The sequence below is a fragment of the Choloepus didactylus genome, chromosome 7 (genome assembly GCF_015220235.1).
Source record: "Choloepus didactylus isolate mChoDid1 chromosome 7, mChoDid1.pri, whole genome shotgun sequence".
NCBI classification, from domain to species: domain Eukaryota; kingdom Metazoa; phylum Chordata; class Mammalia; order Pilosa; family Megalonychidae; genus Choloepus; species Choloepus didactylus.
In genome coordinates this window covers 2,733,523-2,877,701 of record NC_051313.1, presented here as the reverse complement: position 1 = coordinate 2,877,701, position 144,179 = coordinate 2,733,523, and positions in this window count along the sequence as shown.

The window sequence follows — 144,179 nt, the reverse complement described above, 5'->3', positions numbered from 1 at the left end:
GGGAAGGCAGGCATCATCCAGAGGGAGGAGGATGAGGAGACGGGAGGTTTAGGAGGTGGAAGGTGGGCACGGAGCCCCTGACTGCAGCAGTGCAGAGCTGCAGGTGGCCTTCCCAGAGTTGCCTTTCTGGCCGTGTCTGGAATGCTTCTTCCTGTTTTCTGGGTCATTTGGCACAAGCAGGAAGCGAAACTCCACCACAGGGCAGGGGCTCTGAGCTTTCCCAGGTGTGGGGCGCTCCCTGGAAAGGGGTCTTGACTCCCCGTCTTCCTCCGAGTCCCCGGGGTGTGGCAGGGGGTGCTGGTGTGTGGTCTGACATGTGGCCTGGCACTGGGGGCTTCGCAAAAGCGAGGGAAAGGGGTGATCACCCTCACAGTCTTTCACCCCCATGCACCAAATTTTAGGTAGATGGGGATAGTTTGCTGGTCTTGTGTCAGTCGGGGTGGGGGAGGAGAGAGGAACTGGCTCATGGGACTGTGAGGGCTGGGAAGTCTGAAATCCATAGGGCAGGCTGCAGGCTGGAAATTCTGGTAAAGGTAATGTTGAAGTCTTGAGGCAGAAATTCTTTTCCTTGCAATCCTCAGTTATGAAGACCTTCGGCTGATGTGGCGAGGCCCACCCACATCTTAGGGGGTCATCGCCTTTACTTAAAGTCCTCTGGTGGTAGGTGCTCATCCCATCTACGAAATCCCTCCTGGCAACATCTGGGCCAGTGTTCGGCCAAACAACTGGGCACCATAACATTGCCCAGTCAACACATAAAATTAACCATCACACCATGTTTTATTAAATGGCACATAGCTCCATATAAGCAGATGAATAGACTTAAATTCATTAATATAGAAGTAATTTAATGAGTTAATGACTCCATGGAGAAATATTTGGGGACTTAGAAATGCAGGAGAATTGCAGTGAGGTTTTTTTTTAATTCAATTTTATTGAGCTATATTCAAAACCATACTGTACAATCAATTGTTCATAGTACCATTATATAATTATGCATACATGACCACAATCAATTTTTGAACATTTTGATTACCACACAGATGAAAAAATAAGGATAAAACTAGAAGTGAAAAAGAATACCCCGAAATCCCATACCCCTATCCCTACCTATTATTCATTTACTTTTTCTGTTCATTTTTCTACTCATCTGTCCATACACTGGATAAAGGGAGCGGGAGACACAAGGTTTTCACAAACACATGTTCACACAGTGTAAGCTACATAGTTATACAATTATCTTCAAGAATCAAGGTTACTGGGTTGCAGTTTGACTGTTCCAGGTATTTCCTTCTAGCTATTCCGATACACTGAAAACCAAAAGGGATATCTATATAATGCATAAGAATAACCTCTAGAATGACCTCTCAACTCCATTTGAAATCTCTCAGCCAGTGAAACTTTATTTTGTTTCATTTCTCTTCTCCCTTTGGGTCAAGAAGGCTTTCTCAATCCCACAATGCCAGGGCCAGGCTCATCCCTGACTCCGCAAGTCATGTCCCACATTGCCAGGGAGATTTACACCCCTGGGAGTCATTTCCCACGTAGGAGGGAAGGCAGTGAGTTTACCTGCAGAGTTGGCTTAGAGAGAGAGGCCACAGCTGAGCAACAAAAGAGGTTCTCTGGGGGAGACCCTTAGGCACAATTTTAAGTAGGCTTAGCCTCTCCTTTGTAGTGACAAACTTCATAAGGGCAAGCCCCAAGATTGAGAGCTCGGCCTTCTAAATTGGTCTTCTCCCAATTCTTGTGAGAATATCAGTAATTCCCCAAGCAGGGAAGTTTAATATTTCCACATTTTCCCCTGCAATAAGGTTTTGAAAGTACATGTATTATATAAATTACCTGCATATCATAAGCAGAATTCCTGAATGAAAACAGTATCTGCCTGGGATTGTTTGACTTCCATGCAATGAGGGGAAACAGCTGAAGATAAATAGCTTTGAAAGACACCCTGAGCATATCACTTTTGGCTGTGTTCTTCCTGTTCTCATAAATAATAATAAAAAAATCTGAGAAAGGATTTCTTATTTGTTATGCATTTCCAGGTAGTCTTTACTCTGTAGGGAATTTTTGCTTCTGCTTAGGTATCTGCCTGACAATCAACATTTATTGCCCCCCCATTTTTTTTTTTTTTAAGAGTTTTAAATCACACATCTCTAAGCTGCCTTCCTCGCACACCCCAGCCCTCCGACTGGAGGATCAGTCCTTGCCGGAGACCACTGCCCATCACAACCACTGTCATAGCGACACAGGTAACACAGGCTCTCGGGGACCCTCAGAGACTCCCAACCGCTCTGATCAAAAAGAGGCGAAGGTGCTTTCTCCCTCTGAAGCCCAAGGTTCCCTTTGTTTTCTTTCAAGTTATGGTCCACGTGAGCAACAGCTGTGAAAACTGAAAACACGTGAAGAGAATTTCATGTTGAGATGACAGAAACTATGTGAAAAAAGACTCTCTGGCACTTCTTTAATGATCCAGGTGGAGCTGGCATCTTGTGTTGTCTACACATGATGGGGAGTCGAGTCTAATGATGACAGCATACGTCCTCTATGAACGGCTGCATCCAGCGTTTCTGAGATAAGCCAGAGGAGAGGGGTGGGGGGCAGATGCCCATCACAGGGCTGGCAGGTTTGGGAAGGGCCTGGGGCGCGCTGTCATCACTGCAGTGGGGAACCCACTATGCCTCGCTCGCTGCCGCAGGGCTGGATGTGCCCAGCGAGCAAACGCTGGCCTGTGGTGGCCGCCCGGGCAAGTCAACCTTGTCATTGGGTCTTCAGGACTCTCAGCTCTGCGTGTCCTTAGGAGGAAGGGAAAATGGAAAGCAGACATCTGGTTTCATGAGTCACTCATGGCTTAGATAGCAGGGGATGGCCTTCCTAATAAATGAATCACTAAAAATCAAAGCCTTTTAGGGGAGGATTTTGATACCCTAAGTTACATAGGTGTGGTTGGTGCTCCTGTGGGTTGAATCGGATCCCCCAAAAGACATGTTCAAATGCGGGACACTGATTACGTGCTTCAACTTGGCGGGCCTGGGCTGGGGGACCTGATCAGCCCTGGGGAGGGTGGGTGGGCACGGGCGACAGCGCCCTCCGCAGCCCCCCGGGCCTGGGAAAGTGAGGCCGGAGCAGGCCCCTTTTCCTCACCCAAAATAACACTGTTAGGGGAGGCTTGCCGGAGGGAACTGCCTTTTCCCCACCCCCTTATCTTGCCCGGACAAGTTGCCAGTGCAACTCCCATCACCACCGGTGTGCATACATTGTTGCCAGACACCGTTACGGGAGCAACTCTCGCCCCTTTTCAATCAACCTCCGCGCCCTCTCAGAACCAATCCAAGCCTTTAACCTCTACAGCTACCCCCGCCCTCTAAACCGCCCGATATAAGCTTGTACTCTCCCCTAATAACTCTCTTGGTTTCTTCACCCTAAAAGAACCGTGTCCCGCCTGTTCCTTTCTCGCCGCCCTCCATACTTTGCACGCCTCCCGCCGGGGACCTGGCCAAGTCCCCCCCGCCTCGCCCTCGCCTCCGGGAAAGAGCCCCCGCCGCCGGTACCCTCGGAGCAATCCTGAGAGCCTAGGATTTAGCAACCGGCCGCCACCGTCCCCCAGACGAGGTCAACTGCGACCGCATTCAAATCAACTCCAGGCCCAGGCACGTGGCCTGATTTTGGAGAGGGTCTTCGGAGAAGCGATTATCAGATGAGGCCAGACTGGCTTGGGTGGCACACAGACGCGGGAGAAGGCTTGTGAAGATGGAGGAGGCAGAGCAGAGCAGCACAGGGCTGCACGAGGTGTCCCGAGGACTGACGCAGACAGAGCTGGAGAGGCAGGAAGTGGTCTCCCTGCGAGTTTCGGGGGGAGCACAGCCAGCACCTCGATCTTGGCCTCCAGGCCTCCAGACTGTGAGACACTGAGTTTCTGCTGTTTGAGCCCCCAGTGTGGGAGGATTGGCTACAGCAGCCCCAGGAAACAAAGGTGGGGCCGTCCAAGGCAGTGACCCTCTCCAGCTCCAGGTCGGGGTACCTGTGACCCCGGGGCTGTGACCCCTGTGGTTGTCTTAGAGCCATGCCACAGCCCACAGCCATAAATGCATTCAAGAGATTGATGGCTCTTTCCTTGTGTTTCCCGACACCATGAAGTTTATAGAAGTTCTTGGAAAAATGTCTGTGAAATCCTTGCTTGCCTCCTGTCTGTTTTCCCACACAGCCTGGCTCATCTTGCATCCATCCCTTTCAGAACTCCCCGCTCCAGCCCCTGGCCTCCTTTAACTTGTGGTCACCCCCCTTCCACTCTCCTGGTTCTGAGTCTTCAAGGCCTTCCTTGAGCAGGAGAAGGAGAGACCTTAGCTGCCAGGAAAGGGGGAGCCCAAGAAGATGCTACATTCCCCCCCTCCCCGTTGCGTGTTATGGAATCACCTAGTCTCACTAACACCAGCGCTGGTGGAGCAGGAGCGAGGCAGGAGAGGAAGAGAAACTCCTAGAAACAGCACCATGGGGGCAAAGAGCTTGTGTGCTTGGGCATCCTCATGTTGTCCACGTTCAAAAGGCACAAAAGCGAATGCGGAAAAGGTCTTCCTTCTCTGTCACCGCCACTCTCTCCCCCGTGGGGAGGCAGCCAGCGTCCTCAGCGCCTGCGCAGCCCGGTGGGGTGAGTGACGGTCTGCAGGTGGACACGGCCTCTGTCCACCCACGTGGCTGCACCGTGCACCTGCTGCTCCGCGCCTTGCACCTTCCCCCGCCATTTGCCCTGGAGATGAGCTCTCCTCTGTGTGAGGACAGATTTCTCACTTGGGGGGCAGAGAGGATTCAAGTGTGAGTGTTGGTATAAAAGGGCCCTGGAAGTGACACCCATGCATCCCCCCGAGATGTGAACGAACCGAGAGATAACACATTGCAAAGCAGACGTGGAGCAGAGCAGGGCCCAGCTGCAGTGGGTTTCCTGGTATGGAGCCCACGAGTGGATGGACATGCGGACCCGTCGTAGGCTGCAGGCAGCTCGGAGGGCATAGGGCTCCCCATGGAGCCCCCCAGGAAGCCTACGGCTGGGGCAGAGGGGCTAACCTGGAGCCCACAGACCCCAAGTGGGAGACAGACCCCTGCCCAGGTTCCCACCCACACCCCCCACTTAGGGAACTCACTCCACCCCCCTGGGGAGGGACACGGGGAGGGGCCAGGGATTAAGAATAGTTGGGGAAAATCCTTTCTGAAGGAGCCAAAGACAGAGAAAGACAAAAGCAAGAACTTCCCCCACAACCCCTGTAATGAACCAAACTTGAGTCAAGAACCCATCCCTTGTTGGTGAACATTTCGGATGATTGTAATCTTTCACTATTACAAAAATATAATGATCACGAACATTCAAAAATGAACGACACTGTACATATAAAATTTCACACGTGGGATTATGTCAGAATGACACGTTCCTGGAGATGAAATTGTTGGGTAGAGGAGTATGGGCATTTAGCATGTTTATACATGTTGACAAATTGCCCCAGAAATGGGTGAAATGTCCTATTTCTCCACAACCATTTCAATATGGTGTCTTATAAGATCTTTTAATCTTTGCCAATCTAATACTCAAAATTTGGTATCTTCAAGATGTTGTAATTTATTTTCTCTTATGAGTAAGGTTAAATATCTTTTCTTACATTTAACAGCTAGTCCTATTTTCTTTTATGTAAACTGTCTCTGCATATCCACTGTCTATTTTTCTATTAGATTGTTGTGGGTTATTTTTTTCTTTTTTTGTATTAACTTGTATACAATCTTGGTATTTTAGAAAAATTTTGCTATACAAATTTTAAATCTTTTTTCCATGTTGTGGTATGTCTTTTGACTTTGCCATATAGAATTTATTTTCAATAGTCTAATTTATCACACTTTTCTATGATATCTTCTAAGTCTTGTGCTATTTTTAGAAAGGCCTTCCCTATACTGAGACATTTTTCACGTTTCTTCAACTACTTTTGTGGTTTCATTTTTATTTACATGTAAATCTTTGAACAGTTTGGACTCAACAGGTAGGGATTCAATTTACTCTTTTTTTCTAAATGGCTACCCAATATCATTTATTGATGAATCCATGTTTTCCTCATTGCTTTGAAATTCAAACAGTCTTGGCTCAGGTTAACAGTGTCAGATAAGTGAGTGGTTGAAATGTGCAGGAAAAGACCCCAAGCCAGAAATCATCTATCTGGAACTCTTGTGCAGGTTTGGTCCACTCCTTGGTAATTTCTGCAATAAAGAAATTTACCTGGATTCAAATTCCTACTCATCCATTTACTAGTTGTGTGACCCTCAGTGAGTGAACTTTTCTGAGGTTATGGCTTTGGGTTAGTTGTGTGAGTTACAGAAGAGAATAGGTGAAGTTTGGTAAAATATCGGTCATCAGTATCAATTGATTATTCAATTCTTGTCAAGTCCAGTTCCAGCTCGTCCTTCCACCCTCCCCCCCCACAATGACTCCTGTTTATGGAAAACAAGACCCCCATTCTCCTTGTGCTTACGAAAGTCCAAAGGAGCGATCAAGATGTTTCAGAAACCTTTCCATGGCGATGCGGAAGCCGAGATGGGGTGGTGGCTCTAGTGCCACCCAGAATTTTAAAGCTGGAATATTCTTTATATATTCCAGCTGCCTTGTTTTACTGGTGAGAAAAACAGCACTCAGAGGTGTAGAGTGATTTGTCCAGCTCATCAAGTCGATGTGGCTCAAGGCTGAGCTTAGCTATGGCTGCACAGAAACTACACTCTGATTTCGGGTACCCAGGAAGGGCCCTAATCTCTGTAGCAGCAGACAGTTGGAAAGGCATTCCTGTTGCCCATCAGATATTCACCAAGATCTTTGGGAAGAAGGAACTGGTGATACCAGAAGACGTTCAACAGAACTGGCGACGTGTGGGCACTCTCCTAAGTGACCAGCATTCTCCAGACTGTTGCTAGAAGAGGACTAGAAGGAAATGTAATTTCCCAACTCCTTTTCAACTCAACTACCCAACTATATCTGCTATATTCTCAAATATATCCAGAGCAATAGATTTGCCAACTTTTCTTTGCATCAAATTCTGGAAAGTAGCAATGATCAGAACTTCTTCTTTTGGTAATCACAAGCCTTATTCTTCCAGTTTTGGTCTTTCTCTGTCCTTTGTGGAAATGAAAAATAGCTGTTGCCCTCTGTTCCTTCATATTCTGGAAAATAATTGTCTTTCAGCCTTTTCTTTTATTATAAAAATACCAGTTCTTATAATGCTTTCCCAAATGTTCATTAAAATTATTCAGCTAAGGAAGAATGAGAGAATTAGAATCAATTATGGTAAAAAGACAAGAGGTAAGTTAATCACAGCAAAACAAAAATGAATAATCATTAGTGATTGATGAGTGCACTTTGTAAAGAATTCAGTATCCAGAATTTCTAATTAAGCCCAAACACTGGCTTTTGAACAAAAATACAGCATTTGTAGATAACACCATTAGAGGGTGCATGATAATTATGCAATGCAATTTGGCATACTGCAGATCTGAGCGTTTGGAGATGTTTATTAATGATGAAAGGCAAATTGTGTGTTTTGCTATTTTGTTGATTAATACCTATTTTCTTTTAAAAGATGTTCAGTATTTATGGAAGAGGAACCCGGGTGGAATCCCAAGATCCCAGAATTTTAATGCTGGAATATTCTTTATATATTCCAGTTGCCTTGTTTTACTGGAGAGGAAAATAACACTCAGAGATGTAGAGTGATTTGGCCAAGTCATCAACGTGCTCCTCCTCGAGACCCTTAGTGCAGGGCTAATGAGGTATCATATACTGTGAAAACCAAACACTGATTTAAATGACGGTGATGCTGCCTCTATTTGTACTGATTCTTTGCTTCTTCACCCCTTTGCTTACAACACTGAAAGCATTTTCTAGCTTACAGTGTGGATATGCAGAGTATATCACCCAGATTTTTCAAGACAGTTCCATTTTCAAACCCTCTGTTCTGCTGTAAGTCTAAGTGAAGCTTGGGTACAAACTCGGCCTTTCCACTGCCTTGCACATAGTGGGCGCGCATTGAACATCTCGTGACCAGTGCCGTAACATTTCTGGTTGGGTCAGCAGCCAGCTTTCCCCAAGCTAACCCAACCGCAGAAGTGGCCCGTTTGATTGGGCATTCCTGTGGGAAACAGAAGCCTTGTTTGGAAAATATGCTCAGTAAATAGCAAGCTTGGGTTCTAAATACATACACAGGGTTGTGAGCCTTAGAACAATCTTATTCTGCATCCTCGTACCAAGTGGGAGCTGACTTGTGGCTCCACTTCCAGGCTGCTGTTCCAGAAAGTTCTTCTACTGTTGAGGGAGGTGAAGGGTGCTTGGCGGGAGGCGATTTTGCACCCTCCAGGGACAGACACAGGAAGGGTCTCTTTCCTGGGTTTCCTGGGTCTAGCAGAGCTTCATTTTCGACTTGTCTGAAAGTCTGTGTTTGCAGGGCTGATACATGAGTTGAAGGTGTCAAGGAAAAAAAATTGTTAAATCAGGGAGAATCTCAGGTGGGTTTGAGTGGCAGGTGTTGGCCTGTTCACCTGTGCCCCCGTCCCTTCCCTGCTGAGCATCCCCGCATCTCCCCGGAGGGAGGAAGAGAGAAGGGCTGTTCTCACTGTGTGGCTGCAGTCCACAGGTGACGGAGAGGCGCCCAGAGACCCAGTAACACATTTTGAACGGGCCCACCCTGAGGAGCTCCAACCGGCGTGACGTCGGAAAGTGCCCATTTCCATCCCTGCATCAGGGATGGTGGACCCAAAGGGCAGCTTCTCACAAAGTCCTACTGTGTTTGAGAAACGTGCTTCCTGTGGAGTAACTGTGAACTGGAAGTGTGTTGTGATGCGAGGTCACTGCAGGTTTGTAGCACAGAATAAACAAAGGAGTTTGGTCTGAGTCCATGACTTCCTGGACACACACATACACAAACGCACAGAAGGGAAAGGCAGTGAAAAATTTTACCTTCCAGCATAATACATACAACAGAAGATGGATTATTCCTATTATAATGTATTTAATTTTACACCATTCTATACCCATACATGCTAATTATATTTTACAAATTAACAAAAGATTCATAACATTATCTAGAAAATTCAATCATATGAAGTGATGACTCATGGGGACACCTGGTCTGAAGGAACTTTTGAGAGATCAGCTGCCTCTCGGTTCACAAAGTACCTCATCAACCTGCCACCCCCCTTTTACCACCTCGTTGGTGGATCTGGTGAGGCATCGCTCAGGCCGAACCATAAGGCACTTGTGCTACATGTGAAAGTGTAACCCCACTTTCCTTCTCCTGATCCATTCACCTCACCTCGCTGCCCTGGCTACTTCCTTTCAGAATGGCCTAGCTATTGAATTCAAGGGACAAGACAAGAGAAAAGGGGATTTTCTTCTGACGAGAGAAAATGGACTTAGTTTCAGATTTGAGAATTAATATTATGTCGGGGAAAGTATTTCTCATTAAAGAAGTCACAGTCCAGACTCTCACAGTGGAGCAGCTGTGGGAAAGCCCTTCATGGCAGTGGGAAAGCCTGCCTACCTCCCACCAGGCTCAGAAATCACCCCAAGTGAGTTTTCCAAGAAATAGGTAAGAATTGTTTCAACATTTTAACAAATGTTAGGTTCCACTGATATGGACCAACTGATTATCAGCCCTATAACAAAGAGATGGAGTTCACATGGTCCAATATTTTTTGGTATTTTGTTTTCAGTTTTATGATTGAAAGCAAAAGGATTAGGATGTGCTTTTCCTGTTGAATTACACAGGCGCTCCTGCTGATGTTCCCAACGGGCCCCCTGGTGCCCAGGGATGGTCTCCATGGCACCATCTTATGTTTCCACAAATCTCAGATTGTGACGAGGTGGAGAGGAAGCAAGAAGAGTGGCACAGCCTTTACAAGCTAAGATTTTTGTTGAAACTCAGAAATGTGTCTAATAAAAGCACAAGTCCTTTGTGTTCCAATTCATAGCCATCTCCTGAGTATCTGAGTGCCGGTTACAGCCTATGCAAATGAAATTCACAGCACCATCAATCAAGTATTAATTGGACATCCACTTGCCTCAGCGCTATGCTAGGATCTGCCAGGTATTCAAAAGGAAAACCAAGCTTGAGGCGACCAGCACAATTTCATGGGGAGACAGACACAGAAGGAGAGTCGAGGGTGGCTTGGCTGGAGTGGGGTCCTGGTTGAGGGACAATGACACAGCGACAGGGAATTTTGGATTCTGAGCTAACCGAGCTCACCTTTTGGGTCTGAATACCTAAACCACTGCCTCCCTTTCTCCGACACCACCAGGGATTTTCCCATCATGCCTCACTCCCTCAGTGGCCCTGAGAAGCCCACATCTCCCAGCTTACTGTTACCTAACCCCGCCTTCTGCCGCACCCCGCCTTCCCTCACACTTGTGGTGTGTCCCCTCCAGGACATAGTGGTCATCAGCAACTGCCTCTAGCTGCCCTCCTTGTCTTTTCCAAATACACCTCCTCCTTCTGCCTCCAGCTGAATCCTGCTGCCTCCTGAGGATGTTGCTTCCCTTGAAGCATCATCAAGAAAACGTTTCCCCCAAACCCCGTGCACATCAGGACCAGGAGATGGAGTTTTTGACCGCCCTGCTCTCCATTTAATTTTCTAAAGCAGTTGCCTTTCTTGCTTTCTAAAACAAAACAAAACAGAAACAATTAAAATCAAAAACCAGGAATTTTGAATATGAGACTCTGCCCCATGACCCCTCCTTGTTGCTGCCCACAGGCAGCCCCAAGAGGACGTGGAGACGGGTCACCGTCCTGCCCACCGTTCTTTCTGCTGTTCTGGGAACGTGCCAATCCCAGGTGGCAGAGACACCCAACTCCCTGACCTGGCAGTTTTCTGACCGCCTCAACAGCGAGGATCTCTTTTGCAGTATCACAACCACCCATTCATGGCTGCATTACAGACTTATCAACCTCTATTTTCCATGTCCAAAACTCATTTTCAGGCATCCAACTTCTAACTACCCTCTCGCTTCTTACTAGGTCCCTTTCTCTAGTACTTTCACTCCAAAAATTTTTCAAACTTACTGGAATAGATTTCCAGTATATTGACTCTATCCGATTTACTGTCCTTCAGCCCTTCTTACTGACCTCTTTCTCTTAAAAATTGTGTACAAAGATGATATTTCAAATATTAAAGATGAGTTAAGGTTAATGTAATGAAAACTTATTTATCCACCATGCAATTAGGATATAAAACTCTTCTCTGATCACATTCCTACCTCCAATCAGCCCTGAAGAAACCTCAGCCCTGAATGCGCTTTTTGAATGCCCTAAGGATGGGTAGAACAGTTTGGCATATTTTTAGATTTTGTAAGAATGACATTACACTGCATATAGTCAAAAAATTGCATCTGTTACCAAAAAGTACACTTTTGAAATTCATCTTTGTTGCTATGTGATTCCAGTTCCATTGATCTATTTCTCTATCCATGCAATGATTTCACACACTTAATTTCTGAGTTTATAATAAATATTACTATCAGCTAGGACATATTGCACCACATTGTTTTAGGGCCCTTCATTCTTCTATATGACATTTGGAATCAGCTTGTCAAGTTTCTTGGAAATTTTGGATTATAGTAGGCTCATATTGACTACAAAAATGAATTTGGAGTAATCTGACTTTTTGTTTTCCAATTAGTCTTCCTATTTGAGATTGTGGTATATCTTTCCAACTATTTAGGTCTTTAATGATTTTCAATATAATTTTCCAAAATTGTCCATATACATCTTACATATTTTTGCTACATTTATTCTTAGGGAACTTTCATGTTGCTATTTAAATGCAAAATATTTTTATTTTTTATATTGCATTATTGAGTATTTGGTACATCTAAAAGTTGAGTTTTTAAATTGACTTATTCCAAGTGACCTTGATGGATTCTTTTCTAAATTATGATACCTTGTTCTAAAATGCTTTGGAATTCTTACGCAGACAATTGTTTCACTTGCAAATATGGCAGTTTTGGGTCTTTCTTTTTAATCTTTCTACATTGATTTCTTTTCCACTTTTGGTTGCAATGGCCAAGCCCTCCATCATGATATGAAAAGGTGATACTCATGCTTCTCTCATTTCCTATTTTAAAGGAAACAACAAGGCCCTTGTTTCACCATTAAATAAAATGGTTGGTTTGGTTTTGGGGTAGGTCCCGTGGTCCCCTTTATAAATTTAGAAATTTCCTTTCTATTCTTAGTTCAGTATGAGATTTTTTTTTTACTTGTTTTTTAATCACCAAGGTGTATTGAATCTTGTCAAAAGAATCACAGGATTATATAGCTCCTTTCCTTTAATTTGTAATTGTGTCATACTACTTAACGTCCCAATGTTTATTGTGGAACTCTCAGAATAAACCCAACTGGCTTCATTGAATTCTACTTTTAAAACATTGTATGTTTTATTTGCAAAAATGTTTTTACCTATATTCCTAAGTGAGGTCACAGGTGATTTTTTTCTCTCCTAACTATATTCCCTTTTCTCTTACGTGTATGAAGATTTTAGCCACCTCATAGGATGAGTTAGAGAATGCTCTTTCATTTTATTCCCTGGAACAATTTGTATAGATTGGGATTATCGATAACTTTAGTGTTTGCTAGTTTTATCACCATAAAACAGTCTCAGTATGGTGTGTTTTCATGAGGAGGTTCTTAATTGCTTATTAAAATTATTTAATGATGTAAGCGTTTGCAATATTTAATTTATATTTGGAGTTAACTTTTACAAGTTATATTTCTAGAAAACGATTCACTCCCTCTTAGCTTTCAACATTGTCATGAAGTAGTTTTGGTGCCCTAGTTATCTTTCAGCCTCTCCTTTATTTGTAGTTATGAGCCACCGTCTCAGTTTGCTGGGCTGCTGTGACAACACACAGTGGGTTGACTCGACAACAAGAATGTGTTGGCTTATGGTTTGGAGGACTGGACGTCCAGAATCAAGGCATCAGTGAGGGATGCTTCCTCTCCAAAGCCGGTAGTGTTCTGGAGCTGGGTCCCCGTGGTCCTTGGGGTTCCTCGGCTCACATCTCTGCCTCCGTCACATGCAGTGTCCTCTCTGCAGGTCCCTGCTTCAGGGTCCTGTTTAAAAAGCCTCCAGTAATTCTGACTAAAACCCACCCTGATTCAGCTGACCTCGCCTTAACTAATCGCATCTTCCAGGGGTCCTATTACAATGGGGTCCACGGCCACAGGAACATAGATTAAGGTTCAGAACTGGCCTTTCGGGGGATGCAGGTTCCAACCACCCACCCCCCTTTCCTTGCAAATGTGTGTTCTTGGCTTTGCTCCTTCCTCAAGCAGCCAGGTCCAAGGTTAGCACTTTCCAGCCTTTCCAAAGAACACACTTTTGGTTTTGTTGATCCTTTCAAGGTATGTTTGTTTTCAGTTTCATTTATTCCATTGTTATTTTATTGCTTTATCTATTCTATTTCTTAGTAATTGTTCTGCTTTTCATTTCTTAATAGCTCATTGATTTTCAGACATTCTTCTAAGTACCCTTTTAGCTGTTACTTAAAAGTTTTCCTAAATTGTATTTTTGTTATTGAAGAATTCCAGGCATTTTTACATTTCTCTTCTGAAGGGAATTCTCTCATGAAAAGAATTTTACATTTCTCTTACATTTCTCTTTTTTGACCTGTGAATTATCCAGAAGTGTTTTTAATTTCTGGATCTATTTATTGTTCCAGTTATTTTGTAACAGCTATTTACCTTAAGTGTATTGTGGTCAGTATGTGGATTCTGTAACTTCAATTCTATAAATATTATTAAGACTTATTTTCAGTCTACTCCACTGTGATTTTTTTGTAAATATCCCACATGAGCTTGAAAAGAATGAGCATTCTCTAAATTTGGGATGTAGAGTTCTGTGCACAGCCTTGAACTTCTTAAATCTTAAATAGCATTGCTCAATCTCTTTTCTTGTCAGTGATTTCTGCATCTTAGACTTCTTTCTGGAATCATTTCCATCCCCTGAAATGCATTCTTTAAGATTTCCCTTAGTGAGAGTCATTTGTTTGCAAACTCCCTCCATGATTAATTTTCTGAAAATGTGTCTATTTTAGCTCTGTTCTTAAAAGACGGTTACTGAATATAAAGAATTCTACAGTTGACAGTTCACTTTCACTCAGCTTTTGAAAACACTATCTTACTTTCTGACTTTATCTTTATAGTTGAGACATCAGCAGTTAGTCTATTTGTCATTATTTCTGAGTAATCTATCATTTCTCTCTGGCTGCTTTTAAGGCATTCACTTTGGTTCTCTGGTATTTTATACTAAGGATTATGATGGAGCCTGCTCTGGATTTTCCGGCCATCTGAATCTGTCTGTCTGTACAGATATATTTATATATAAAATCAATCCGGGGAAGTCTCAGCCACTAACTCTTGGAATACCACCTCTGCTACTTTATCTCAATCCTTCATCGTATACTTCTTTCTGGATCTCCAGCAAGATGTGTGTCAGGCTTTCCTGTCTGTAACAGGTGTTAAATCATGCTCCTAGTGAATCATGCCTCCCATTATCCCGGGGCTGACTCTCCCGCATCGGTGCTGGGCCTGACCTCGGCTGGCCAATGGAACATGGATAAGTGGACACAAGCAGAGGCTGGACAATCGCTTGCACATTGGGGCTTTCTCACTTGGAGCAGCCACCACCGTGTGGGGAAGGTGTCAGGGCTCTTTGCGGATAAAGACTTTATAAAAAGAGGGGCCCAGCTACCCTAGCAGTACCAGCTAGCCCAGGCCAGTCAACACTCGAGTCGAATGCAGGTATTTCAGACTGTGTCCGGGTGAAACCAGCACCAAATTTCCCAGGCAACTCAGACTGAGAAATAATAAACCATTGCCTCAATACTCATCTGTCTCTCAGGCTACTCATCCAATTCATCAGCATATTGAGCTGACTTCAAAATCTAATCTAAATATGTTCTAATCTTCCCACTGCTACCTCCAGCTGAGGCCACCAGACCTCTCACCTGGTTTCCTACAGCAGCCTCCTATAGGGCCCCACCTGTCCGTGTCCACCACTCCCCATTCTCCACTCCAAACTGACCTCTAAATAATGTAGATCAGGTCAAAATCTTCCATACTGAAACCACACCAGTGACTTGCTTTGCTGTTAGCTTAAAACTCAAATTCTTAAGAACTTACCTGACTACTCTCTGCCTTCAACCTCAGTTCTTCACTATGGTCTGATCTCCAAGCAAACTAAGCTTATTCTACGCTCAAGCTCTGCACTGCCTCTTCCCTCCCCTGGCACACTAACACTCCCAGCTCTGCACGAAGGCCTTCCCTTCATCTGTGCGGTTCTGTCTGTGTCTATCTGTGTCTGCTTCTTTAGCATCTACCAATCTATCAATCATCTGTCATCTATCATCTATCTATCATCTATCTATCTACCTATCTATATCAATCTATCTATAATCTATCTATAATCTATCAATCTATCAACTATCTATCATCTATCATCTATCTACCTACCTATCTATATATATCATTGTGCCAGTTTGAATGTATTATGTCCCCCAAACCCCATTATCTTTGATGTAATCTTGTATGGGCAGACCTATCAGTGTTAATTAGATTGTAATTCTTTGAGTGTTTCCATGGAGATGCGCCCCACTCAACTGTGGGTGATGACTCTGATTGGATAATTTCCATGGAGGTGTTGGCCTGCCCATTGGGTGGATCTGAATTAAATTACTGGAGCACTGTATAAGATGAGACAGAAGGAGCAAGCTGCTACAGCCAAGAGGGACACTTTGAAGAAAGCACAGGAGCTGCAGATGAGAGACAGTTTGAAGACGGTCGTTGAAAGCAGACTCTTGCTCTGGAGAAGCTGAGAGAGGACAAATATCCCAAGTGCAACTAAGAGTGACATTTTTAAGGAACAGCAGCCTAGAGAGGAACGTCCTGGGAGAAAGCCATTTTGAAACCAGAACTTTGGAGCAGACGCCAGCCACGTGCCTTCCCAGCTAACAGAGGTTTTCCGGATGCCACTGGCCATCCTCCAGTGAAGGTACCCGATTGCTGATGTGTTACCTTGGACACTTTATGGCCTTAAGACTGTAACTGTGTAATCAAATAAACCCCCTTTTATAAAAGCCAATCCGTCTCTGGTGTTTTGCATTCCGGCAGCATTAGCAAACTAGAACAATCATCTGTATCTGTATCTATATCTATCTATAATCTATCTATCTATCTATCCATCTATCTAATTTCTGCCTTTGACTCTGTCACTATTATCTTCCTTTCCCATCTCCCTATCTTCTATTTTCTATCATCTATATGTCTGTCTATCTATCTGTCTAACTATCTACCATCCATCTATCTGATCTAGCTGTAGCTATCATCTGTCCACCTACCACTTCTCTATCTAGAGTTACAATATCCAGTAGAGCTTTCTTTGGTGATTGAAATGGTCTTCCATGCTGTCCAATTTGGTATCACTGTTGATCAATTGGCTACTGAGCACTTGAAATGCGCACTGTAACTGAGGAACTGAAATTTCTGTTTTCTTACACTGTAATCAATTTAAATTTAAACAGCTAGCTGTGGCGAGTGACTACAGCAGTTAGTGCAGATCGAGAGCAAAGCCCCCTCCCTTCCTTGACGATCTCATTGCTGTTTCATTTTATTCACACACTCCTTACTACCTGAAATCATCTACGTATGCATTTGTTTACAGTTTATTTTATATCTCCCCCTACTTTCTAGACCATAGGAGCCTCGGGAACAGAGGCTTCTGTTTTATTCCACATGTAGTCCCAGGGCCGAGTTTAGCAGTTATTGCTGGAGTCGATGCCAGGGAGCTCCAGCGACTTCCCAGTACGTGCTTGACTTTGCCGCAAGTAACTGTGAGCACAGATATCAATAGCAGCCAACACTTAACGAGCACTTCTTATGTGCCAGAATTTGAGCTAAGCAATTAACTTAAATTGTCAACACACCCTTATGAGGTGCTGTTATTATCTCCTCTCTACAGATAGGAAATTACAGCTCAGAGAGGTGAAGTAACTTGGAACTCAAAGTCAGATCTATTTGAAACTCAAGGTTGTTCTTATTACCACTCCACAATATTGCTTCTGTCCCTCCAGGGAAGATCTACAAATTGAGGGAGTTTGGCTTTGATGATCTTTGACTTTCTTTCAGCTTTAATATTTATAACTCTAAGACTTGGAGCATAATATTTTATACTGAGGTCAGCAAACTACAGCCCATGGGCCAAATCTGGCTCACTCCCTGTTTCTATAAATATAAATTAAAGCTATCTGCACTTGTTTCTATGTTGTCTATGGCAAATTTCATGCTGCAATGGTTTGAGTGATGGGGACCCGGAAAGCCTAAATTATTTACTACTGAGCCTGTCACAGAAAGTTTGCCAACCCTGTTACAGAAGTTTATAATTGTTGATTCTCTGTGTTAAGTCTTCGATTAGTAACCAAACTCAAATGATAATATGTACATTAAGAAAAATATGTTTGAAGATCATCTTCTTCATGGCAAGTTTCAGTATATTGGTTAATTTTATTTTTTGTAATTGATTTTCTTGCATATTTTCTCATTTAAAAAGCAATACCTATTATTTCCCATGTAATTTTAAAAGCAAGATATGCTTAATCTAGAAAATTTCTCAAGAAATGAAAAAAAAGACCCACTGTTACGTTGCCATTACGAGGTACCTGCTAATTTTGCGTTGGTGCATTTCCTTTCAGGCCTTTTATGCGTGGTGTGTGTGTGTGTGTGTGTGTGTGTGTGTGTGTGTTTGTCCACATGTGTTTCTGTGGAGTGGTTTTGAGGGCTCTCTCCGGAGAAGTGGTGGCCTCTCGCCCAGGTTACTCAACCCCGTCCTCGAGAGGCTGAGCCGCAATGGCTCCCCGCAGCTGGCTTCGTTTGTGGTCTCGGCTTCATTTCACCCCCGCCCTGGATTCCCAGTGAGAAGCACCTGAGAGGGCAGGGGGTGTTGGCATCTAGCGTGTCCGGGAGCTTCAGAGATACGGGGGCTTGGGCTGCCCACCTCATCCCACCCTGAGTCACGTGGTGCACATGTGGCAGCCATCCCTGTGAGAGGACGCTGGCCACTGGGAAATGTGATCCCTTTTAAGGTTCCACCCAGAGAAACGCCCGTTGTGCCTTACTTCAGGGGTGCGGGAGCTCAGCACTGTGGGTGAAGATGCAAATCCAGCTCCGCTGGCCCCGGCTGTGTGGCCTCAGTTTCCTCCTCTGTAATAGGTGTGTAATTACCCGACTACAGTCCTGAAGTCACTGTGAAGGTTAAACGAGTTCAAATCTGTAGAGTTACTTAGAACAGTACCTGACACGTAGAAACAGAGCAGGTGCTTGGTGATTTATTATTACAAGCAGATTAGATTTTAGGAGAAAAGAACCTCATTTCTTGGGATGCAATGGTCCTCCTCATTTTGGAGGGAAGGACTGAGCTAATTTTACTTTTGTTCCTGCTTTAGGTTGAAAGCAGGCGAAGGTTCTCTCCTCTGAATCATCTAACCGAGGCAGGGCTGGCTCCAGATGCTGACGCACTGCAACCACTTGGTAACTTAAGGCTTCAAAATCCGACCCTGCACAATCAGAAAGGCTCGCATCTGCTTAAACCATCTTTTCTAAGGACTTTCGTGAACTTCTCCTTCCCAGCCTTGCAGAGTCTTCAGGGCAAAGCATCTCCTTTAGCATACTAAGCACCGTGCTCTCTTCCCTTGCAGCCAGTTTTCATTTTAATTGTGTCCTGTAGGACAGAGCCAGGGAGCCAGGTGGCCAAACCAGCGACAGCATCGGTCTCCTCCACTCCGAAATGATTGCCATGGCAACTCGCCCGCCCAGCTGAGGGGCACTGTGGGATCCAGCAGGACAAAATGGAAGCTATAAACACAGCATTTGCTCCAGTACATCATCCTGACTCCAGTCCCACGGATAGGACCTGTTTGGAATGCAGCCTGGGGGGACGTGCTGAGCTGGGATGAGGCCAGATGAACCCACTATGACAGGTGTCCTTAGGAGAAGGGGAATTTGGACAGAGAGACAGACAGACGTGGGGGAGAAGGACGCGTGGAGATGGAGGGAGACTGAGGTGCGGCAGCTGCAAGCCAAGGATGGGCCAAGGGAGGCTCCTCCCCCACAGAGGGAGCCCTGCCTGTCGGCACCTCGATTTCAGCTTCCGGACCCCAGAACTGGAGAAACTTCCTGTTGTTTTAAGCCACCGAGTGTGGTTCTGTGCTCTGTCACAGCCGCCCCGGGGGTCTCAGGCAGTTCTGTGCAGTGCACACTTGGCCGACGCTGTCACAGGCTCCACCCAGAAGGGCTGCGGGTTTGCGGGTTTGCGGGTTTGCGGGTTTCTCCACGAGCCCCGATGCACTACAACGACTGGAGACCACAGGGTGGTTATCGCCCTCGCCAATGCCGGGCAGCTGCCCGTGAGCTGCTCCTCCAGCCCAGTGACCCCAAACTAACTCCCACCATCCAAGGGGGCAGGCAGCTCTCCAGGGTGGACGGCAGGACACTGGGGTAAAAAGGGAGAAAATGGGCATTTTTCTAGGAAGGACAGAAACTCCTGGGGGAAAGATGAAGGGCAAATATTCTTTTCCCACATGGCTTGGCTTTTTCTTGTGATAAACCAAAGAGAGCAGCAGAGAAGTAGTGGGAGAAATCATTTTCCGTAAAATCAGCCTCCTCCTTGCCACCCCGCGTCTGTGCCCAGGCACCAGGCACTGCCAGCAAGCAAATGGGCCTGATTCCATCCACCGTGCTCCTGGAGGCCACAGGGAATTCCGTGTATCTGGCCCAGAATTTACTTTCTCCCTGTAAAATAACAGCTTTATGTGAATTTCACAATCTGTTTTTAGAATGCTGGATCCCGCCTGGGATCGCTAATATCATACTCACCTTTGTTCGTTTATTCACTGCGTCCCTCTCTGGGCCTCCCGGACAGAAAAAAACTAGAGAGCTCAGAGAGCGAAACACCAGACAGCTTGGAGAGAAAAGCCCTGGGAGAAGCAAGCAAGGACCCAGAGAAAATGAAAGAGCCAGAACCTGAGAGCAAAGAAACCTGGAGCGAAGGCCCAGCAGACGCTGGCCACATGCCTTCCCCTGTGACAGAGGAGCCCCAGGTGCCATCGGCCTTTCCTCGAGAAGGTGTCGTCCTGTTGGTGCCTTAACTGGGACACTTTCACAGCCTTAGAACTGCAAATCTGTGAACTAATAAACCCCCATTATAAAAACCAGCCCATTCCTGGTATACTGCTTCTGGGCCGCTTTAGCAAACTGGAACCCTCACACGTGCACACACTGATGGAGACTGGACAGCGTCCTGGAGACTCATTCCCTCATTCATTTACCAAACGACTACCTGTAGTGTTTCCTGCCGTCACACAACTGAGCCCCTTGCTGGTTCTAGAGAGCAGTGAGTTTAGGCCCCTGGACATTTGCTTTTGGACTTGAAGGCTGAGTATGCCATGGTGAGAACTGCCCAGAATACCGAACATGAAAAGAAAATTTAATGGGTGGATTGGAATTTGAGGTCAGTAAGAATCTCCCAGTTGAAAGACAGTTTAGAATAAAATTTAAATCTAATAAAATACACTTGAAAGATGCCAAGCCTGTAGGGCTAATGAAGTGAATAGTTTGACAAGTGCTAGAACCCACCAATTAGGATACACACTAAATTATCCAGGTGGCAAAAAATCTTTTCATGAGAACTTTTATGATGTTAAAAATAAATTGATCACAAATTTTAAAACTATGACACAAACTGATGAAATTCTTGGAATTCATAATCTATAGACTGTGTAATTAATAAGGTACATAATATTTACTGTGGGTTTACGGAGTGGAAGGAATGCTGCTGAGAGATTTACAGAACAGTGCACTCTCTGCTGTTTGCTGTCTAAGTACTGGCTCTTCCTCCCACTACGGGAGTGAATGCTCCAGAAATGGCATTTTTCATCACTCGATAGCAAGGACATGTCAAATAAACTCCTTTATTCCATAAATCTTTTTGAGTACTTAAATACCCCAGGCACTGTGCTAGGTTCTAAGGAGGAACCAGAGAGCACCTGCTCTCAGGAATACAACGTAAACAGTTTCATCTAGAATATTCCGCGTGCCCAGGACCAGAGCACCCACATTGCTTTTCTGTTGTTCTCGGAATTTGTGAACGTGACAAGTCAAGCTTGCATCTTGTTAAATAAAATGCATTCTGTTCTGCTCTGACAAGTACACCTTCAGAACAGGCTGGAGGGGTAGGCTTTTCTTCAGAATTCTGAACTCCTTGGAATCTTGTTCTGGAACATAGAGGTGAGAAATCGCATGAGCCCAGCCCTGGTGGGAGCCCTCTCGAAAGGAGCCTCCCACGAATGCACGTCCAGCTGTCCACTCGCCCTTGCCCAGGCCCCTGGCTCCTTCAGGGCTCCCCCAGGAACCGTGCGGACTGCTCCGTACTTAGGGACAGGCTCCGGGAGGTAGGCTCGGGGCCACTGGGGAGGGGATTCTGGGATCCCCGCTACAGAGCACTGTCTAGAAGGGAAGGTTGAGCTCCAGGTGGGCAGGCTGCTTTAGCCCCACCCACTCTACTCTAAGGGGCGGGGGAAAGCCAGAAGAAGACCTGGGAGGGACCCTCTAAAATGAGGGAGTTTGAGTGAGGGGCTCACTCAAGGGTAGCAGCTGCTGCCTCTGGGAGAGGCGACCCAACGACCTTGTCACCTTCCTTGTGGGCTAACCACCTCAGCCCATCCTCCGGCTCCCCTACACGGGCTCCTGCAGAAGAGGAACCGGAACTTCCTGGAGCATGCACAAAGACCCCATCCAACAGCCCCATCGGACCCCCCTCGACTCCTGGGCAAGTGCTTGGCCTCCCTCCCCACCCAGCCCAAGCCTGATGTCCAAAGGCCCAGAGTGTCCCTCCTCCACTCCGCTCTGAGCCAACACCCCTTCCCGACCACCCAGCCCTCCTTTTCATTTATGTGTCAAGGTCCCCACACTGCGGAAGGACAGATGCCTTTATATTCTCCAAGATAAAACTTCCTGATACCTGGGTGTGTGGCAAAGCTGCTCAACTGATTCTAAGACTTATAATTTTGAAAAATAGTCTCCCAAATCAGCTGTTTCCCACCCTTCTGTGCTCGCTTTAACTTCTGCCTGGTACCATTAAAGAGTTTTTGTTTTGTTTTGTTTTGTTTTTTAAATTGAGATTGTTCAGATACCATACAATTATCCAAAGATCCAAAGTGTACAATCAGTTGCCCCTGGTACCCTCATACAGCTATGCATCTATCACCACACTTAATTTTTGTTCAATTTTTAGAAACTTTTCATTACTCCAGACAAGAAATAAAGTGAAAGATGGAAAAAAAAAAAAGATACAGGAAAGGAAACACGAATCCTTCCCTATCCCTAACCAACCCCCCTCAATTGTTGTCTCATAGTGTTGGTATAGTGCATTTGTTACTGTTTATGAAAGAATGCTGAAATACTACAAACTGTAGTATATAGTTTGCAATAGGTATTTATTTCTTCCCTATATGCTCCTCTATTATTAACTTCTAGTTGTATTGTCATACATTTGTTCTGGTTCATGGAAGCAATTTCTAGTATTTGTACAGTTGATCATGGACATTGCCCACCATAGGATTCAGTTTTATACATTCCCATCTTTTGAGCTCCAACTTTCCTTCTGGTGACATATATGACTCTAAGCTTCCCCTTTCCACCTCATTCACACACCATTTGGCACTGTTAGTTATTCTCACATCTTGCTACCAACACCCCGGTTCATTTCCAAACATTTAAGTTCATCTTAATTGAACATTCTGCTCATACTAAGCAACTACTCCCCATTCTTAAGCCTCGTCCTATATCTTGGTACCTTATATTTCATGTCTATGAGTTTACATATTATAATTAGTTCCTATCAGTGAGACCCTGCAATATTTGTCCTTATGTGTCTGGCTTATTTCACTCAGTATATTGCCCTCGAGGTTTTGACATCAACCCGTTTTTTTGTTTTTTTTTTTAAGATGGTTTTGTTCACTCACCATACATTCCAACCTAAGTAAACAATCGACAGTTCTCTGTATGGTCACATATTTATGTGTTCACCACTATCTATATAAGGGCATCTGCATTTCTTCCACAAGGCAGGAGGGAGAGTCAAAGAAGGTAGAGAGGCAAAAGAAAGAGGAAAAAAAAATGACAGCTAGGAAGCAGCAAAAGGAAAAATAACCTTAAATCAAAGTAGCGTAAAGAGTCAGACAACACCACCAATGTCAAGTGTCTAACATGCCTCCCCTATCCCCCCCACTTACCTGCATTTACCTTGGTATATCACCTTTGTTACATTAAAGGAAGCACAATACAATGATTCTATTAGTTACAGTCTCTAGTTTATGCTGATTGCATCCCTCCCCCAATGCCTCCCCATTTTTAACACCTTGCAAGGTTGACATTTGCTTGTTCTCCCTTGTAAAAGAACATATTTGTACATTTAACACAATTGTTGAACACTCTAGATTTCACCAAGTTACACAGTCCCAGTCTTTATCTTTCCTCCTTTCTTCTGGTGTCTCACATGCTCCCAATCATCCTCTCTCAACCAGATTCATAGTTATCTTTGTTCAATGTACTTACATTGCTGTGCTACCATCTCCCAAAATTGTGCTCCAAACCACGCACTCCTGTCTTCTCCTATCACTCTGCAGTGTTCCCTTTAGTATTTCCTGTAGGGTGGGTGTCTTGTTCACAAAGTCTCTCATTGTCCGTTTGTCAGAAAATATTTTGAGCTCTCCCTCATATTTGAAGGACAGCTTTGCTGGATATAGGATTCTTGGTTGGCGGTTTTTCTCTTTCAGTATCTTAAATATATCACATCACTTCCTTCTTGCCTCCATAATTTCTGCTGAGAGATCTGCACATAGTCTTATTAAGCTTCCTTTGTGTGTGATGGATTGTTTTTCTCTTGCTGCTTTCAGGAGTCTCTCTTTGTCTTTGACATTTGATAATCTGATTATTAAGCATCTTGGCGTAGGCCTATTCAGATCTACTCTGTTTGGAGTATGCTGCGCTTCTTGGATTTGTAATTTTATGTCTTTCATAAGAGATAGGAAATTTTCATTGATTATTTCCTCTATTATTGCCTCTGCCCCCTTTCCCTTCTCTTCTCCTTCTGGGACACCAATGCTACGTACATTCTTGTACTTTGTTTCATCTTTAAGTTCCCGGAGACGTTGCTCATATTTTTTCATTCTTTTCTCCATCTCCTCCTTTGCATGTAAGCTTTCGGGTGTTTTGTTCTCCAGTTCTTGAGTGTTTTCTTCTGCCTCTTGAGATCTGCTGTTGTATGTGTCCATTGTGTCTTTCATCTCTTGTGTTGTGCCTTTCATTTCCATAGATTCTACTGGTTGTGTTTTTTGAACTTTCAATTTCTGCCTTATATATGCCCAGTGTTTTCTTTACAGCCTCTATCTCTTTTATGAAATATTCTTAAACTCTTTGAACTGATTTAACATTAGTTGTTTAAATTCCTGTATCTCAGTTGAAGTGTATGTTTGTTCCTTTGACTGGGTCATAGCTTCGTTTTTCTTAGTGTAGGTTGTAGTTTTCTGTTGTCTAGGCATCTGACCTCCTAGGCCACCCCAATCAGGTTTTCCCAGATGAGAACAGGCTCAGGCCACAGAAAGAGGTAATATTCAGTATCTGGTTTCCCTGATGGCTTTTCTTAGAGGATTGAGACACCTGTGCTTTTCTGCCCAGCAGGTGCACCTGTCAGCCTGTCGCTGCCTGTGTAAGAGGCTGTGGCCTGTGGCTCTCCTCCCCCAGGCTTTGGGGTCTGGTTCCGGAAAGACTGAAAGACAGACAGTAGAGCTGGGCCCCTCCCTTTCCTCTTGGGAAGCTATGGCCCCGTCAGAGATGTTATTTGCATATCAATAAGTTCTTTATTTCTGTGACTCTGCTGATCGAAGTGTTTTGGTTTTAAAATGTCTGAGGCTGTCTTTACTGCAAAGCCTTGTGGGCTGAGAACAGCTGAGGTTTTCTCCACAGAGAGAGAAAGGGGCAGAAAAACTCCCAGGTTCACCCGTCAGCCAGAGATAGCACCCGATCCTCTGGGCTCCCTGTCCTGAGACAGATATGTCCCCCGATTCTCCCAAGGTCAGTTGTCACCAAAAGCCTCTGTCTGCTTTTTGAGGATTCACTGTCTGTATTGAGCAGTTAACATTAAAACCCCAGTTGGAGCTGAGCTGAGAGAGTGCTGCTCTCTAGCACCGTGAGGCTTCCATGAGGGAGGGGCTCTCGGCTCTCGGCTCTCAGCTCCGGCCTGCAGTTTCACTTACAGATTTTATGCTGTGATCTCGGGCATTCCTCCCAATTCAGGTTGGTGGATGATGAGTGGGCAGTCACGTTTGTCTCCCTGCTGTTATTCCAGGTTATTTACTAGTTTTTTGGTCATTTATGAATTGTTCCGGGGGGAACTGAGTATTCCACTCCTCTCTATGCCGCCATCTTCTCTGGATCCCATTAAAGAGTTTTGTGGTCTAGGGTGGAGGGGGGACACTCAGAAGCATATGGACATCTGTCGTAAGAACCCTGTTGATTCCCAACGTCAGCGAGCTCCTCCTTCGATTTCATCCGAAGGAACACCAAGCAAGGAAAGAACCTTCCTTCCCAAAGCCCTGTTTCAGATGGATCAATTTGGATCGACCTAACCTAAAAGCAGGATAAATAAAAGAAACTCTAATCATTTAAATAGTTTCCTTTATGGTGATTGTTCTAGTTTGCTAATGCTGCCAGAATGCAAAACACCAGAAATGGGTTGACTTTTATAAAGGGGGTTTATTTGGTTACACAGTTACAGTCTTAAGGCCATAAAGTGTCCAAGGTAACACATCAGCAATTGGGTACCTTCACTGGAGGATGGTCAGTGGTGTCCAGAAATCCTCTGTTAGCTGGGAAGGCACGTGGCTGGCATCTGCTTGCTCTCAGGTTGTGTTTTAAAATGGCTTTCTCCAAAATGTCTGCATCAGCTTCCAACAGCCGTCTCCAAAATGTCTCTGTAAACTGCAGCTTCTCTCTCAGCTCCTGTGCTTTCTTCAAAGTGTCCCTCTTGGCTGTAGCTCCTCTTCAAAATATCACTCTCAAGTTGCACTGAGTTCCTTCTGTTTGTCAGCTCATTTATATGGCTCCAGTGATTTAATTTAGACCCACCCTGAATGGGTGGGCCAAAACCTCCATGGAAATTATCCAATCAGAGTCGTCACTCACAGTTGGGTGGGGCACATCTCCATGGAAACACTCAGAGAATTACAATCTAATCAATACTGATAGGCCTATCTACACAAGATTACATCAAAGATAATGGCGTTTTGGGGGGTGTAATACATTCAAACTGGCACAGTGATTCTTTTAAAAATTTATGGAATTAACACCATCTAATTTGGATTCATCATCAGCTTCATCTGAGCCCTAGGATGGTTGCAGACACTGGATACATCAGAAACCTTTAAATTAATTTCTGGGTGGTTTTATAAATCCATCAAGTAGTAGAGAAAATAGCCAAAATTCTATTAAAAACCCCATAAGCTAGTTTTGGAGTTAGATTAGTTTTCTTTAAAAAAAAAACTTGAATTTCAATCTCTTCTGGATTTCAGAAGAGATGTTTTTAAGGGAATCAATCAACACTTTTGAAAAGAGAACCTCAGAGGCAGGTGGATGACCCCCATCTAACGCTAGCATGATCCGTCCGGAACGGGTAAACAGGTCTCCGGGTGAGCTAAAGGTTTTGCTGCAAAACCATTCGGACGGCTGAGAGTGGGGATCTGGACTTTGCAATGTCTTTCCCTGGGCATCTTCTTTTTTTACATATTAAGCTAAAGCTTTCTTTTCAACACATGTATATTTTGACATTTTAACTTAACAATTCACTAACAACCATCATTTATCTTCACGTTTGCAAAGTTGGTATTTTGCTTTGGATCCGTAATATTTGTTACATTTATATACATAAAAGTTTTATTCATTTTTAGTTTTTTTAAATTTTCAATTTACAAGTATGCAAAAATGTTAAATAAGCTATTTTATTTAAGCTAAGAATGTCCTTTGACAAATCTGCAAGATGAGATTCATTCACAAAAACTGCTCTTTTCATCTAATAAAATCTTAACAAATATCTTCCTTTGCATGTCAACACACTTTAGAAATCCCAAGTGGTACTCTGTTCATATGCTTCATAGAAAGCTGAAACCTGATGGACTCTAGAGACTTATATTTTACTATATTCATCACCTGGTTCATCATTTAATGTGCATTTCAGAGCAAACATTTTAAAAACTTTGTATTGTAACATATATACAACTCAAAATTTCCCATTTTAACCATTTTCAAGTGTACAATTCATTGGTATTAATTACATTCACAATATTGTGCTACCATTATCAGCATCCATTACCCAAACTTTTCCATCCCCTCAAACAGAAACTCTGCACCCCTTAAGCGATAGCTCCCCATTCCCCTCACCCCCAGGTCCTGCCAGCCTCCAATCTGCTATCTGTCTACGAATGTGCTTATTCCAGGTATTTCATATAAATGGAATCAGATGACACTTGTCTTTTTGTGTCTGGCTTATGCCACTCAACATGTCTTCAGAGTTCAACCTTGCATCACATGTGTCAGAACTCCATTCCTTTTCCATGGGTGAATAAGCTTCCATTGGATGTACACACCTCATTTTGTTTATCCATTCATTTATTGCAGGACCATTGGGTTGCTTCCATCTTCTAGCAATTTGAATAATGCCACTATGAACATTGCTGTACAAATATCTGTTCAAGTCCCTGCTTTCAATTCTTTTCAATATATACCAATAAGTGGGGTTGCTGGATGGTATGGTAATGCTATGTTCACCTTGATGAGGAAGCACCAAACTGAATTCCACACTGGTTGCACCATTTTATAATCCCACAAACAATGAATAAGGGTTCAAATTTCTCCTCATCCTCACCAACTCTTACTATTCTCTATTTTTAGAATACTAGGCATCCTAGTAGGTGTGAAGTGGAATTTCATTGTGTTTTGGATTTGCATTTCCCCGATGACCAATGATGTTGAGGATCTTTTCATGTGCTTATTGACCTTTTTCATATCTTTTTTGGAGAAATGTCTATTCAAGCCCTTGGTCCATTTTTTAACTGGGTTATTTGTCTTTTTGTTGTTGAGTTGTACCAGTTCTTTACATATTTTGGATATTAAATTCTTATCAGATATATGGTTACCAATTAATTTCTCCCATTCTGTAGCTTGTGTTTTCACTGTTTGGTAATGTGCTTTGATATACAAAAGTTGCTGATTCTGATGAAATACTTTTTATCTATTGCTTTTATTTTGTTCTTCATGCTTTTGTGGTAATAGTTAAGAAATTGCAGCCAATTCCAGGGTTACAGACTCCCCCCACACCGCTCTAGGTTTATGGTTTTAGATTTTATGTTTAGGTCCTGGATCCATTCAGAGTAAATTTTTTGTATGTGGTATGAGGTTGGGGTCCAATTTCTTTTCCATGTGGATATCCAGTTTTCTCAGCACCCTTGTTATAGAGGCCACTCTTTCCCCAATTAATGCACTTGACACCTTGTTGAAAATAAGTTGTACATGGATATTAGAGTTTATTTCTGAACTCCCAATTATATTCCATTGGTTTCTATGTCTGTTTTTATGACAGTACCACACTGTTTCCATTACTCTGGATTTGAAATAAATTTTGAAATTTGGAGGTGTGAGAGCTTAAACTTTGTTCTTCTTTTTAAATAATGATTCGGCTATTTGGGGCCCCTTGTGATTCCATATGAATTTTTAAAAATAGTTTTCTTTATTAGAGAAGTTTGTGTTTTACAGAACAAACATGCATAAAATACATTATTAACACATTGCATTGGTGTTGAACATTTGTTGCAATTAATGTGAGTACATCTTAACAATTGTACTATTAATTGTTCATGGTTTGACTTAGGGTTCACTGTGTAGTGTAGTTCCATGGATTTTTAAAAAAAATATTCATTGTTGCCATATATATAATCTAATATTTCCCACTTTTAATCACATTCATATATATATTTCCATGCTAGTAATTACTTACAAAATGTTGTGTTGCCATCACCACCATCCATTATGAAAACATTCCCATCATTCCAAATAGGAACCCTATACATTTTTAAGCCTTAACTTCCCATGCTGTATTCCCACCCCATCCCCCGGTAACCTATATTCTAGATTCTGACTCTACAAATTTGCTTTTTCTAATTGTTTCAAATCAGTGAGACCATATAGTATTTGTCCTTTTCTGTCTGGCTTATTTCACTCAGCATAAATTCTTCAAGGTCCAGTCATGTTGTCCCGTGCATCAAGACTTGGTCCCCTTGTACAGCTGGATAATATTCCATCGTACGTATATATCACATTTTGTTTACCCATTTATTGGTTGATGGACACGTGGGTTGTGTGCCAGTTTGGATATATTATGTCCCCCAAAAAAGCCATGATCTTTTAACCCAATCTTGTTGGGTGGAAACTTTTGATTGAGTGTTTTCATGGAGATGTGATTCATCCAACTGTAGGTAATACCTTTGATTAGATTATTTCCATGGAGGTGTGGCCCCACCCATTCAGTGTGGGTCTTAAATAAATCACCAGAGTCCTGTAAGTGCTGCAGCTGAAAGACACTTTTGGAGTGATGCTTGGGAACTGACTGCTTTGGAGATGCTAGCCCAGAGTTTGCTCCAGAGAAGCTAAGAGAGACAAGCCCAGAGGCATTTTGGAAAAAGCCGTTTTGAAACCAGAACCCCAGAGCAGATGCCAGCCATGGTCCCTTCCCAGCTAACAGATTTTCCAGACACCATTGGCTGGTCTTCAGTGAAGGCATCTTCTTGTTGATGCCTTAGCTGGACACTTTTATGGCCTTAGGACTGTAAATCTGTAACCAAATAAAACCCCCTTTATAACAGCCAATCTATTTCTGGTGTTTTGCATAACAGCAGCATTAGCAAACCAGAAAAGTCACTTCCGTCTTTTGGAAATTGTGAATAATGCTGCTATGAGCACTGGTGTGCAAATATCTGTTTGAGTCCCTGATTTCAGTTCTTCTAGGTATATACCTAGCAGCAAGATTGCCTGATCATATGGCATTTCTATGCTTAGCTTCCTGAGGAACTGTCAAACATACTTCCACAGTGGCTGCACCATTGTAGATTCCCACCAGCAATGAATGAGTATTTCTATTTCTCTTCATCCTTCCAACACTTGTTATTTTCTGCCTTTTTTTTTTTTTTGATAGTAGCCATTCTAATGGGTGTGAAATGGTATTTCATCGTGGTTTTGATTTGCATTTCCCAGATGGTTGATGATGATGCGCGTCTTTCCATGTGCATTCTGATCATTTGTATATCTTCTTTGGAGACATGTCTATTCAAGTCTTTTGCCAATTTTTAATTGGGTTATTTGTCTTTTTGTTAAGTTGGAGTATTTCTTTATGTAGTCTGGATATTAAACCTTTATCAGATTTATGGTTTCCAAATATTTTCTTCCATTGTGTAGGTTGTCATTTTACTTTCATGATAAAGTCCTTTGAGGCACAAAAGTTTTTAATTTTGATGGAAGTCAAATTTATCTATTTTATCTTTTGTTGCATTTGATTTGTATGTAAAGTCTAAGAAAACAATGCCTAACACAAGGTCCTGAAGATGCTTCCCTACATTTTCTTCTAGGAGTTTGATAGTTCTAGCTCTTATATTTAGGCCTTTGATCATTTTGAGTTGATTTCTTTATAAGGTGTGAGGTTGGGATCCTCCTTCATTTTTTTTTTTTTTCAGATGGAGAGCCAGTGTTTCCAGCGCCATTTGTTGAAGAGACTGTTCTTTCTCAGTTGAATGGTCTTTGCCTCCTTCTCAAAATTATGTTGACCATAAATGTGGTGGTTGATTTCTGAACTCTCAATTCAGTTCCAGTGGTCTATATGTCTGTCCTTGGTGCCAGTGTCATGCTATTTTGATTACTGTGGATTTGTAATAAGTTTTAAGATCAGGAAGTGCTAGTCCTCCAACTTCATTTTTCTTTTTCAAGATAGCTTTAGTTATTTAGGGTCCCTTGCCCTTCCATATAAATTTGATGATTGGCTTTTCTATTCCTGCAAAAATTGCTACTGGGATTTAGATAGAGACTGTGTTGCATCTGTAGTTATATTTTAGTGGTATTGACATCTTAGCAATTTCAAGTCTTCCTGTCCATGAACACAGGCTGTCTTGACATCTGTTCAGGTTTTCTTTAACTTCTTTCAGCAGTATTTGTAGTTTCAGTGTACAGGAACTCTTTGTTTAAAATTATTCCTAGGAGTTTTATTCTTATGGATGCTATTGTGAATGGGCTATATATTTTTTAATTTCCATTTCAGATTGTTCTTTGCTAGTTTAAGGTAACAACTGATTTCTGTATGTTAACCTGGTAGCCTGTAACTTTGCTGAATTTATTAGCTCTAGTAGTTTTCTTGTGGATTCTTTGAGGTTTTCTATATAAAGGAGCAGGTCACCTGTGAATAGAGATAGTTTTACTTGGCCCTTTCCAATCTGGATGCTTTTTAATTCTTTTTCTTGCCTAATTGTTCTGGCTAAGTCTTCTAGTACAATGTTGAATACAAGTGCTGAAACTTAGCAGCCTTGACTTGTTCCTGATCTTAGAGGGAAAGCTTTCAATCTTTCCCATACTGAGTATAATATTAGCTGTGGACTTTTCATATATGCCATTTAGTATGTTAAGAAAGTTACCTTCTGTTCCTATATCTGAGTGTTTTATTTTGAAAGGATGTTGAATTTTGTCAAATGCCTTTTTTGTATTGAGACAGTCATGTGATTTTTTTCCTTCACTCTATTTATGTGATATATTACATTGATTTTCTTATGCTGAACCACCTTTGCATTCCTGGGATAAATCCCTCTAGGTAGTGGTGGGATTAATAGAAAATTTGATTTCCTGTTATTTTGTTGAGGATTTTTGCATCTATAATTATTAGAGAAATTGCTCTGTAGTTTTATTGTCTTGGGTTGTCTTTATCTGACTTTGGTATCAGGGTAATGTTAGCTTCATAGAGTGACTTGGGAAGAATCCCCTCCTCTTTAATCTTCCAGAACAGTGTGAGAAGGGTTGGTGTTTATTTTCTTAAAAATCACTGGTGAAGCTATCCAATCCTGGACTATTCTTCATTGGGAGGTTTTTGATTATTGATACAATCTCTACTTGTTATAGAGCTACTGAAATCTACTATATCTTCTTGAGTCATATTAGGAAAGTTATGTGTTTCTAGGAATTTGTCCATTTCCTCTTGATTATCTAATTTGTTGTCATGCATTATTCATTCATTTAATCCTTCATGATCAGTAGTAATGCCACCAATTTCATTTTGGATTTTAGTTATTTGAATCTTCTCTCTTGTTTTTCTTTGTCAATCTAGCAAAATATTTCTCAATTTTATTGATGTTATCAAAGAATCAACTTGTGGTTTCATTATTTCTCTTGATTGTTTGCCTATTTTCTATTTCATTTATTTCTGCTCTAAAATTTTTTTCTTCCTTCCTCTACTAACTTTAGGTTTAGTTTACTCTTCTTTTTCTAGTTCCTCAAGATGTGCTTCAAGATATTGATATGAGATTTTTCTTCTATTTTTAATAAAGATGTTCACAGCCTTAAATTTCCCTCTGAGCACTGCTTTTGTTGAATCCAGTATATTCCGGTAGGTTGTATTTTCCTTTTCATTCATGTCTAAGATTTTTCTGATTTCCCTCATGATTTCTTCTCTGACCTTTTGATTGTTTAGGAGTGCATTGCTTAATTTCCATATATTTTTGAGTTTTCCAATTTTCCTTCTATTATTGATTTCTAGCTTCTTTCCAATGTGGTTAGAGAAGATGCTATGCATGATTTCCATCTTTTAAAATTTATTGAGGGTTTGTTTTGTGGCCTAACATGTCATCTATCCTGGAGAATGATCCATGTGCATTTGAGAAGTACATGTATTCTGCTGTTGTTCAGTGCAGTGTTTTGTATATGTCTATTAGGTCTAGTTCATTTATGGATTGTACATGTTCTATGTTTCCTTACTGACCTTCTGTCTAGAAGTTTCATCCATTATTGAAAGTGTTGTATTGAAGTTTTTGACTATTACTGTAGACCTGTCTATTTCACCTTTCAGTTGTGTCAATGTATTTTTGGCTTCATGATTGGGTGTATATATGTTTATAATTGTTACATATCTTTGGTGGATTGACCCTTTTGTTACTATATAGTGCTCTTTTTGTCTCCTGAAATAGATTTTTACTTAAAGTGTATCTTATCTAATAGTAGTATAGCCACCTCAGCTCATTTTGTTTACTCTTTGTATGGGATATTTGGGCCATACTTTCACTTTGTGTCTTTGGGTCTATGGTGAGTCTCTTGTAAGCAACATATAGTTGGATCATGCCTTTTAATTCATTCTGCCAATTTGTGTATTGATTAGAGAGTTTAATCCTTTCACATTCAAAGTAATTACTGATAAGGGGGGATTTATTTCAGGCATCTTGTCATTGTTTTTGCATGCCATACCTTTTTCTGTCCCTCATTCCCTCCATTACTGCCTTGTTTGGTGTACTGTTGATGTTTTGTAGTGAAACAGCTTGATACCTGTGCTGGTTTGGATGTATTACGTCACCCAAAATGCCATGTTCTTTAATGCAATCTTGTGGGGACAGAGGTATTAGTGTTGATTAGGTTGGAATATTTGGATTAGGCTCTTTCCATGGAGATGTGACCATTCATCTGTGGGTAATAGCTTTGATTAGATTATTTCCATGGAGTTGTGGCCCCGCCCATTCAATGTGGTCATGATTCAATCACTGGAGTACTTCTAAAGAGAGCCACACAGGCCCAGACAGTTGCTGATGCTGATGCTTAGACATACTTGAAGTTGAGGACCCCTGATGTTGGCTGTAGCCAAGAGAGACATTTGGAAGATGGCCATTGAAAGTAGACTTTTGCTACTCCAGAGTTTACCTGGGAGAAACTAAGAGAACACCTCCAGATGCCTAGAGAGAAATGTCCTGGGAGAAGGCCATTTTGAAACACAACCTGGGAACAAAGGAAGAAGACATCAGTCATGTGCCTTCCCAGACAACAGAGGTGTTCCAGATGCCATTGGCCATTCTTCTCTGAAGGTGCCCTATTTTTGATGCTTTAGCTTGGACACTTTTATGGCCTTAAGACTGTAACTTTGTAACCAAATAAACCCTTTTATAAAAGCCAATCCATGTCTGGTATTTTTCATAACTGCAGCATTAGCAAACCGGAATAATACCTTTCACATTTCCTTTACCGTATATTTTTTTACATATTTCCTTTGTGGTTACCATGGGGTTTATATTTAACATCCTAATTCTATAACATCCAATTTGAATTGATGCCAATTTTGCTTCAATAGCATTCACAATCTCTGCTCCTATACTCCTCTGTCCCACTTCTTTATGTTGCTCTTGTCATGCATTACATCTTTATATTTTGCTTGCCATTAATATAGAAATATGATGATTTCTGATGCATTTATATTTTAGACCTTTAAAAAAGTAAAAAGTAGAGATTTATACCAAGAATACAATAGTGCTTGCATTAGTATTTACTGGATATCTTTATTTTTTCATATGGCCCCAAACTACTGTCTAGTGTTTTCTCCTTTTAACCTGAAGAAATCCCTTTAGCATTTCTTGTAGGGTAGGTCTAGTGCTGATAAACTCCCTCAGCTTTTCTTTATCTGATAATATCTTAACTGTCTTTCATTTTTTAAGATGAGTTTTGCAGGATGTAGAATTCTTGGCTGTCATTTTTTCTCTTTCAGCACTTTAAATACATTGTCCCACTGCCTTCCGGCCTCCACTATGTGGCATTTAGTCTTACTGAGTCTTGCTTAGTCTTCTTGAGTCTTGCTTAGTCTTATTGAGTTTTACTTAGCCCTGTTGAAATTGGCACTTAGTCTTCTTGAGGTTCTCTTGTATGTGATGAGGTGTTTCTCTCTTGTTGCTTTTGGGATCCTCTCTTTGTCTTCCAACAATTTAAACACTATATATCTTGGTGTAGATCTCTAAACTTACCTTAATTGGAGCTCATTGGGCTTCTTGGATGTGTATATTCATGTTATTAATAAATATTGGCAAGTTTTTGGCCATTATTTCTTCAAATATTCTTTCTGTCCCTTTCTCTTTCTCTTCTTCTGGTTCTCTCATAATACATGTATTTGTCTGCTCCATGGTGTCCCACATGGTCCTTAGGCACTGCTCCCTTTCTCCTTTCAAGTAATGAAACTTCATAAAGGACTTTGGCTCAGATCCCGCCCCCCCCCCCCCCGCCTACTACCATCGCACACTGTTTATCAGGCGCCCTTAGAAGGGTTATACTTAAGAGAATAGGAGGTCAATTTCTCATCAATACTGGAAAATTAAGAATCTAAAACAATATGCCAGGTAGCTCCTCAACTGAAAGGGAATCCTAACCTCAGAGTTAGGCAAAACTGGTCACTCTATTCAGTTCTTTCACCAGGTCAAATAACCTGATGCTGAGAACGTGGCCCTAAAATGTTCAAATTGGTTCACACTGACTAACTCCTGGAAGCCACGAAGCCCATCATGAAATACTGACATATTTTAATTCTATCATATAAGCTAAGAACAAATTCACAAGCATAAGATATAATTCATATTATGTGTAGAAAAACTTCCAGATTGCAAAAAAATTAAAATGCATTAAAATAATTTTATGAAAACAGATTTGAGTAATTTCCACTGATACTCATTTTGGTAATTCATCTAGACATCTATTGGCACTTATTAGCTAACAATGGCAGCAAGTGAACAAGGCTTAAGCATAACATATGGAAGGAGAACTTTAAATTGAGTAATTTCTGCTCTTTAAACTTTTTCCTGTATGTTAGGAAATAATTGCCATAATTCAATATTAATATGGAATAGTAGCACAATATCAGGTTAATAATATGTACTAGTAAAGGATTACTATTACTATTCAATATTACTTTAACTCTTCAGAAAGACGTAATAGGAAATTCTAGTCTGATAAAAAATTCAGTTCAATAAACCACAGATTATCATGCTTAAGTAGGAAATAATTTTCTGAATTCATTTTATAATTGATGTTAATTGAAAATGATCCTATTCTCACATTATGCTTAATTCTATTCTGCATCCAGAATCTGTCCTCGCAATGCACCATGAATCGGTCTTTTTGGATCATGAATTAGCAGACCTCCAGAATAAAGTGACAAGTTCATTAAATAAGGTAAGAAAAGTGGTTTTCAATTCTATACCCCAACAGGGAGGAAAGGGACGTTGAAAACTTGTGATTGCATCATGTCGACTAGATGTTCCTCTTTGCATTTTCTATCATTGCTTAATAATAACTCCAGGCCCATTGACTTAGCAATCACTCTCAATTTCTAAGGATATGAATATCGTCAAATTTGGCCTATCTTATATGCTCTATCAGTGAAAATTTTACAAGCAAAACTTTCTAATGAAAATATTCAGAGTGTATTTGTACATGCATTTATCTCATTTTCTGAATCTGCACCACACAGCTCACCTTAGGGGTGACCTTGGCAGTTGAATAGCTATATGTTCACACCCACTTGGGGGCAGGTCCTTTGGGAACAAGTTATATTTGTGAATAGTGATGTATTAACAATTTCCTCTACCATTTTGGTTGTTGCTGAGAATACTATACTGTCTGTGAGAAGAACCAGTCATCAAATAATAGCAACAGATGATTCAACTGTGTTAACATAACACCTTTTAATATGTGTTGTGCCGGTTTGGATGTATTATGTCCCCCAAAATGCCATGCTCTTTAATGCAATCTTGTGGGGGCTGACTTATTAGTGGTGATTAGGTCGGAATCTTTGGATTAGGCTGTTTCCATGGAGATGTGACCCACCCAACTGTGGATAATACCTTTGATTGGATTATTTCCATGGAGGTGAGGCTCCGCCCATTCAGCGTGGGTCTTAATTAGTTCACTGGAGCCCTGTAAGGGCTCACAAACAGAAGGAGCTCAGAGCAGCTGCAGCTTAGAGACACATTTTGGAGAATGCCATTTTGAAACACAATCTAAGAGCAAGCAGACGCCAGCCACGTGCCTTCCCAGCTAACAGGGGTTTTCCAGACACCATTGCTGTTCTTCAGTGAAGGTGCCCTACTACTGATGCCTTTGTTTGGACATTTGCATGGCCTTAAGACCATAACTTTGTAACCAAATAAACCCCCTTTATAAAAGCCATTCCAGTTCTGGTATTTTGCATAGTGGCAGCATTAGCAACCTGGAACGTATTGTGGAGGGCTGGTGTCCTCCGTAGACATGATAAAGTCCTAACTCCTGGTCCTGTGAAAGTGACATATTTGGAAACAGTCCTTGAAGGCAGAGCTGCTGATGGGGAGCTGTGTCCTTTTAAGAAGGAGTGAACGGGGCGCACTCAGGGAGGGGCCATGTGACGATGGAGGCAGGGACCAATGCCCAAGGTTTGCAGGACTCACTGGAAACCAGGAGAAGGCAGGAAGGGCCCCTACAGATCTCGGACGTGGCCATTGGTTTGGGCCTTTCACTGTGGCAACCCTAGGAAACTAAGACAGCTGCATTTCAGATTCCCAACAGTGAGGTTTGAAAACCAAGGCAGAATTGAGGGAGGAAGAACGTAATTGTTGAAATACAGCAGACGTGGACATCACCACTGGTCCATGAGCCCCAGCCCCAAGGCTTCCTTGGGTGAGAATCAAGGGGCCTGGGGTCAAGAAATGCACTTTGCCTTTCCCACCTCTTTCTCTTTTCACTTTTCACTAGCAAGGGGTGTGTACTCACGAGATAACTGTGTGACATCAGTCCTAGGCCCAGTTGTGGAGAAGATGAGCCTCTCCCTCCTTCCCTGAAGGACCCATCACTCTCTGTCCTCTTCTCCCTGAGCCCACTCACCCTGCCTCAGTCCCTGGGCCACCCAGGCATATTGCAGACTCCAAAAGGACTGTGGGGCAGAAAGGCAGAATTCCAGGCCCCGTGGATAAACAGGTAGGATAGCAGTTCTGGGGAAAAGATGTTTGGGGCTCATCGAAGATGTGTGAGGACCAGCCGGTGGTGTCACTCACGGTCAGGTACCTGTCCACCTGCACAGCACCTGTGCACTCAGGCAAGGCTTGTGGAGGTGACGTGGCCGAGCTCAGCAATGTGGGAAGTCTCTATCTAGATTCCAATGATGCAAAGGGGCACTAACCACAGGCCCCAGAGCCCACCAGAGAGGCAGCCTGTGACCCAGGCACACCCAGGGATTGGGGTGAGACAGTTCCCAGGCTGCAGGCTCATCCCTGACTTCGGAGCGGGCAGCCTTGGGCCCTGGGGCTGATCACAGTCTTCCAATGATGCTGTCACCACTTAACGCTAACTTGCCCTGTCATTCTCCTGTCCTTTGCTTCTCCTGTCTCTGGAAGGTGGGAGAGCTGCTCTGTTTGCCAAGTCCTGAGAATGGAAAGGACCTCAGTTCCCAAGTTAGGCAAAGAAAGGTCCACATCACAAAACATTGCTCACCTCCTCCCTTCCCTATTGAGTAAATTATTCATTTGGATTAGCAACTTGAAATAGGTCATTATTTAGGTTTATATCTTCAAAGATATTCCATTATAGTCATTCTGTAATTACTTTCAGTATAGCCTGGTAACCTGACGTGCTGACTCAAGCAACAATTTTATTTTGAATTTCTTCTATTTATAGGGAAATTCCCTTCTAATTGAACTAGTGAAAATGTTTAGTGTCTTTTTATGACTGTGCGGTCGCAGTTGACTCGTCTGGGGGGGGGTGGCGGCCGGTTGCTAAATCCTAGGCTCTCGGGATTGCTCGGAGGGTACCGGCGGCGGGGGCTCTTTCCCGGAGGCGAGGGCGAGGCGGGGGACTGGGCCCGGTCCCCGGCGGAGGCGTGCAAGGTGTGGAGGGCGGCGAGAAGGAACAGGCGGGACACGGTTCTTTTAGGGTGAAGAAGCCAAGAGAGTTTATTAGGGGAGAGTACAAGCTTATATCGGGCGGTTTAGAGGGCGGGGTAGCTGTAGGGGTTAAAGGCTTGGATTGGTTCTGAGAGGGCGCGGAGGTTGTTTGAAAAGGGGCGGGAGTTGCTCCGGTAACGAAGAGGGTGGAGGGTGCGGGTAAGGCATGGGGGGAGGGGTTTCTCCGGCGAGCCCTCCCCAACGGTTGTACTTTGGGGTGAGGAAATGGGGCCTGCATTCAGCTCCACTTTCTCAGGCCCGGGGGGCCGTGGAGGGCGCTACCACCCGTGCCCCACTACCTTTCCTAGGGGCTGATCAGTTCCCCTGGCCCAGGCCCGCCAAGTCAGAACTCGATAACAGTGTCCCGCATTTCCCCCTTCTTTTCTAATTAGAGGAAGAAGCTTACCGGAGAGATCCGCCAGGGGATGAGGGAAAGGGGAGGTGGGGGAAGGGATAGGGGTAGATGGTAGTTAGAGAGGCTGGAGCTCGACGTTGGTGTGGCGCCCGGGCGTTCGAGAGGGGCCTCGCTGCTTGCGGGATGGACGAGGGTGGCGACGCTGCGGAGGGCCAGCTTCTTCAGTGGAGGCAAGTTGTTGATACTGGACTTGCACAAATGATGAAAAGACAGCATTGGCTTGGTTCTTAGCAAGCTGGACAATTCTGCGGATAATGCAGGGCCCTAGGGTGAGAGCTAGAATAATCATTAGTAGGGGGCCGATGAGAGGGAGGAGGTATGGGAGGAGGGGGGTAAAGATGTGGGACCAATAGCTGGTGGCTTCACGGTCCCTTTTGCGCTGTTCTAGTCCCTCTCGGACTTTCTTTAGGCTGTCTTCGGCAAGACCTGTGGAATTGGCATATACACAGCACTCTTCTCCTAGGGCGGCGCAAAGGCCTCCTTCTTTGAGGAGGAGAAGGTCGAGACCTCGGCGGTTTTGGAGCACGACCTCAGAGAGGGAATTGACAGAATTTTTAAGATGGGAAATAGTGTTTCGTAGGTGACGAATGTCCTCGTCAACAGCCGCCCGGAGGTGAGTTAGGGCGGAGCCTTGACTGGCTAGTGCAGCGATTCCGGTGCCAGCGCCTGTGAGACCTAGGAGGGAGGCAATCGTGAGGGCGGTGAAGGGTTCTCGCTTTTGCAGGGGGGCAGAAGCTGCAGTTCTTTCCAGGCGGAGGAAGAAGTCTTCCTCGCTGTGGTATAGGACCCTAGGGATAAGGACAATTAGGAGGCAAGTTTCATGAGTTGTATTGAGGGTCTGCACGTTAAGGCAGGGGGTAAGTCCTGTAGAGGAGCAGAGCCATTGGGAGGAGTTGTGGGGAATAAGAAACTTGGCAGAGCTGCTGGGAGATGAGTAGTCGGCACAAGCTGTGAGGTTGGGAGAGTTACTTGAGCGAGGGCGGATGCACTTTCCTGTAAAGGAGACCGAATGAAAGGTTAGGGGGACGGCAGAGGTATTCCAATTGCATTCCGAGGGGTTGTCTTCTGCATTTTCTGAAAAGGAGAGGTTGGAGGCGACGGGCTCATACAGTGAGGAAGAGGTGGAGAGGCAAAGCCAACAAGAGGAGGTAAGATTGGGGTAGGAGACATTTAGTGAGGTGAAGGTTGCTTGGATAAGGCTGAAGAGGGGAGAGGAGTAATGAGAGGGGGGTAGAAAAGGTTGGGGTGGTGGGGTTGGCGATGCGTTGTTTGCAGCTGAGGTGCGGCTGGTTGAAGCTAAGGTGCGGCTGGAGGGCTGTGGAAAAAGGGGGTTAATGACTTTATTGGGGCCAATGCCCGAAGATGAATGTTGAGCTGCTTCCTTTTTTATGAGAATGAGGGATCCCGGATTGGACCCCACTAGATAAATTCGGAAGCCCCAGGTTCGACCCATGAGCCAAGACGTATCGGTAGGGTTTTGTACGGTGAGCATTAGCCTTTTAGGACAAAGGTACCTGTCGAAATAGCGATTGCCTGAGTTTAGGCAAGTATAAGGGATTACTGTAAGATTTAGAAATTTGTCAGGGACAGAAGGTTTCCAGCCAGTGGCTAATGTTTCACACCCCCAGTATGCACAGTAGTACTCATAGGGGGAATTGCAGTATGATTTTCCAGGATTTGAAGATGGACACATATAATAATTTTGTGTATTTAGGCTGCCTGGATAACCAATAGGTTTTGGATTAGGAGGGGGGAACAGATCAGTGGCATTAAAAACAAAGGAGGGGGATCCTGCTGTGGTAATGTAAAGAATTATTTTAGAGTCTTCCCAACGCGCAAGGGTCCACTTCCAAGGCTGGTGGGGGTTGGCCTGGGTAGAAGAGGCGAGGGCCAACATGGCTATTAGAAGAGAAGCTATGCTTGGGTGAGGGTTGTGAAGGTGTAGGGGGCTGGCTTTTGCTTGTCTGTATAGGCGCATGATTTGGACGATTTCTTGTCTTTCCTCTTGCGAGTTTTCAGGCCTCTCCGGGGGTGCTCTCGGACGGCCTTCCTGGTCCAGTTGTAAGGTTGTCATCTGGTACGTTAGGCTGCGGAGACGGTGGCGTTCTCGTCTTGTTGGCCGTTTGGCTGCTGGTGGCGGGTCGGATTGCTTTTCCCGGGATCCAGATTGGTTGTGATGCATCATCTGGGAAAACACAAGCAAACCCGCGCCCCTGGGCGAGGAGTGGGGAGGGACCCTTCCAGGCATTATTTTCTGGGTCTTTCCAGTAGACCATCGGGGCCTGGGTGGGCCTATACGAGGGACCCCAATGTTTATGTAGGGGCGAAAGCCCTTCTTTATTGAATGTGAGTAGATTAAGGTGAATAAGGGCTGCTATGATAAGGTCCCCTGGAGTTGCCTGGGGGAGTATTGCCTTTTCTTTTTCAATTTGTGTTTTCAAGCGGCGATGGACTGCTTCCACAATGGCTTGCCCCTGTGGATTATAGGGGATGCCGAAATGATGGGTGATGTTATATAACTGAAGAAAGGCCGCAAAGGAGGCACTGCGATAGGCAGGCCCATTGTCCGTTTTTATGTCCCAGGGGACTCCCATGAAGAGAATTCCCTGTCTTAGGGCCTTGATACAGTGTTTGGCCGTTTCCCCGGCGAGGGGGACTGCATAGCACATGGCTGAGAAGGTGTCAATCATTACATGCACATATTTGAGGCGCCCAAAGGACGGAACGTGAGTTACGTCCATTTGCCATCTAGAATTGGGTTTTAAGCCTTGTGGGTTGACTCCCTGAGGTTGCAAGGGGCCAAGCGGCGCAAAGGGCGCACAAGTTGCACAATTGCGGACAAGATGTTTACAGGTATCTAGGGGGAGGCCACATAAATGATGCAACAACGTAGCCGAAAAGTGAAATCTAGAATGCAATAACTTAGCCTGGTTAACAGCATCCCCCGGAGGGGCTGCCGTGTGAGTTAGCATAGCTTGGGTAGTCTGAGCTGAGACCGCTTGGTTTACTATACTATTGCCATTAGCCAAGGGCCCCGGAAGGCCTGAGTGACTACGAATATGGCTAATGAACCAAGGATCCTGTCGATGCTCCAGGATGCTCCTGAGGGTAGAAAGTGCTTTATCAATGGCCGAGTCCCCGGGGAAAAAGGTGGAAAACGCGAGGACTCGGCAGACCTGATAAGTGTAGAGGCTGTCAGTGAAAATGTTTCCTGGGTGGTTACAGTGGGCGTTTAGCGCGTATGACACCGCCAGGATTTCCCCCACTTGGACTGAATGAAGGTTGACATAACTGAATAGGCAGGGTTCCGGGTGGTCCTGTGAATAAGAGAGGAAGGCGAAACGGGTTTTGGAGGCGTCAGTAAAGACGGTGGTGGCACCCGGGATGGGTGCAGAGGAGGGGAAAGGATGGAAGGGGCTGCGGAAGGGAAGCTTGGCGAGCCCCTGTAACAGTCGATGGCTAGGATAGTGGCAGCTGAATTCCCCCTGGAATCCTTCTAAGAGGATTTGCATGTCCGGGTTGTCACGTATAAGCAGGCGGGTTTGGCCTGCGTCTAGGGGCCAAACAATTTTTTCTGGCGGCTCTCCGAATACATGAACAGCCAGGGTGACTAGATCTGAAGCTAGGCTGATCCAGAGCCGCACTGCGGGGCAAATTTTTCTAAGCCGGCTTTTAGCAGGGTGCACCCAAAGTAGAGGGCCTTCCTGCCACAGGCAGCCCATGGGTGTGCCGGGCGTAGGAAGGATGAGTGCTATAAGATTGCCCTCTTTAGTGCTGAACCTGTTGAGACAGCAGGCGGCGAGTGCCTTGTTAATTGCGGCAATGGCTTCCTTTGCCTCCTGGGTGAGCTTAATGCGCCGGGAGATTGCTAGCGGCGGGGCTTCAGGGACACTCAGCAGCATAAAGAGTGGTTGGAGCTGTGCGGTGGTGATCGGCAATGCAGAGCGGAGCCAATTGATCTGGCCGCAGAGCTGTTGGAGCTCAGTGATAGTGACCCGATCCGGTATGTCCAGCTGGGGAGTGGATGGGGCAATGGTTTTATCAATACTAAACCCTAAGAAGGCTAATGGTGGCACAATCTGAACTTTATCGGGCTGAACCGTAAGGCCGAGGTCAGCTAAATTAGTGGTGAGGTCTTTGAGGATTAGAGGAAGTGCCTCGGCGTCCTCAGAGGCCACCAAGATGTCATCCATGTAATGGATGAGCATGGCCCGCTTTCGCAGGGGGGCCACTGCGTGATTAACATACATTTGGCAGATGGCCGGACTGTTACGCATCCCTTGAGGGAGGACTTTCCATTGGTACCTGCTAGCCGCGCCCGCGTGATTGGGGACGGGGACTGTAAAGGCAAAGCGCGGGCGATCTCGCTCATGTAGCGGGATGGAAAAGAAACAGTCTTTGATGTCAATGGTGGCTACATGATAGTGGGCCGGGATTGCCACCGGATGGGGGAGGCCAGGCTGCGGGGAACCCATGGGAAGAATATGCTTATTGATCTCCCGCAGATCATTGAGGAGCCTAAATTTCCCTGTGGCTTTTTTATGAATAACAAACACTGGCGAATTATAGGGACTAGTAGAAGGTTCTATGTGGTTAGCGTCCAATTGTTCTTGGACAAGGGCTTGAAGTGCGGCTAATTTATGCGTGGGAAGGGGCCACTGCTCCACCCATATAGGTTCCTCAGTATCCCACTGCAGAGGAACGGGCGCTGGAGGTGTTAAACGAGCAGTGGCGCACATTATTGGGGGGGCTGTGTGGTAAGCACTGCCCCGGAGGCGGCGAGGATGTCGCGGCCCCATAAAATTTGGTCTATGGTGTGTAGAAATAACGGGCGGAAGGTGCCTGAGTGGCCCTCTTCATCCTCCCACTTAATGGGCCCTATGGCCTGGAGAGAGGTGGAGGTACCAGTGGCTCCCACTACCGAGGGACCATCGAGAACCATGCACATGGTGGCATACTGAGCGGGCATGCAAGAGACTTCTGCCCCTGAATTGAGTGTGCCCGTGTATCATTGCCCCTCTATTCTTAACTTACGAGTAGGCTTTTCTGGAGTGATAGGGACTGTCCAGAGAAGCGTTTTACTGCCGGTGAAGTGATTAGTTTTATTAGAACCGGCCGGCACGCTGCCTCTTAGGGGCGGGGCTGAGGCTTGCCCCGCTTGGAGTTTAAAGCTTGCTCAGCGTTTTGGCGCTGATTGACACCAGGGCAGCGGCAGAGGGTTTTGGGGTTATTTTTGCAATCGCGCGCCCAGTGATAGCCACGCTGGCAGCGTGGGCAAGGAGTGGGAGCGGGGCGCCCATTGCGCTGCATGAAAGGCGGGCGGTTGACCTCCGCATTGGGGCACTCCCGGGCAAAATGACCGCTCTGCCCGCACTTAAAGCAACCGGTGGTGGCGGCTAAGGCGGCAGTGACAGCGCCAGAGACAGCCTGGGCTAGGGACGCGGCAGCTGGGTCAAAGGCGCTGCAGGCGAGTACCCAATCGTATAGGCTTTTCTCCCGCAAGGGAAGAATAGCCTGCTTGCAAGGGGGATTGGCTCCCTCGAGAACGAGTTCTCGAGCGAGAGCCAGTTGGGCCTGGGGATCACTAACCTTTCGAGCGCAGGTTTCTTCAACCCTAGAGACAAAGGTGGCAAAAGGCTCATTTGGCTCCTGGAGGAGCTTGGTGAATTTAGTAGGCCGACAGGCGGAACAGTTGGCAAAAGCTCGCAAGGCGATTCCCCGAAGGATAGGCCAAAAGGTGGCAGGCGCATTAATATAGGCGGATGCATTTATAAACGCTCCCGTGCCCAAGTAGGCTTCGGGGTGATGATAGACTCCAGTGGCTGCGTCTTGCTCGCTTTGCTTAGCTGCTTCCGCCTGGAAGTGAGCACGCCAATCAACGAACTGGCCAGGGTTAAGGATGGTACGGGCAAGCAAGGCCCAGTCTTGGGGGAGGCAAAAGTCCATGGCGAGATCCTGCAGTAATTGGGAAGCGTATGGGCTACCTAACCCGTCCTCCTTGACGGCCCTGCGAAGCTGCTTGATAGTATCTGAGTCAATGGGATACCAGTCGTACGGTTTCTGCGGTGTGGGGGTAAGGTTAAGAGGAAAGCAGCAAAAAGCACGAGAGAAAGGAGGACGCGCTTGCAGAGGGCCTGGCACAGGGGTGGGGGCAGGGGCAGCGTTGCTCCAAGGGTTGCCTTGAGGTGTAGAAGGCAGCCAGGGGTTGTTAGTCGGCAGGGTGGGAGGAGCGGCGGCAGCTGCCGGTAGCGGCTCCGAGGGGGAGCTTGTCGAAGGGGAAGGCGGAAGTGGGAGGCCCCAAGCGTCGCAAGATGGCGGCGCGGTAGGCGTGGTTAAGACACAAGATGGTGGACTAGCTCCGCCCTGTAAAGGGCGGGGTCTAAGGCATAAGATGGCGGACTAACTCCGCCCTGTGAAAGGGCGGGGCCTAAGGCGTAAGATGGCGGACTAGCTCCGCCCTGTGAAAGGGCGGGGCCTAAGGCATAAGATGGCGGACTAACTCCGCCCTGTGAAAGGGCGGGGTAAAGCGCATGCGGTTTCCGGCCCGGCTTAGGGCTGACGTCATCACTAGAGCACTTCCTCCCCTCAGTGGAAGAAGAAGGAGGAAGTTCGCCATTTTGGAGAGGCTTAGTATTGCTTTGTTTTTGGGGGGCGACTTCGAGCGCGTTGTTAATCTGCTCGACTAAGGACTCTGTGTCCGAATCGTGGTTTACATTAGTATCGCTGTCTGAATCTGTTGACTGGGTTGATAGGGCCTCCTTGGATTTAATGGGGCCTCGATCAGGGGGGAGGGAGCCTTGAAGGCAGGAGTGGACGGTTATTAAGGTGGGGAGCAAGCCGGGAGGGAAGCGCTTGCTCTCATGTTCCATGGCGTTGGTGACCCGATCAATAAGGCGATTATAAGTAACAGGGTCCCAAAGATGGCAAGTGGTGAGCCATGGGTTAAAGGGCAGCAGGAGGTCCCAGTATACTTGCAGCTGCCGGACAGACACCTTACAGCGATGTGTGTCTAGGAGACCCGCTAAAGCGCGAACTTGAGGTGCTTGGCGTGCAGATAGACGATTACCCATAGTGGAGGGAGAAAAGAAAAAGGGGGGTTGATTATTGAGTAAAGAAAATGAGGTAAACCGTGGCCGCGAGGCCGAAGGAGACGGCGAGAATAGAAAGCAGGATCCTCTAGTAGCGAGAGCAGTTTGGGGGGGCGGTCGCAAAGAGGCACACCGCGCGAAACAAAGAAACAAAGACACAAAGGACCACAGCAAAGTAATGGAGGGGAAGAGGGAAAGCTACTGGAGGAAGAGTGTTAGGAGGAATGGGGGGGACATAGGAAGAGAAGACGAAAGGTAGTCGGGGGCAAGAGCCAGGTTAATGTGGGAAAGGAAGAGCGGCCCGGGCGCGGAGTGGCGTGGGAGAGGCGGCTCCGGACGTGGAGCGGCGAGGGAGAGGCGGCTCCGCGGGGCGGCGAGGGAGAGGCAGCCCTTACCTTGCAGGCGAGGAGAAGGGGAGTTGGAGAGGCGTCCGGGCGAGCGGGTGGTTTTACTGGACCGCTGCGTGGAGAGGACTTTTAATCCCAGGGTCGGTAGAGCATGAGACTCTTAATCTCAGGGTCGTGGGTTCGAGCCCCACGTTGGGCGCCAGTTGCGGTCGCAGTTGACTCGTCTGGGGGGGGGTGGCGGCCGGTTGCTAAATCCTAGGCTCTTGGGATTGCTCGGAGGGTACCGGCGGCGGGGGCTCTTTCCCGGAGGCGAGGGCGAGGCGGGGGACTGGGCCCGGTCCCCGGCGGAGGCGTGCAAGGTGTGGAGGGCGGCGAGAAGGAACAGGCGGGACACGGTTCTTTTAGGGTGAAGAAGCCAAGAGAGTTTATTAGGGGAGAGTACAAGCTTATATCGGGCAGTTTAGAGGGCGGGGTAGCTGTAGGGGTTAAAGGCTTGGATTGGTTCTGAGAGGGCGCGGAGGTTGATTGAAGAGGGGCGGAAGTTGCTCCGGTAACGAAGAGGGTGGAGGGTGCGGGTAAGGCATGGGGGGGGGGGGTTTCTCCGGCAAGCCCTCCCCAATGGTTGTACTTTGGGGTGAGGAAATGGGGCCTGCATTCGGCTCCACTTTTTCAGGCCCGGGGGGCCGTGGAGGGCGCTACCACCCGTGCCCCACTACCTTTCCTAGGGGCTGATCAGTTCCCCTGGCCCAGGCCCGCCGAGTCAGAACTCGATAACAGTGTCCCGCATGACTGAAGCAATTTCCAGGCTTATTGTTAATGAGAAGCTTGTTAGCTTGTGAACTGCTGCTAGGTTTTCCCTTAGGGTAATTGAGTTAATTATGCAAAAACTGTAGAGCAAGTTTTTCACCTGTGTTTGGATCTAGAATTCTGTGGTACCCCCTTGCAGCCTATAAAAAATGCTGGAAGAGCGTCTCTGTGTACAGACAATTTCTCAGGTAAGTATCATTGACTTTGAGGAAAAGAAGTAATTAAGTCATGGGTTTAAATATTACATAAATGAGAAGAAGGTCCTGGAGGCCGGGGTTGGATCTAATTCATCTTTGCATCTAAGACAATCTACTCGAATTCTGGCCTATCATAGACTCCTAATGTGGATTGAACTGAATATTTAAAGTCTTCCATTTTCACATCAACCAGAATGGCTAAAATTTCAAAAGCCTGATAATATTAAGTGTTAGCAATGATGTGGGGCAACTGGAACTCATATAAGCTGTTGATGGAAGTGTAAACTGACACAATCATTTTGGAAACTGGTGTTATTTACTAAAGCTCAGCACACCTAAACTCTGAACCGGAGATTCCACCCTTAGTTATTATCTACACACCAAACATGTGTACATACTGATAACCAAATTCAAGTACAAAAATCATGCCAGTAGCACCAGTCATGACAGATACAAACTGGAGGCAACCCAGACGACTGCCAACAGTAGAATGACCAATTGTGGGGTATATTCACAAAATGGGCACAATTCAGAAAAATGGACAAAATGCTGCTCTATGTGCAACAGCACAGATGGATCTCACACACATGTTGTGAAGCAAAAGAGAACAGACACACAAAAATACACTGTATGGTTCCACTTACATAAAATTTTAAAGTAAGCAAAACTTGCTTGTTCTGTTAGAAATTGGTGGGGTGGTTGATGATCTTTGTGGCTGTGTGAAGATGACTTCTGGAGTGCTGGTAGAGCTCTACTGCTCTATTCCTGCTTTTTTTTTTTTGTTTTTTTTTTTTTGACACTCCCTAGGAGTTCCAAGAGGTGGTCCAGCCACTGGCTCCAGCTGTAAACGTGAGCAGGACAAGCACCAACCCTGGGGGAAAGGGACGATGACTCAGAGATCAGAGCTGTGAGGGGACCCTGTGCCCAAGGACCCCTCGTCCTCCTCTCTGTCATCCCCCATGTAACTGATACCATCTGAGAAAGGAACTGGGAGAGAGAGAAGAAGATGGAAATGCCTAAGAGACCGAGCATTTGGCAGAGGGATTGCACGGTACCCACGAGAGGTATTGAGACTATAGGATTGGACTAAGGTTGAAATCCAAATCGACATTTAGTTTAGTTACCTTGTGTGGAGAAGAACTTGGGGCAGAGGGTCCTGCACTTAGAGGGTGGGACTCAGTAGAAAGACCAGGTTAACTATAGACAAAATTAATAAATTATGTTTTTCTGTGCATAGTTATGAGTTAAATTTATTACCTTGCCACAGTAAATAATAATAATAGTAATGGCAATAGTGGTGGGAAAATGGGCTGGTTATGTTTCTCTTTTTAAGATGTTATTACTTTGTTTTTTATTTTTTACTGCTACTTTCAAAAATTTTTTACAAACAAGCACTCCCTTTTCTCTCCTCGTCTCTTTTCCCTCCTCCCTCCCTTCCCCATAATCTGCTTTCCATCTCTATGAATTTACTGTTCCTATTCACCTCTTATAATCAATATCGTTTAACATTGTCCTTATGTGGCTTGACAATTTCACTGAGCATAATGTTTTCAAGGTTCTTCCTTGTGGCAGCGTGTCTTATAAATGCATTTTTGATGGTCAAATAATATTCCATTGTGTGTATGTACCACATTTTGTTTATTCATTGTCAGTGGACACTTGAGTTGTTCCTAGCTCTATGCTATTGTGAACAATGCTGTGTAAACATTGATGTATAAATATATGTTTGTGACTCTGTTTTCACTCTCTTTGGGTATATGCCTAGAAGAGGAATTACTGGGTCATACGGTAATTCTATATTTAACTTTTTGAGAAAACACCATATTGTTTTCCACAGTGGCTACACCATTTACATCCGCACCGGCAATGCACTAGAATTCCAATTTCTCTGCATCCTCTCCTACACTGGTTGAGGTGGTATATTGTTCTATTTCTTGAACTTGGTGATGGTTACATGCCTGTGTTCCATTTGTGATAATTCATCAATCTGCAAATTTATGATTTATAGTTGTGCACTTTTCTGTAGATGTAACTAATACAAATTTCAATTTTTAAAAATCTTCCTTATTGCTTGAGTACTGTGGGCTGCCTGGCCATTCTAGCTAAATCTAGGGACTTGGTCATTTTATCCAGTACCCAGAAGTGGAATGAGAGGAAGGACAATTGAAGGCTTAGCTATGGTTTCAGCTTGGAGATAATATCTCCTGAGGTTCTGATGCTGAACTGCAGAATGCAATTAACACCTGTCAGCATAATATACGATCCTCTTTATGACCTGATCCCGGTTTCATTCTAATCCTATTTCTTGCCGTTCCTCATATAAACTCCATTTTCCTACCATGTGGAGTCTCTTGTGGTTTCACAATACGTGAAGTTCTCTTTCCCCTTCACACCTTTCACACACTGTTCCTGAGCAGTCTGGCTCCTGGTCCAAATCCGATGTGTGGTCTTTCAGGACCAACCACGGGCAATTACGAAGCTTTACCTGGCAGGTCTCACGGGGATGCTGCCCTCCCGCACAAACCTGGAGCATGACCAGTGCTGGGCTGTCCCTGGGGGGAGGCGCGGGCGAGGACTCAGACCCCCGGCCAGCGCTTACCCGCATCTGCGCTCCTAGCCAAGGCCTCCACAAAGCTCTCTGCCAAGACCTCTTTTTGAGAGGGGAAGGGGAGGCCTTGAAGACCCTTTCTGCAGTCTGACCCAGCACTCTGTGATCTTCCACTCCTAACCCCCTTCTCTCCCACCCAGGCCCATGGATTGTCAGGAACCCCTTGTCCAGGGCCTCATCCGCAGTGAGATGGCCCCATGTGTGTGCTCACCCATCTGACTGTCACCTGAGAGTGGCTCTGCATGGAGAAAATGGAACGGGAAGCTGGCACTTTCTCCCGTTGAGCTGTTGCTCGCACTAGGCAGTAAGTGGTTAAAGCCTTGACTGTTACTGTCACTTTGGCTCATTGTTTAGACTCCTCTGATGCTGGCAGCCCAGTTCGCTCAGCTCACAGCAGCACCTGACAGTTTCTACCGATCACTGCAGTGCTCTCTGTGAGGAAACCAGGCCTTTGCTAAAAAAATTTCATATCATGTAATCTGGGAAGCTGTCCTTGATGTTTTTCTTATGATTGTGTGTGTATGACTATGTAAAATTCACATATATATAGGAAAACTTTAAGAATATCTTTAGTCCATATTTGAGCCATGTCAACATGCAAAAATATGGGATACTGTTTACCCTCCTGCTGAGTTTCAAAATTTCCAAAATATAGTTTTCACAACTATTCAAATAACTCAGATTAGTCTGTTAGGCTTCCTGACATAAGTTGACATTTGCAATACTATGCACATTTTAAACCTTTGTTGACACCGACTTTAATTTTGAGTGACCGTGACATCCTACCTTTAGAAAAGCCCAAGCAGTGACTCAGGTCCCATGGAACCTAACACATACAGAAAATTCAGTTATCAGAACAAATAATGAGAAGATTCATCTCAATCATGAATGTCAGTCTTGCTTAGTATTTGAATGAAAATTTTTTTTTTTACTTTAGCATGCACCAAATAACTTAAATTACGTTTACTGGAAATTTCATGCCATAGACCCCATTTAAAAAATATGCAAAAATAATTGGGGCATCAAATATTTATTTGTATGTTAATGGGCATTTCTAAATTATCTAGAGTATTATAAAGTTAATTTTGAAAATAATTATTTGCCTTCAGTTTAAGCAAACCAGACTACCTTCCATTTCATGCATCTGCCAAGTACTTACCCAGCTGCGGGCCTGTGGCTACTGTTCTGCCATTTAGAGTGTTTGTGTCCTACCTAACTCCTTGTCATCCAGCACAAAGTCTGCAGAACAATATGTCAACATTTTAGTTGTGACTTTCCTATTTGAAAGGAACCTTCTTGATATGAATCTTGTTGTGATGCAGTGTCCTTCTTCCGGTCATGATCCCAGAGGTGTCAGTGGTTTTATCCAGAACACAGAAACATCTGGATCCGTTTTAGGCTGGTTAAAGCAGATAGCATGAAATGGGTTGGCTTAAACAATGGGAATTTATTAGCTTACAGTTTGAGGCTGAAAAAAATGTCCAAATCAAGGTGATGTTTCCTTCCCAAAGACTGGCTGCCGGCGATCCTCGGCTCCTCTGCCACATGGCAGGCACGTGGTGGCTTCTGCTGGTCTCTCCCCTCTCTTCTGGGTTTCACTGCTTTCAGCCTCTCCCTTTCCCTCTCTCTCTCTCTCTTTCTCTTTCTCTCTGAATTCATTTTGTTTATAAAGAACTCCAGTAAGAGGATTAAGTCCCATCCTGATTGGGCTGGACCATGCGTTAACTGACGTAGCCTCATTGAAAGGTCCTGCTGACAATGGGCTCACACCCACAGGACTGGATAAGCTGTATGAACATGCTTTTCTGCAGTAAATAACTTTTTAAACCACCACACCCTAGAAAAGTGACAGGAAGGATAATTAAACACTCAGTTGGGGTGTCAGTTGGAGACAGTGCGCTGTGAGACCACAGAGCAGAATGGGTGGGACAGAGGCTCTGCATCAGTGACTAACACAGGGAGCAGCTACGTTCATATTTCACAACATGTGTGGTAAAGAAAAAAAGAAAAACAGTCCATTCACAAAATTATCTTACCTGCAATTTTGAGTATCTGGAGTGTAGGGATTTTAATGCCCAAGGGAGGATTTCTTCTACCTGTGGATACAATTGCTCTTTGGAATTGGAATAAGACAGCTTGGCAGGTGAGCATCCTCAGGAAGCAGACTCTGAGGTGGGGATGACCCTGCAGGGGGTTTATTGGAAATGCAGAGGGTAAAGTCAGGCTGTGCTGTAGTCTCAAATGAAAACTCAGCTGACCCTGTGGGATTAAGATGGACTGACCCTTCAGAACTGTCCTCTGTTGGGTGAGAGGGCCCGATGTGCACACGCTGGCAATGACCAGTCCCTGGATCTGGGCCACGCCTGGAGAGGGGTGTGGGCTTCACGAGGTGGCTTTCTTCAGCTGAGGAGAACTGCAAGGGGCCTGAGCACTGAGGGCTGCGTGCTGGCAGCCCTCCTAGTCGCTGAGGTATTGGGTCCTTCATTCTAGGGGAGGGAGCAAAGCCTGCACCACAGCATCCTCCACGGGCTGCTGACCAGTCTTTACACTACCAGGCACATGGCAAGAGAGGAAGATGTCACAATGGACAGGGTAAAAACAAGTCATAACTCTCAAGGGGTCAAGGATTACTATTTCACTGGGGGACAGGGGGTTGTAATAGAGGAATCCCCTGGGGTGCTTCCTGTACCACAAGGCCCAGTGGTAAAAGCACATTGGGGAGGCTGGGGGCAGGGGCTGGGGTGGTGGAGCTCTGACCCGTGGCTGCTTGTTGGGTTGTGCTTTGAGGGCTGCTGCCTTGCGTGTGTGTGTGCTTCACAGTGGGGAAGTGGCTGGAGCGGTGGTGCTGTGACTCGTGACACTCTTTGAAGTTTCCTGTATAACTAGCTGTTGATGTGTGCTTTGGGGTGATCGTCTCTGCGTGTACGTTGGGTTTCGCGGTGGGGAAGTGGCTGGGTCTGTGGAGCCGTAGCCCATGGCGTGCTTTGAGGTTTGCTCTCTGACTGCTTGTTGGATCATGCTTTGAGAGTTGTCACTTTTATATGTATATGTTATATTCCACAATAAAAAATGAAAAATGAAAAATAAAAAATAATTTAAAAAAAGCACATGGAAGACTATTAGTTACACAAAACTCTCAGAACCAACAAGAACTGGGAACTTTCTAGAATAAAACTTTGGCTCATCAACCACAAAAACGGGTGCCGAGTAGTAGAGCTTCTGGATAAAAATAAAGGAAATATAAAATGCATGGGAGTGTAAATGCAAGCTACATCCTTGTACCATTGCAGAAAAGAGGACTAAAGCACCTACCAATATTTTCTTCCTTGTTGTGTCATGTATATAGTTATATATTTTAATTAGTATTTCTACCTTTTCCCTACTATTGCTAACAGTGGTTAGTGTTACAGGCCTGCACTGTCCAATATGATAACCACTAACTACATACAGCTATTTAAATTCTAATTAAAACTAAATATAACTTAAGATTCAGTTCCTCAGTCATACCAGCATTTGCTCAATAGTCACATATAGTTAGCAGCTACCCTATTGGAGGGCACAAATGTAGAATATTCCATCATTACAGAAAGTCCTGCAGGTGAGTGGTTCTCAGAGCCCCGCGGAGGGATTGTCATAATTTAGATTGCTGTGCCCGGCTCCCACAGGCTCCTATTTAATCCTTGTGAATTTGCAGTTCAGACTGGTTCCCAGCTGATGATAATACTGCTGGCCCAGGGAGAGCCCGTGGTGTGGGCTCTCAGGGAATGCGGAGGTGGGACGGACAGATTGACGGGTGGGAGCGTGTCCTGGAGGTGGGTGGGTGGGTGCAGTGTTGACAATACGACTGATGGTGACCCTGGGCCGTTCAGACGCGCCCACCTCCGGGGTCTCCTGAGCCAATTCCAATAATAAATCTGTAATATTTACATGTACATGTGTATGTGTAAATAAATATTTGTTTACAATTTATTATAGGAATAATATGCATTATTTACATGCACATGTGTACGTGCACATGTCCTTATGGTCCTGTCTCCCCGGAGAACCTGACTCCTCCAGCCGCCTAGCTCAAAACCGCACTGAACGGCAGCCTCAAAGCTGAAAACTGGCTATTGGACTGTCCTTCTTGTTTTTCTGTTTTTAATCGAGTATCCTTCCTCTGTATTTCTATAGTTTTGGGCATAGGTAATTTTTAATGGTATATTAGGGTTTTCTTTTTTCCTTTCATTACAGATGTTCTGTACATCAAACTCCTAGGATCGGGCTTCACCTTTGCAACAAAATATGTTCACACCGAGTTTTCTTGAAACACAGTTTTCATTCCCGCCCCCCCGCTGTGAGCTGCTGTTCTTGTCTTTGACGCCTGCCTGTCTGTCTGTCTGTCTGCTGTAAGAAAAACAGCGGGGTGGGCCAGGTGTTGGCGAACGCCCCAGGATTTCACAGGCGGAGGTTGGGCCGCAGGATGCCCAGTCCACCCTCCTTCCAGGGCCAGGGGCTTCTCCCTCCAGCCGCGGGGCCTCGGGGGGCCCGGGGGACCAGCGCTGACCGACAGCCTGACCTTTAAGGAGAGTTGGAAATCTGAGATTTTATGTGAAGACTCCTTGTTTTTATATGCTGACAGTTTATTCCGGGAAAGAAATTACTGCCTGGCTGGGGGCTCGCAGTCCCACCCTTGCTGGACCTTCGCTTGGCTGCCTGTGAGTCCCCTGCTGTGGGCAAGGGGGTTCCCTAAGGGGGACATTACATGAACGGATGCCGCGTGCACCTCACATGCAAACAGCAGAGAAGCCGTCTGTGGATCCGGATGCGCCCCCAGAGGCCCCCAGGCCGCGAGCCGCGCGTCTGTCAGAGCAGGGCAAGCAGGAGCTGCACTGCACTGGGCCTCGGGGCCACTGGGTTGGAAAGGCCTCTCCTGGGCGCCGTCTGCACGGGACTTTCTAAGGCTTCTGGTCAGGAAAAGGACTTGGCCTAGATCCGTCCTAAAAAAAAAAAAAACAGGCAAAAAGGCAGCCAGCCAGACAGGTGCATGCACACCTGCACTGCCATACACACCTGCAACTCACCCACACCTGCATACATGCACAGCCCTGCACACACACCTGTAATCCCACACAACTGCAAACCCCACCAACTCCTGCACTGCCAAACACACCTGCAACTCATCCACACCTGCAATGCTACATACACGTGCCACCCTGCACACACACCTGCACCACCAAACACACACATGTACCCTCACGCAACTGCAAACCCCACCCACTTCTGCACTGTCACACACACCTGCAACTTCCCCACACCTGCACTGCCACATGTATGCACAACCCTGCATGCACACCTGTAATCCCACACAACTGCAAACCCCACCAACTCCTGCACTGCCAAACACACCTGCAACTCATCCACACCTGCAATGCTACATACACGTGCCACCCTGCACACACACCTGCAACCCCTTCGCACACCTACACCCTGCCTTACACACATCTCTATCCCAAACACACCTGTAACCCACCCTACAATCTGCAACCACTAGACACATCTGCACTCCACATGCACAACCACAGCCCTTCAGACATAGCTGTATCCCCACAAACACCTACCCCACCACACACCTGCACCATAACATACCCGCACCCCACCACACACCACACACACACCTGTACCCCAACACACACCTGCATCCCAACAAAATACCTGAACCCACACACAAACTTGAGCCCCACACCAACCGACAACATCTCAAACTCACACGTACCACCATACACACCTGCAACCTCCCACACTCCTGCCTCCCCACACACACCTGCACCCCTGAAACACATGTATTTCCTCCACACATACACAGGAACCCCCCCACTTGCAACCACCAGGTACATCTGCAACCCACCACACACAAATGCAACCCCTCAAGCAAACCCCTGCTCTCTGCCACATAAAATGCACCACCACACAAACCTGCTCTGTCCACACACATACCTGCATCTCCAACACACATGTACAACCCATCAAACACTTCTGTACTCCAAAACACACCTGCAAACTACCCCTACACCTTCCCCCCATCTGCACTCCCACATGCACACCAGCCCCACCATGAAAACCTTCACCCCACACACACCTGACCACATCAAACACACCTGTAGCTCCCACACACCTGCACTCCCTGCAAACCTTCACCCACATGAACACCTACCCCAAGCAACCTACACCCCCATCTGTACCCCCATATGTGTGTGCACCCCAATACATACCTCTACATGCAAACCTGGATCCCCCACACCTGTACCACCCGCACATATCTGCATCCCCTTGCACACAGTTACACCTGACCTCCCACACCTGTATATCCCCTTCAGACACCTGCGTCCCCAGGCACAACTGAACTCCGCATGCATACCTGCCCCACACACACACCTGCACCCTTCTATGCACACCTGTAATCCCCCACACCTGCACCCCTTCTAGCACTCCTTTCTCTTTCCCTCATGTATATGCACCCACCCGAACAACCAGCACATCCTTGGAATGGTAAAAGTTGACCTCTCTGGGATGCTGGGAGATGACACCCAGATGCAGCAGCTCAACCCAGCTTAGAGGAAACCAGCCTGTCTGTGGAGCAAGCAGAGCTGTGCAGAGAAGGGCTGCAGGAAAGGCAGTCAGGACACCTCGCAGAAGCTTCCAGCCCCTCACACTAAGGTCAAATGGAGACCCTCAACATGGGCCAGTGTGGCTGATTGATGATGAAGTGAGCCTTGGAAACCTAACAAATCTAGCTCAAATTCTCAATCTTTTGCAAGCTGAGTGGCTTTGCCTTGGCCTCAGTTTCCTCATCTATAATGTCAATAATGATAATGCAAGCCACATTGTGCTACTTCATGTCATGTGTCAACTTGGCCAGTCTATGGGGCCAGTCGTTTGGTCCAACATTAGCCTAGATGGGTTTGGTATCTACCATCAATGATTAAACAAAGGAGATTACCCTCAGTAATGTGAGGGGGCTTCTTCCAATCACTTGGAGGCTTAAAGGGTAAAGAACCAAGGGTTGTCGGAAAAGATAATAAATTTGGACTCAGGACTTCAACATCAACTCTTGCCAGAATTTCCAGATGACCCACCTGCGTTATGGATCTCAGACTTGCCAGCCCCCACTATTGTGTGAGCTGATGCCTTAAAATAAATCTCTTTAGGTGTTTCCTGCTGGCTGTTTCTTTGGAGAACCATGACTGGTACACACATGGAGTTTTGCAAGGGTACGAGAGATGATGGAAAGTCCTGAGGGACATCAGAAGCAGAGAAGGATGGGGAGAGGTGAGAGTTGACACTAGCGAGGCAAGGCTGGGCTCTGGAGAAAGGGGAGAGGAGGGACTGGGCAGCTGCAGGGACACAGTCAGTCCAGGGCTGGGCTTGAAGTGCAGCTGGGGAGGAGGCAGGGCCCAGCGGAGGATGGAGACAGAAGATAACGCAGCCAAAAGGACCGATGGCACAGTGGCCCCCCATGAGCTTGGAGCCTGCAGTGAAGAAGAAACAGCCATGGACGTTAATCTCAGTGGTCCACACCCTTGGACCTTGACAGAGCTTCCCTGGAGGGAACCGGGGAGCTTGCAGTTGAAAATATCAGAATGAGTTTACGAAACCTGATTTGTAATGTGTGTCCTTAAGTTCTTAAGGGCAGGTATGTCTGCGGGTGTCTGAGCTTGTACCTCAACTTACCAGGCCTGGGCCAGGGGACCTGATATCACCCCCTGGGGAGGGTAGTAGGTACGGGCGTGAGTGCCCTCTGCAGCCCCCCCGAGCCTGGGGAGCGAGGTCAAGGCAGCTCCCTTTTCCTCACCCAAAATGCCACTGGCAGGGGAGGCTTGCCGGAGGAAACCGCCTTTCTCCCAACTGCCCTTTCCCCACTTCCTTATCTTACCCACTCACTCCCTGGTGCCAAGGCCACTCCTGCCACCGCCAGCGCGCATGCCCGTGGCCAGAACTACCCCCGCCCCGCTGCAACGGTTCCGGCGTTCTCTCAGAACCAATCCTAGCCCCTATCCCTTCAATATTGCCATTTAAGGCTGCTTCACCTCCTTTCCAGCCCTGCCCTTCTTACCAGCCTATATAACCTGTAATCACCCCTGAATAAATCTCTTTGGCGCATACTCCTACTGGATGAAGAGTGTCTTGTCCCTATCGCTGCCCTCCATACCTTGCACGCCTCCCGCCGAGGACCCCGGCCACGTCCTCCGCCTCGCCCTCGCCTCCGGGAAAGAGCCCCCGCCGCCGGTACCCTTTAAGCAGCCCCGAGAGCTGAGGGCTTAGCTACCGGCCGCCCCTCCCCCTAGAAGCAGTAACCGCGACCGCATATGTCCAGGAAACAACTACAGCCTTGAGACTAGAGGGGCTTCTCGGGGTCAGTTATATTCTAAGAGGCTTTAGGAAGCAAACAGCAACTTTGGTGAAATTGCAGAGTCTTGGCTTCTTGCCCTGGCTTGACAACTCCTTAGGGCAGGACAATTGATTGCCCTGTGCTACGTAGTTGCCATGTAGAAAACGGGGATTAATAATATCTGTATCTGCCTTCTCCATAAAAAGATGTGTAGGTAAAGATGATACACGAGGCATCTAGCACCTGGAATAAACTATGTGGTAGAAGTTCTAGGTTGTATTTATTAGCAATACATCATTTCTTGTGCAGAGGATGAGCCTTTTTTTTTTTCTTTTGGCCTAAAGAAATGTTGTCCCTGATGCTCTTGAAAGGAAAATAATAACTTGCTAGCTTTTTTTTTTCTTTAAATAACATTTGGAAAGACTAGAAAAGTGAATTAAAGAGTGAATTTTTACTAAAGCTTCTCATTCCTGGGGGTGTTGTCCAGTCCAAAACTAAAGGTTTGATTACATTAGTATTAGTAGTGGGAAATGAACAATTTCACTTAGATTTTCAAAAGCTGTTAATATACTGTTTTAAGACCCTCAAAATCATGCTTCATCATGATGACCTGTAGGAACATCATGTTTTAGTCCAAAATATTGACAGAAGCAGCATCAAAGTTAAATGTGAATACTGAGTGATTCATTATGGATGTGTGTTGTGTGTGTGTCTGTGTGTGTGTGTGTGTATCTTGCAGGAAAAGAGAATAAAACTAGAATAAATAAATCTTACACTAAGTAAAACCTTCAGGCTGTCTCTAGTATTGAGGAGTAAAGCAGGAAGAATCAGAACCAGACTCCAGGATGGTGACTGAAGGAAGAAAATATTTTGAAAACTATGATCTCTGTATTTACTTTTAATGTAGCTATAGATTTTCTGCTTTTAAAATATCAATTGCTTTTGATAATTTTAAAAATAATTAAAGATCATCCTGTTATTTTAACAAATGCAATTGTTTCAGGCATGGATTTCTGATAGATGGTCTGGGCTGAATATTTTCAGTTGGTGGCATTCTTAACATTTTCCCACTAAAAAAAAGCTATATACTGGATATAATAAATTTTATATTGTTTCTTGAAATAAAGGGGAATTTCTGATGATTTCCTCTTGCAATAGTATGAATTAAGTACCCCAATTTAACCATGTTCTTAATCACAGTCCATGTCCCTTTGGGTGTGAGTCCATTATAAACAGAACCTTTTGAAGTTTTGTTTTATTTAAAGTGTGTGGTGAACTGAACCAGAATGGGTCTTAGTCAGGATTACTGGAGGTGTTAAAAGAAGAAGGTCCTAGGGAGAAGCTGGAAGTCAGTGGGAACCTAGAAGAGAAAGGTGAGGGTGTCACCATGAGACAGGAGAGCCAAGGAACCCCAGGATTGCCGCAGCAGAACCCCGCAGTCTTTGGGGAGAAAGCCAGCCTTGCCGATATCTGCATTTGAACTTCCCCTAGCCTCAAAACTATGAGCCAAAATATTCCCATTGCTTAAGCCAAAACCAGTGTGTGGTATTTGCGATAGCAGCCTGGAAAACTAAGACACCTCCCACTCCTTGGGGAAAAAAAGAAAAATATAGCAAGCTGAACCCAGAACCCGAGTCCACAAACACAAAAGAACTTGGACAGTCTGGGCTGCAGTGAGGCAATGCTGAAGACATGACTGTAATTCAGAGCCTCCCACGCATCCTAAGCAGGATGAACCAAAAGGAATCTGTGCCACGAGGCATCACATAGAAACTGCAGGACACTGAAGATAAAGAGGACTTAACAGGCAGCCAAGGTGACACTGAAATGACCTACAAAGGATCTGACAACAGATTTCTCACCAGCAATACAGGGAGCTGGAAGACAATGGGATCGTATTTCCGTTTTCTTTGACCATCCTGCTAGCCCTCAGGGCAGTCTCCTGGCCCAGCACATGGAGCACATCTCACTGTCTGAACCTCACTGCATTCCCCAGAGATGCCTGCCGCAGCTCTGGGCAGGTGAAGCACATCCCCAGGGGTCACGCCCGGGTCTTACTGAGGAACATCTGTGGGAAGAGATTGTGTGTGAGATGCTTGTGCTGAGGGTCAGTAACGCAGAACACTGGTGCTGATTTCCCTTGGGGATTTCTCTTGCGCATCACCCCCGTGGGTGCCACGGGCAGCTGGAACCATCAGCTGAGGCTTACCCACGGTACTTGCATTTCCAGATGTCCCTGAAGTGTTCTTCTAACATTTGCTTTCCCAGGGCTTGCAAAGTTCCGTAAACCGCTAATATTCTAAATCACTCTCTAATTGAAATGCTTAAAATAGTTTTTTTTTTTCCTGATCAAATCATGATAGGAACATTCACTTATTTTTAAAAGTGATTTTCAGATTGAATAAATAAAACTCAACTTTACACTGTTTACAGAAGTCTCATATATGAGAAAGACATTCAGAAAAATAGCAGATAAAAATTAAAAGTGTTAAGAAACATAAATAGCATAAAAAATGGAATTTAGGCCAGAAATCATTAAATTAGACAACAAGGAGATATAATGATATTAGAATTTCAGTTCAAAATGAAGACTTAACACTTTTGAATATCCATGCACCAGGGAACATAGAGCAAAATTCATAAATAAAAATATCAGGAGATATTAGGGGAAATAGGAACAGACTAGTCATAGCTAACTTAATTACCTCTCTTGGCACATTATTAATCAAGCGAACAAAATAATAAGCATTAAAGGCTAAATCCCATATTTAGTAAATCATGTCTGGTTGATCAATACTGAATTATAAACCAAAAAATTAAGAATACACACATCTTCTCTTTAAATAACCATGGAACTTTCAGAAAATTTGTCCATGTACTAGGTCACAAAGGAAATGTCTATAAATCTAAAAAGTAAGAGACAGATACCATTCTCTGCTCACCGTGAAATAAAACTTGAAGTTTATTTAAAAAACTAAGATATGAAAACATGATTCCTTTTGAAATTCAAAAAACCTCTTTTAAATAACCCTTGTGTCAAAGATGAAGCACCAGTCAAAATTAAAGAGTTTGTTAAAACTTAAATAGTAAGCCTGTACCCTACATATAACAACTAAAGCAGTGTTCAGAGGACAATAAATAATTCTAAATGTTTTCATCAATTAAAAAATAGGATAAAACAAAGTAAGAATCTTAATAAAAATATAGATAAGGAGGTAAAATAAACTGAAACAAGGTAAATAAAAGGAATAATGAAGTTAAAAGTAGACATTATTTAGAAAATACAAAAATATAAAAATATATATATTTTATATATTATAATATATTTTGATATATATTAATTTATATTATTTATATTAAATTATATAATATTAAATATATTATATTGTATTCTATATGTTAGATTTTAATACATAAAACATACTTTATATTAAAAATATAAAACATAAAAAAATATAAACGCTTCAGTGGCTTCCTCTCAGCCTCTGTGGGCGTGTCCTTGTCTCTCAGCTTCTCAAGGGCTGTTCTTCTAAACTCCCTCTGGGCTTTTTCTCTCTTTTATCCTCATAAAGTGCGGTCGCAGTTGACTCGTCTGGGGGGGGGGGTGGCGGCCGGTTGCTAAATCCTAGGCTCTCAGGATTGCTCCGAGGGTACCGGCGGCGGGGGCTCTTTCCCGGAGGCGAGGGCGAGGCGGGGGACTTGGCCAGGTCCCCGGCGGGGTGGCGTGCAAAGTATGGAGGGCGGCGAGAAAGGAACAAGCGGGACACGGTTCTTTTAGGGTGAAGAAGCCAAGAGAGAGAGAGAGCTTTATTAGGGGAGAGTACAAGCTTATATCGGGCGGTTTAGAGGGCGGGGTAGCTGTAGAGGTTAAAGGCTTGGATTGGTTCTGAGAGGGCGCGGAGGTTGATTGAAAAGGGGCGAGAGTTGCTCCGGTAACGGTGTCTGGCAACAATGTATGCGCACCGGTGGTGATGGGAGTTGCACTGGCGACGGGGAGTGTCCGGGCAAGATAAGGGGGTGGGGAAAAGGCGGTTCCCTCCGGCAAGCCTCCCCTAACATTGGTATTTTGGGTGAGGAAATGGGGCCTGCCTCCGGCCTCACTTTCCCAGGCCCGGGGGGCTGCAGAGGGCGCTGTCGCCCGTGCCCACCACCCTCCCCAGGGGCTGATCAGGTCCCCCAGCCCAGGCCCGCCAAGTTGAAGCACGTAATCAGTGTCCCGCAATAAAGGACTCCAGAGAAAGGATTAAGACCACTTTGATGGGCTGGGTCACATCTTCATGGAAACAACGTAACCAAAAGGCCCCATCCACAGCAGGTCTGCACCCACAGGAGTGGGTCAGAGGAACGTGGCCTTTCCTGGGTACAGACAGCTCCAAACCAGCACATCCTCTGATGAGGAAAACTTTACATTCCTGGAAGGCACCGGTGTCACCTACTGTGTTCCCAGGTAGCAAGACTCGGCTGATGGCCGTGGTCTCTGATCAATAAGCCCAGCAGCTTGGGACATCAGGAGAATTTAAGTAGCTTGATTTTAGCTCCATTTATAATTTACTTTACAAAGCAGCAAATAGAGAAAGTCAAGGTTTTGGAACCTTTGCAGTGCAGGGGGCTTCTTAAGAGCACAGATCACGTTGAACTCCGTTTGACAGATGAGGAAGGTTACAGCTGAGAGGAGGGTCTCGTCTGAGCTTCCTGGCTGGCTGATGCCAAAGTCTGGGTCCCAACAAGGTCTCTGCCCTCAGAGTGTCACGGGTTTTACAGGCGAGGATCCGGCTCTTCTCTCTGCAACACAACTCGCTGAGCCTCAGCTCTACATCTGCAAAAGAAAGCGTTATCTACACTAGCCCTTAAATTTGTAGGTCTTCCCCAGATGGTGACCCTTCTGTTACCTAACACTGCCTCTAAGAAACTTGATTCCACAATTTACACATAAAATGACGCTGTGCTCTTTTATTTCTCAAAGGGGCTGTTGTATAAGATAAAAAGATAAATGCTATTTTACAGATAAGCTAGACAATTTAAAGACCTATTTGTGAATGAGAATGGAAACTAAACAAATATTCTAGGACAGCAATCTCTGATTGTTACTTGACATTATCACTTCTTTTCTTGTGTGCCATCTCCATCTCTAAAGTGAGTTTTATTGCTGAGCCGGACTCTAACATTTAGGTGAGTGTGGGTTCCCACTGTGCTTGAACCCACAGGTTTCCATCGGGGGTCCCCTCTGGGGACTGAGTACATGTGGCCAGGATGGCTTTATGGGGCTCAGCTGTGCTGGCCTCCTGGTTTCTCCATTTAAATTCCAAAACACAAGGGATTTATAGTGAAGAGGACCCCTTCAGAGAAGACAGGACCCTGCAGGCTCCCTCGGGGTCCGCTCATCTGGGAAACAGGAGCCACAAGTTGTCAGGCAAGGCCTCATGAGAGATCCTTAGGTCAACCTCGGTGCAAATGTCTCTGGGACAGTTCAGTGCTTCTGGCCTTTGGGTCTGCAGCGGATCACCCATGGAATGGCAGAAAAACGCGGAGGCCTGGGGCCTACCGGACCAACTGCTTCCACTTTCCAGGTGGAAGCCCCAGACGTCCACATTCAAACCCCATTTGAGATTCCGATGTGTACCAAAGTTTAGGAAAGCCGGCAAGTTCCCTTATCTCTAATCAGTCCTGACTTTACTCTCCTGTTCAAATACCTTCAGTGTTTCCTACCAACTCTGGAATTGGGTACTAACTGCTCGGCTTGTCATTCACCTTCTGGCATCTTCTAAAGGTCCATTTTCTGGTCTCCTCCCCACAGCTTTGTGAATTAAACCCAAGGCTTCAGGCTGACCCTGCTCCACCCTCTCCTGCCGCCTCCCTGCCCCTCTGTTCAGCAGATATAGACCCAGGGTCTGCAATTTTTAAAATTCAATTTTATTGTGATCTATTCACAAACCATGCAGCCATCCGCAGTGTACAGTCAGTGGTTCACAGCACCATCGTACAGATGTGCATTCATCGCCACAAACAGGCGAGCAGGTGAGGCTGAAGGCGTCTTGTGTTGCTCCTCACGCTGATGTGGCCCCTCCGCCCCCGAGACTCGAAACACCCCTCGAGGCTCAGCTCGCATCCGCCGCTCCCCCATCCTTGGCCACCCCTTTGGGGGTGACCTCTCCTGACCAAGTCCCCTCTCTGGCTGTCACCTGGTGCCCTCCCCTGCATTTGTGCTGTCGCCGCTGTTGGACTCCTCTGGAGAGAACCTGCATCTCTCTCACCTCTGCGTCATCCGTAATGCTCACTGCAGCGATTGAGGTAAGGCATCAGTAACCATCTCTGGACTGAACTGAGTACGAAATGGGGGGATCCCAGGCCTCGTAGAGAGCACAGCAGAGCTGAGATGGGGCGTGGGCATGTGCAGGTGTCAGACTCTCGGGGTGGGGCGGGGGGAATGGGGCTGGGGGGCCCCTAACAACCCAGATCTGTGATCCAGGCATCTGGGGGACACACACAGCCTAGTGTGGAAAAGCCCCCGCTGCACACGGTCGCACACAGGAGAGCACTCCACAAAGCCCACCACGTGCACTGGGGGCTTTTGTATTTCCAGCTATGATTTCTGTTTTTGTGTTTTCTAGGTTTTTTTCAATGATTATATTATTTTTATCATATAAAAGGTATTTTATTTTAATTAAGCATGGGTTATATTTCAATTTTGCCCCCAGGTTACCCTTTTAATTGCTCACTTTACCACTCAGGCAGCACCGATCACTAGACAAGCCCAGGTGCCGTGAGCAGCACCTGGGCCACCGAACACAGCTCCCTCCTGGGGGCACCGGCAGGTCGGTGGGGAGCAGACCACAGTGGAGCCACTCGGTAGAAGGTGTTGATGACCGATGGGGAAATGCCGGCATCACCCGGCCGAGCCACCTGCCAACCCACCTGGTTACTCTGCTCCAGCGAGGAGGTCTGATGGTCCAAGGACAACCAGGAGTTGGCCAGCCCCAAGTCAGGGTCGGGATTCCTGGTCCAGGAGACAGCTGATGGTGGAAGGCGGCGAACGGCCTCCCACCTGGGAAGGTGTCCCTCGCCAGGTGTGTGTGGGGTGGGGGTGGGGGGGCGGCAGAAGCCGCAGGTGGTGGCCACAAAGGCCCTTCGAGTCAGGGGAAGGGGCTTGCAAACCATTTTCCCTATTCTTGTTCTGGAACCTCATTTTGCCACTTACAGAGATCTGGTGGGGAAAACAAAACACACACAGTATTTACACCATGAAGCTCCTGTGTCATTTTGCTCCTGCAGTGGGTAGTGAGGGGGAAATGCTAAGTTGTTCCCAACCTGGTTGTCAGAGTCCTCTGCACCTTCTTGAAGAAATACAGGTTCCCAGTCCCACCACACGTAGCATTTTAAGACGCTCCTCGGGTAGTGCAATGTCCAGGCCCCATCCTCAAGGATTCAGTGCCATTTGCCCCAGTCAAGGCCCAGGTGTCTGCACCTTTGGAGATTTCCCAGGGTACGTGGTTGTGCAGCCTGCACCCAGGGCCCTAGCGCAGTCTAAACGCTGGTTGCATCAAATGAGACGCCCTGGGAGCTGGCACTTGTTTAGAGAGGAGAGGAGGACGGGAGGACGCCCACAGGGCCAGGGGCGGGCAGGCCCAGTGCGGCCCCCAGCGCCAGCTCTGCACGGGGTCGGGGGCTTGGACCCCACCAGATCTGCGGGGCTGTCAGGCGGCTTAATTTCCCAGAAAGGAGGCTGGTGGAAAGGGCGGGATGCTAACCCGCAGGTGAAGCTTTTAGCATCCTGCATAGTCGATGTCAGCTGTTCCTATTAAAGTCCTTTAAGCAGGAGCAAGTGCTGCCAAGAGGTCAAATGAGGTTAGGCTAAAGGTTTGCAAAGGAATTAGCACAACAAAAGTCCCAGTCGTCTCAGGGCCAGCAGTTTATGTGTAACACAGGAAAGAAAATCAGAATTTATTCTGAGCTCTGTTTTTGTATTCATTTAGCTCTCCAGAAAACTACAGTCTTGGACAGTGTAACCACTGTGTGGTAGAAAGCCCTCCACATAACTTAGATGTGTTATTAGCTCCCTGCTTTTATTAAGAATAAGGCATGAAATGAGGCTGTGAAGAGCAGCTCACGCTGTGTCCTCCGTGTTCGACAAGAACCACACGGCTTGTGTGGTTCTGTAAAGCTGCCGTCGAGGACCCGCTGTTAGGTCCTGTAATGCCCCTCAGGGCTCGTCCTTCCCGGATTCGGAGCAGGGATCTGCCCCGCTGAGGGCGCCCAGCAGGCTCCAGCCTCCATCTCAGCCTCCCCCCACAACCTAAGCTGCAGCCTCTGGGCGCCTCCTGGGAGCAGCTCCTCGATTTGGCGTGCTCTGCAGGCGTCCTGAGCTCCGTGCCTGTGCTTTCCTCTGACGTCCGGGGCACTGAGGATGCAGGTGTGTTTCCCTCGCCGGCTTCCCGGGTCTGGGCTGAGAACGGGCCCCTCTCATTCCCCCCACATAAGCATGTCAGCCCTACTTCGCGAGACCCCAAATTGAGAACAGCCCAGATGACCAACGAGAATGAAAACTACACAGAAAATAAAACAAATATGGAGTTCAAAGCCAAAAACTATAGGTTCGACACACTAAAAAGCCATTTAAAACGGCAAGTCTTTTGATACATACAAATATCATATCCTAGCACTATTATATGAAACACAGCTCGTTAACATACACTGATTATCAATACATAAAAAGGAATTTATATGCATTGACAAAATAGGAAGGACATTTAGAGGGATGTAAGAAGTTAGTTTGATATTTGTCAGATTTTCTTGCTCTACAAAAATGGCTCAAGTAAAAAGAAATTAGTCTAGAAATTGTTTGACCTGTTTATGTTAAATCAGCCTTCCTAAGACCATCTGATTGCTGAAAGTAATTTGTCTAGCAAGTCTTTCACCAAAATATTACTCAATTTTTAGAGTATGCAATGACTAAGCATTGGTTTGAGCTCTTAAATCAGTTTCATGCTTCCAAGAAAATGACATTTTGACTTCTGCAATTTGTTCATTAGAGCCACAAAAAACCACGCTTCAGCAGGTCAAAGGAAGTTTTTATTGGGAATTCAGAGAGAGGTACTCTATCTCAATGAAACACAAAATCGACCACCTTACAAAATTAAACATTTGACTGGGGAAATACATTTTAGAGGAATTATAAACCACTCTGCATTTGCTAAGTATTCTTATATTAAATAAATGGGCAAAGGAATGATCCTAATTATCATTTTCCATTTGAATAAAATATCACTTTCCATTTGAATAAAATAAACACATTGGATTTGCCTTGAAAATCAAGCCACATATCAGTTGGACAGTCTCCTGAAACCACAGCGCTCAGGTGGTATTTGTTGTGCAGCCACATGGGCGTCACCCAACAGGTCAACCTTTATCCGTCCATCTCATCTGTGAGCATGGGATGGAGGTGACCGACCACACCCTGTAGCAGGGGCCTGACTCTGTGTACAATCTCCTTGGGTTCTTGCTCTGCTTGGCACCCCATACCCATTCCAGAACGTGCTCACTCCGTCTTCTGAGTTTACAACAGAACTTAACCCAGAAACCCTGTGCTCTTTGAATTGGATGAGACTTTGGGATGGTTTCCGTGTTGCTTACTCCTTCTTTGCCCCTGAATGGTGTGTTTAGTTTCCTCTTTGCTCTTCCGTGGCCCCCGAGGCCATCCCACCTCACTGCGGAGCTTGCCCTCAGCTCTGGTATCGGAATGTAAGACCCCCCGCTGGCCCATTTAGAACTTGGGGATATACTCCTCCCTGGGCAAGCAGGGGCCTTCTGTTCTTCTGTTCTTGCATATGTATAACAGGATTAGCAAAATACCATGTCATAACAAGCCTTGAAATCCAACTTCCTTTCCAGTACGTACTCACCCACCCTCCCCCCTTACACTTGACTTCTTCCTCTCACCTCCCAGAGGATTTTATTCCACCAATTAGCTGTCCTCACTTCTACCTTCAATATTTACTTCTTCACTGCCTCTAATCTTTTTCCACCACCTTATTGCTTTCAGTTGGGCCATATACACAATCCACACCCTAACACCATCTTTAACTTCTCCCTCTAATGAGCTCTCACATCTGGCCAGTGGCCAACTCAACACAGTGTCCCTTCCATAGAACTGTGAGTGACCATCTCTTCCCATTCACAGCCTGGACGCCCTGCAGTGATGGAGGGTCTAAATCTAAAACACCTTTCTTATTTTCCCTTCATTCCACCCCCACTGGAGTTGGACTCATCCCTCACATCTTGCCCATGCTCACCTCTTGTTCAAAATGTACATCCCACTGCTAATCTGCTCCTCCTTCAACCCATCCTAACAGCTCTGCCAAGCTGGTCATGCCACAGACCTGCTAAAAATCCTTAGTGGCTCTCCACTACCCAACAAATCCAGCCCGGCTCTTTTCCCATCACTCCTGCCCTGTTTCTCCCTTCTCTGGTTCCCAGGCGAACCCGGGGTGTGGCAACAAGTCTATGTAGGGCTCCCACACATCCCTGCTTTGTAAATGCTGTTTCTTTTGCTGAAAATATCCTGCGTGCCTTCACCTTCCCAATTCCTAGTAATTTTTAAAGACCTACCTTTAAAAATATGCATTTTTTGTCCTCTGAACTCAGTGTGCTTTCCTTACAGTGCCCATCACATTTTGCTTGTGTTTTGGTTCTTTGTGTACACACGACACTCCATTATTAGGAAAAAAAAGCAATCAAAACTTTATTTCCTGAAATGGCTCTCTGGCTTCCAACAGCAATTCTTTATCTGGAAAGGCCCTGATATGCATGAGTAGATTCCGGAGGCTGACGCTGTACCTTGAGACTGTAGCCCCTGAGCTTTTCTGACAGATTCGAGGATGGTCAGTCTTGCTCGCTGCTCATTTTAGAAACTGGAAACTTGGAATGGAGCTGAGTCACTGAACTCCTAAGGGTGACTTCCGAGAGAGGGACAGCAGTGGTCAGTGTCTGTTCTGGAAAGAGGTGGCCCATCTAATTGGCATAATTGATGAGAGCTTAATGAAAAGACTACTTATTACTAATTAGTAATTTTATTATTAATTTAATCACAGCCCTATGAGTTGTCTAGGACTCAATTTTTTCATTTGTATTGTAAAGAAATCATTAATATTTTTGTAAATTTTAATTACTTCTCCATAATGAAAATATGCTAATTTTAATTTGTTAAATTCATCCTGAGATGGCTGTAGGATATCTCAATCAAGATGTTTTGTAAAATCGGGTGAATTTTCATTGAGATCATGAAATAAATATTAGGAAGTAGTAGCCAGCTTATGCACCTAATCCTTTGCTTGTTGTTGGAGAGAATTCCTAGTGTCAGTTCCTCATGATTCTAGGAGGGAAGATTATTTCCAGCCTCTTCCACTGACAAAAATTGACGGTGCCAGCATTTCCAGTTCTTTCCATCCTGCACTCCTCTCCAGGAGAGGAGGACTGACTTCGGCAGCTGAGAAGTTTGGAGAAGAATCCGAGCCTGCCTGATCAGGGCCCTTTGGACTGCCATTTTGCACGGTCACAGAAAGGATGGGGTCTGTGTGCTCATCTCCCTGTAAAGGGTCAGGTGGCAGCACAGTTCGCTGCCGGGTTGGGTTTCCAGGATTCTATGGTGTGCCGGTTTGAATGTATTGTGTCCCCCAAATGCCATTATCTTTGTAGTCTTGTGGGGGCAGAAGTTTTGGTGCTGGTTAGATTTGCTTGGAATGTGCCCCACTCAGCTGTGGGAGATGACTCTGATGAGATGTTCCCACAGAGGCATGGCCCCGCCCATTCGGGGTGGGCCTTGATCAGTGGAGCCATATAAATGAGCTGACTCAGAGAGAGGAAACTCACTGAGTGCAGCTGTGAGTGATGTTTTGAAGAAGAGCAAGCTTGCTGGAGAGGAACGTCTTGGGAGAAAGCCGTTTTGAGGCCGGAGCTTTGGAGCAGACGCCAGCTGCCTTCCCAGCTAACAGAGGTTTTCCGGACGCCATTGGCCATCCTCCGGTGAAGGTACCCGATTGCTGAGGTGTTACCTTGGACGCTTTGTGGCCTTAAGACTGTAACTGTGTAGTGAAATAAACCCCCGTTTTATAAAAGCCTATCCATCTCTGGTGTTTTGCATTCTGCAGCATTAGCAAACTAGAACAGATTTTGGTACCAGAAGTGGGGTGCTTTTGCTGCTGAGTCTGCAAATACCAAACATGTTGGAGTGGCTTCTCAAATGGATAAGGGAAGATTCTGGAAGAATTGTGAGGAACTTGATAGAAAAGGCCAAAACTGCTTTAAAGAGACTGTTCGTGGAAACATGGACTCTGAAGATACTTCTGATGAGGCCTTGAACAGAAATGATGAATATGTTGTTGTAAACTGGAAGAAAGGCAATCCTTGTTTTAAAGTGGCAGAGAATTTGGCAAAATTGAGTCCTGGTGTAAGATGGAAGGAAGAATTTGAAAGTGACAACCTGGAATACTTAGCTGAGGAGATCTCCAGACTATGTGTGGCGGATATGCCCTGGCTTCTCCTTGCAGCTTATAGTAAAATGTGAGCAGAGAGAGATAAACTTAGAACTGAACTCTTGGGTTCAAAGAAACCAGAAGCTGATGATTTGGAAAATTACAGGCTTGCATTGGGTGGAATCCCAGAAGCTACAGCCCAACGTGAGGATGTAACCAAACATGGAACCCAGCTGCCATTTCAGTACAAGCCAAGACTGGAGATGGGATTATCCAGAAAGGATTTGTGGAAAGTCCTATTGTCTGATGGCTTTGACCCCTGCATGCTTCATGCAAAGCCAACAGAATTTTTGCGAGATCTTTACAGACAGAGCCATTGCCAGTCTGGACTGGAGGAGACAGACAACGAACAAACTGAAGGAAAAATTTCTTCAAAGACAGAGCCATAGAGGTTGAGGTCTGGAGTCAGGAGGTCTCGGGCTAGGAGAATGGAGCAGCCCACATGCATGGAAAGGGTGCATTTGCCCTGGAGGTCAAGGGTGGGCTTTCCGTCTCGATGCTCTGGAAGAGTTTTGCCACCCCAGGTCCCAAAGAGGGTGGAGCACATTTCCAGGGAATTGGGGAGAGCCTGGATGCCACCACACTGTTCTGAAGGGGTTGAGCTTGTGCCCCGGAGATGGAAGGGAATCCAGGAGCTGCCCCGATGTTTGAGGAGGGTGGGGCTGAGAAGGTGGTCTCCCCAATGTGTGGATAAGTTGGAGCACTCACCCCAGTGTTTGGAGCTAACTAAACCTCTGTTAGCTGGGAAGGCAGCTGGCATCTGCTCCAAAGCTCCGGCCTCAAAACGGCTTTCTCCCAGCACTCACAAAGGCCCTTAGGAAGGGTTAGGCTCCCACTCTCTCAAGCCCCAAGGATGCAACATTGTTCTGTGAAAGACTCTCGGACTTTGAAATCTAATGGAGTTTGTCCTGCAGGTTTTAGGAACTGTTTTGGTCCTGTTAACCCTGTTTTCCTTACTGTTTCTCCTTATGGCAATGGAAATGTTTATCCTATGAATGTCTCTCCTTTGTATATTGGGAGCACATAACTTGTTCTCAGTTCACAGATCCACAGCTAAAGAAAAATTATGCCTTAGGACTGGCCATGCCTATAATTGATTTTGATGGGATCTTGTACTTGACTTTTCTTGCTGAGATGATTTAAGTTTTTGTGATATTGTGATGGAATGAATGTATTTTGTATTTGGAAAGATGATGTCATTTTGGGGTCCAGGGGGTGGAATGTGCTGGTTTGAATGTATTGTGTCCCCCAAATGCCATTATCTTTGTGGTCTTATGGGGAAGACGTTTGGGTGCTGGTTAGATTTGCTTGGAATGTGCCCCACCCAGCTGTGGGTGATGATTTTGATGAAATGTTCCCATGGAGGCATGGCCCCGCCCATTTGGGGTGGGCCTTGATCAGTGGAGCCATATAAATGAGCTGACTCAGAGAGAGGAAACTCACTGAATGCAGCTGTGAGTGATGTTTTGAAGAGGAGCAAGCTTGCTGGAGAGGAACGTCCTGGGAGAAAGCCGTTTTGAGGCCAGAGCTTTGGAGCAGACGCCAGCTGCCTTCCCAGCTAACAGAGGTTTTCCGGACGCCATTGGCCATCCTCCGGTGAAGGTACCCGATTGCTGAGGTGTTACCTTGGACGCTTTGTGGCCTTAAGACTGTAACTGTGTAGTGAAATAAACCCCCAATTTATAAAAGCCTATCCATCTCTGGTATTTTGCATTCTGCAGCATTAGCAAACTAGAACATATGGATTAAGCTGGGATGAGACGGGCTTAAATGGATGCAGACGGTTTATTACTTACCTAAATGATGAGGCCAGAGTAGCATTTTGGCATTGCTTCCTGAGCCCAGTTCCCATGGGACAACATGATGAGGGCCAGGCATCACCTGCATATATAGTGGGGTGTGTTATAGGAGGGGACCCCCAGATTCAGAGACTCCGATCTTATATAGGGGCTGCTGGCAAAACTGCCCATCAAACCCTCAGTAGAGGAACATTATCTTTATTGCCCTGGAAAGTGAGCCAATGTCCTTGGTAGAAAGATGTCTCTATCTTTACTAGCTGGGAATGTGAGTTAATTTTATCCAGGACTCACCCTTTTCATCTTTCCAGGACCATCTGCTTATACAAATATTCCTGGAAAGAGTCTGGACCATCGTGGCTGTTAAAGCTGAGACATGTAGAGATGTGAGAGATTCTTGGGGAATCCTCCAGGTGGAAGGAGCCTGGGGAGTAAGTATTCAGTACAGCACTGTGACCATACACACAGCTACCTTTCAATTTCATCAGTAATCAAACGAATCACTTATCTGACCTCCGTCTCTACTTCTCCACTGGTTCTGAACTCAGTGGGTTTTAGAGGACTGATACTATTTATTGTTCTCCTGAAACACCAACATTCATGGATAACATTGCACCGTGTCCCTCTCTGGCTTGTTGTCCTTCCAGAGGAAAGATGACTGTGAATCCACCCCTCTGTCCATAGCTGAAGGGACCAGAATTGGCCCATTGGCCCATTGGCTGACCCTAAGGCAGCAGTAAACAGGCTGACAGAAGACTCATGCAGTGAGCTGCTGTGCACGTTCACTCCACAGGGGTGCCCTTTACCAGAAGGGGACTTGTCCAATCAATTGATGTTTTCTATCATGAAGTTTGCAAGACACAGACAGGGAAGCAGTTGGTAATGGGCACCAGAAATAAAGCCATGAACTAGCAAAGATAATGAGATCAGGATGTGGTAATAGAAAGAGGTTTGTAGCAGCAGAAGTAAAGGAAAGACCGAGAGGGTGAGTGAGATTGTGTGACAGGGATCGCCGGGACACAGAGCTGGGACAGATCCGGGACACAGATCCGGGACACAGAGCTGGGACACCTCTGTCCCAGTGTTGAGGTGGCTATTACTGCTTGTTTGTTTCTATTCTCACAGTTGGTCTTGCTTTCCTTATTTCTCCATCATCTGCCCAACAAACCTCTATCACCTGGTATAATTGGAGCCCATCTCTCACCCTGCAACCTTAAAAAAATCTAATAAAACCAGCAGCACAACTTATTGTACACTGAATACACCGGCACTTCCAGTCCACCTCGGCTTCTTGCAGCTGTGCATGTTCTAGTTTATCCAGCCTCATGGCCGTTAACCTGCAAAATTCATTTCCTGAAAAATTCAATCTGTGGAATCAACAGGTTGACTACATGTTTTCTGGCCAGTTTTGTTTCTATTTTACCACAAAAAGGGTGTTTCTTTGAGATGTGAAAGAATAATATTAATCTAGAGTTCCAAATATAGCACAAGTTACAAAAGTATGAGCACTCAGTGACTTTCTCGCCAGAAGTGCACTTTCACCCTCGTGCCCCCGGCTGTTTCTGCGAATTCTTCAGGTCCCCTCTCACCTGTGCGTGAGAAAGTGGCCTCATTTCCCCTCTCAGCCCCCTCGTCTTGTTATACTTTGCTATAACTGATTTTCTTAGAGAAATTGAGGCCCTATCTGACGTCAACAGACTGATATCCTAAAAGAGAGGAAGCTACAAAAATCCTTGGATGTTGGGAGATGATTTACCTTTAAAGAGTTTTCATATTGTGCAATTGTGCTTTTTCTGTCACTGTTGGGAAGGGTTTAGAAAATTCCAAAGGGGGGATAAAGTACATTGACAATGTTACAGTGTCAATTAATAATAGTCTGTCAAATGAAAGCCTTTAAGTGATTCCCCTTCACCAATGCCCTTCTCAGAATAAAAGATTACTTTAAATGTCCTTAACTGCATGCCCGTAGGCCCGTCTAATGGAAGCACCCAAACCCATCCCTATTGATCTTGCCTCTGATTGGTACCCAGTTTGGGAGGGATAAGAATGACTCAAGATTTTTAGCACTGGAACAACTCAGGCAGTCGAACTAATCTCCCAGTATTGCTAGAAAGTTCCAAATGTCACATGATGAAAACGTCCTTAAAACTGGACCAACGCAAGCTCCCCGAGGCAGTCTTCTCGCAGTCCCAGAAGCTTTTATTATGATGGAGACTTGGGGCAAACACAGGAGGTCAGATGTAAGCTGTAGGTAGGGGCTCCTCAGCAGAGCAGGCCTTTGAGCGGCTTCTAGAGAGAAAAATGATAAGATCAGGAAATGCCTTAGGCAGATGCTCCTTGTCTTAGCCTATTGTCACCACAGGAAGGATTCACATTTTTGGAATTTTCCACTGTAATTGAAACGCTTGTCTTTCAAATGAAGACAAGATATTTCCAGCTATGATAATTATAGCAGTCAGTGGAACAACCTACCCTTGTAGAAGGCATCTGTACCCTGTAGCCCACTCCCAAGCAGTTTTCTTTTCTCTGCTTAAAAACTTTTATTATTTGATTAAGTGTTTTATGTATTAATTTAGGAAATAGTAAAGAAGAGATATAAGCAAAAAGAAAAATATCACTATGGATTCACCGCCATGCTGTAGTGGTGCTAGAGGTAGAACTGTGTCCCCCAAAAGGCAAGCCGAGGTCCTAACCCAGGGGCCTGGTTTGGGAGCAGGGCTCCTGCAGGTGGGCTTGGCTTACGTGAGACCATACGCAGGAGGGTGGGCCTCAGGGCAGGAGACTGCTGTCCTTTAGGAAGGGGTGAGACCCACAAGCCGGGGCAGGCACGACCTGGTGCGGGAAGCAGGGATGGAGGTGCTGCGTCCACAGCCACGGAGCACTGAGCGCAGCCGGAAAATTCCAGAAGCTGGAAGAGCCCAGGAAGGCGTGTCCCCCGCAGGTGTCCGAGGGAGTGTGGCCTGACGACACTGGGTTTCACACTTCAGCCTCCAGCAGTGTGAGCCAATGATTTCTGTTGCTTTAAGCTATCCAGTTTGTGGTACTTTGTTACTAAAGAAAATAGCTAATATTGTGGTGTGTAATTTTTCACTGAATAAAATGTTAGTATAAAGCATTCTAATCCTTGTTTATGCAACTGCATGCATGTAAACTTGCATTAAATATTTTAAATAAGATATACAAATACATACTCATACATATATGTATATATTTTTTTCAAGATTTTATTGTGAGCATCTTTTCATGGAAAGTACATAATCTGACATCAACATTTTTAGTGACTCTACAGTGCTCCAATGTATGGTACACCGTAACTTATTGAACTGATTCCCTATTGTTCAGTATTTTGGTTAGGTATCAGTCAAAACAGGCTGTGGTGTGCTGCCGTGGTCCCAAATAATCCCCGAGCTGCAGTAGCTTTTTGCAGTAGCTTCAAACAACCAAACTGACTTCGTGTCATGCTGAGTGTCCATTGTGTGTCGACCGGGGGCTCTGCGAGCCCTGCCCTCCGGGGCCCAGGCTGATGTGTCCACTGGCCGTGGCGGAGCGGAGCACTTGGGAGGCTGTGGCTGGGGTAATGGATGCTCTTTGTCATCACTACTGACGATCCAGGACTAGTCGCCTGGCCACCCAGATGCAAGGAGCAAGGAGACAAGGTGCAGAGTCCCATCATGTCAAAACTATCGAGACTGGATTTCTAAAGTTGTTGAGAAGTAAAAGACCAAAAGGGAGCTGGAAAAGTGGCAGCACTGATGACAGACACATTTTAAGAGAAAACTCAAGTCCAGAAAGACTGAGAACATTGTCCAAGGACGGTTGACTACTGAGGCGCTGAGCCGAGGCTGATGTGTGCACGGCAACGGGACCGGGAGGTGGGATTCAGGCTCAGCACAGCATGAAAATTACTAGATTCACAGATCACAGCCTGAGCTTTGTTTCATGAGTATTAAATTACTCTCAGCCTCTGGGTGCATAATTTCCTACTTTTGATTACATTTCATTACAGCAAAAAGGTTCTTCCTTCAGGATTTTAAATCAAACATGTTTTCCTGCCTCTTGAAAAAATCTATTTTCAGAGGCACAATTACAAAAAAAAAACAATATTTATCAAAAAGCCTTGAATTACACTTCCTGGTTTGAATGATGATGCATTCATTTGATTAGATAAACTAACTTTAGATATTGTTCCACCTATGTAACTATTTTTTTTCTGAGCATTCCACACCAGCTGTCTTCTGTTTGCTGGGTTTATGGAGTATTTGGGTCTCCTTCTCTGTGCCTTAGGCCTGTCTAAACTTATTTAGATAATTTTTATTTGCTTTTTTGATTGCACTATGTGTCTTCTTTTTTCTTTTACTCTTTTTATTTTTTACCTCTTTAAATTCAAATTTCCCCATCTGGAAATTTTAGGCTTTGTACCCATATCTTTTTTTTATTATCAACTCTTGAGCTCATTTGCTTAACATTGTATTGAAGTAAAATTGTGTCGTAAGGAGTTTAACCCTACCCACAGAGATGTCAGCGTTTGCCCTTGGCGTATGGGGGTAATCTCCCAGTGCTTGGCCGTTGTGTCAGGTAGACTGTCTTTGTTTTCCTGAGGGACTTTAATCACACTGAATGGACTTAAGTATCCTGTCCTGTGGGGACTGGCCATGCAGGAAAGACACACCCTGTGATTTAGGTGGAGACTTTGGGCCACGTGGTATCAGTCAGTCTGGGGTCTAAAATCAACCATGTGAGTGTCACTTGATCAATTGTCCCACCTGTGATGGAGCCTGGTAAGGGCTTTGGACACTGAGCCTCAGGTGATCTTCCCTGGCTGACAACACTCCGCCTGCTGTCACACGTCGTACTGGGAAAGCGGAGACCCTGACTCCGCAGAGAGAGGGCTGTGGAAGTCCTGTGCTTGGTGCTTCCCGGACTCTGCCCCATCCACTTCTCCCCTTGACTGATCTTAATCTGTGTCCCTTCCCTGAAATAAGCTGCCACGGTTCAATAGCTTTTAATGAGGCTTCCCAGCAAGTTCTCAAGCCTGAGTGGCTCTGGGAGCCCTCATGAAATTGTAATTTATGTCAGAAGTGAGAGTGGTCTTGTGTGGTCTGTGTCCCCTCTACACTTCGCTGTTGGCCTGACTCCTGTGGCTGGATTGGAAGTGGGTTTGCTGGAAGAACTCTGACCGACTAGAGTGTGTGGTTTGGATGGAGATGAAGGAGCAGGGGCTGAGGAAGCTCTGACCCCTGGATGGCCACGTGGCCACCACAGTGTGGACGGCAGCTGCACTGTGACCAGGTTCTAGAGGTAAAAGTCAGAAATGATGATCTATGAGGAAATGCAGAGTAACAAGAAACAAGCAAAATATGCACTACCATGGTGGTTGTTATCTGTAAGAGTCCAGCGGGAGCTAAGGAGAGTGTTGGCCGGATCCTGGGGCTGGGCCGAGCTTGGGTTCCGGCTAGTCTGAACTCTACAGTCCAGCCTCAGGCCACCACCAGTGGGAAACATTCCAGTGAAAGTAAAAATTTTGTTGGAGTGGATCCTGAGATGGGCAAGCTCAGATTCTGGCTGATCCAAGCTACAAGGTCACCACCAAAGAGAAAAGTTACGCTGAAACAACAGAGGGTAAGGAAGGTTAGAATTTGCAAGAGAATGGGGAAAGAAAAAGGGGAGAGTCAAAGGACTTCTCCCAGCTGGGTAGAAATCTTTAAAGGGTTATTAAGAAATGGGATAAATAAAGCAAACGTTGACGGAGACAAAACGAGGTCTCAGCGCAGTGTCTCAGAGGTTGGGTGGTCAGAAGGGGTGTTAGTTCCCCAGCATCGAGGAGCTCTAAACAAGTCAGCTCTATTCACAGGAGTTTGGGGGAATTAAGCAGCTGGAAGGCAAAGATGACAAAGAGAACCCTGACATCAAATCGCCTGGGATAAGGTCCCACAATTGAATCAAGATAAAGACAGAGGAGGAGGAGGGAAGGTGGTGGCATAGAGAGGAGTGGAAGCTAAGTAGTCCCCCTGGAACAACTGAAAAAAAAACAGAAACAACTAGTAAATAATCCAGAATAACTGTGGGGGACAAACGAGACCGTCCACTCATCTTACACCAACCTGAATTGGGAGGAATGCCTGAGATCGCAGCATAAAATCTGTAAGTAAAACCTGCAGATCCAAGTCATGAGACCCCCTTCCCCATGGCCTGAGCTGCAAAGCCTCGTGGTGCCAGAGAGAAGCTCTCTCCCAGCAAGCAAATATAGCTCAGCTGAGCTCCAACCAGGGTTTTAAGCAGCAAGTGTGAACTGCTCACTACAGGTACGAATCCCCAAAAAACAGAGGCTTTGGGTGACGACTGACCTTGGAGAGCTGGAGGGTTGCCTTGGACTAGGTCTGAAGGGGACTATGTGTTTCTTTTTTGGCTCAGTGGAGAAAGCCCCAGCCATTTTCAGTTCCCAGGGCTGTGACTCAGAGAAGGGTGGAGACAGCACAAGCAGAGAGTGAGACCATTGAAATGCTAATGACCTCCCCCTGGGGGGTCTATCTTTTCTAAGAGGAAAGGGGTGGGGCCCTTTCCATTCAGAACCAGACCCCAGAGCCTGAGGGAGCATGGCCACACCTCCTCACACCAGTCAAGAATTATAGGCTAACAGGCATCACCTGCTGGGCAGAAAAGCACAGTGACCTGAGGAATCACAGGGTGGAGCAATTTTCTAAGACACACCTTGTTACTGAATATTTCTTCCCTCTGGGACCTGAGCCTGTTCTGGTCTATGAAAACCTGATTGGAGTAACCAAGGAAACCATGCCTAGACAACAAAAAATTACAACCTACACTAAGAAAAACAAAGTTATGGCCCAGTAGAAGGAACAAACGTACACTTTGACTGAGATACAGGAATTTAAACAACTAATGCTAAATCAATTCAAAAAGTTTAGAGAAGATATTGCAAAAGAGATAGAGGCTGTGAAGAAAACACTGGGCATACATAATGCAGAAATCGAAAGTTCAAAAAAACAACTAGTAGAATCTATGGAAATGAAAGGCACAAGACAAGAGATGAAAGACACAATGGAAACATACAACAGCAGATCTCAAGAGGCAGAAGAAACACTCAGGAACTGGAGAACAAAACACCTGAAAGCCTACATGCAAAGGAGCAGATGGAGAAAAGAATGAAAAAATATGAGCAAAATCTCCAGGATCTTAAGGATGAAACAAAGTACAAGAATGTATGTATAATTGGTGTCCCAGAAGGAGAAGAGAAAGGAAAAGAGGCAGAGCGGTAATAGAGGAAATAATTGATAAAAATTTCCCATCTCTTATGAAAGACATAAAATTACAGAGCCAAGAAGTGCAGCATACCCAAAACAGAATAGATCTTAATAGGCCTATGCCAAGACAGTTAACAATAAATTATCAAATGTCAAAGACAAAGAGAGAATCCTGAAAGCACCAAGAGAAAAGCAATCCATCACATACAAAGGAAGCTTAATAAGACTATGTGCAGATCTCTCAGCAGAAACCATGGAGGCAAGAAGGAAGTGGTGTGATATATTTAAGATACTGAAAGAGGAAAACCGCCAACCAAGAATCCTATATCCAGCAAAGCTGTCCTTCAAATATGAGGGAGAGCTCAAAATATTTTCTGACAAACAGACAATGAGAGACTTTGTGAACAAGACACCCACCCTGCAGGAAATACTAAAGGGAGCACTACAGAGTGATAGGAGAAGACAGGAGTGCGTGGCTTGGAACACAATTTTGGGAGATCGTAGCACAGCAATGTAAGTACATCGAACAAAGATAACTATGAATATGGTTGAGAGAGGAAGGTTCGGAGCATGTTAGACACCAGAAGAAAGGAAGAAAGATAAAGACTGGGACTGTGTAACTTGGTGAAATTTAGAGTATTCAATAATTGTGATAAAATGTACAAATATGTTCTTTTATGAGGGAGAACAAGCAAATGTCAACCTTGCAAGGTGTTAAAAATGGGGAGGCATTGGGGGAGGGATGCAATCAATGTAAACTAGAGACTGTAACTAAGAGAATCATTGTATTATGCTTCCTTTAATGTAACAAAGGCGATATACCAAGGTAAATGCAGATAAGAGGCGGGGATAGAGGAGGCATGTTAGACACTTGACATTGGTGGTGTTGTCTGACTCTTTACTCTACTTTGATTTAAGGTTATTTTTCCTTCCTAGCTGTCATTTTTTTTCCTCTTTCTTTTGCCTCTCTACCTTCTTCGACTCTCCCTCCTGCCATATAGAAGAAATGTAGATGCCCTTATATAGATAGTGGTGAAGGTGGTGAACACATAAATATATGACTATACAGAGAATCATCGATTATTTACTTAGGATGGAATGTATGGTGAGTGAACAAAACCATATTTAAAAAAAAATGTGTTGATGAACAAAACCTCAAGGGCAATATACTGAGTGAAATAAGCCAGACACATAGGGACAAATATTGCAGGTCTCACTGATAGGAACTAATTATAATATGTAAACTCATAGACATGAAATATAATGCACTAAGATATAGGATGAGGCTTAAGAATGGGGAGCGGTTGCTTAGTTTGAACAGAATGTTCAACCAGGATGAACTTAAATGTTTGGAAATGAACAGAGGTATTGGTAGCAAGATGTGAGAATAACTAACAGCACCGAATGGTGTGTGAATGAGGTGGAAAGGGGAAGCTCAGAGTCATATATGTCACCAGAAGGAAAGTTGGAGGTCAAAAGATGGAAATGTATAAAACTGAATCCTATGGTGGGCAATGTCCATCATTAACTGTACAAATATTAGAAATCTCTTCCATGAACCAGAACAAATGTATGACAGTGCAACTAGAAGTTAATAATAGAGGGGCATATAGGGAAGAAATATATACCTATTGCAAACTATATACTACAGTTAGTAGTATTTCAACATTTTTTCATAAACAGTAACAAATATACTATACCAACACTACGAGTCAACAATTGAGGGGCAGTTAGGGATAGGGGAGGATTTGTGTTTCCTTTTCTGTTTTTCTTTTTTCATCTTTCACTTTATTTCTTGTCTGGAGTAATGAAAAGTTTCTAAAAATTGAACAAAAATTAAGTGTGGTGATGGATGCACAGCTGTATGAGGGTACCCAGGGGCAAGTGATTGTACACTTTGGATCTTTGGATAATTGTATGGTATCTGAACAATCCCAATAGAAATAATAAAAAAAAAAAAGATAAAGACAGAAGTTCTGGGGCCTTGACCTGAACAGGATTGTTTGGGAAGTGCGTAAAATGCACAGAAGCGGGTAAAATGATGAGGGGTGGAAAAGAGATGTTCTGGAACACCATGCACTGTGGTTCTAAAACCTGTTGGCGAATCCTAGAGTTAGACTGGGATGCATGGGGATGCAAGAGTTGGTGGGATTGAGGTGAAAGTTTGGATGAAAATTGTAATGTGTGAACAGACTATGGGAGCCAGTTGTCTCCTTCACCTGAATGTACTCACAAGGCTGGATGTAGTGTCTGGCTGGGGGCGCTTCCCCTATCCAGCCCTGAAAGACAGAAGCATGCAAATCCACCCTTCCCCCAATGTTGACAGGAACCCGTGGCTGAATGGGAACCAGTAAGACGGCTTGAGCCCACAGGGAGTGTCAGTTTGAAGCAGTATAGGATAACTGGAGGTAGACACAAACCCAGAGTGCTGTAAAAGTACTGGAACAGAAGACATTGCCTAAATTTGGACTGCCGAGTCACCCTTCTTCACAGCAAGAAACACACTTTTATCCTCAGAGTAATGGTTGATAGAGAATTGTAATGGGTAAGGACCAGCACAGTGGCCGAACCTAACGACTGTTCCAAGATGGAAAAGTTTGGGTGAAAGTCAATGAGGGAAAGAGGAACAGGAGCTTAAAAATAGGAGCAAGAGTTAAGGGTCGCAGACTGCACAAACGGGTTCCACAATGAGAGAAATCCAATATCACACGGATGCCTCGAGGCGGGCTCAGAGCAAGGGAAGGTGTTTTCTCCTAGCTCACGCGTGCAGAGCCTGGGAGGGTGAAGACACCTCCTGCTTTCAGAAACTGATGGGTCAAATGGACGCCTGCAAACCCGGGTGGCACGACCCTGGGAGAACTTGAGGTCAGACGGCATGATGACGGAGTAAACAAATTGTGGATTATACAGTGGAATACTACTCAACAATGAAAAGAAATTGCCTGCTGATACACATAGCCAGATGGGTGAATCTCAGAAACATTTTGAACACAAAAAGGCAGACACAAAAGAGTGCATCCTGGATGATTCTGTAATGCAACATCTAAGAACAGACAAAACTCTTCTATGGAGCAAGATGTCAGAAAGTGGCTGGTTCTGCTGAGGGTGGGAGAAGAGGCTGAAAAGCAGAATGAGCTGACTCCCTAGGGTGATGGCTGTGTGTCACATCTTACTTGGGTGCTGGTTGCAATTGACAAAATTCATTGAACCGAGTGAGTAAGATATGCTCACTTCACTGCATATAAATTACATTCCAATAACCAAATTAAAAGAGATACCAAATTCATTATTCAAAGAGAAATTATTTTGTAAGCACTGAATACATCTACAAATATCTGCATTTATTAGGCTTTCCTCAATACATCATTTCCACTGTACCATGTTTATTGGATGCGGGACACTGATTACGTGCTTCGACTTGGCGGGCCTGGGCCAGGGGATCGGCCACCCCTGGGGAGGGTAGTGGGCACGGGCGACAGCGCCCTCCGCAGCCCCCCGGGCCTGGGAAAGTGAGGCCGGAGGCAGGCCCCATTTCCTCACCCAAAATACCACTGTTGAGGGAAGCTTGCCGGAGGGAACCGCCTTTTCCCCACCCCCTTATCTTGCCGGACACTCCCCGTTGCCAGTGCAACTCCCATCACCACCAGTGCGCATACATTGTTGCCAGACACCGTTGCCAGAGCAACTCCCGCCCCTTTTCAAACTACCTCCGTGCTCTCTTAGAACCAATCCTAACCTCCGCACCCTCTCAGAACCAATCCTAGCCTTTATCCCCTCAGCATTGGCTTGTAACAACCCCCGCCCTCTATGCCAGCCTATATAACCTGTGCTCACCCCTAATAAACGCTCTTGGCTTTACCCCCCTGAATAAACCCCCCTTTTGTTCTACCCCTACTGGAGGAAGAGTGTCTTGTCTCTTCCTTCTCGCCGCCCTCCACACCTTGCACGCCTCCGCCGCGGACCGGGCCCAGTCCCCCGCCTCGCCCTCGCCTCCGGGAAAGAGCCCCCGCCGCCGGTACCCTCCGAGCAACGCCGAGAGCCGAGGGTTCAGCAACCGGCCGCCCCCCCCCCAGACAAATCAACTGCGACCGCAACTGGAGTTGTGTCTCAGAGCACACCCTAATAGAATAGCATGCCAATAATAATGATGTATAATAGGATGCAAAACAGATTAAAGGACATTTTCCCTCTTTTGCAAAATGGTTTTCAAATATGCTGTTAAAATGCTCTACTTATTGGTTTTCATCTCACCTGGAGATTTTGTCTATGCACATCATATTTGGATTTTTTTCAGTGATAAAATATTTTCTTCTGGATGAGAAACACTTTTCATCAATTTGGATGAAAATATACAGCTATTTGATCCCAAAGCCACTTCCATTCCATAAAACAATCCACCAGTGTAGGTTTTTTCTTAACATTGTTTTGTAATAATTAAAATATGATGTGATGATTTTAGACATAATTCAATAGCAGTTACACTATACAAAGGAAAGTCAACAAAGTAAATAAACAATATCTCTTGCACTGTGCCAGTCCAGGTAATTACATAGTTTGGAATCAGAGTTACTTAAGTTTGAAATGAAGAGAGGGTGGAAAGTATAAGAAACAATTTTCTTATCAGATTTTCTTCAACCCAATTTAGGAGGTCACTTTTTCTAGACAGAAATTCACCTACATGGCTACATAATTTTTTTAGCAGAAATATTTGTGTAGACATTGAATTTAAAGCCCACCTACCTGGACAACTAGTTTACTTTGGCAAGGAGAGTACAATTCATGCATGTGTGAGAGTTTTAGAATTGTGGTTAAAACAAAGCTGCCTGTAGATATTGCAGCTCACACAATATTTCAGTAAGACATTTGTTGATAATAACAGGAGAAAAGTAAAATTGGAGGTTGGAGGAAGGATAGAATGTAAAATGCAAGTGTTTTTGAATTGCTGCCTTGAAAACAAAAAAGTTGAAGTAAGGTGGATGTTGGAACTTCCTTTCTGATTCTGTGGGTTAAAAGCAGGAGCAAAGCAAGCCAGATGCAGCGTGTCTTCTTTATTCTGATGCACCCTGGCATAAAACCATAAGCAGAAATACACAATCCCATATCCGGTGCTGCTTCAGAAACTGGGGTATATGGATTTACTTCCACATGTGAAGAACGAGAAGGTACAACTGAGGAATTCTCCCTGAACTATCCCAAATAAAGCATGTTCAATAAATGATACCAACACTATTTCATTTTTCTCATAAAATGTCTTTATTATTCTTAAATGAAAAAGTGATAGCTGGATAAGTAAAAAGAAAAAAATACTTAACATAATCCTTTAGCTGGAAAATGCTTGGTATAGTCTTCAGTAGCCAAAAATGAAGTTTATTATGATCACTTCACTCAAGAAGTCTTGAGTTATTCTAAGCATAAAAAGCCCTCTTGGAAATAGCTTGTTATAGCTCTAATCTCAGCAACAACAGAAGACTGTCTGTGTGTTTCCAGGAGCTCTCCTAGCGTCACCTGCAGGAGGATGAAAGGATGTCACTGTCGGATGACCAGTGCCTTCTTGAAAAACAGCCTGAATGAGGGGAGGACTTCAAGATAACAGGAGACTCTAACCAAACAGCTTTTTCTCCTCTATTTTTTTTCCCCCTTCTGCTTTCTTCTGGATCCCAGCCTTTCCTTTGGCTCTTTGGGGTTATAAAAGCCCAAACCACTCTTCTCCCTCTGAACCGGTCTTGGAAAGTTTTTTTTCCCCTCTCCAGTTCCTTGTTGATGCGTCGTCAGTAAATGCACCTTCTCACCGAAGCAAAGACTTGTTTCTCTGTTTGATGTGGGATCAGGCAGGCCTGGCTATTTATGACCATGTTCTCTAACAGCAACAAAAGTAAGTTAAATTTATTTCAGTTAGTGCGACAATGCAAAAAATATAAATATCCATGATGATCACCTCTGTCCCCTGGAGGTAACCATCATCAGCCTGCGGTCTCAGGTCGGATGCTCCCAGAAGTAAATCCTGAGACAAAGTCACAGGTGGAATAAGGATTTGCTCCCAGGAGAAACCAGGGAAAGACTGGAGGAAACAGGATAGGAAAGAGGAAGGAACTGGCAAGCGTGCGGTCTGAGGGAAAGTCCGGGACTCCACCTGCTCCCTCGGGAAGCTCTGAAGAATAAATTATCTCCTGGGAGGCAAACCAGCTGGGCTTTGGCCCTGGTAAAATACAAAAGCCCGTGGGGGCATACAGCTCCCAGGCTTTTCCAACTCTCTTAAGAATGGGTGGAAGGGCCTGAAGCAATCTTCTCAAAGTCACCAGTGAGTTAGGAGAAAAGGCAGAAGCTGGGGGTGCATGCACAGAGACCCCAGATCCAGGGCATCTGGGTGGGAACCAGCGATGCCCACTACCCCAGATACAGCCCTGCACAGCTATCTCCATGCTCCCATCATACATGATCCTCTCCTCCTCACCCTCGTCTCCTCCAGCCACAATTCGTCATGAACACATCAAAGGATATAGCACTACTTCATTATTTTTAATAACAGCATAATATTCCATACTTTGATGCACATAATTTATCTAGTCATTCTCCAACTAACTGGCATTTGGGTTTTTGTTTTTGCCACACCTTGGCTTGGGGCACAGCACAACTCTGATTTCCCTAGAATGCCACCCCAAAAGAGGGTCGGTGGATCAAAGGTGTGCCGTGCCTGATGGTGTCCACAGAGAGTGCCAGGTGTCTTTTCCAGGTGGCTGGAGCCGTTCACCTGCCTACAGTACTGATGCAGAACACCTGCTTCCCGGCGTCTGCACCAACAGCAAACAGTATCAAACTTTTAAATTTTGCCAACGCTGTAGATGAGAATGACAGCACATTCCTGCTTTGGTTTTAGTTTTCCTGACCATTTAGTCTTCGTTCTTGAATTACCTGTTCATATAGTTTGCTCACTTTTCTCTTGGCATTCATTTCCCGATAAATTTGTAGGTGCTTTTTGTAAATTGAGGTCACTGAGCCCCCCTCTTTCATGGGCCATGTGACTATTCAGTCTATCATGTAGATAAATAAATAAAATGCAAGTTTTATTTAGTCAAAACATCCATCTTTTCCTTTATGACTTTTGGATGGTCTCCTAACTTTAAAGTTATAAAATAACCTATTTTAAAAAATATACTTTATTGTTAATTTTAGTATTTAGAATTGCTGGGACTGTCTTTTTGGAAAAAATGCAGAATATCAGAAGGATGCTTATATTTTAGCACCAACACTTTCAACATTTTTCCATTGAAATAAAATACCACCTTGCCATTTGTTAATCCCAAGTGTTCATATTTGTTTCTGGCTATTCTCTTACCTGGTTTGTTTGCCTGTTCCTACGTCAATAACATACTGACTTGATTTGAATATCTTTAAGGCAAATATACAATCACTATTTTTTTAACTTTCATAATTTTCTTTATCAATTTACAAGTAATTTCTCCCATAGAGATGTTAAAATTATTCAATATGGTTCTGAAAATTAAATATTGATTAGATTTTCACTAAATAAATGCATTGATTTTGGAAAAATTCACATTTTTTATGATATTAAGTTTTCCTATTTAGAAAACTATTTCATATTTTTGGTACAATTAATTTACTTCAAGAAAGTTCTGTAGTTTTCTTCATATAGGTCTGATATAGTTCTTGTTAAATTTGTAGAAATATTTTATAGCTTTTGTCATAGTTGTAAATGCGATTTTGTTTTCAATTTCCACTTATAACTGGATTTTGACCAAATTCTTGATTCTAGCATTTGGATGCTGTAGGTTTAGAAGACTATCATCTGCAATTAAGATAATTTGGTTCTTCTTTTCCAGTTCTTACATGGATTTTTAGAAATTTTCCTGTCTTGAGAAAATAACTGTTAAATAATTTTAATAAGGAACATCACAGATTTTTTCCTGATTTTAGTATAATAATCTCCAATGTTTTAGTTATTATGATGATGCCTACTCTGTTTTGGATAGTCTTTACCATATTTAAGTAGCTTACTTTTATCTTTTGTTAGAATTTCTAGTAGGAGTGGCGAATTTCTGTAAATGCCTTTCAGATGCAAAATTGTCATCTATATATTTTTCTCCTTAAACTTACAAATCTAATAAGCTTTGTTGATACGTTCTTAAGGTTGAAGTTCTCTCGCATTCCTGGGAGAAGTCTTATCAGACCATAATGTATTTTTCTTTTGTTACATTAGACTTGATTTATCTATTTTTTTTTTAATTTTTTGAGAAATATAATTTTCTAGAGTCTATTTACAAGTAGAAGGATTTTCCATAGTTTTCTGTTTGGGAAAATTTAAGCAGCTCTTTTTGTCTCAAGCACTTCCCATCTCAAGCCCCCGTGTGTTCTGTGTCTCTGGAGCCAGGGCGGGAACTGGAGGTTCCCTGTCTCCCCAGCACTGCTCCTTTCTTTCTGTGCTTGCCCATTTTCTTCTCCTCTCACTATCTGGTCTGAAAGGAAAGGGGCATCTTGGGATTCTTTCTTCGTATGTCTACAGGAGACATTAGGTAATCTGTCCATAAAGACTCCTAGCCCCCAAGTTCATGAGGGAAAATGGCATATCCCAAATGTTTCTTTCAGAGACGGGAGGCCTGCGAAAACGTAGAAGGAAACAGCAGGGGCACTCGAGGTCTCTGTTACGGACAAGACCGAGGGAGAGAAGGACGGGGCTTTAGAGATGCTGCTGCTGCTGCCGGGCTCCCAGGGGGGCTGTCTCTGGGTGGGTGTGGGGGTGGTATTAGGGAGTCATTTGGGGATCAACACCTGTGGGGGGCAGAGGGCGAGGTGGGGGCAGGAGGCTTAGCCCCCACCAGCCCCCACTGGCTCCAGGGGAGGGGGCTGGAGGCAGCTGTCAGCCAGCACATCCTTCAGTCCTGGGGGTATCTGGGTGGTGCCCCCTTTCCACCGTAATTAACAGGCCGAAAGGGCAGATCCAGCTGCCATCTTCCTCCTCTTTATTTTGTAGAAGAATGGTCTTGCATAGGAAAGTTGAGCATTAACTTCTTGCAGAAAAAGTGACAAGATAAGTGAAGAGATACGGGAAGACTGTGGGGCCTGGGGTCTCCTTAACAAGGCGCATCTTGTCTTAACAGGTGGGCAAGAGCTGGGAACCCCTGGCAGCACCTCCAAATAGTAAGGAAAGCGGGAGGGTATCTTAAGAGGAAACATTTTTTTGAATTTTTAAAATGAAATGAAAAATTAGATTTAGAAACCTACAAAATGGTGAGTTTTTCTCTTAAGGCATCTCTGAATGGAAGGAAACCCTTACAACCATTTGGAAAATAACGGTGGAGGTCGGTGAAGCTGCTGTGTGACTTTGATCCGGTGATACCAACCTTTAGCTACAGGGATCCTTGTCTAATAAAGTGGTCTGGTTTTGACTGAGTTATCTAGAACCATTTATTGTTCGGGGTCTTGTAATTTAGTCCTACCCTAAAAATAAAGCTCTTTTGTAAATGAGGAAAGCTTTCAGGAGTCTGATGATTGTATATTGAACTCAGGCTTTTAATTGGGTTTGACTTCATATTTTATCATCTGCTATGGCACTTGCATAATCAATGTTAACACAACTTTTTCTACCTCCGAGAATCTCATCTATGAAAAACAGTTATGATGTCAAGGTGTGATTTATTTTGATTTTATGTTACACTGGAAATACTCTCAAACTCTCAGAGGAACACGCTTTGTTTATAAAACATTGGATACAGCATTTCTATATTTCAAAACTTCTTCCAGTAAAGAACTGGACTTAATAAAATATACCAGAGTGTTGGAATTTCTGTACCAAGACCTGCCAGTCTTAACAACCATCAAAATATTTAGGACAGTGACTAGCTTGAATTTTCCCATTTCACACCTTTAAAAACTACCTTTTATTTAATAACCTATTGCTTGCAATCTATGAATCCATTTCCTTCTTTTTTCTAATTTTTATTATTCCACTTCATGAAATGTTACTTCTTCATCAATATTTTTCACTCAGTCTTTCTTCATGATCTCCTCAGTCTCCTGTTAGCTGGAAATTGGTAATTTAAAATTCAGACTCTGTAAACAGAACTACATCTGAACTTCATTCAGATCTCTAATGTATTCCAATCTCTGCTATTTTGTTTGTTACTAAATTAATGAACAAAATGGCCATACTTTAGTACTAGCTTCAACAGCATATTCTTGTAGCTATAAACAAGATTTTAGGGACAGAAACAATCTATAGCAAACTATATTCAAATACTGAATAGCATAAAAGCCAAGGTAATTGTAATTACCTAATATAATCAGAAAGCTTAACTAAGCAATTGCACATAGTAGCCAGAAAAAAAAAAAAAAGCTACATGGATTAAAAAACAAGAGTCCATTAAAGCAGTTCCTGCTAGTATTTCTATTTATGAACACTATGGATTTTTAGTCCTTGCAACTTTGCAATGAAAACTATATTTAAAACACACAAAAATCCTTTTGTATAGAAAAAAAGGATGTTCTCAGTCATGTGAATTATTAGCTTTTGTATATGTGGGAAACATGGCAATCATGTTGAATAGTTAGTGGTAAAACCTTTGAGGTTGAGAGTAATGGAGATTTCACTAGGCAGTCCACTGTGGCTATGGCCCTGTTAAAATTTCATTTAATGAGAAGAAAAACTTTTAAAAATTCGATGCTTTTTAAAAGTCCTCCTTGTTCAGTAGCCTAGTTTGTTTCTGTCTTTGGGTTTCCCTGGAGACTCCTTCCTAAATAGGATCTTTACTTGCAGTTAATTCAGCTGCAATGCCCTATGACCATGCAGGAGCCCGACTGATGAGGAGGTCAGTTCTGGCGGGAGGGGAAGCAGTTTACAATTCTGTGACGAGTTCTGTCCTGCACTGGACCTGTGCCCCTGGGTTGGGACCTTCACACGTGCGTTTCTGCTTGTTTCTACCTCTCAGGTGAGCCCAGAAGGCCAGACAGGATAGAGTGGGTAATCCCTTCCCCACATCAGTTAGGTTCCGGCAAAATAGTTTCTCTTGAGGGAACTCCTTTGTTTGGGATAACAAAACTCTCTGGGTTTATTTTTAAATGGTTGAGTCAAACTGTATCTTTAAGACTTGTGCATTTCACAATTAAGTGAAAAATAAAAATGGTGATGGTGGGTGGTTGAAACAAGGATAGCAGAAGGTTAGTGGTGGCTGAGGTTAGTGGTGGTGATGGGAGCTTCAGGGAATGATATATTGTTCTCTTTACCTGTGTGTTCTGGAAATTTTCCATAATTAAAATGTTTTTACAAAATTAAGTCAGATTATCTCTTCTGTGTCCTAAACCCTCCAAAGGCCACCATCTCAGCTAATGGTTAAAGCCAAATTCTTAAAATGGCCTAAAGAGCTCACAAGGCTCTAGAATAACTGGACTTTGTTATCTTTCTTGGTCTCATCTCCCATTAATCTCTCCCTTGCTCACTCACTGTAGCTGCAAATGACAGACTCTCCTGGCTTATCTTAAACAGGTGGGCATGAGCCCACTCTTGGGTCTTGGTGCTGATTGATCCATCTGCTGGTTGCCCCTTCCCCCAGATGCAACTCTGGCCAACTCCTGTAGCTACTGCCACTCCTGCAAAAATAGAAGTTTCTCTATTAGACCTACCTGATTCTCCATTTATAAATGCAAAGCCTCTCCTTGCTTCTATTCCCATCCACATTTTCCAAAGCATTTATCACCTCTTTTTAACATACATATAGTGTACTTATTTATTATCTTTCCAGAGGGGAAGACATCTGGGAGGTGTCCTCCCCATCCCTGCCCTGCACCTTTGGAAGGTACACAGAGAGGGGTTCCCCTGTCATTGAGATCTGAGCTCACAGCCAGGGCCCTCCTCTGTGGGGCCTGCGACCACACAGCTGCCAGTCATGACACCCACTTAGAACCTTCCTTTGTCAATTGGGGCACTGAGGGGCAGTTATAGAAATACTAGGGAACATTCAGCATGTAAATAGTACCATGAAAGAATAAAACATAAGGATTTTAAAAGAATGGCCCATGTTTTTGTTCCCTTGTCTTGCTGTAAATTATGCAGTGTCCTCTGTGGCATATGCTTTCCACTCCTCTGGCTTGTGCTCCACTGCCAACCCCTCCCATGGTGGTTCATCAGGACCATTTCTTTTTCTTATATAAAAAAGGATTGATACTTGCCAACTCTTTCTTTCTCTCTATTATTGCATTCTCTTCTTTCTTGATCTTGCACAGTTTCACTGTCCCGTGTTTTGGTCTCGCCCTTACTCTGACTTTTACTGTTATTTTGCTTCTTGTTTTCTGCAGCATTTGCTCTACTTGCATATCATCCTCTCTCCCTGAAGCTGCAGTTTGCCTCTTGCTGCTCAGCGTATAAGGAGCTCCAGGGATGACCAGCCGCAGCCCCAGATGTCCTCACAGTTGCAATGCCTGCAGCTAACTAACTAGGCTTTACATCTCAATGCAGAATTCCCAGGAAATGGTCTAGTTGGCTCAACTTGGTCAAGTTGTCAAAATGAACTTGGCCAAACTGTCTATATTCAAAGATGCATCTCTTTACACCTCAAAACTGTGATCTCTGTTAGAAAAGGCCTGAGCCTTAGCAGGTCCTGATTCAATGGGTTTGGGTGTCACCAAGTAACCTCCCACTCAGTTAAGCGTATAGGGACAGATAATAGTTTAAAACTAAAGAGCACTCAAGACAAGAATTCACCTTTAATGCATTTTTAGTAAAGGAGAACTTAAGGTAAAAGGGACAAGTTTATAATGTAAAAATTAATTGATACTTTACCAAGCCTGGGAGCCCCTGCTCCTGCAGACACAGCTGGACATGAGATCAGAGAGCTCCCCCTTGTCTCAGTTACAGAATATTTATAGCATCTTGAATTAGCATTCCTTTAATTAAGTCATATTCTTTTTTTATATTAAATGATGCATCGTGAACCACAAGTGACTCACAAAGTGAAGCGTCTTGATCCACGAGTGGTTCAAGATTAAAGGAGAGTGTCCACAGCGTTATCAGAGATTTAGCCTTGAATGCCTGCAAAATTCTACTGAAAATATTTTTACTAATTAAGCTATGACTTTTAAAGAGCAATATAACATACTTTTACTTATATAAAGTCTAAAAATTAGAAAAGAGATTATTATCTTTTCTCTAACTTGTTAATACAGTTTTCTCATTTTATTCCATGATTAGCTGAGCCATTACATCATATTGATAAACATACATTTAATTAGGATGGATTCAACTTTGCTACATTACTTATGACATATCTGTGATTAAAGTCACACCTGCAGCCCCAATCTGTTTTCAGAGGACCAGGCGATTACATGTGATCTATGTCCAGGAAGGCTGAGAAGGGCTTTCTGCTTTCTTGAGAATAGTCACAGCTTTTTTAACTGTTTAGCTTCTCCTTCAGTACAAAGTTCTAATATAGGACTTGAAGGATATGAATCATCTGTCCCAGTTATTATAGTAAGGCCTTTCCACTCTTTATCATTTGGGAATTGTACTTGAGTGTTTGGGGGTTAAATTCTGTTAAATATGCTTCTGTATCAGAAAGGATAACTGGTTCTTCACTATCAGAACAGAAAACATCAGGTGGTCTATGAGCGCAGCATGGAGAGAAGGACTCAGCACCCTCATTGTCAGATTCCTCAATAGAGAGATTCTCCTACGATGCTATTTGCTTCTGTCCAGAGAGAGTGGTGATGTGCAGTTTGCTGCTTGCCTGCTGGGGCTGTGGAGTCTTTCCGAGGTGGAGAGGGGGAAGATGCTGTAAGAAAGAGTGTTCCTACAGAGAAAAAAATTACTAGATTAAAGAATCTCTAATAAAGTGCCTTTGACTTCGTTTAGAGGGTTTGATCATTTAGTACATTACTTGATGTAGCACTTCATACAATGTTTTAATAATGTACCAGCAACTTACTAGAACAAAGAAATTTCTATTATTTTCAAATTTCTTGTTGTCACAATCCACTTAGCCCTAGGACCGAGAACACGCCAGGCCCGGAGTCAGACGTGTTTAACAGGACTGACTTACAGGAGATGGTTTGTTCCACGGCAGCAGGCTGGAAAGATGGAAGTTAGTGCTCCACAAAGCAGGGGGTGCCAGGGGTGGTTTATAAGGGTTAGGACAAGGGGGGTGTGAGAACAGAATTTTGGCAGGGTCCTGTGACACAAAGGTGTGGAGATAGTTATCAACAGTGATCAGGGGAGGGGAGTTTCAGTGCTTTGTTAACAATTCATTTTTCCTCCCCTGGGGAGGTCTGATGACTTTTAACTTCTGTCCCAGTTAAGCAGGTGGCTATATGAAATAACTCACTTTCACTATGGAGGGGAGGGGGCCCGGGCCCTGGGTCCCCACAATTGTGTCTTTTCTGTCTGCAGTCATGTCCAAGAGAATAGGTAAAGAAATGATCATCTAAGGTCTAATATGATGCAGAAAACACTTGTTGTAATAAATTAAGGGGATAACAAAAGCACCCGTTGTTTGCGGAGCCTTTGCCACGTGCACCTGCGTATGCATCTGTATATTTATCTTGTAAGCAGCACCCATTTTCATGATCCTTTCAGTTGCACTTGCCCTAAGATCTGGTGACAGAACTGCAAAGAGCATCACTTGCTAGTGACTGTGCCTTTTTAGGGAAGGCTTCTATTTCCACTTCCCTTCCTGTTGATGCCCAGAACACATTGGACTTTTGTCCTCCATGAATCGGACCTGGAGCTAAGGTTACAGGTGTGACTCTGTTCAGTTCTGCCCAGAACCCTGTGGGCTGACAGGTGGCTGAAAGAAGTTTTAACAACTTGGCCCACATTATGCAGAGGATTTGAACCCAGTGCTTTGATTTCATGGGCTTGTGTCTCAGTGACTAGCTTTACTGCCTCTGTCTTAGATACCTACAGCTGCCAGGACAAAGGACCCCAGACTCGGTGGCTTTAAACCAAGAAATGTATTCTCTACGATCTGAGCCAGGAGTCTGAAATCAAGGGGTCCTGCAGGCCATGCTGGCTGTGCCGGTTTGAATGTATTGTGTCCCCCAAATGCCATTATCTTTGTGGTCTTGTGGGACAGACGTTTTGGTGCTGGTTAGATTTGCTTGGAATGTGCCCCACCCAGCTGTGGGTGGTGACTCTGGTGGGATACTCCCATGGAGGTGTGACCCCACCCATTCAGGGTGGGCCTTGATCAGTGGAGCCATATAAAACATGCTGACTCAAAGAGACGGAACGGAGTGCAGCTGTGAGTGATGTTTTGAAGAGAAGCAAGCTTGCTAGAGAGGAACGTCCTGGGAGAAAGCCATTTTGAAACCAGAACTTAGGAGCAGACACCAGCCACGTGCTTTCCCAGCTAACAGAGGTTTTCCGGACGCCATTGGCCATCCTCCAGTGAAGGTACCCGATTACTGATGTGTTACCTTGGACACTTTATGGCCTTAAGACTGTAACTGTGTAGCTAAATAAACCCCTTTTTATAAAAGCCAACCCATCTCTGGTGTTTTGCATTCTGCAGCATTAGCAAACTAAAACACTGGCTCTGAAACTTTTTGGGGGGCCCTCCTTTCCCTCTCTGGCTTCTAGCGGTCTGCCTGTAGGATGGGGTGCTCCTTGGCTTGTGCTGTGACACTGCGATCTCTGCCATGTTGTCACCAGCCTCCTCCCCTCCTTCTCTCTGCCCCCGGGTCCAAATCCCCTCTTCTTATAAAGCTGCTGGTCACACTGGATCCACGTCCCCCTTCACACAGCTCATCCTCATCTCAGCTAATCACATCTTCAAGGACCCTAATGTGGAATAAGGTCACATTCCAGGATGGGAGGTTAGTTCTTCATGCATATTTTTGGGAGACACGATCCAGCCCATAGCACCTCCGAGGTACTTCACTGATAGCATTGCTTTATAATTTCTAAGCTCCATCAATTTACTATTTAGCATCTTCTTTCTCCAGAAAGTAAGGTGGCATTTCAATAATGATGGGAACAAATCAAAAAGACACAGGACCTAGCTTCCATGAGACCATTCGAGCATTCAAATAAGTAATGATAGTAAGGATTATAAGTCATTGAATAAAATAAGAATTGGTGAGTAAAATACTAACATAAATAAATGAGTACATTAGAGAAGGAGAAGGGAAAGCCTTTACCTAGATTAATAAGCTAAGTAAAACATGTAGAAAGAATGGAATAATTGGAAAAAAATAATTTGGCAATCATAATAAAATAATTGATTCAGGCAAGAGTCATCAATGGATGCTAAAACTAGAGGATGAAAGTCTGGAGAGTAATAGGGTATTTAAATAGTCTCAAGATCTCTCCCCTCAAACTACCTCTTAATTACAAAGAGAAAGATAGTAATCTGTAAGTGGAAAAACTTGGCAAACCTCATATCACCCAAGTGATCAAAATTAATGACACTGTGATGGGTCAAACAGGCGTCATGTGCCTCCTGATAAGATGCACTGAGGATGCACCGTTCAGTGGTACTCCTGCCAAGACACAGAACCTGACTCTAAGCAAGAGGAACTTCAGAAAAATGCAAACTGAGGGGATTCCCACAAAATAACTGGCCCATAACCTTCTAAATGTCAAATGTCATAAAAAACAGAGAAAGGTTAAGGAAATCTCCCAGATCAAAGGAAACCAGAGATGTGGTGTTGGAATGTACTATATGAGCTGGCATTTTCAATATCAGTGCTAATTTCTTGATGAGGAGGCTGACTCCTGGCCCAAATCCTGCATTGCATCTTTCTGGCCCAAACATAGGCAGTTACGAAGGCTTCACCTGCCAGACTCCACAGGGGATGCTGCGCTCCCCACGCACACCAGGTGCAGTGCAGCGTCTGCAGGAAGTTACAGTCAAGGACTCAGGCCCCCGGCCGGCTGAGCTCTTACCCCTGTCTGCATTCCCAGCCCCAGGCACCTCCACTTGGGGGCCTCCATAGAGGGGGGAGAACTTGACGATGCTTTGCTCCTCTCTGACTCAGTACTCAGTACTTTTCCACTCCTGTTCTTCCCCCACTTGGGTCCATACAACAGCAGGAGTTGCTAGCTTGGGGCTCCCTTGGCAGCGGGAGATCTCTAACGCCTGCACGGGCCCTCCTGGCCTCACCCAGCACTGTCCCGTGGGGGAAACGGACCAGTGAGGAAACCAGCACTTTCTCCTGGTTGGCCTCTTGCTTGTACTAGTGCCGTGAGTGACTACAGGCCTGACTGCTACTTTCAATTTTGCTTGTTGTCTTAATAGACTTCTGTGCTACCCTGCAGCTCAGCACAGCCCAGCTCTTGACACCCAATTTTGATAATTGTGCTCTGGTTCAGTGAAAGAATGTTCTTGCTTTTAGGAAACACACACTGGTATATCTTAAGGGTAAAAGGGGAATCATGTTTGCAACTTATTCTAAATGGCTTAGAAGATAATTTCGTACAGAAAGAGCAAGAGTGTGAACAATGGGCTAGCACTGGGATAGCTGGATGAATTCTTTGTACTGTTCTTGCAACTTTTCTGCAAGTCTGAAGTTAGGTCAAAATAGAAATTTGAGAGAAAAAGAAAACATTTCACAGTATTAAACGTACTTTATATCCATTCCTCGGGCTCCCATAACAAAGTGCCACAGACTGGTTGGTTTAAACAACAGAAATTTATTGTCCACCCTTCTGGAGGTTAGAAGTCAGAATCGAGGTGCTGGCAGGGCTGTGCTCGCTCCGCAGCCTGGGGGTGATGTCCTCCCTGCGCCTTCCAGCTTAGGGTGTTTGCCGCATCCTCGGCGCTCCTTGGCTTGCACGTGGTCTCTCCAGCCTGTTCTCCAGCCCCTCGTGGCCGCCTCCCCTCTGTCTTCTTTATCCTTCCTGTCGCGACTCCAGATGTTTGGGTTAAGGGTCCAGCGTGACCTCATTGTAAGGTAATTAATTCTGGCTTCACAGGTACTGGGGATTAGGATTTGAATAACTTTTTAGTATATACCATTCAACCCATAACACCGTTTTCCATGATATAAACCCCAAGGTGAATCTTCTAGGCAAAAGATATGTGCATTTTCAGAGTTAGTGCCAAATTACTCTCCAGAGATGTGCACCAATTTACATTTCCAGCAGTATAAGTTCCCGGACATCTATAATAACGTTCCCCAAAGCTGATACTACTAGACTTACATGTTTGCCGATCTGGTAATTATGAAATGGTATTTTATTGTTGTTTTAATCTGCACTTCTCTGACTATTTTTATGTTTGGACATCTCTTTACGATTTAGACACTCAGGTTTCCTCTTCTATGGGTTGCCTGTTCATCTATTTTGTCCATTTTAATGTTTTTATTCTTATTTTAATTATGTTTAATGATGTATAGATTGTTTATATGGTAATTTTTATTTTATATCATAAAAATTTTTACCTTTTGAGGATCAGGATGTACAGCCTGAACAAATCAATTAAAGCTCACCATTCATCAGTTGTACACTGAATTTAGGCTTGGGGAAGCCTGCAGTATTATCATGGCCACTTTGTGCCTCATTTCCATAGTAGCCTCCTCTTTCTAATTACCATCAGAGTTCCCTGGCCCTGATTCCAAGCTGTGTGGCAAAACAGATTTAGCAACAGTGTCAATCCTGAAAATCCAATAGGATAACTGAGTTCTAACTCTGCCTTCTGCTTTCTCGCAGACATGTTTAGATAAGACTCCCCGGGTTTGTCAACTTGCTCTGGGATTTTGTTTTCAGTACAAGTCCCTCCTCCTCACACCTCATGCAGGTCGCTGCAGAAACCCGGTGACACGTGCAGGCTGGGTCGGTGCAGATTTAAAGGGACAGAAGGAGCTTGGTGAAGTTCCTTGGGAATATAAACAGATTGATCTTTATTTTCCCTAAAAGCTGCTGATATAAGTTATAAAATGAGGTGTCCACAGGCTGAATGAAGATTTTCAGAGGACAGTACTGACATCCTCAGCACTGCACTTCTAAATTAAATATGACATTAACGGGAACCATCTAATACAGTTCAGCTCTTTTCCGATGGCCATTTTAATTGACTGTTGCGGTGCCCAGTGAAGCTGCTGAGTTAGGGAAACCAGGCTTACAACGAAGTGCCTGCCAAGGCAGCGCCTGATCTGAATCTGCAGGTATAATCAGTCAAGTTCGGGCATCCCATCCTTCCTCGGAAGTGCGTTTTGATCCAGCGGCTGGGCAAACACACAGCGGTTCGTGGTCCATGCTGCAGCCCACGTCCTGATGGGCCACTTTCCCACGCTGAGCTGACGTCAGCCTTCTGTGGCTTCTGGCTGCATCACGTGACTGCTGGACTGTCCCTTCCTCCTCGGCTGGGGCCTCCCGGTGACGCTGCATATTTGAATGAGACCCTGAAGTTAAATTTAAATTGGAAATGGATGAGGTTCATACCAGAAGCAGAAAAGTCGGGATAATGTCCCCAGATAAAGCATTATCTTATGCAGTCAATTTCTAACTCTGCTTTTCCGAATCTTAAAATAAAGCACTGCAATACTCAAAAATCTTTCTTTAATTCCAAAGAACATGAATCTGGGCCAATATTTTATTCTAGATTACTTCTGAAATATGTTATTGAATTTAAAGTGAGCTTATAAGCATGGGCTATAAACCAATGGGAGAGCCCCAGGACAGAAATAGAGATTTTGGGAATGACTGAACACTGTTATCCAGGATACTGCCATGTATTGTGGTTTTTTATTTTTTATTGTAGCTGCACAAGTGATTAGACCTTGTTTACAACTTTCTCTATCTAATTATTCCTTCAAAATCATTTGAAATTGACTATTCATGAACATTAATTGCTTGTTAAAAATGTTAGGAGAAAATATTTAATAACAGAGGCACTCCTACACACACACACATACACACATAAAGATTGTAGGTTATTTAAACTCTACATTTATCTCTTTAACACCAGCCAAATATGCAAATAATTTTCTCTTTTCCTCCAAATAATTAATACATGACTCTTTACTGCTGAAATGACATTCATAGCCAGGAACCAAAATCTGCTGTTGCCAAAGCCTGCTGCTTTTTCTACAACCAAAGGATAGATTTAAAAATCTGATTAGTTTAAAAATGAGTTAGTCAATGTTTTTTATCTTGTTTTGCAACAAGAAAGTTGCCAGGGTAAGGTGAACATACATGTTGTCAAATTATTTAGCATAACCCCCCAGAAGCCTCAAATAACCTTTGCATTTCACAAACAAAAATTAACATAACAGTGAACTTCCGGTTCCAAAGGCCGTGCTCCAGAATAAGGGCACAGCTGCTGCCATCTCATCATCCTTCCTTGTCTAATTCCCACTCTTGGGAGTCATTGCATGTGAAAGTGGTGGCAAGGATCACCCTCGACAAAACGCACTCTCAAATGCATGCCTGTGCCTAAGAATTGCTTGTCTTCCTCTCGCGGTGGCTGCCAGGTCGTCAGCCAGCTGTGACAGCCAGGAGAAGTTGCGAAGACAATTGCAACCCGGTCAGGGAAGGTGGGCTTGCGAGGGGAACAGCTGTCTCCGCAATAGGAGAACGGCCATCCAAGGGGCCAGTGTGAGCTTCGGGCTGACACCCGGCGGGGGTGGGTGGCAGCAGGGTTCCCACAGCGCAGGCCCCACCCCAGCGCCAGCATCACTTGGGGCAATATCTCAAAGACAGATTCTTGGCACGTTCTGACTTTCTGCATCGGGAGTAGGTCTGTTTTAACAAAGCCCTCCAGATGGTTCTGATGCAGGCTCCTTGGAGAACCATTGGTGCAAAGAAGCAGTCATTTGCCAACGTGAAGGAATGGAGACGTGAAAGGAAACTCAGCTGGGAAGGATTAGGCAAGAGCTGGAAGGAGCAGACTCACACCTGGTGGGCACAGTGCGCAGGTACGAACAGCAGATGGGATTTCACCAGCTGCTGTCATCAAACAGTGATGGAAACCATGTGAGAGTTTGTCCCGTTGAACCTATATCCATAGTCCCAGCTGGGGTAGATGGAAAGAATTTACATGCACTAAAAATTATGTAAAACATTTGTTCTAATTAGAGTGATCTCAGGTATTTACATGAAGTTAGGCAAAGTACCTGTCAGGCAAAATACGCTCTCTGGGCATGCAACTGAGAGACTCTGTTGGGGTCTATGTAATCCAGGGCAGTCTCTAAAACTAGCCGCATAATTTAGGAAAATGTAGAGGGTTATTGTGTCACATTGGTACGATGAGAGCAAATCAAGAAAGAGCTACAGCATAAATGCACATTTATTGCAAGTTCTGCCCACCTATGTAAAGCAGGAGAAAATGACCAGCTGCCCTTTAATTGGAGTGGGGGGGGGTGGTGGTGTTAGATTATCACAATTTAAAATTGTAGAAGTACAGCACAAACTAAACAAAAATACCATTTAGCACATTTCTACAAGTTATGAGTCTAAAAATTGTTTGCCTTTAAATAAATTTTATGATCCAAACAGAAAAGATGTCTTTGAGTTATGTTGGATTTTAAATATGAACTTTTATTCCCATCAGACTTGAATCAAGATGCTAAATTTTTTCTAAAAAAAAAATATTGTCACCAAGTGAAGGAGTTATAAATGGTTACTGAAAGAACATTGTCAGTTTGAAGCCTGTTTCTACCTTGATCTTTCCGTAGCTCCTGGGTAAGGTCACATGTTTCTATCACTAAATTGCTAGGAAGTTTTATCCAACCTACTTAAATTAGGGACATAAAGAAAGCTGTGCATTAAATACTCCCTGGAACTCGGAGCACTTTTCAGGATTGGAAAGCAAGGCTGCCTTCCCCACGGGAGCCCGCTGAGAGCGTCGCCCTGACTCCCCCGCGGCCCTGGGGAGAGCTTTCCGGTTGCTGTGCCCCCCGCACCCCGCGGGGCTGTGCCGCCGGGGTGATCCGCTGCGTTCCGCGCTGGATCCCGACCCGGATTCGTTCCCTCCCTGCTGGGCCCAGCCGCTGCACCGCCGGCCTCCCCCTCGGCCTTCGAGGGACAGCATCAGTGCAGAGGGGGTGCGGGTGACCTGAGCGGTGCGGGGCGCGGTGGGGGTCGTGGCTGCCCCACTCCGGCGCCCTCAGCTGCGCATCTCTTTGCATCTCCCTGTTAAACTCCTGGCTCTCCCCGTCGAGAGGCCAGCTCTTCCCTCCGACATGCACACAAGGGCAAGGCCACATTTCTTTTTGCTCTTTACCTGAGTCTTGGAAAAGCAGACGTATTTAAGTCACCGTGGCATGCCTAACCCAGTCTTAGCAACGCCAAGAGAGGACCAGAATGAAGAGCTAATTCTTCCTTAAAGCACTCAATGAAAAAAAGAAATAAATGCAAGCCTTAATCGTGCCCTGTGTCTGCAGAGCACTTTACAGTTGATTAAAGCCTCTCACACGTACTATCTCACTTCAAATACAAGTCCAGGAGATGAACAGGAAAAAAAAAAAGGAAAAAATTAGACTTCATGCCTTTGCATGTTTGGTGCAGTGTTTTAGGTCCTTAGAGGATGGCTTGTTCCCCATCTATGCATGCAGCCATTTAGATGCGCAGAAAGCTCATGCATATGCAAAGTGCCTTTAGAAACACTCAATAAATTTCAGTTCCTTTCTTTAATTCCAAATGAAGTATCTAATTTTGCTATGGTGTTGAATGGCATCTAAATAGCTGTCTGGAATTTAAAAATTCAAACAAATATTCTGTGTTTCAGGAGCCAAGTAGTTGGGGATGCATGTTATACACTGTATTATTTTTCTAAAGCTGCTTAAAGCATCACGCCAGAACACAGTGGCTTAAAGCAATGATAACGATGCGTCATCTTTCCCAGCTCCTGTGATGCAGGAGACTGGAAGGTGCTTGGCTGCACGGTCCTGGCTCAGGGCTTCCCCATAGTGGCTCACCTGACTTTACCGGGCTGGAGGATATGCCGAATGCAGAGGCTCACTCACGTGGCTGCCAGAGGGTGCCAATAAACTGCACCCCACAATCCGGGCCTCTCCACAGGGCTGCTTGAGTCTACCAGAACAAGTGATTCAGAGAGCAAGGCTGAAGCTGCAACGCCTTCTGTGAGCTCGTTTCTGCCATGTTCCATCAATCACAAAGGCTCTGTGATGTTGTGTACGAGGATGTGGAAATTGGGGGCTGTTTTGGGGCCTGGTTCCCACACACACCCAGGAAGTAAGGGCAGTATTGCAGGTAGGTATCCAAACAAGGTTTATGAGAGACAATACTCAAAGGTCAAAAGAGTGATTGTGGAGACGGGATAGCAGGACTTGTACTAGTGGGGAGGGAAGGGGGTGTGGGGGGAAAAGCGCTTTCTGGAAAATGGAGCACAAACAAGCATGACTAAGTATGGACTTATGATTAATGAGGAGGGTGTTCCTAAAGATGGGCTGTGGGAGGCTGGAGAGCAAATAGGAGCCACATTGGGAATTGGAATTTAGTCCTTGGAGGCAGTAGAAAAGCGTGTGGCTGACACAATGAAATTAATACTGCAAGAAGAATAAGCTGGCAGAAAAGAACTTATTAGGGTAGGAGTGTGAGGAAACCTTTGGAGTTATTTAAATTGAAAGTGATAAGGACCTAAAATAAGTTGTTAATGGCAGTTGGAGGTGATAGAGAAGAAGGTATGGGTGTCAGGGACATTTTGAAAGAAGCATTAGGAAGATCAGTTGTGGACGATGGCTTAGAGGACAGAGTCAGCATGAATCTGTGTCTGCTAACCCGCGTAGCCTGGAGAATGAGGCGCCATTGGAGAGAACCAGAGCAGCGAGTGCTTGGGGTTTAGAACGGGGGGTGGGACAAGAAACTGTGCTTGGACAAGTTGAATCTGAGGTGGGCAGTTAAGTCCATAAGAAAGGACGTGCTAAGACTTTTTTCATTCACAGTGCTCACTTCATTTGTGACCCTCCTCAAAATCCTGATGTTTAAGAAAGATAGCAGTTCACTAAAAGTGACTCTTGTTAGGATATTACATTTCATGCGACTTCAGCAGACAAACTTTTCTGTCTGAAGACCTCACAACTGAAACTCAATAGTCAGGTAAGATGGTAGCCTGGGAGACAAATAAGAAATGTGAGATAAAGGATGCTAACAAGAGGGAGAAATGTGGGATTTTTAATCTATTGTGTGGACTGGGGAGAGTCTTATAGTTGTTCCTACTTCCTCTAGGAAAAAAAAACATGCAGTAGAATCATGGACTAAAAAGGCAATTGTGAGCAGTTAGTGATTGGTTCTCCAGCCCTGTGAGCCTAAAAGATCCAAGCTCTTTGTATACCAATAGTCATTTCTTAATCAGTTTGTTTTAACTGATATTGAAAACTGCAAATACAACATGCTTTCTTGGTAATGTTGCTTGCAAAATGGCTTTATTTGTTTAACAAAGGAAGCAATTGTCATCAAAACACACTTGCTAAGTAATTATACAAAGAACCAGGTCATACATACTTGAAACAGTGGAGTGCTCTTGCATTCAAAATACTAGCAATTTTCACAATAGTGGAACAGATGGTAAGTGCTAGAGAGACTGGGAAAGGAGATCAATTAGGTTTGGAAGGGGAAAGAGATGACATGCAAGGGTGCTTGAGACCTATTAGCACATATAATACTGCACGTGCCAGGCACTTTAAAAATTTTATTATGAAAAAGTTCAAACATAAACAACAGTTCAGTGCAGCCCCAGGTGCCATCACCCAGTTAAAGCATTCATTGGCCCACGGATTCCAAGCTTCTATATGCTATTTTTCACAAGGAGGATGAGAGCCTTACCCAAGGGTGTGCAGTTAGTAGGCAGTGACGTCAGGGTTTGAATTCATGTCCGAGTAACTTCAACGTCCTGGCTCTTTCTGCTACTGTTGAGGCAGAGCAAATACTCTGCAAAGCCACCTTCCCAGGTGCAGGGCTGCCCTAATCGAGGCTTTACCCTCCCCTTGGCAATGGGGCACACAGGCACAGTTTACATTATACATATAATAGACATATTTTAAAATCAATACATAATTGGGAACCAAAGTAGACATAAGATACACACTTTCCTGACAAATATCTTTAATAGATGAATCTGACATGTCACAGGTACTGTGCCAGTTTGGATGTATTATGTCCCCAAAACTGCCATGTTCTTTGATGCAGTCTTGTGGGGACCGACATATTAGTGTTGATTAGGTTGGAATCTTTGGATTAGGTTGTCTCCATGGAGATGTGATCCACCCAACTGTGGGTAATACCTTTAAGTAGATTATTTCCAAGGAGGCATGGCACCGGGCGCCCATTCAGCTTGGGACTTAATTAGTTCACCGGAGCCCTATAAAAACTCAGAAGAAGCTCAGAGCAGCTGCAGCCGAGAAAGTCATCTTGGAGATGGCCATTGAAAGCGGACTTTTCTAGTCCAGAGTTTGCCTGGAAGAAACTAAGAGAACACGCCCAGACGCCTCCAGAGAAATGTCCCGGGTGAAAGCCGTGTTGAAACCAGAACCCCGGAGCAGACACCAGCCGTGGGTCTTCCCAGCTGACAGAGGCTTTCTGGACACCATCAGTGTTCTTCAGTGAAGTTACCCGATTGTTGAAGCCTTTCTTTGAACACTTTTATGGCCTTAGGACTATAACTTTGTAACCAATTAAACCCTCTTTATAAAAGCCAACCCATTTCTGGTGTTTTGCATAACGGCAGTATTAGCAAACGGGAACAGATACCAACAAAGACTTGTTGAACCAAATGTGAGTATATCCATGGGGAAAAGAACAGAGAGCAAGCAAATGACATATTCCGTAGAAAAAAACCTGAACTAATCGTTCCCTTTTACTGAATTCCTATGGCCCTTATCGTTGCTTTTGAACATTGGCCTTGACCTCTTAATTTGATTCTCGCCTTTCCCAGAACAGGGCTCATGCTTGATGACTATTTGCCTCCTGCGTGGAACTCTGCTCAGGCATAATCAGAACTCAGAACATGCTTCCCGAAGGCATCAACACATGGACTGAGGCTTGGGTTGCTGTTGGTTTCTCATTCGCTCTATCACCTATATCATTAAGGAGAAGTGCATAGCTCCTTGTGGAATTGTCATGTTAAATAAATGAGCATCCTGTTGTGCTTGTCACAGATACAGGATGCAGGGAAATGTGGCTTTGCCAGTGACTGTTGCTATGGCAACGGAAGGAAGGGAGGCAGCTGGGCCCTCGCCGCTTGCTTCCTTGGTGGGGATTTATTGAACCCAGCCATCATTCCACCAGCTGCTTCCATTTTGGGATTCTGCAGTAATTTAAATATTGTGGCAAAGGCCAAGGCTTGCTCTTTATGTCATCAATTTTCTGTTTTACTGAGTTTGGTGAGGCACAGATACTGGGAGGTAGAAAGAGCATAAATACAATGTGGTGCATCAGGGGAAGACAGTACTGATCTTTCCAGGCCCAAAAGTGGATGAGTTTGAATGAAATGATGCTGTGAGACCTTGGAAGTCAAGGAGAAAACTTCGTGGACAGTAGCTGTGTTTCAGAGCATGATTCCTAATTAAGAGCAAAGAGCATGCCAAATTACCTTCAAAAGCATTCATGGGAGCCATACAAGTTTATGACAACTTGATATAATGAGGACTTAAGTTTTCACTCTGCAGTCTGAAATTAGACCCACGCCCTGTAAAGTGGAATTATGCACTTGAAGGAAGAAAGAGCAGTTTTATGAATTGTACCCACAGGTTATTCATAGCGGATGCATTAGGAAGACCTGAAGGACGTGTAGCCCAGCTTCCACCCAGCTGAATCACGTGGCATCCCCACTGAATGTCTTCCAGCTCCCACCTGCAGGCTCATGCAGCCACTGGGAAATGAGCTGAGCTGGATGCTGAGGGCCAGGCAACTGCTGCTGAGGCCAAAGGAGGGAATGATGCACATTTGATGCCTTTTGTATTGAGACAAAATATAATCCACTGGCCATAATTACAAGGCCTTGGGGCCACACAAAAAAAGTGCATTTTGAGGTGAAAGCTCAAATATTTGAAAATTGCTCTCAAACATCCAAATCTTTTCTGCTAGCCTGAATAACTGCAGACACTTTGATGTTTTTCTTTTCCTTAAATGCAATTTTATTGAGATATATTCACATACCATACAATCGTCCAAGGTGTACAATTGTTCACAGTATCATCACATGGTTGTGCATTCATCACCACAATCAATTTTTTGAACACTTTGATTACTCTAAAAAATAAGAATAAGAATAAAAATAAAAGTAAAAAAGAACACCCAAAATATCCCATACTCCTTTTTCCCCCCTATTGTTCATTTACTTTTTGTCCCCCTTTTTTCTACTCACCTGTCCATCCACTGGAAATGTGAGGGACAAGGTTTTCACAATCACACAGTCACAGTGGATAAGCTACATAGTTATATGACCATCTTCAAGAATCAAGGATACTAGATTGCAATTCAATAGTTTCAGGTATTTCCTTCTGGTTATTCTAATACACTAAAAACTAAAAAGGGATATCTATATAATGCAAAAGAATAACCTACAGAATGACCTCTCAACTCCATTGTGATCTCTCAGCCACTGAAACTTTATTTTGTTTAATTTCTTTTACCCTTTTTGGTCCAGAAGGCTTTCTCAATCCCATGATGCCAGGTCCAGGCTCATCCCCAGGAGTCATAGCTTGTGTTGCCAGGGAGATTTACACCCCTGGGAGTCATGTCCCACATAGGGGGGAGGGCAGTGAGTTTACCTGCAGTGTTGGCTTACAGAGAGGCCACATCTGAGCAACAAAAGAGGTTCTCTGGGGTGACTCTCACGCACAACTATAAGTAGGCTTTGCCTCTCCTTTGCAGTAACAAGCTTTAAAAGGGGAAGCCCCAAGATTGAGGACTTGGCCTACTACAGTTGTAGTCCCCAAGGCTTGCAAGAATGTCAGGAATTCCCCAGATGGAGAATTTTAATGTTTCCACATTTTTCCTCAAGGGGGCATTGCAGATACTCCTTACTTTCTGCCCAAATTACTCTGGGATGTATCAGTGCTTCACACGAAGCTGTACAAACCAACCAGATCTCACCCTTCCACTCAAAGTTCCATGTAATCATAGTGTTTGAATAAACTGACCATACAAGTTAAATTATGTAGCACATTGCAGAAAGTATAGATTTTGCACCAAATAAGCATCTCTTCCTTTGGTCTCATACAGAGGTCGAGGTTTTAAAACAGTCAAAATCATCCTTTACCCTTTAGTCTCATTTACCTTAGTTCTAAACAAGTCCATTTCATTCATATCTCTAATTGCAGTCTGATCTGTTTTCTAGTTTTTTTAACATTTGCCATATGGGGTAGTGCTGACATTCATAGCCACTGAACTCTGGCTCTAATGTTACAAGAACCAACCAGGTTATGCACAAAAAGCTTTGCATCTCATAATTTAGAGATAACCACTGCAACTCATTAACAGATGTGACTGCTTTAAGAATTTACAATCTAGGAACCTTTACCATAAGCCTTCCCCTGATAACCTAGGCTCTCAGATTCAATTCTCAGAGTTTGCCCACTATAGTTAGTCAATATTAGTGAGGAATTATAATGTTTGTCTTTTTGATTGTGGTTTATTTCACTCAACATGCTGTTCTCAAGGTCTTTTCACCTATGTGCATAGCTCAAAACTTCATTTCTTCTTGCTGCTGCTCAGTATTTCACTGTTTGTATACAACACAGTTCACCATTCCATTTATCAATTGATGTACCCTTAGGCCACCTCCATCAACTGCAAATCATGAATACGGCTGTCATAAACACCAGTGTGCAATCTCCACTCATGTCTCTGCTCTCAGTTCTTTCAAGTATACACCCAATAAGAGGGTTGCAGGACATATGGCAACCCCATAGTTAGCTTCCTGTGGAACCACCACACTGCCTGCCAGCTAGGCTGTGCCATTCTACCTCCCTACCAACAGGGGATAGGTACATACTTCTCTCCTCATTTTCTCCAGCATTTGTATCCCTCTGTTTATTTTTTTAACAGTTTTATTCACACACCATACAGTCCACCCTAAGTAAACAATCAGTGATTCCCAATATAATTACATAACGCATTCGCCATCAAAATCTATATGAGGACATTTCCATCTCTTCCCCAAGGAAAAAGGAAATGGAGGAAAAAAAAAAGAATAAAAATACAAAAGATAGAAAAAAATAAAAATAAAATACAGTGAAAAGGTCAGACAACATCACCACCACCAAGAATCCCATATCACTCCCCTATATCCTCCTCTTACAGATATTTAGCTTTGGTATATTGCGTTTGTTACAATTAGTGGAAGCATCTTACAATGTTACCATTAACTATAGACTCTAGTTTGCACTGATTGTATTTTTTCCCCTATGCCATCCAATTTTCAGCAACTTGCAATGTTGACATTCATTTGTTCTCCCTCATTTAAAAACATTCTTATATTTGTACATTTAATCACCAGCACTGAGCACTCTAAGTCTTGCTATGTTATGCAATCCCAGCCTTTATCTTCTGTCTTTCCTTCTGGTGTCATACATGCCCTTAGCCTTCCTCTCACACTCATCTTTGTTCAGAGTACTTACCGTCTTGTGTTACCATCACACTATTATACTATGCATTCCATTTCTGGATCTATACAAACAATTCTGTTTAAACTTTTATACTCCTTCAGCATCAAATATCTGATCTCTAACCTCCTTCTATCTCCTGATAATCTGTGTTCTCAGACCTCAAATTTCACTCATCAATGTTAGTCCATATTAGTGAGACCATACATTGTCTGTTCTTTCTTTCTTTCTTTTTTTTTTTCTGGCTAATTTCACTCAATGTAATGTCTACTGTCTATCAATTTTTCTTTTAGATTTTATGTCATTTCTTATTTTATTTTTATTTTTTCCTCTCTCTATCTTTTTGCACTTTGGTAGTCTTTATTTCTACACTCCTCTCCAAACCTCTCTCTCCTGTCTTTTCCTATCTGCCTGTAGTGCTCCCTTTACTATTTCCTGTGTGGCAGGTATCTTGTTCACAAACTCTCTCAGTGTCTGTTTGTCTGAAAATATTTTAAATTCTCCCCTTATTTTTGAAGGACAGTTTTGCCAGGTATAGAATTCTTGGCTGGCAATTTTTCTCTTTCATTATCTTAAATATATCATACCATTGCCTTCTCACCTCCATTGTTTCTACTGAGAAATCCAAACATAGTCCTATTGAGCTTCCTTTTGTATGTGATGGATTGCTTTTTTCTTGCTGCTTTCAGAATTTTTGTCTTTGACATCTGATAATCTGATTATTAAGTGTCTTGGAGTTATCTACTTGAATCTAATCTGGGGTATGCCGCACTTCTTGGATCTGTAATATTATGTCTTTCATAACAGATGGGACATTTTCAGTGATTATTTCCTCCATTATTCTTTCTTCCCCCTTTCCCTTCTTTTCTCCTTCTGGGACACCCATGACATGTACATTCATGCCCTCATGTTGTCCTTCAGTTTCCTGAGACCCTGCTCATATTTTTCCATTCTTTTCTCTATCTGTTCTTTTGTGTATGGGATTTCAGATGTGCTGCTCTCCAGTTCATGAATCATTTCTTCTGCCTCTTCAAATCTGCTGCTGTATGTCTCCATTGTGTTTTTCATCTCTTCATTGTGGCTTTCATGCCCATAAGTTCTGCCAATTGTTTTTTCCAAACTTTCAAGTTTTTCCTTATATTTGCCCAATGTCTTCTTTATATACTTCATCTCTTTGCCATGTCTTCCCTCAACTCAATGATTTGATTTTTGAATTGATTTATGAGATTTGTTTGAGTAATAATCAGCTGTTTCAATTCCTGTATCTAAGTTGAAGTGCAAGTTTGTTCCTGTGCCTGGCCAAGTCTTTGCTCTTCCTAATGTTATCTGTAAATTTCTGTTGTCTAGGCATCTGGTTCCCTTGATTACCCCAATCAGATTTTCCCAGACCAGACAGGCCCAGGTCTCAGGAGGAGGCTGTATTCAGTACCAGATTTCCCTGGGGGTGAGAACCACCAGGTTGTCAGACTTCCCTGTGAGGTCTCTAGAATCTGTGCTTTTCCTATCCTGCCCAGCAGGTGGTGCTTGTCAGCCCACAGTCCCCACTGGTGTAAAAAGGTGCAGCGTATTTAATTCTCAGTGGACCCTGTCCCTGCCAGGGGCTGAGAGTGTCAGAAGCCAAGCTTAAGCTATTTCTGTCCCGTCCATCCCCAAGCCTTGGGGTCTGTGTTCTCTGAGGGAGGGACACCACTTGTTCTGAGCCCCACACTCCCCCCCTTTTTGGGGAAGATAAGCCCTTTAGGGAATTGTCTCCTACACTTAAGTTTTCCTTTGACTTTCTATCCTAACTCCACCCTCGCCTGGGTCAGTGCTTATAATTGAAAATTCTTGAGGCTTTCTCTAATGGGCTACTTAGAATGAGAGGGGAAAAAAAGAGTAAAAAGTAAGACGTCCCCTTTTCAGAGCCAGTCCCTAGACCTCAAGTTCACCAAGCAAGAACTGCAGTTGTACCTGCTTCTGTGTGCCCCTTTTTCTTGGGACACAGCCGTTTTCCAGTATTCTGAGCTCAGTGGACTCCAGAATCCTCTGTTTTTATTTATTTATGTATTTTTTCCATTAGTCCCACCTCTTCTCTGCCAGGATAAACCTCTGGGTTCCTTTCCTGCTTGCTCCAGGTTTATCTGTGCTCATAGCATGTATTCAGTAATCCAAATTTAATTAAAACCACAATTGGAGCTTGGTTGAGGTACATTCCCTTGCTGCTGGCAGGCTCTGGTTCTTTTTCCCACATGTTCCAAACCAGCCTGCCATGCCAGTGGGGTAGGGCTCCAGCTCTGCAGTTTGGGGAGCTTTGATCTCAGCTGTTACACCCATTCCTGACTGGTGTACAATGTTGTACAGTCATGGATGTCCCCCCATCAGTTGTTCCTCACTATTTTCTGGTTGTTCCTGACTATTTACTAGTTGCTCTAGGGGACTAGCCCCTTTGATGTTTTCAACTTTGGATTCAGTTTCAAGATCTTGCACCAATCTGATCATTTTTCTCTGAATACGCCCCAACTTACTACTTTTTCTTTAAAACACCAATACTATGAAATATAAACTCAATTGTCTCCTCCTTTATTCATTAGTGTAGCCAATGATTATACTAACTTTTTGGTAGATTTTTCACACTTTTTAGATGTTTTGTGTTTACAACTGGTTAAAACTTCCTTTACAGTCTGTGCATTCAAGCAACAGTTTCACTTTAGCCTTTCATATAGTAAATTTTTATATGCAAGATTGATACTTCATGTTTATTTCTATTAAATGTTGTTTTATTAAATTTGATCAATCATTTCTAGAAGGCTCTCCCTTTTCAGACCAATCATGACTTCTGTAAATTTAATAACACCTTCTTTAGTGAAAAGTTTTGAAAAGAGATAATAAAAGACTTACTACGTTTATTGATTTTGCTAAGACCTAATCATATCATAAATGATGGTTGAATTATATGAAAAAAAATTTCCATGTGTTGAGATGGTTATGTGATTTTGGGGAGAGGCAGTATGTTGAGACTTGAAACCCAGCCCACCACCTGGAGGCTGTATCGACTTGTCCAGGTTTCTTAACCTGGCTGTGTCTCTGCTTCCCATTTGAGGGGAGGATGTGGGAGATGTTGTGAGGAGCAAACAAACCAGTACAGGTACAGTGATCAGAACCTCACTTGGCACCACGTGAGCACACTCCAGCTTTATTTCTTATTGTTACCATGGCCTTTATTGTTAATTTTTAATGCCATTTATAGATTTTCAGGTGTTAGGGATCCTTGCATTCCTGAGAAAACTACCTGTTGTGATGCAGCATATTTTACATATTTTTATGTTCTACAGGATTCAATTTTCTAGCAGTTTATGTAGGATGTTTGCACTTATACTTAAATTAAACTTTTCTAGAATGTTCTTTTCTTGGTCATTTTTGTTCCATATTTGCTTCATAAAATTGGGCTGCTAATCTTCGAAATGATTTTTATAGAGTAAGGAAAATCTATCTATTTCTTGGGGGGTTGGTAAAAGTCACCTGTAAAGTTTTCTGGGTCTCATGTTTCTTTTTCTTCTTGTTTTGGAGTGAAGGGATAGAAGTAGAGAATTGGAGTTTGAGAATTTTGATTACTGGTCATATTATTTAAGGACTGCTTTTTGTGTTAACATTTCTTTATGAGTCAATTGGTGTAACTAATACATTTCTAGAAGATTATTTTTATTCTTTTCAAATGTATTAGCATATAGTTATTAGTAGGCTATTATAATCTAAAAGCTCCAGTGATTTTTTAAGTTGTTCTCCCCCTTTTATCATTCTCTCCTTTATTTGTATCTCTTTCCCCTTTTATTCACCTTATCCTGCTACAAAATTATTGATTTTATAAGTTTTTTAAGTTTTCTAAAGACCCAAGTATTCTTTGTTTCTATTCCCTTAATTTCTGCTTAGCTTTATTCCCTCCTGTCTATTTCCTTTAGTTTTAGCCTGGCTTTTGTTCTTTAATTTCTTGAGTCAGATGCTTATCTTTTTAGTTTTCCATATTTCATTTTATAAGACAATCATTTAAAGTTAAGATTACCTAATTCATGGCATCCCATTATTTGGATAACTCTGTAGAGCAAGCTAACACCTCAGCAAATTTTTTTTGTGTGCCAACACTTAATTTCTTTGTGAATTCCATGGACTTTGCAAAACCTTATGGGTGCAGTGTGATGCAGACAAACTCAGGCCATTCCATTCCCTCTGAGCCAGGTACATACATTAGTCACCAGCAAGGAATCATATCACTCATTTTCTTAGAGATCAGAGGAAGCTTGCCTGCTAGTGTTCTAAAAGAGGAAGGAAAGGTTGTCATTGGACCTTATCACTATTGATTTTCTTGACTTTGAATCTATTTCCACTCCTTTTTCCCCTTCATAGAATGGGTAGGTTCTCCAGTTCTTCTTAGACTTATGATTGGGGCTAATCTGGCTACAGTGGTTCACTTTCTTCCTAAATTCTCATAAAATATATGCATGTATTCTATCTTTGGAACCTTTCAAGTCAATGAGCTTCAAATGTCTTAAACCTCTGGATCCATTTGCTCAAATATATCTCATGTAAAGCCAAAAGTGCAGGGCAGATTAAAGCGGAGAATCTGCTGCGGACGAAAAGGGGAGGGAGCAATCTTCCATGCTGCAGATGCTGCAGAAGGGTCTGCAGGGAATCCCCAGCTCTCCTGGGAACAAAACTCTGAAAACACAGAGAGGAAAAGCTCCAGAGGGTATTGCTAATAGCCTTCATGGGACTCCAACTGTAGCTCATTTGATCTTCACAGCTATTACTCTCTTGGAGATGAGGAACTAGATACTTTAATAGTTTCAATAAATTACTCAAAGTGACACACTAGCGCAAGATTAGGCTGGGATCTGAATACATAGCTGAATGGCTCCAAAGTGCTGCCCTTGATGCTTGAGAACCTTTCTCTCAGTGCTTGGATGGATGCCACCATCAACTCAAGGTTTGGTGGAGAAGCTACCTTCTCTCACTCCTGAGCTCACATTTACACAGTATCCCTGTCCTCATGAGTGCCCAGTTACCTTACCTATGTCACTGGTAAATTGTGTGTAATCATAAAGCAATTTTGCTTTTGCACTGTCCTTTTCAACCTGCAGGAATTCTCGTGAATATAATCTAGGGAAAGCCTGATAGCTTTTCCATCATGTTTTGGAAAATCTTCTGATTACTTCAAGTTACATTTTTTTTTAATTTTTATTTTGAAATAATTTCAAAATAGGATAGTTGCAAATACAATACAAACCCCATACAGAGAACTCCAACACTCCCCCACCCCCAGATATCTGTGTCCACCAATTTTACATTTTGCTACCTTTGCAGTACCTTTCTTTCTCTTCCCTTCCTTCCTTCCTTCCTTCCTCCATCCCTCCATCCCTTCCCCCTCTCTTTCTTTCAACTGTATCTATTATCTTTCTATCAATTATCTATCTACCCATTTATCATCTGAGCAAGTTGCATATATCATACTCCTTGAACTCATAATACTTTCATGTACATTTCCTACTAACAAGGATAATCACTTATGTCATTAACTTAACTGCTGTTAATTCAAGAAAATTAATATGGTTATAAAGCTTATATTCTATACTCCAATTTTTCCTTATGCCCTCTTTGAGCTTTTCTCCTGCAATCTTAGATCCACTCTAGTATCATATATTGCATTGATTGTCCTTAACTCTTAATTAGCTCTTTTTTTTAATTAAGTATATCAAAAAAACAATTTTTTTTTAAAAAAAAAAGACATACAATAAAAAAACATTTCAAACAAACCATAACAAGGGAGTAAGAAAAGGACAACTAACCTAAAATAACTACTTTACTTCCAACATGTTCCTACTCCACCCCAAGAAAATAATCTAATATAGGAACATTTCTGTGAACTTGTTCCTACCATACCCATCAGAAATTAACAAACCATAGTCATTCCTGAGCATTCCCAGAATGTTAACGTATCCACAATAGCTTATCTGTTCTTATTGGGTTATCATTTTCCCGTCATTAATTGCTATCTATCACTAGTTCCCCTACATTCTACATTATAAACCATTTATTTTAGGAGTATGTTGCTTAACCTCCAGGTGTTTGTGAATTTTCTAAGTCTCTGATGGTTATTGACTTCTAATTGTATTCCATTGTGGTCAGAGAATGTGCTTTGAATAATTTCACTTTTTTAAAATTTATTGAGGCTTGTTTTATTTCCCAGCATATGATCTATTCTGGAGAAAGTTCCATGATCACTAGAGAAGAATGCGTATCCTGGTGATTTGGGATGTAATGTTCTATATATGTCTGTTAAATCCAATTCATTTATCAGATTGTTTAGGTTTTCAATTTCCTTATTGGTCTTCCGTCTGGTTGATCTATCTATAGGAGAGAGTGATGTGTTGAAGTCTCCCACAATTATTGTGGAAACATCCATTGCATCCTTTAGTTTTGCCAGTGTTTGTCTCATATATTTTGTGGCATCATGATTGAGTGCATAGACATTTAGGATTGTTATTTCTTCTTGTTGAATTGTCCCTTTTATTAGTATGTAGTGGCCTTCTTTGTCTCTCCTAACATCCTTGCATTTAAAGTCTATTTTATCTGAGATTAATATTACTTCTCCTGCTTTCTTTTGGCTGTAGCTTGTGTGAAATATTTTTCCCCATCCTTTCACTTTCAATTTCTTTGTGTTCCTGTGTCTAATATGAGTCTCTTGTTTGCAGTATATTGATGGTTCACATTTTTTGATCCATTCTGCCAACCTATATCTTTTAATTGGGGAGTTTAATCCATTTACATTCAATGCTATTACTGTGAAGTCATTTCTTGAATCAGCCATCTTATCCTTTGGTTTATGTTTGTCAGATATATTTTTTTTCTCTCTCTCTTAATGTCCTTTAGTGAACCAATATTGAATCTCTTTAGTACTGAACCTTTCTCCATATTTCTGTCTCCTTTCTTTGTTTCTCTGTCAGTAGGGCTCTCTTTAGTATCTGAAGTAGGGCAGGACTTTTATTAGCAAAATCTCTCAGCATTTATTTGTCTGTGAAAAATTTAAGCTCTCCCTCAAATTTGAGGGAGAGCTTTGGTGGATAAAGTATTCTTGGTTGGAAATTTTTCTGTCTCAGAATTTTAAATATGTCATGCCACTGCCTTTTTGTCTCCATGGTGGCTGTTGAGTAGTCACAATTTAGTCTTATGTTGTTTCCTTTGTATCTAGTGAATTGCTTTTCTCTTGCTGCTTTCAGAACTTGCTCCTTCTCTTAGTATTTGAGAGCCTGATCAGAATATGTCTTGGAGTGCGTTTGTTTGGATTTATTCTATTTTGAGTTCACTGGGCATTTATGCTTTGTGTATTTATATTGTGTAGAAGGTTTGGGAAGTTTTCCCCAACAATTTCTTTGAATACTCTTTCTAGACCTTTACCCTTCTCTTACCCTTCTGGGACAACAATGAGTCTTATATTTGGACATTTTATTTTATCTATCATATCCCTGAGGTCTATTTTGATTTTTTCAATTTTTTCCCCATTCTTTCTTTTGTTCTTTCATTTTCTGTTCTGTGGTCCTCAAGTTCACTGATTCATTGTTCAGCTTCCACTAGTCTTGTACTATAAGTATCCAGAATCTTTTTAATTTGGTCAACATTTTCTTTTATTTCCATAAGATCATCTATTTTTTTATTTACTCTTGCAATTTCTTCTTTATGCTCTTCTAGGGTCTTCTTCATGTCCTTTATATCCTGTGCCATGCTTTCATATTTGTCTTTAGTTCTTCGATTAATTGCTCCAAGTATTGTGTCTCCTCTGATCTTTTGATTTGGGTGTTTGGGTTTGGGTTCTCCATATCGTCTGGTTTTATCATATGCTTTAAAATTTTCTGTTGTTTTTGGCCGCTTGGCATTTGCTTTACTTGATAGAGTTCTTTTAGGATATGTAGGATTATTCAAAGATGAATCTCTAATTTTTCAGATCTGCAGCTTGTTGGAGTACACTTTCTCTAACTAACCAGCAGATGGTGTCTGCGAGTCACCTATTCCCCTCAAGTTACATTCTGAACAATCCCATCTAGTGAAACAATTGAAAGTCTGAACTTTATTGTCACTTGCATATTTTCTCCACTGGGGCCTAGAACTTACAGTTGGGAAAGGGCTGGTGAGTTTTCTGGTCAGTGCCTTCCCTGTTTCCTTCCTTGTACTTCTCCTCTTCCCTCCCCTTCCCTGGACTCCTTCTCCTGAGAGGTGGATTTGGTGGGAGGAGGCCTGAAGGGCAGGAGGGCTCCTTGACTGGTGCTGCCATGACAGGGCATTGGTGCGTTCCATGCTTGGCACTGCTGAGTCTTACTGCCCCTCCACTGGTCCTCTTGGGCAGGATTGCAATGACACCACTGAATGGTGTGCTTGCAAGAGAATAACCTCCACCCAACTGCCACTGGGTATTCTTTTTGGTCTGCTGTCTTTCCTTTAGTTTCCCATTCTAGAACGTCCTATGGTGGCTTCCACAGTTCTAGGAAAGCTGTTTCCTTTTGTACCATTTGGGTCTCCTTCTCCCTATATCCTAGTTTGTCCTCTGTCCATGCACTCCACTCAGTCTCTCTTCTTTGTCCAAACTGGGTCACAGTCTCTGTGTTCAGCCACACACCACCTGCCCACTGAAGACGCAGCAAAGAATTCAGTGGGGGACATTCCAAGTGTTAAAATGTGTGGTCAATAATGCGCTGGTTTTGTCAAATTTAAATAGATTCCAAAATCTCTCCTGATCTGTGAAATCCTTCTGCATTTTGGAGAAGGGCTGTTTTTCCCTGACAATTTTGGACATGCTATATTCACAGATGTACCTACTTCATCCTTCCACCATACGTTTCCCTGAGTGAGATACACTTTTCATTTAGTCTTGGTGCTTGTTAGTTAAATCATTTTAATTCTAGTTGTATCTGTGCTGCATATTTAGCATCTAAGTCACTGGGCACAGAATCATGTTCTCATCTCCAGCACACAGCCTTGTGGATGTTCTAGGATTGTGATGAAGATAGTGCCACCTCCCCTTGGGGTTACACTCTGCAAAGCACTGTCACATGCACTGCCTTATTTGATCCTGAAAATGTACCCGTGATGGTTACGACGACTTTGCTCATGAAGCCTCTCAGAGCCCATCGTAGCCCCTGCCACCACGGGCTCCAGACGGGGCCTCCAGGAGGGGCCCATCTTTCTGGGTCTGGGCTCATTCCCAAGCCCATTTGTTCAGCTTTCTCCAGTGCCAGCTGCAAAGCTGTTGACTTGGTTCCTCTTATGGGCAACTGTTTCCCCCAAAGAATCATGATCTGTCCTAACCCCTGGTTCCAAGAACATGACCCTATTTGTTAAGATGGGCCAAACTGGAGTAGGGGGGATCGCTGATCCCATAGGACTGGGGTCCACGTAAGGAGAGGAGAAGAGACACATGAGGAGAACACCCAGGAAGCCAGAGGCAGGGAGGGAGCCCCAGGGCTGCAAGCAGCCCCCGGAAGCCGAACTGGGCCAGGAACAGTTGTCCCTCCAGGCTCCTGAGGGAGCCGGGCCCCGTGGCACCTTGGCTTTGGAATTCCATGAGAGAACGAATTTCTGTCATTTTAAGCCACCAAGTGTATGTCCTCTGTTCCAGCAGCTGCAGGAAACCAAGGCAGCTCCCGTTCCTGCCTCCGCCCTCCCTGAGACTCGCTGTGGTTCCTTGTTCTGTACCCTGTGGTTCCCCGGGACATGGGCCCAGCCCTGGCCACTCAGGCTGTAGGTCCTGAAACTGCGGCCCTGAGCCCACTCGCCCGTGGACAGCCAGGGGTCCTCTGACCACTCAGCCTGGCGGCCTGGAGGAAAGTGTGCTCTGGGCCATGGCAGGTGACGTGGCTCCAGGGCCGTCCACACAGTCCTGAAAGGCAGGCCGCTGGGTTTTAAGAGACTGCCCCTTAGCTGTTAGCACAGAATGAAGTTGACCTTCCGGCCTCTGTGTGGCTGTGAAATTGCATTGACAATGCCCAAACCCGCATCTGGGGGTCCCCAGGCCTTTCTTCTTGGGGAATGGGCCCTACCACAGCCTTTGTTTTTATTATAAACACAGCTCCAGTTTTCAGATTCTTCCTGGCGTTCGAAACCAGGCAGATAAATGCAGGGGGGCAGGAAGCCCGGGAAGGAGGACAGCGCTGGCAGGACACAGACAGCCGCGGTCACCTCTTCAGGAAGAGCCGCACTCCCTGTGCCCTCCACCCTGGCAGGAGTATTTATGCTTTAGAGTGAGTTGCCCCATATTTCCTGAAAGAAAATTTTAAATAATTTTACTAACTAGTTTAAAACATTACGGAATATGCTTTCTTTCTTATGTTATTAAAATAAAATACAGGTGATTTGTTACCAAATAGACACATTAGCACCATTAGAGGTGTGATTTATGTTTAGGGATTGCAGGAAATATAAATTGATTTCTTCATGTTTCTCCATTGTCATATTCCCAGAGTAAATGCATTTTGTGAAAAGAAAGGTAAAACGAACAAACTCTATAGAAACCATTCTGACAGGATGTTCAGAGGAGAGAACAACTCCCTCTGGAGGAGCTGGAACCTCCCCTGACGGCTGAAGTTGCCCCAGAGCCAGGCGCTGCAGCCGGCGAGACGCGCGGCCCTCCCGAGTGTGCCAGGCGGCACCGGCTCGGAGTGGGGTAGGATTTCCCGGGGTTTTAGCTGCTATTTCTTATCCTAGTCCGGCTCTCTCCTTAGCTGGCTCCTACCGGGCGTTTCATGCCTCTGGGCCATTCTGGTCGTCAGTGGTTCCCAGGCCTAAAGGAGTCCAAAGTGCTGTGCAACGCGCTTCACTGGGGAAGAGAGGGCGTTTGCATCTCCTGCTGCGGAAACGGCTGGGAACACCTGCCCTCTCCCCGTGCCTTCACCCGTGGGGCTGATGGGCTGGCGCTTTTCCGTCTTCGGTTTCATAGCTTTTTAACTGGATCATCCAGTTAGTCAGGCTTGAGGGCTTAAATTGTCTCCAGTAAGTGTGAATTTTTTTTTCCTTAGCACAGTCTATGAATATACACAGGCGTAAAATAAACCCTCCAGAAGAGAGCTGTAAGATGGATTTTCCAGATGGGATGCCGATACAAAGTGATCCTAAGTGCACTGCAAGGCAAAACTTTACCAATTCTCATCACTCAATGTTACATTTGTATTTTTCTGATATTTTATTAAACCTGAGTTGTGGCTTTGTTCCTCGATTCAGACTCTGTCCTCTTGCCAACTTTATATCCACTTCACCTTGGACACTCGGGCCAGTTGCCCCCCACCCTGAGTTCTCAGTCTGAACCTGACCACCAAGCGTCCTCTCTGGGGCACGGCCTCAGTGGGCTCCTGGGGTTGGCACCCCCACACCCCGAAAGCAGCTCTTTCCTCGATGGTCCCCAGTCCCTGATCCCTTTCCATGCTCTGGCTTATCAGCGCCTTGAGGCTCTACCTCCCACCTGGACCACAGGTGGAATCCAAACTTCACTCCTGCCATGACTCCTCTTTCCCTCTTCTCTGGAATTGCAGGCTCCCTCTGGCTCCAGCATTTGGCCGGAGCAGCAGAGCTGAGGAAGGTTGTCCAACTGCCCAACCTGGCCATTGTGTGTGTCTGATCCTGTCTGGGTGTGAGATGCTGCTCAGCCATCTTGATTCTGCAGGCCCCACCTTTCCACACGTGCTCCGCAGACAACAGGAGTCTTTCCGTCAGTCAAAGTCCTTCTGTTCAGTTTTGGCTCACTCTTGTGCTAGGCCTTTCCATGGTGCTTTGTCCCAGGAACACCCCCTTGGTGTTGTGTCATCTGCTGGATGGAGGCTCAGGGGAGGGTGATTCCGGTGGGAGAGGGGTGGGAACTGGGGGAGTCTCACTTGTGACCACCACTCAGGCACCCAGAGATTGCGCCAGGACTGATCTTCACTAGCCCACTCAGCTTTGAAGACCCGGCTGGAATGAGACTGCCCAAGAAGGGCCTCCAGTGGACACACACTTGTCCAGGCTGCCCATTACCAGGTCTGCCACTATTGGGTAAGAGCACCCTAAATTTTCTTTGGCAACCAGTCCTTCCTGAGTCTTGGTGGGTCTCCTGATCAAGGTTTCCCACATCACAGCCCCTGGGATGGAACAGTGATATCAGTCTGGCCGAATTGGGTTCTTGAACAAAATGACCCAGTGACTGGGCAGTATTTGTCCAATTCATCCAGCAGTGATAGTGTGTCTACTTGTTCCCGGAGCCATGGAAGCCTGGTTCTTCCATTTCCCTTCAATTCTGTGAGCTGTCCAATATGCTCCAAAATATCCCTTGCATTAAATTACCCAAAGTTGGTTTCTATTGCTTGAAAATAAAGAAATCTAAATTATCATGGGGTGTCCATAAGTGAAGGCAATAGGGTGGAAAGAAGGATGTTGAAGAAAGAGAACACATGGGCTACAGTTCTAGTTCTGCTACCAGCAGCTACCGGACTCTGGACCATTCATTGGCTTCTCTGTTGCTTTTCCTATAAAATGAGGAACTTGTACTAGAGCACTGATTCTCAACTGAGGGGCCATATCCAAATCACATGCACAGCTGGTGAACCATACGCACTCATCTGACAGGAAATCCTATCACAGCCTCGCTTCTGCTGCCCGGCTCACCCAGGGCCTGGCAGTGACAGGTGAACATCCCTCAGGTGTGTTGGGTTGGAAACATCCTACTGGAGCAGATTACCAAGGTTCTTCCACATGTAATATTCTTTAAATTGTTAATATTTTTTTAAATATACCATTTTAGACCAGATAGGAGAAAAATTTCAGGCAGATGGAGATCTAGGAATAGAAAACGAAATCTAACCTCAAAAACTGAGAGGATATCTGCAGAAGATTTTGATGTCAGTTGCATTGAGTGTAATGCTGAAACTTACAGCAAATGTATTGGTTAGTCACCAGGAAACTCCTCATGTTTTAATTCTCCAGCCCATGGGGCTTCACTTTAATGAGAAGAAAACTAAACATGAAGACATTAACATACTCTGTATTCAGGTAATTTTCATTGCACTAAATAGACAGACTATCCATGTGATCACTGACCCAACTGACAAAAGTGAGATCCAGTGTTTAAGAGAAAAGGGTTTTGAGATGTTTCACAGAAAGCTACTTATCTAGAAGAACTTGATATCAAACTCTTGTTAGTAATTTATTTTTCATTAATGGAATATATAACAAATGTGAATGACACAAAAAAGAAAAATAGTTCAAATAAATAAAATATGAGCTAAATGAACTAAAATGAGACATGAATTAAACATTGAATAGTCAAGACTTTAAAGACATAACTAAACCAAAATTTAAAATATGTTTTAATAAGAGCCATCATTTCTGTTCTGCCTTCCTGGAGAAAGTTACAAATGTCAAGAATTCTGAAGTCACAGCTTTGGCCTCCAACTGCCAGCTACATATGACATGATTATCTCCTAAGAGTCCAATTAAATATTTATAACAACTCTATTTGATTCTAATTAAGTCATTAGTTAAATTTAAACTCTCTCTTTTACACACTCACATGTGCATATCCACCACCACACTCACAGAATGTAGGCTAGCAATATTTAAAATTGCTCTATTTTGACACTGATAGAGCATAACCTTTGATTATTGTCTTTGCCCCTAAAATTGCTGCACGTCATATGAAATAGACCTATACTTGTGATGTTCTGCATTTTCTGAAAACTGTTCACCATATGGTACTACTAGAACTTTTAAAAATATATTTTAGCCCAGCTGCTTCAGCAATTTCAGGGGCTCTTGCATGCGTATAATCAGGGGTGTAGCGTCGTCATTTTCACTGCTTTATATCTACCTTTTATAAGCTCTTTTTATGTAACAGGTGAAACATCTGTTCAAAGAAATGAGGTAATTAAAATTTAAAAGCTAATCATGAATCTAACTACTTCCTTACCCTGGCAGTGAATACCCAGTTAGGAAACTTTTAATTATTTCAACAATAATTACACTGGCAGCAGGACAACGGAGTATATAGTGTTTGATAATAATTACTCTATTTAAGTGTGTCTGTATCTTAACTAAGGAAATTCTTTGTGAGAACCGATGCTTTCATAAAGCTCTGGCTGGCTTCAGGGCTGTATCACACAACTGGTTTTGAAGTTTCATTCATTAATTCATCCGGAGGAGATAAAATGCAGTCCACAACATGCCGTAAGTGCACAGTGAAGCACCAAACAAGAAACATGATCATTCAGAAGAATATTTTATTGCATAATTTCACCCACGGGGGTACTTAGATTTTGGTTCTTGCTTTTCACTCAGCACTGAATAACAAGTGGGGTTATTTTTTCATGCTTTACACAGTTTTTGTGAAATGATGAAGTGATTTTTCTATCATCAGAGGCATTCATACGACTTTTAAAAGGAATCTAAGGGAAAATTGCATGACAGGGCAATTTTTATTTCTGTGGGAGTTTGTGCAGAAAGTTACAGACGTAGTTATAAAAATTCAAGAATAACCATTAAAGAAATGATATTTAAAGTGTTTACCTATCAATAGGAAGTGAGAAAGAGAAAAAAGGAGGAGCAAAGAAAAGGGTAAATAGAAAGCCAAAATATGATAGTATAAATAAATGTAAACATTGCCAGTAATAACAATAAGCATAAATGGATGCGGTTTTAAAGGCAAGTAATGATGGGCTTGGATTAAGAATAAAATAGACATGTGCTATCTACAACAAATATACCTAAAGCAAAAAGACAAGTTTAAAGCAAAATAATTGGAAAAGATTTGCTGAAAAACACTAAATCAAACATTATTATCAGATGAATGTGAATTTAAGGTAAAAAAAGCACTAAATGATAACATATGCCACTCAACCTTATCCTCAAAATATGTAGTTAAAACTGGTACAAGATAAAAATAAAAATTTACAAAAGTGTAGATTTTAGCATATCTGTTAGAAAATACCAGATCAAAGAGACAAAAATTACAGAATGTACATTGAATTACATACGTATTCATCTATGCATATATATGATTAAATATATGTGATGAGATTAAAATTAAGTTAAAACATCCGAAAGTGCTAGTTTTGAACTTTCCTTAATTGAGATAGAATGATTTTAAATTATCTTCTTTATAAGCCAAGGGATTTCCCTCATATATATATCATGTAAGTCTGTCATCTTTTGTGGCCCAAATGATACAAATATTTAAGGCAAAGGATCTGAAAAATCAGATATAGTCATATCACTGGTAACCAGAAATGTTACTCCAACTGTGTTGTCCGTGCCACTTAAACTTGGGTCAGTTCACCTTCCTTGGGAAGCTGCTGACCATCAGGAAAATAGCACCTCTTGGTGAGGCTCTGAGGCCTTAGCCATGCCCCACCTCCATCACCAGCATCTTTGATAGATGAGATCGACTTTTTCTCAGTTTTATGAGAAATGTACAATAAGAACACAATTTTAATATCCCCCCTACTTTCCTCTGTCCCTTCCGACTAAAGTGCCTTCCCTAATCCTTTCCCGAAGTGTAATTATGCAAAAGGTAGCACCGACAAAAATGCCATTGTTTTTAACATTAATCAACAAAAATTTGACCTCATAAATAACTCATTTTATCATTCATTCTAGCTCTTTCTTTATCTCTTCTCTACTTTCTCCATATCCCACAGTAATCTCAAGTAGGCAATTAGTTTTTATTATTTGATTTAAGACTCCTTACTATCTTCAAAAGTTTTATTGTTTTCTGTACTCCCTGGAGAGGTCATATTCCATCTAGAAGAAAAAGTAATTTCTCAGCTTTGATGATCAAATCTGATGATTTGTTTACTTGCTTTTTGTCTCTAGCATGACAAGCACTATTATAGGTAGGTTTTAGCAAGAGAATAGGGCTTTTTACCCAGGTTTGTGGTCCTGATCACAGATATCCAGGCTGTGTCCTGTGACATGGAAGGGGCAGCCTGTCCTTCCTGTCCACCATGGATTGTAGAGAGAAAAAGGGAGTCAGAGAGGGCGAGCAGGTATTTGGACATTTGGGTCCTGACCTGCTCTAGATGAACAGAATTCCAGAGGGGGCGAATGATGAGCAGAAGGATTTGCACCCACCTCCTGTTTGGAGCTCTGGGTGGAGATGGCCACTCAGGGTGACCGGCCAATATGGGGAAGGGGCAGCAATAGACAGCGTCAGGGGAGAGTGGTCACATCCCAGAGTCTGGGGGCACCCCCAGGACACCTTCAACTCACCGTACAGCAAGGAGGGACTCAGTCATTCCCACAAGCTCCCCAGACTCCCAAGTTGGGGTAAGAAAGGGAGTGAATAAATGGCTGGAGAAATTTCCCGGAAAATGCAGGGGTCACTACTCCACAGCTAAGAACAACAGCAGGTGACTTGGCTGGAGCCTAAACAGGGTCTCTGTCAGAATCCAGGTCTCTCTATGGGACAGAGACAGCACGACCCATGAGCAAGGTGAAGCGGTGTGCTTTCCTGTGCACCTGTGCAGACTGGGCACAGTCCATGGAGGCCACCTGAGCAGGAAGGCGGGGGGCGGGAACCAGCCCGGCCCCCAGGTGAGCACCAACAAGCCACCTGAGCAGGAAGCCCAGGTGTGGGACCAGCATGGCCCCCAGGTGAGCACCAACCGGCTTCCAGCCACCCTGCAAGGAAGACCAGAAAACTGGGGACCCTGCCACCACCCTGAGGACTTGAACCACCCCTCAGTTTCAAAGGCAGCCCTGGGCAGGGGGAGACAGGATGGAGAAACAGCCTGGAGATGGCTGCAACTTTGAATTGACTAAATATCTCCCAGAGAGCTTGTTCTAAGCTGAAGGAAATTATTTAAACTGGAAGAGAAAGAAGTAGCAGTGGTTGCAAAATTTAAATTTAAAGTTAGTGCCTAAGTAAAAAAGCTTATTATCTCTACCCATCTGAGTAGAAGTGTGCATAATTGTGGATGGTTTCCTTTAATATGTGTGTATGTGTGAGTGCATACACATATCACATTATAGGATATATATTTTATAATTATATAAGTACATATAATTACATCGTATATATAATTATTTCACATATAGTACATTATATCATATAACATCTAATATCCTACACACACACACAAGTAGCACTATTTATTGCAGAAGAGTGATTTCCTTATCATTATACCATATATCTTTATGAAAAACTATGATTTGCTCAACATCTTGCTATTATCGAGCATCTAAGTCTTCTCATACGTAAAATTGCAATTGATAGCTTTGTATGTAAGTGATCGGATTTTATATTTTCTGGAAGTAAAATTTGTGGGTCAATGGGAATAAGTATTTTAAAGATTCTTGAGATGACTTGCCAAAATAATTACACCCTATCTATACCAATCCATTCCTGTAAAACAGCCAGATATTAGGAGACGATAAGGAAAAGAATAGGAACTCTCATCAGTCAAAGGGCATTTGAGCCCCTTTACCCTGGCACTGTGTCGTAAAGACCAGCAGTCAAAGGCTGTTTTAGTTTTCTAGGCTGCTTAAAGCAGATGCCATCAAATGGTTTGGCGTAAACAACGGGAATTCACTAGCTTACAGTTTGAGGTCAAGAAATTGTCCAAATCAAGGCACCTTCGAGGCAGTGCGTTCTTGCCGAGGACCCGCTGCCGGCCGTCCTCCGCCCCTCTGCCACGTGGCCAGGCATGTGGCAGCTCTGCTGGTCTCTGCTCTCCCTTCTGGGCTTTGGGGATTTTGGTATCTTGCTTCTGTGGTTTTTTTTCTCCCTCTATATTCTTTCCATGTATACAGGACTCCCGTACCAGGAGTGAGACCCATCCTGAATGAGGTGGGCCCCACCGTAACTGAAGTGGCCTCCTCAGAAGGCCCTACCCACAGTGGGTCCACACCCACAGGAATGGATTAGGCTAAAGAACATGTTTTTTGGGGTTCATACAGCTTCAAACCATCTCAGGGGTCATCTGATTCTCCCCAGGTGTTTCTTCTTCTCTGAGGACAGACGGTCGTGGGCTGGAAGGCAACACTGTGTGATGGCCTCACGGTGTCTTGTGTCTGTCCAGGCAAAAGATGTGTCTTTCCACTCAAAGAGCCTGGATTCATTTACATATTAAGTACCCTTCCTACGCCCATTGTTATCAATTGCTTCAGGCTCCTTGTGATGGTTAGGTTCATGTGACAACTTGGCCAGGTGATAGTACCCAGCTGTCTGGTCAAGCAAGCACTGGCCTGACAATTGCTGTGAGGACATTTGAGGCTGGTTAATAAACCAACAGGCTGGTTTATTAAATCATCAGTCAATTGACTGCAGCCGTGACTGATGACTCACCAAAGGGCGTGCCTTCCACAATGAGAGAATGCAGTTGCCTGGATTTAATCCAATTAATCAGTTGAAGACTTACAAGCAAGACAGATAGAGGACCTTCACTTCTTCTTCGGCTGCCCAGTGAAGCATTTCTTGGGGAGCTCGTCGAAGTTGCCTGTTCGTTTCCTGAGGAGTTCATCGAACACGTTCGTCAAAGATCCCAGTTCATTTCCTGAGGAGTTCATCGGACATCTTCCTTGGAGTTGACAGTTTGCTGACTGCTCTACAGAATTTGGACACGTGCATACCCACAGGTGAGTCATTTTTACAAATCTGATAGTCAGAGACACCTCTCATTGATTCTGTTTCCCTAGAGAACCCTAACTAATATACTCCTGTAGAATATTGCTTTCTATTCACCCAAAATCCATTGTCAGATATTTTTTAATTCTGTGTATAAAAAGCCTCTGTGGGAATCAAAACTTTAAAAATAATTAAGATGAAGAAAATTTGTGCGTGCACTTTGTAAGTGGAAAGCAATATTTAAGTTCCATGGGTGTGCCAGTTTGGGTGTGTTATGTCCCCCAAAATGCCATGCTCTTTGGTGCAGTCTTTTGGGTACAAATGTATTAGTGTCAATCAGGTTGGAATCCTTTGATTGAGTGTTTCCATGAAGATGTGACTCAATCAACTGTAGGCAAGAACATTGATTGGATAATTTCCATTCAGGTGGGCCATAATTGAATCACTAGAGTCCTATAAAAAAGCTCACAGACAGAAGGAGGTGCTGCAGCCAAGAGAGACACTTTGAAGAATATGCAGAAGCTGAGGGAGGAGCTGGAGCAGAACCTGGGATCAGCAGATGCCACGTGCCTCCCCAGCTAACAGAGGTTTTCCAGATGCCACTGGCCTTCCTTTGGTGGAGGTACACTTGTGATGATGCCTTCGTTTGGACATTTTCATGGCCTTCAGACTGTAACTGTGTAACAGATAAACCCCCTTTATAAAAGCCAATCCATTTCTGGTATTTTGCATAACAGCATCATTAGCAAACCAGAACAATGGGTCACCTCCAGGAGTTTCCACTGAGTTCCCCTGTGGTGGGTTTTCTAGGCATCAAGCAGGAGTCCTCATCAGTTCAGGGTACAGTTGATTCACTGTTGCTGAAGCTCTGGGCGGGCCAAAGGACCACTCTGGAGACCTTGGTTTGGCACCCTTCCTCCTCTCTGTCCTTCCTGGTAGAATCAGGGCAGCCTTCTCTGGTGCCCTTTTGCGTGGATAGTCCACTCCGAGCCAGGCCTCAGATGTACTTTCATCAGTTTGTGCACAACTTTCTCCCTCAGCAGTACAATCTCTCAAAAGCAGATCCACTTAAAAATGTCTTCATCTCCACAATTAACATTTTAGCATATGTCATTCTAAATATCTGAACAGATTAGCTTCATTTCCAGAGATGGGAGCATAGAATGAAGGGTTGAACATATAGAGGAAAAATAATACCAAATATGGACTGAAATGACTATGTATTCTTGAAACCACTACAATGGGAAAAACACATAATCTGTGCATGTGGATTTTTCTCAGCGCTTTTGCAAGTATGAAAAATGTTGAACATCAATTTATTTTAACCCAGACTTCCTAAAGTATAAAATTTCAAAGATTAGGAGAAGCAAAAATTGAAGTGGAGTTTGATTTTTTAATATTTTACATGTGATATTTCAACTTTAATGCACATTTGTTTCCTTGCTTTCATTCATTTTTTTTACTTAACATCAAAATATTGTATTTTATTCAATGTTTGTTTACATCTTCTAAAAATTCTGGAATCATCTTCAAAATGGAACTCAAAGGATAACCTCACTGAACAAAAAGAATTCTTTCTCCTCTTTTTCAGTTTAAATGCATACATACACTTATGTACACATTTCATTCTGAATAATAACAAGCTTTGGAAAGAGGAACAACCCCTTTCTCTATTGTCAGTGGCAATTTTTGCTTTATACAGGCATGCCTATGTTATTGTGCTTTGAAGATACAGCATTTTTTTTTTTTGCAGATAGGAGGTTTGTGGCAACCCCACCTCAAGCAAGTTTATCGGTGCCATTTTCCCAACAGCGTGTGTTCACTTCATGTCTCTGTGTCACATTTTGATAATTCTTGCAACATTTCAAACTTTTTCATTATTATTATATCAGTTATGGCACCAGGAGTGGGCTGCTGCTATCGCAAATACCAATTGGGTAGTGGACAGAGGCAGGAAGGATTGTGAGATGCTTGATGGAAAAGACCTAAATTGCTTTGAAGAGACTGTTGGCAGAAATATGGAGGCTAAAGGTACTTCCAAAGAGGCCTTAGACAGAAATGAAGAATGTGTCATTGTCAACTGGAAGGAAGGTGACCCTTGATTTAAAGTGGCAGAGACTCTGGCAAAGTTGAGTCCTGATGCCAGATGGAAGGCAGAATTTGAAAGTGACAAGCTTGGACATTTAGCTGAGATTTCCAAACTAAACGTGGAAGGCGCTGCCTAGTTTCTCCTTGTAACTTACAGTAAAATGCAAGAGGAAAGGGATAAACTGAGAACTGAACTCCTGGACACAAAGAAACCAGAAACTGATGGTTTGGAAATCTCTGAGCATCTGGAAAATGACTCCAAGAGAACAGATCCCCATGTGAGGATTTAACTGAACATGGAACCAGTCAGCCATTTCAGTGCACATCAGGATTGCAGATGGATTTATCCAGAAAGGATCTGTGGAAAGTTCCATTGTCTGATGATTGGGACCCCTGTGCATTACATGCAAAACTGACAAGTTTTTGTGAGACCTGTATGAACGGAACCACTGCCAGTCTGGTCTAAAAGGGACAGAAAAGGGACAGATTGAAGGAAAAATGACTACAAATGCAGAATCATGGAAGCTGAGGTCTGGACCAAAGACGTCTTCTTGGGCCAAGAGAATAAGCCCGCCCGAGTGTGGGGAAAGGGCGAGTCTTCCCCAGTGCTTGGAGAGGGGGGTCCTTCCGCACTGCTGTTCAGGAAGACGCGGCCGCCCCAGTGTTCTCAGATGCCTGGGGGACCGCAGAGAGGCTACCGCCACCTCAATGCCTGGCAAAGGTGGAACCTAGAGCCCGGCCACCATCCTGCGCTTGAAGGCTTTGGAGCCTTCACCCCAGTGTCTGGGGAGGGCACGGCCACTGCACAGGACCTGGGAAGGGTTCGGGCTGCTGCTCCGTCGGTTCCAGAGGACAAAACATCTCCGTCGATGACTCTAAGACCTTGAATCCTAATGGAGTTTGCCCTGCAGGGTTTCAGAATTGTTTGGGACCCTGACTCCTGTTTTCCTTCCAATATCTCCCTATGGGAATGGGAATGCTAATCCTCTGACTCTCACTCCTTATACATCAGAAGCAGGTCTCCCAGGTCCACAGACAGAGGGGAACTGTGCCCCAGGACAGGCCACACCCATAACCAATTTTGATGGACTTTGTACTTAATATTCTTTCTGGAATGAGTTAAGGCTTTTGGGATATTATGATGGAATGAATGTATTTTGCACATGAAAAGAACTTGTCTTTTTGGATTCCAGAGGGTGGAGTGTGGTGATTTGAAACTGTATGGACCCCAGAAGATCCTGATCTTAAAGATTACCCATTCCCGTGTGTGGGAACCTATTGTAGTGGGACCTTTTGATGAGGCCACTTCAGTTAAGGTGTCGTCCAGGGTGGGTCTTAACCCTATTACTGAAGTCCTTTATAAATAGGATGCATGCAGAGAGTGAGAGAGAAAGCCATGGAAGCAAGAAACAGAGAGCAATGAATCCTGGAAGAGAAGGGAGAGACCAGCAGACGCCACCATGTGCCGTCCAGGATGGCCAGCAGTGGGGTGTCAGGAAAAAAAAATCACCTGATGATGCCCTGATTTGGACATTTTTCTCAGCCTCAAAACTGTACTCTTGTAAACTAGTAAATTCCCATTGGTAAAGCCAACACATTTCATGGTAGCTACTTTGAGCAGCTGAGCAAACTAAAAACATTAGTATATAGAAATACAGCTCACTTTCTCCTGCAAATAGGGATAGTTTTACTTCTTTGTTTCCAGTCTGGATGCCTCCTATTTCATTTTTCTTGCAAATTGCTCAGCCTAGAGCTTCCAGCACAAAGATGAAAGGAAGTGGTAAGATCATAAATCTTTCTCTTATCTCTCATTTTAGCAGGAAAGTTTTCAGTATTTCACCAATAAATGTGATGTTAACTGTAGTTTTTTCTAGAAGGATGTTCCTTTCTTTCCCTACTTTGTGTTTTTATCATAAAAGAGTATTGGATTTTGTCAAATGCTTTTTCCACAACTATTAGGAAGATCATTGGTTTTTTTTCCTACTAATATTGTGTATTATTATCAATTGATTTTTAAATTTTGAGCCATCCTCACATTGCTAGGAAAAATTCCACTTCATCATAGTATATAATCTTTTTTATATCTTGTTGATTCCATTTCCTAGTTTTTTTTCTTGAGGATTTTTTCATTTATATTCATAAGGAATATTGGTCTGAAGTCTTCATTTCATGTTATGTCTTTGACTTGGATATCAGGGTAATACTGGCCTCCAAGAATGAGCAAGGAAATATCCCAACCTCATCTATTTTTTTTTTTTTTTTTTGCAAGAGTTTAAGAAGGATTGGTGTTAGTTTTTCTATAAATGTTTGGTAGAATTCAACAATGGAACCAACTGGCCCTCAGCTTTCCTTTGTTGGGAAGTTTTTGATTATGACTTCAATCTCTTTATTGTTATGGGTCTTTTTAAATTTTCTATTTCTTCATGAGTCAGTTTGGAAACCTTTGTAATTTTATAAAAATTTGCCCATGTCACCTAGGTTATCTAACTCATGTACACATAGTTGATCATAATATTCTATTTTAATGCTTTTTATTTCTTTAAGGTTAGCGATGATGCCTCTCTTTCATTCCTGATTTCTGGTTTCTGGTTCCTGGTTCCTACTGAATCACTGTGTCCAAATTTCCTCTCTTTAAAAGTCCTCCAGTAATATGGGCTAAGGCACACCCGATTCAATTCAGCCACAACTTAACTAATAATAACTTCTACAAAAAGTCCCATTTACAAATGTGTTCACATCCATGGAATGCAGATTAAGACTAAGAAATATCTTTTGTTGGAGTAAATGGCTCAATCTACCATAACTACCAAAAACTCTTCTTAGTTTTTTAATACCTTACTCACTGCATCAGCTTAGTTCCTTGGAAAGTTGGCTCACAGATGGCTAGCTCGAGTCACCAAATGCCTCAAAAGGATTCCTGAGGGAGAAGTTGTGCCCAGTATGTCAGGCTCACACCAGTGTGCCATCCCTGTCTTCTGAACCTTTGCCCTGAAGTCAAGATTATCTCAGATATTTTGGATACCTTCAAATAGTTGTCCTTTTTATGTTTTTATGGACTTTACAGGTGTTTTTGATGAGAAGATAGGTTTTCTACCAGTTGCTTGATCAGAGCTAGAAATGGAAGTTTATCTTGATGTATTTTTTCCTCCACAGCACTTACCTCAAGGTAACATGCTCTATATTTGCTTGTTTGTTTATTGTACATGCCTTGAGAGCAGGGATGTGATTTTGCTCACTTCTGTAGTCACAAAGCTGAGAAAAATGGCTGGCCCAAAGAAGGCACTCAATATATGTTTTCGAAAGAAGTAATAAAGGCAAGCAGGAAGAAGATGTGATGGGGAGGAGACTCTCATCATCCATCTACAGCCTGATCAGTATGTAAGCCTGCTCACGGACACCCTGCCTCCAGTTTTCCTTCTCATCATTTTATCTTTCCCTTACATACTATTTTTAAAATTTTCTCAAAGACAAATCTTACGTTTCAGAAGTTTAAAAATGTTTAAAATGTGAATGTCTCAGCACTGAACAAGGATAAAGACCACACTCTTTTTCATGGAATACAAGGAACTTCAAATATGTCTTAACATTACAAACAAGAGATCATTAATACACCATAAAATCATCATAATGTTCATCCTACAGGCTCTAGAAACCCAAGTACATAAGCATGTCACCTTGATTTATGCAAAATTCTTATGGCCAAAAGGGACTCAGAGGAATTAAACTAAAAGAAAATGTGGGATGTAAATATATAAATAAACATATGCCTTTGTCGGTTTGCAAGCAAAGCTTATGTTCATTTTAATCCTTTTACTTTTTAAAAATTCTCAAAAGACTTGCATTAAACAGATGGGATTTCTTATACTCGGAATATTGGAACTAGAGATAAGATAATATTAATATGACTATTTCTTGAGTACTTACTGAATGCATCGACTGTGTCAGTCACTGTATAATTCTTCAAGTCACAAATATACAAGATACAGCTTTTTACTTTCAAAGAGCCCAGAGTGTAGTGATTTGACACAATTGGTTGAAGCAAATGCAATGTTGTGATTGTTTTCCATTCTTTTTTTTTTTCATTTTAAAAGTTAGTTGTTTAAAATATAGAAAAATATTTCAGCTCCCTTAAAGCAGTGTTCTTTCATTTGTCATTGGCTTTCAGCCTTAATTAATGATGTATTAGCACTTTCTCTCATTAATGAAACTTACAGGAAGCCATAACGTAAATCAAATTTTCCGTGGAGATTACAGAGGGAAAAAGATAAGAGAATTTAGGGAACAACTTCTTTGAAGGGCAGGGCAGAAGAAAAGTCCAGCAAAGGAGATACCGAAGGGGAATATTCAGGAAACGAAAGGACAGGGGTGTAAGCTCTTTACGCCTCCGTTTCCTCACCTACAAAAAGGAAATACTATTAACATGTGTGATTATCGTGAGGACACCGGGGTCATGCAAGAGGACATTTCAGCAGGATGCCTGATGCTTAGCAAGCACTCACCAATATTGCTGCTTTTGTTTTACGTACAATGACAATGATTTGGTGCTCAGTCAAGTCCATAGCTAGACCATGAAAACTCCCTGCCACCAGCAATGGCCTGAGATATCTACTGCTTGAATCATCGCTTATCTCATGTGAAAGGCACAGAGATGGAAACACTGAGATGATATGTAGGCTAAGAATTTGAAATGTAACAGATGACTTGTTCCATTACATTTTTAATAAAGACAGGTAATTCGGACAAAGGGTCTCTTCCTCTTTTCCAAAACTATTCCTTAGTTGAACAACTCATTGGTTATGGTGAGGAGGGTGATGTTAGAGTCACCCTGGGCAGCTATGGATCCGTGGCTGTCTGGGATCTCTTTACTGTGATCTGTTTCATAGGAGGCCTCACTGGCTCCGGTTGCAGCTGAAGGGTGATGTAGAGCATCTAATACGCTCATTAGCACTTTGGGGAGGGCTCCTCAGACTATTAGACGAGTTGTGTTCACTGGGAATGTGCTGCTGGCATATTTAGACACCACTGCAATTTTTCTAACACTTCAGTTTTTAAGAACATTTAAATCAAGTGATTTGAGAAAAGCCAGGGGTAAGGCTTCAGGTGGTGGAGGTATTTAAGGAATGAAAGCACTAAAAGAGAAATAAATAGCAGACTCTTTTTCTGATTGCCAATTTTCACTGGGCATGCAGTCTATTTTAGTCCAAGCAGATGCCCCTTTCAGTGTAGCCTCAGTATTATTTACATAGCAATGTTATTTATGAAGTTGACAGAGATCTGTCAATTTGTTCTAATTTTGTCAAGAGAAAGGTCACCAGTATCCCGTGATAGCCTCTTCTATACCACGTACCCAAGTGTCTCAGTTTGGGAGGTGCGGGGGTCTAATATAGAATTGAGAACAGCAGGCCTCCTCCAGGAGCCCAGGAGGGGAGGGCTCTGGTACTCAGTTCATTCTGGGATCTTATCATCACCCACTAGCTAATTAAAAGTTGAGCAGACAGTCTGTTAAAGTATCTCCAGCCAGTGCAATCAAATAAGATTTTCCAGAGCTACTTACCAAATACTACTTTTCCTAAATTTCAGAGTTTTCACTAGACTGTTCCCAAGTAGACAAATGATTGTGATAAAAAAACTTCCTCTTAACTTTCATGTTTGAGTACATTATTTCTAAGGGGTATAAAACCTTTTAATTCAATATAGCAAGAAATTGTTTTTATTACAAAGTTAGTTTGATGATTAGTTATACCACAATGGTTATACAAGCAAAGCCAATGAGCATATAAAAAGGAACGCAATTCCACAGTAATTAGAGAAATGCAAATCAAAACTGAATAGGATAATATGATACACCCACCAGAATGGCTAAAATAAAAACAATACTCTGGACAGAATGCTAAAATGAAAACCAGAGCCCTTGGAGGGAGTGAAAATTGGTACAACCACAGAAAGTGAACCTGTGCGGATCCCATGGATCAACAGTTCCACTCCTAGGCCATTACCCAAGAGAAACTTCCCCATAAATTCACCAGAAGACACACGAGCATGATCATGGTGCTGTCACCTCAAATCCTTGGGTGATCCTTTCTTTGACCTTGGGTAGTGTGGTGGTTTGGAGCTGTTATGTACCCCGAAAAGGCCATGTTCTTTTGATCCATTCTTGTGGATGCAGACCTGTTGTGGGTGGGCCCTTTTGATTGGGTTGTTTCAATTGAGATGTGACCCACTTCATTCAAGGTGGGTCTTAATCCTTTTACTGGAGTCCTTTATTAGAGGATAAAGGATACACGGAAACAGCCTGGAGAGCTCAGAGAAGCAAGGAGATGAAAATTAAGTGATGCTCATGGAGAAAAGCCCCAGAGAAGCTGCGAGAGGACCCACAGAAGCTCAGAAAGGAGGCCACGAAGCCAGAAGCTGGAAGCAACGACACCAGGAGCCAAGGACCAGCAGGAGCGGTCATGTGCGCTCCCATGTGACAGAGGTGTCTGGATGCTGGCAGCCTGTCTTTACAATCCAGGTATTGTCCTGTTGAAGCCTTGAATTGGACATTTTCATGGTCTTAGAATTGTAAACTTATAAGCTAATAAATCCCCATTGTAAAAGCCCCACCCATTTCTGGTATATTGTATTCCGGCCGCTTTAGCAGACCAAAACAGGTAGTTTCCTCGCATGCGTGAGCTCATCAGTAGACAGGTGAAGACTCTTGGGGAATTCTCTGCAATCTCTGAGTTTCTCTGTGTAGTTCCTTACTTTCCTGCACTCTGTTCTGTCCCAGCTCTTAGCTCCCTCTCGTCAACTTGGGTGGTCTGGCAGGCCCTGCCTCGGTACCCCTGCCTCACCCCATGATCTGGGGTCTCCCTCCAGGTGGTAAGCTGGAGAAGTTGTAGCTGTGCATTGTCTGTGTTCCATCTCACAGGGGGATCATATTCCAATGTTCTTGCAAACTGTTGTTTCATAGACATCATCCATTTTTCACTTTGCTTTGTTTTTTTCAGGCAAGAGGGAAAATCCAGTCCCCACTGCTCCCTCTTGTCCCAAAGCTGGGAGCCTTAGGAGCATCATTTTTACCCAAAACAACAGGACACCATTCTATGGGGATTAAAGACCCAGAGTTTTTCAATCATTTTATCTACATCAGCAATTTGACCCGTCACCTCAGGAAAAACACCTGAAGGTGTTTGTTGTCAGTGATAAAATTTGAACTTTCAAGCAAAATTTACAAATTTAGAAAATACCACCACAGCTTGGTAGCTTTGAACACGTACGGATGTCTCTCACATCTCTGACATCCCATCTTTTCACTTGGGAGTATTGGATGTTGTACAACGTCAACATGGGAGAAGTCTCATGACTCATTGCACCAATAGTTTCCAAATGACCAATGCGTGATGTCACCAAATCACATGTGGGTAAAAGACCCATTCAATAGACCAGTGGATTTTATGTTAACAGAACACAAAAAATTCACTGGTGTGGTTTCAGAGTCCACACTGCAACCAATTTTAAAGAACTGCAACTTCCTGAGATTTTGGTGTAGTTAAGTATCAAAGGTTAAAATCTTGATTATTTATAAAGGCTACTATAATATCTCTCTTTTCCAAATTCATGCTTGTTTGTGGCCAGATTTTCTTCATATTCTTCAACAAAACTACGTACTGACTGAGATGGGAGAAATTCATAACAAATATGAGAATCCAGCTATATTCTATTAAGCCAGACATTAAATAGATTTGCAAAATGTAAAACAATCTCTGTTTTCTCACTTAATATTTTTGTTTTGAAAATATAACAATTGCTTATAAATGTAAGCTATTTATGTTAAGTTTTACTGGATTAATTGTTATTTTTAAATGAATTGGGAATTTTTTTTTATTTCTTAGTTTTAATTTATAATATGGTAAATATCAATAGATATTTCCCACATAAATTAAATGTTTGGAGCTTCCAATAATCTTCAGGACTGTAAGGAGTTCCTGAGACCAAAAGGCTTATGAATCTCTAGGAGAAAAAAATCATAGACCAGAGGATTTCTTTCCAATCCCTTTTCTTATCACTTTCCCATTTAAAATCCCCTCATTGGTCTTCTGTCCGTGTCAGTACAGCCCCTGGCTCCTCTTTCCTCTCTCTCTCTAACCTCTTTGCTCGACCCTGAATCTGCTCACAGAGACCCTGCCTTGACGTCCCCCAGGGCTGGGAAACTAACCTCTACATCCCATTCTCCAAACCCAGGCACCAGCCTCCGAGAGTAGAGCCTCTTCTGCCCACTGCCCCCCAACGACTGCTCTCTGACCCCGCAATACTTCACTTGCCGTGTGAACTGTGCTAACCCAGCGGTCTCCAAATCCTCCTGTGTTCCTCCTGCTAGAGGTTAATCTGTCTCTGTCTGAATTTCAGGTTGTATTCCCTACTTTATCAGTAAAAAACTGTATGCTTTCAAGGAGTATTTGGATTTAAAAGCATTTTGCAGCATTGCACATCTTTGCTGGATCTCTAATGGTGTGTGCATATTGGGGATAAGAAGGTGATTTTGGATACGGAGAGTCTCCTGGTGCTCCAGACACCAAACACTGTCCACTCTGATTACATGAAACCACATCCTTGCCTTTTCCAGTTCCAACAATAACAAAGCTTTTGTTGAAATTTCCAGCTTCAGAACTCCCAAGCATTTTTATAGCAAGTAACTGAAGGACCATGATCCCACAGCAACAGTTTAAATTGTCTTTCAAAGTCCCTACTTTTGAAGTGCTGTTCCTCCCCGCCATGCCATTTTCCTGTCTGCTCCAGCAGGTTCACAATCTCTTTATATAATTTATCCCAGCTTCCAGGGAGTGTGTTATTCACAGGAGCACAATGCATCTACAAATAGAATTATTTCTTTAAAGTTATTTTCCGTCAGATAGTTTATAAAAAAAATGTTACTGGAGGTCAACCTTCCTGAGTTGGCTGGGAGAGGGGAGAACGAGGGCTCTCACAGTTTGGAATTTTCCATCCGGATAAATATCCCATTCCCTGCCATTCCAAAAGAAAAAGAATCCTCAGAGGATTTTGAGAGTTCCAATCATCTGCTTTTTCTTGGCAGATATAACATCATGAGCTTAAGTTTAAAGACGCTCTTGTTGTAACTTGCCCCTGGTGTTCCGTCACTGTATTGCAGCTGTGCAGACAAAGTGAAATTTCCAGAGGAAATGATTTCCTATTTCATTCTGTCACTGTTAGGGTTTCTCCTTATTTGAGAGTCTGGCAATTTCAAGGTAACAGACGCAAATGGTTTAATTGATCGCTCTCCCGGGCACTGAGCATGCTGCATAGGCACGTGGCTCCATGGCTGTCAGTCAACAACACAAAGTAAAATGCTGCTGGGCCGGTTTATGGTTGTGTGCTGCTGCTGCTGCTGCTGATGATGATGATGTTTTCCAGTGGGAGGTTCTCAGAATCAGCAGTTGTGCTCCTGTAAAGGTTAATTCTTTTATCTTTTGATGGTATTGTTTTCTTCAGTAAATGCATTCTCATTTTTACTCTGTCTAATGTTATCACTATTTAAAATAAGTAAGAATAAAATAACTTAAGCACATATCATGGGTATTTGGTTCTATTATGCCAGTTTGGAAAGATGGCTCTTATCTGTTTTTGACACTTCTATCACATTGATATTTTCCTTGGATTTTAATAACAAGCTTAGACTATTAAACCTAATTTTCTTTTTTATCAAAGCTCTCAAAATTCAGCATGCCAGCTTGTTTTTCTAAATAATATGTTCAGGTGCTCCTGTTTCCAATAATATACCAGATTAGTCACATAGAATGACTCACCAAACAGAAAAAACCAGCATGCTGAGAAAATAATAAAAGTATAGAAAACAAATTTCTAAATGCATTGCTGAGCTTTCTGGGAATGAGGAAACCCCAAAGGCCCCAAATGAATGAGAGCAGAAAAGCCGAGCAGATAAGCAGGCTCTGAAGCTGGTTTTGTCTTGAGGCTCGTCACCCCCTCTGGTTACCTTGAGCTCCGTGGTGGCACGGATGTGCGAGAGGAGGTAAAGCAGCCGTGCCCAGGTGGGGTCCAACAAGTGGTGACCCACGGAACCCGGACCCCTGAGGGCTGTACTCACGGCTCATGAGAACCAGAAACAGACCTTGCCAAGCAAAAGAGGACACCAAGTGGATTTTCCTCTCCAGGGTCCAGCACCTAGTGGAGGGAACAATCCTTTTTGAAATTTCACGGTTCCAAGCTGGCCTTGCAGTTCATTTGAGATCTGAATTCACACCCTGAGTGATTCAAAATGTCAACATAGAGACAATGTCATTCAAAGTGGTCACATCCCCAGGCAAAGGCACAATCAAATGCAAATCTCTGTAGGAATCAAATTAAGCTAGGTCTCAAAGGAAAAATGAACAGCTCATTGCTAAAAATTAAAAAAAAAAAGAAATGGAAATAAAGAAACCTGGGTGGGAACTAGCAGACATGATAGTCAACAGAAATTTCAAAATTAATTCAGTTATTGAAAACATCAGACACATCATAAAAATTAACAATCTCTGAGACAAGAGAAACTTGAAGATACAATCAAGGAACAAGCAGATTTGGGAAGGAACCAAATACAGCTTCTAGGAATAAAAGAACACCATAAAATAAAACATTAAAGAGAAAATTAAATAACATACTAGATATAGCTCAAGAGAGAATTAGAGTATGGAAAATAGATGTAAGTAAAATAGAATATAGTCCAGAAATATGGGAAATAGAAAATAATAGGGAAGAGTTGAGACATACAAAAGGCAGTGAGAAGTTTTGACATGCATTTAGTCAGTATTCCAGAAAGAGATAATGCCAAAAATGTGACATATACAATATTAAAAACAAATAATCATCAAGCTACTAAAAACACTTCAGTTAAAATGAAAGATTCTCAAGACAGGTTAAGAAAAAATACAGCAACCTGCTGTCTACAAGGGAAATAGAGAAGACACAGACACAAAAAAAATTAAAGCAAAATGATGAAAAGAATATTCAAAACAAATACTAATCAGAGGAGAGCAGATATAAGGCTGAAGGGCTTTGAGATCAAAACATACAAACAAAACAAAATCCTTTTTTGAAAAAGTGTCTATTTTATAATGATTTAAGGAAATGTAGAAGTATCATTTAGAAGCACTCCCTTCTAAATCAATTTACATCAAATTTTCATAAAATATATGTATGTTGATATGTGAATAAATTTTGCTTTCAACTGTAAAGATGAAAAAATTATGTATTTCTATGATTTATAGAATTCATTTTAAGACATACAATTCAAAATTTTTCGCTGCATATGGTCACTTTATTTTCTTCTTCAAATAGCCCTCCAAATATTTCAATTTTGGTGAATAATTTGCCAGGAAAGAGTTCACTGCTTCCTATTCAGAAAGTTTTCTAGTAAATTCCTCATAAGAAATTTAGATTTTGAAAGTTTCCCTTAAAAATGTATCCATTAAAACTTAAAGATATGCAAATGCAAGTTTATTACTCTGTAAATGATTCCTTGGGACCATGTGAATACTCATTTTTAGTAAGAAAAAATCATGCCACTTGTACTCATTGTAGAATGAATTTAGCAATTCCCTAGATATATTTTAAAGAATGTAAATCATAATGAATTGATATTATTTGGTAAATTTGTGTGATTTCTTTTTTTAAATTAAAATCTCCTACAGTGTGTTACATTAGTTGTATGTAAATGCGCACACCTGAGTGGACTGAAGAAGCAATGACAAATTTCACTAGATGGGCGATGTTAAATGAGTTTACTTGAACATAAGTCACTGACAGATGTTGATTTATGAATTAGAAGACCATAAAGCTAATTTGCTTGTAAGATGGTAATGACCTTCTTACTACAAACAAATGAAGAAAATAAACAAGTGTAACAGAAATTGCAAATTGCCCATGTTAGTTACCCAAACCCAAAATTATTGTTTAAGTACCTGACATCTGGTAGGTACTCAAGAAATCTTTTGGGAAGAATGAACAAATGTATATGTATGAAAAGGATCTAATCCATAACCAAACCATTCACAACCACACCAAATCTTTAATAAGATAGAGAGAGAATAAGAGACAGAGCGGAGGGGTGGGTGTGAGTGTGGTGGACTGAATTGTGTACCTGTTTGGACATGTTCCTGGTCTCGGTCCACCTTCTGGTGGGCAAGGACCTATTGTAAATAGAATTTCTCTAAGATATTACTTCAGTTAAGGTGAATCATGTTAGGCTTTGATCCAGATTTCTGGAGTCCTTTACAGGCAGGGTGAAATTCAGATGGAGAAAAGCCATAGGAAGAAGCCAAAAGTCAACAGAACCCAAAGGAGAAAGAAGAAGACATTGCCATGTGTATCGCCATGTGACAGGAGAACTAAGGACCAAGGATCACCAGCAGCCAGTCCCAGAGCACCACAGTCTTCAGGTAGAAAGCATCGCCTCTCTGATGCCTTGACAATTTGAACTTCCCCCAGTCTCAAAACTGTGATCCTATAAATTCCCATTTTTTAAGCCAAACCATTGTATGGTATTTGTTTTTGTAGCCTGGAAACTAATACAGGAAGGAAAAAGGGGTGGGGTGGGAAAAAGCAATATCCCTTCAAATGAATAGGGTTTTCCATTTAATAAAATCCATAGGGTACTCTTCCAGCTCCAAAACCTTGATTATTTCAGTTGTTCATTTCAAGTATGTTTTTCTGTTAATTCAAATAGTAATAACAGCTATACCTTATTGGGAGCTTCCTATGAGTATGCTCATTTTCCTACTAATTTGCTCTCTACTGTCAACATTCTAAATTATGTTTATGCATATTTATGTCCAAATATGGATAAGTTTCATCTTGAAAATGTTAATGTATGTATTTTAGACATTTCTGTCTTGAATCACTTTATAGATGATATTAAAAGATAGTAAGACAGAGGAGCTGAGGGAGAATGTAAGGGTGTTGGGCTTCCCCACTTCCATGGTTGCTGATGTGCTCACAGACACAGGGGACTGGTGGTTTGATGGGTTGAGCCCTCTACCACAGGACTTGCCCTTGGGAAGACTGTGGCTGCAAAGGAGAGGCTAGGCCTCCCTATGGTTGTGCCTAAGAGCCTCCTCCCGAATGCCTCTTTGTTGCTCAGATGTGGCCCTCTCTCTCTAGCTAAGCCAACTGGGCAGGTGAAATCACTGCCCTCCCCTCTAAGTGGGATCAGACACCCAGGAGTGTAAATCTCCCTGGCAACGTGGAATATGACTCCCTGGGAAGAATTTGGACCCAGCATCATGGGATGGAGAACATCTTCTTGACCAAAAGAGGGATGTGAAATGAAATGAAATAAGTTTCAGTGGCTAAGAGATTCCAAAAGGAGCCTAGAAGTCACTCTGGTGGGCACTCGTATGCACAATATAGGTAACTCTTTTTAGGTTCTAATGAATTGGAATAGCTAGCAGTAAATACCTG